At 44.1% G+C, this 144,179-nt stretch overlaps 1 protein-coding gene across 2 annotated transcripts; it reads right to left on the bottom strand.

The window, feature by feature from the left end:
- Window positions 1-24,679: 24,679 nt before the first annotated feature.
- Window positions 24,680-135,720, bottom strand: EBF2 (EBF transcription factor 2). 2 transcript variants are annotated; one of them, XM_075601571.1, is made up of 16 exons: window positions 135,352-135,720; window positions 131,526-131,682; window positions 126,288-126,351; window positions 125,161-125,216; window positions 124,522-124,595; window positions 115,629-115,697; window positions 67,428-67,509; window positions 63,972-64,089; window positions 50,851-50,981; window positions 50,412-50,538; window positions 46,950-47,038; window positions 45,907-45,972; window positions 44,980-45,154; window positions 44,650-44,835; window positions 43,684-43,867; window positions 24,680-27,572 (listed from the first exon to the last, which is right to left on the bottom strand). In XM_075601571.1, the coding sequence occupies exons 1-16, from the start codon at window positions 135,483-135,485 to the stop codon at window positions 27,530-27,532; spliced, it is 1,755 nt and encodes a 584-aa protein (XP_075457686.1). In that variant the 5' UTR covers window positions 135,486-135,720; the 3' UTR covers window positions 24,680-27,529. The 2 variants fall into 2 exon arrangements, with proteins under 2 accessions (XP_075457686.1, XP_075457688.1); XM_075601573.1 differs by having other exon boundaries at window positions 43,700-43,867.
- Between the last annotated feature and the right edge of the window lie 8,459 nt (window positions 135,721-144,179).

Here is a 144,179-nt window from a genome sequence, read left to right as displayed (position 1 = left end):
CCTACCAGGATTTTGCTTCCTTTTACGCTCACCAGTGAGGGTTTCCACATTTCTGCATTGACCTTTGTGGATTCTGGGTCAGGAGGTAATTTTGTCGACCAAAGTTTTCGCTGAAAGGAATAAGATCCCCCTTGTTCAAAGAGATGCCCGTGGGATTGGAAACCATTGATGGCCGACCTCTGCAACCAGCATTTATCTCCCTACAGACCATCCTCCTTCGTCTTCATACTGGTGAGGATCATACATAGGAGATCCAGTTGGATGCCACCCACACCCCTTCAGTGGATGTGATTCTTGGTCTCCCATGGCTGCAACTTCACAATCCATGCATCAATTGGTTTGGCAAGGATCCTGTCTGCTCCAAGAACTGTACGGTATCCTCCAAAAGTATCTGTGGGGTCACTACTCCCAAAGAAGTAAAGGTAAAATTGCCCAAGGTCTAAACCGAATTTTGCGACATATTTGATAAAGCCAGATCTGAGGTCTTACCCCTGCATCGTCCTTTCGATTGTCCAATTGATTTGCTTCCTGGCTCGGTACCTCCCATGGGAATTTCTTATCCACTTTCTCTCCCTGAGACTAAAACAATGAAGGAGTACATCAATGAAAATTTACAAAAGGGCGTTTATTTGTAAATCTTCTTCTCCAGCTGGTGCAGGTTCCTTTTTTGTGAAGAAAAAAGATGGACTACAGAGGTCTTAACAAGATCACCATTAAAAACTGCTATCCTTTACCATTGATTACAGAACTCTTCGATCGCCTCCAAGGAGCCAACATATTTACTAACTTGGATCTTCGTGGGGCCTACAATTTGATAAGGATTCGCCAAGGTGACGAATGGAAAATGGCTTTCAATACCCGTGACGGCCACTATGAATACCTCGTCATGCCCTTCGGTCTCTGTAACGCCCCTGCCATCTTCCAAGACTTTGTTAATGAGATTTTCATAGATCTGCTCAATCAATTTGTGCTCATTTATCTGGACGACATAATGATCTTTTCTAAATCCTCACTGGAACATGTCAGCCATGTTAAACAGGTACTTCTACGTCTACGGGAAAACCATTCAATTTTATTATCTCTTTTCTTCCAGGTTCTAAAAATACCAGCAGAAACCTATTCGTCCCTCCAAATATATTCTTTCTGCCAACACATTTGATGCTTTGAAAGACATTGTACAAAATCAATCTCACATTCCGGAGGATCTTGTAGTTCCTGATGGTCGATTGTTTATCCCACCACCTCATCAGAAGAAGGTTCTTGAATGGGGTCACTCTTCTAAGCTTTCAGGACATCCAGGTACTAGAAGGACCACTGATCTCGTGGAGCGGACCTTTTGGTGGCCCGGTATGCAAAAGGACATCAAAGAATTAATTGCTGCATGTCCGACATCTGCTAGGAATAAGACTCCCAAGAATAAACCACCAGGACTCCTTCGACCACTTCCCATCCCGGACCGTCCATGGACACACTTGTCCATGGACTACATAGTAGAACTGCCAGTATCTAAAGGGATGAACACCATCTTAGTTGTGGTAGATCGCTTTTCTAAGCAGTCTCATTTTATTCCATTAAAAGGCCTCCCCAACTCTCCCAAATTGGCAGACATCTTTATCAAAGAAATCTTTCACCTCCACGGGGTACCATTGGCCATAGTCTCCGATAGAGGGTCACAGTTCATATCCAAGTTCCTATGCTCCTTCTGCCAGCAACTAGGAATAGCGCTACATTTTTCTTCAAGGTATCATCCCCAAACCAACGGCCTGAACGGCCAGGTAGCGAACCAATCAGTCCCTGGAGCAATATATCCGGTGTTTCGTTTCTGATACTCAGGACGACTGGTCTGAGCTCCTTCCCTGGGACGAGGTCGCGCATAACAATTTGCACAATGAATCCACCACAAAGTCGCCCTATTTAATTAATTATGGATTTCCCCCATTACTTCTACCCATCTGCACTTTCACTTCTGGGGTACCAGCAGCAGACGATATAATCAATAGTCTTCAAAAGCAGTGGAGATAGATTCAAGAGAACCTCAAGACGGCAACTGCCAGACAAAAGGCGCAAGCGGATCGTCACCGAAGAAAGATCCAAGAGTTCAAACCAGGAGACAAAGTATGGTTGTCATCTAAAAACATCAAACTCAAGGTCCCTACGCTGAAACTGGCACCTAGATTTATAGGACCATTCGCTATTACGGAGGAAGTCAACCCGGTCGCTTACCGGCTACGTCTCCCACCGTCTATGAGAGCACCTTCCTATTTCACGTCTCCCTCCTGAAGCCGTTTACCCTGAACTCTCATTCTTCCAACTCATCTTCGCCTCGTCTTTGCCTCATACAGGGTACAATACGAGGTACAATCTATCCTGGATTCCAGGTCCTCCAGAGGATCAACCCAGTACCTGGTGCACTGGAAGGGCTTCGGACCCAAAGAAAGGTCTTAGATTCCTTATCCTTATCATTGTCACCATGCACCCAGACACCTCCATCTCTTCCATTAGAGAAACCCTTACAAGCCTTCCTGGACTCGCCCGGAGGTCGCTCCTGAAGGTGGGGTACTGTAAGGATCCGTCATCCATGCCCCTCCCTGCGTGCTCCTGGCTCGCTCGCAGCATACCCAGACCCACGACTGGGTTTCCTGCCTCTGCTGCCTACTGCAGCACTTATCGCAGACCAGTCATTACCAGTGTACCTTCTAGGGGCATGCGTGGACCTCACTCTGCACTAAATTCCATCCATGCTATCTCCTCATTGGTATGTTCTTCCGATATATGCTCAGCCTGCCCTTTGGCACATTGGCTGAGCATAACCTTGTTTATGTGCGCTGTTTTCACTGCAAACCTGCCTTCTGTCTGAGCCTTGCCTGTCTTGTTCTGTGTTGCCTGACTGTGACGGTGAAGGGGTTAACCAGGCTCCCTAATAAAGGTTCAGCCCACTTGGTTACCCCTGATCCATATGTTGAGATCCTATAGTGTCAGCTCTTGGGCCCAGATGCCCTATATGCATTATTGTGGCTGTGTGTAAATTATGCGACATTAAAGATTTATGTGTGTTTCGCCTTTCCTGGGGTGCTGGGACCAGGAGATTTCTAAGCTGTAAGTTTCAGGGTGAGTTTGCAGGATAAAGTCGTTGCAGAATGTGTCTATGTATCGGGGATCCAGAGTTATGGGATATCCCAGGAGTTGGATCCGGGAATCTAGTGAGATTCTCGGATGCAGCCAAGCAAATTTCTCCGGGCAAACTCTGACTCTGGAAACGTTCTTACGACTCACCGCCAGGATTCCTGCTGCAGCATCTTCCAGACAAGGTAAAAGTACATGAAGGGGTTAATGACTACCTGCAATTATACACAGGGTCCCTAGTATAAAGAGGGGTCCCTAGTATAAGAAGAGGTACATGCCCAGGTACCCCGAACCTGGTATAGGGGTCCGGGGGTTGCTCCAGCTAAGTGATAAAGCTGAGTGATTTCTTGTGTGAAAAAGTTTAAAAGTTATTTCTAAAGTGTGCCAAGAATGAGGCTAGTGAGTGTAGGCAAAATATACTCTCACGGCATCCCTGACACCAGAACAGGGACTTATATATTTACATCACACAGAAGACAGGACACGGTATATTTTATTAAAGAGATATTTAATAGGTATATGTACTGATAACCTGTGAATGAACTGTGGAATTTCCAAGTCATGGATTCCAAGAGACCAGATGGCAACCAAGCTTGGTGCCTATGGGGTATGCGGAGTCCTGACTTGAAAGCCTCATGGATGTCAAGGTGTTAGAACAGGAGGGGTACTGCAGTTCTGCTTGAGTACCAGCATCCTGGGCTAACACAGGGCTATCCGGCCCCCATTTGACAGAGCCAGACTCTGTGGAGCCTGGACAGCATGTGGGCTCAGTATGCAAAGAGGCAGAGGTGCCAGGTTGGCGCATGCCCCTTTGCAGAATGAGAAAAGGTGCCGCCCACCCAGCTTTACAATAACAGCAAATCGGTGATTGGCTAGCAGAAGAATTCCCACGCTCTGATAGGCTGTAGGGGTTTGTGAATGGGATACCAAAGCCCATAAGAAACCTTGCAGACAATGAGAAGCGCAGATTCCAAGCGCCAAACCATCAGCGGCAAATTCAAAGATGCTCTGTATTGAATAGACGCGAGCAAGCTTCAAAGATTTTGACTCAAGAATTCTTCTAAGTCCCATTTCTGAAGAACGTGGCGGTCGCGTCTGGCATTGCACGCCGAAAACAGTTCCAGGACTTTCGTGAGTACCTACCGGTCATTGGAAAGGGCTCCTACAGAGGTCATTTTTGTGAATTTCGTTTAAAGGACAAGTTTATTCATTAGCCCCGTTCCCAGTAAGTGTGTTAAACCTGCAAAGTGTGTTACATTGTGTGTATGTCTTTTCCTGAAATAAATTACAATTTATTTTACCTCTTTGCTTTGCTCAGTCAATGATCCCGGTATAAAAAGGTGTTAATAAACCTGGTCTCCCGTGACACTGACCTTGCTTGTTCTTTGGATTCCGCACTTCGCCACTCCTGACCCAGCTTACCAACGACAGGCCGTACCTCTCCGCTCCTGACCCAGGCTTACCCACGACGAATGGTACCTCTCCAATCCGATGGCTAAAGTACCTGCAATGATCCGTACCTCTCCAATACACAGAACTCGGCAAGTATCATTGACCATCCTGACCTTTCTTACCCCGACCCAGCTACCTTGACCAATCTACACTCAAGACGCGCCCTCACGGCTGTGGGTTGGCGTTTATCAAATCCCCAGCTTGACCTCGTGGTTACGCCATGTTTTTGGTGAGCGCATCGGTACACATAATGAATATGCACTGGTATAGTGAGAGCCCAGCCCCTTTAAATTTACAGTCTAAAAGATTTACAATGTGGTAATCTCCTTACGCTTTCTTTGTCATTTCTTTTTAAATGAGCTGTCCAGCTACTGATCTATTATTTTTCTGAAAGTAGCCATATCATCTGGTGTGTATGTGTGTGTGTGTGTGTGTGTGTGTCTGTGTGTGTCTGTTTTCTCTGTGTGTGTGTGTATGTGTATCTCTCTGTATGTGTGTGTGTACCCGTGAAAGTAGCTGTTATTTGGGGGGTCAGGAGGGCACTCCTTTCCTACAGCTGTGTGTGCCTGGGTGTTGATGGATGTCCCGGCAGCTGTAGTGCGATATGTCTTCACTTAGAGGAGATTTGTGTATGTCTGTATGTGTGTGTCAATACTGTATGTATGTGAATGTTTATAGGTTTACCTGTATTTGTGTGAGGGCTGCAGTGGGGGTTTATCAGCACACACAGAAGGTGATGTGACGACATGTTCTTTTAATCACTTTGTGTTCTAAAGCAATCCTGAGCCTTTTAGTCCTTAACCCTGTCACTCCCAGGAATACCTCATCACATAGTGTTATTGTAATGTCAAAGTGTATATCAAACCCTTTGTTTTTAGTAGGGCCAGCAAAGTATTGTTCTGCACATATATACACTATAGTTCTGTGCATATTTAGATATACAGGATTGTGCATAAATAGCTATACATGCCTGTAAATATAAATATTAAATATCCTGCAAATCTACAGATGCAGCCACAAAGATTTGACCACATCTCGAGATAAAAAGCACAAAATGCCACAATACCTCGTAAGGTGGATCACAGCAGGCTAATGGCCCAGCGGATTAACACAGCGGGGGTCTCTGCTGTGTGAATCCCTACCGGGCTCTACCTGTCTGTAAGAGACGCACAGTAAGATATCGACTGAATCAGTCACTTTACCTGCACGCCTCTAACAGGCGATCTTGGGTTTTTTATTTGTTTTTAATATTTCATTATTGTAGCAGGGGGTCTCTGGAGCTGAACCGTATTAATTTCAGGTCCAGGAACCCCCTACGTCCTGAGTTACAGGCCCCAATATGGGGTGCCGGTATCCCGGTGGCCATGTTTAAATTCTCCCATGTCACGACCCATGTGATTTAGGGATTTAAACAAACCAGAGGGATACCGGCACCCCATAATGGGGCCTGTAACTTGGGAAGCAGGGGGTCACTGAACCTTAAATTAATGCGGTACAGCTCCGGAGACCCTCTGCTACAATACTGTAATATAAAAATAAGAGCAGCTTTATTACCTTAGCGGCTAACCGCAAAGGCAATAAAGGGGTTAAGGCCGACTACCAGGTTTATTGGGGGCAGAGGGGGTGAGTGAACGGGGTAACAGCCCCAGGGTGGGAGGTTAGGTCTATGTTGCGGGAGAGGTCAACCCCTTCATTACCTTAGCGGTAGTAACCGCTATGATAATGAAAGGGTTAACCCCACCCACTACCCACCCGGTGGCAACTACCCCTTTCACTCAATCTCTCTACACACAATAAACATTAAAATACCTACTACCTACTGTACCAATACACAACCCACCCCCTGTACACCCAACAACACCCCTAACACATACAGTAATGGGCAAAATTACTGTTATCCAGATATGGATAATAGTGCATTTACCCATTTAAAATAAAATATCAACCATCATAAAGTAAATAAAACTTGCACTTACCCCTGTCAGGATGAAGGCTGTCCTCATCCTCATCTTCGTCCTTGTCCTCCGTTGTCAGCAACAGCAACAGTACAAAACAAAAAACAATACAATCTAATGGCCCCTAACCCTTAATCACCATAGAGGTGTAGTACTACTGAAATAATTAAGGGGTTAACCCACCCTCCCCCACAACCCACCCAGGAAGCCTAACCACCAACCCCAGAGACACTACCCCCACCCTCCAACCCCACTACCCATTGACTGGCACAGTGTTAAAGCATGCCCATATGAATAAGGATTTAAAATCAAAACACCAAAATAATACCATAAATAAAAGAAAACCCCTTATTAAAAAGCAAAACACAAAAAATAAATAAGAATTACAAAAATCAACAAAGAAATACAAGAATTATACAAAGCAATGGACCAAAATACATTTAAAAGAAATAAAAGGAAGCATTTGCCAAAAAATGTATTGCTTGTCACTGTATGTATGTATATGTAACCGAGTGCTCACCACAAACAAGGCGTGACCGCAAGACCGACGTGGGGATTTGATCTAACACCAACCCACCGCGTGGGCGCTTCTGGATTGCAGATTAGTCGAGCTAGCCGGATCGGGGTAGGAGAGGTCTTGATGGTCAGTAATACTTGCCGAGGTCAGTGTTGGAGAGTAGCAGATTGTAGGAAGCACTTAGCTGTGGTCTGGATTGGAGAGAGGTGGATCGTCATGGTACTTTGCCAAGGTCAGTATTGGAGAGGTGCGGATCATCGAGGCGTTAGCAAGGGTCAGGATGGACAGGTGCAGATGGTTGTACGTAGCCAAGGTCAAGAGAACAGAAGAGCAGAGTCCAAAGGAAAAGCTCTGGTCAGGAACAAGGATCTGGAGACACAACAAGATGTGGAGGCAAGACAGCAGTGAACACTTCGCTAGCAGGAAGGTCTATGCTCAGCCGATGAACTAGTGAAATGGGAGAATATAAGGCAAACAGAAACCAATGAGAACAAGGCAAGAGGAGGCGCATGAGGAACGCTTGCTGCGATTGGTGCAGGAGACAGGTGCGGGAGGGCTTACAGGTGGAGGCTGGTGACGTGGTGCCTGCGCATGCATTGCGGGCATTCCGCGCATATGTGACGTGATTATGATGCCCCCGCGTTGGCGCAACCTGAAGGCGGGACCGGAGGGCTTGGTAGAAACTTCCGTGCGTGATGCGGACATGCCCATAGTCCGACGGCTGATAGATGGCACTGGTGATGCGCTGCAGGAGGCTGGGGAAGCCGAGCACCCGATCGTAGCGATGGTAGCGAGACTCACGGATCCTTACAGTACTCCACCCCCCCCCCCTTCAGGAGCGACCTCCGGGCATCTCAGGAACGGCTTGTGAGAGTACATGGCATGGAAGATGCAAACAAGCCTTGTAGAGTGAAGAGACGGTAGTGAGGAACCCAGGATCATTCCTCGGGTCCGAAACCCTTCCAGTGCACAAGATACTTGACTGATCCCCTTGAAATCATGGAGTTCAAAATAGACTGAACTTCGTACTCTTGTTAGCCGTGTACAAGAACAGGAGCCGTACACGAAGGGGGGTCGGGAAAGCGAGCATCCCGCGCAGCTGGTTTTAGCAGAGACACTTGAAAAACAGAGTGGATCTTCATAGAAGGAGGAAGGCGTAGGTGGTATGCCACTGGCTTTTTCCAAGATGGAATATGGTCTGATGAACCTTGGTGCCAGTTTCAGTGTAGGGTCCTTGAGCCTGAATTCCTAGAAGATAACCATACCCTGTCTCCTTGTTTGAACTCTTGGATCATCCTTCGGTGACGGTCTGCCTGTGTCTTTTGTCTGGTAGTTGCCTTCTTGAAATTCTCCTGGATCTTTTTCCACAAATTTTGAAGACTAAGAATTCTGTCATCTACACCTGGTACCCCAGAAATGGGTGTAGAGATGGGTAGAAGTGATGGGTGGAACCCATAATTAATGAAAAAGGGCGACTCCATGGTGGATTCATTACGCAAGTTGTTATGTGCGAACTCGGCCCAGGGCAGAAGATCCGACCTGTCATCCTGAGTGTCTAAAATGAAACACAGGATGTATTGTTCGAGAGACTGGTTGGTGCACTCAGTCTGGCCCTTGGTTTGGGGATGATAACCCGAAGAAAAATGTAACGCTATTCCTTGTTACTGGCAGAAGGAGCGCCAGAATTTGGATATGAACTGTGAACCTCTACCGGAGATTACAGCCAATGGTACCCCATGGAGGCGAAAGATTTCTTTGATAAAGATGTCTGCCAATTTGTGAGAGTTGGGTAGACCTTTTAACGGAATAAAGTGAGACTGCTTGAAAAAGCGGTCTACCACAACTAAGATGGTATTCATCCCTTTAGATTCCGGCAGTTCGATTATGAAGTCCATGGACAATGTGTCCATGGACGGTCCGGGATGGGCAGCGGACGAAGGAGTCCTGGTGGTTTATCCCGGGGAGTCTTATTTTGAGCATATGTCGAGCATGCAGCAACGAATTCTTTGATGTCCTTTTGCATGCCGGGCCACCAAAAGATCCGTTCCACAAGGTCGGTGTTTCTTTTAGCACCTGGGTGACCTGAAGACATCGAAGAGTGACCCCATTCAAGGACCTTCTTCCGATGAGGTGGTGAGGTAAACAATCGCCCATCAGGAACTACGAGACACTCAGGAATGTGAGACTGCTCTTGTACAATGTCTCTCAAGGCTTCAAAAGAGTTGGCGGAGAAAATATATTTGGAGGGAAGAATGGGTTCCTGCTTATCCTCGGTTTTGTCATCCACCAGGAACTGACGGGAAAGAGCATCGGCTTTGATATTTTTAGAACCCGGAAGAAAAGAGATAATAAAATTAAACCGGGAAAAGAAAAGCGACCACCGGGCTTGAAGGGCTCCTAAACGTTGCGTGCCCTCGATGTAGAGCAAATTCTTGTGGTCGGTGAGAATAGTGATTGGGTTCTCTGTGCCTTCCATCAGATGTCCCTATTCCTCCAGGGCTAACTTGATTGCTAGGAGTTTCCTTTTACCCACGTCATCATTTTGTTCCGCTGGGGAATTTTTTTTCGAGAAAAAGGCACAGGGGTGGAGTCTGCTTTAGGGTTTCCTTTTTTGGGAGAGAATAGCACCGGCCTGACGTCTGACGCATCTACCTCCAAGGTGAACGGTATCTTGGGGTCCGAATGTATGCGGATAGGTGCAGAACTGAAGCCGGTTTTCAAGTGATCAAAAGCTTGGATAGCTGCCGACGACCATGAAGCAGGATCCGCACATATCTTTGTTTAAAGCTGTGATGGGAGCTACCGCAGAGGAGACATTTTGAATGAACCTGCGGTAGTAGTTCGCAAACCCCAGGAACCGCTGCACGGCTTTGAAGGTAGTGGGACGAGGCCAATCCAGAACCAACTTTACTTTTGCAGGATCCATGGTGAGACCAGTTTTGGAAATGATGTATCCTAGGAACGCTGTGGAGGATTGATGGAACTGGCATTTTTCCAGCTTTGCAAACAAATTGTTTTCACGTAGACACAGAAGTACCTGTTTGACATGGTTGGCATGCTCCTGTGAGGACTTAGAAAAGATCTTTATATCATCCAGATAGATGACGACGAATTGATTGAGCAAATCTCTGAAGATTTCATTAATGAAGTCCTGAAAGACAGCAGGGGCATTACAGAGACTCAAGGGCATGACGAGATATTCATAGTGGCCACCACGGGTATTGAAAGCTGTTTTCCATTCGTCACCTTGATGGATCCTTACCCGATTTAGGAACCACGGAGGACCAGTTTAGTGAGGATGTTGGCTCCTTGGAGGCGATCAAAAAGTTCAGCAGTCAGTGGTAAGGGGTAACGGTTTTGATGGCGATCTTGTTAAGACCTCTGTAATCAATACATGAACGTAGTGACCGTCCTTTTTCTTCACAAAAAAGAAGGCAACGCCGGCTGGAGAAGAATATTTTCAAGGATATACTCCTTCATAGCCACTTTCCCTTCCGGAGACTAAAGCTAAGAAGTTCCCCTGTGAGGTACAGAACCAGGCAGCAAGTCAATAGGACAATCGAAAGGACGATGCGAAGGTAAGACCTCAGATCTGGCTTTATCAAAAACGTCGTGAAATTCGGTGTTGACCTCGAGCAATTTTACCTTCTCTTCTTTGGGGGCAGTAACCCCTCCAATACTTTTGACAGGCACAGAGGAGTTCTTGGAACAAAAGGGGCTCCACAGGACAGGTTCCATGTCAGATCAATCGATGCGAGGGGTTGTGAAGTTTCATCCATTGGGGGCCAAGAATCACGTCCACTGAAGGGGTGTGAATGGGATCTAACTGGATCTCTTTCATTTGGTCCTCTCCTGCATGAAGATGAAAGAGAACGGTCTGTAAAGAGATATATGCTGGTTGGAGAGGTCGACCATCTATGCCTTCTAACCCTACTGGGCATTTCTTGCAAACGAGGGGGATGTTATTCCTCTCGGCGAGAGCCTTGATCAACAAAATTGCCCTCCGACCCGGAATCAAAAATGGCCATCGCAGAAGTGTGGAAGCCCTCACCGGTAAGGGTAACAGGAAGCAAGATCCTGGTAGGCAGCTGTTTAGCTGTGATAGGGGACGTAGAAAGTATTCCCAATGTGATTCCTCTGGTCCTCTTTGGGAGTTGGCGTTTACTGACTTGTGGGGCAAAAGAGTACCTGATGTCCGGGATTGCCACAGTAGAGACAGAGACCGGTGTTGCGTCGACGCTGTTTAATGCTGGAAGTCAACTTGTTACCCCCAAGTTGCATAGGCTCTGGGATATCTGGCGGAAGGGATTCAGCTCTACCGGCATGGGAAGAAGGAACCCTCGTAGTAAACTGCCGATGATGGGATCTTTCAGTTACCCTCTTGCAGACGTTGATCAATGTGAATACATATGGCGATGAGTTCCTCGAGATCAGTGGGACCTTCATGTGCAGCAAGCTCATCCTTTAAAATCTCCGTAAGACCTTGCCAGAAGGTGGCTGCTAACGCCTCATTATTCCATCCGGTCAGGGCGGCAATAGTGCAGAACTCCAAAGCATATCTGGCCATGTATCGACTTCCCTGAGAAATATGAACAAGAGAGAAAGCAGCAGTTACCTTGCGGCCAGGCGTATCATAGACTCTGCGGAATTCCCAGATAAATTGTCCGATATCCTGGGTGAGATCCGATCTTCGTTCCCAGATGGGAGAAGTCCAGGCTAGGGCATCATCAGTGAGTAGCGATATAATATACGCCACCTTGGATCTTTGAGAAATGAATCGAGAAGGCATAAGTTCGACCTGTATGAAACATTGATTCAGAAAAACACTGCACCCATGGGGGTCGCCACCATATCGGTTGGGTGTGGGAAGTCAGGGTACAGATGAGGGAGACATAGGCATAGAAGCAATAGTTGTATCAGAAGGCCCCGAAGGGACAAGAATAGGAGGAGGGGTTTGTACCCGGTCAGAAAGGGCTGGTGACGCGGTACCTGCGTACATAGAGCGGGCGTCCCGCGTGTACATGACGTGCTGATGACGCACCGCACGGGCGCAACTCAGAGGCGGAACCGGAGGGCTTGGCAGAAACTTACGCGCATGATGCGCGCGCCCGTAGTCCGACGGCTGATAGATGGCCCAGGTGACGTGCCGCAGGAGGCAGGGGAAGCCGAGCACTGATCGTGGGCCGAGGTAAGGAGGGGGCACGCTGAGGGTAGCGGGACTCATGGATCCTTACACTATAGCCCTAAAGGGGCACAGATAAATACATTGGCAATCAATTAAAAAAATAACAATTAAGATATAAAATGAGAAAACCTGAAAAATTAAAATAACATATATTCAATGGTTTTTCTTATCTTTTAGATGTCTTCACCCTCCGATTCCAGGGGTGTCAGGAAGCTTTCAACCAAAGAAGCAATGATCCGCAACAGCCACAGTCCTGAGGTACAGTAAGTTATTTTCTTCTTCATCTGTTAATTGTAATCCAATTGCTTCTTCTTCTATGAGATGGTACAGGCTTTTTATATTGCCCGTGACGTCACATTTGACTGACAAATGGTTCCCAGCCAATCCTATTAACTGGAAATAACGAAGTGATGTTTTTTTTGTTTTTTTTAGGATGTGACGTCATCAAAGGGGAATGAAGCCAGTCAATTAGAATGGCTCTGCTTCCTCACCCTTTAAGATAACGTCACCAAAACAAAAATGGCTGCCATCACATGGTACTAGAACTAATAGGATTGGGGGTCATCCTATTGGTTGTAGTAAACCATGTGATGCCAGACATTTTTTTTAAAGCATGGGAAATCATCCAGGGACCGTCTCGTTTGCTGCCAAGAAGGTGGAGGGAATATCTCCCCAGCAATTGGATTACAATGTAAAGGTACAGATGAAGATGGATGAAGAAGATGAAGATGAAGAAGAAGAAGAAAGAAGACCCCCAATTGGATTACCATTAACAGATAAAGAAGAAAAGAACTTACTGTACCACAGAACCGTGGCTGTTAAGGATCATTGCTTCTTTGGTCGAGATTTTCCTGACACCCTTGGAATCAGAGGGTGAAGACATCTAAAGGTAAGAAAAACCATTGAATGTATGTTATTTTAATTTTGCAGTTTTTTTCATTGTATTTTTATTCTTTTTCATTGCTCATTGATTGCCAATGTATTTATCTATGCCCCTTTAGGGCTATATATACATATAGTAACAAGCAATGCATATTTGGGCAAATGCTTGCATTTATTTCTTTTAAATGTATTTTGGTTCATTGCTTTGTATAATTCTTGTGTTTCTTTGTTGATTTTTGTAATTCTTATTTATATTTTGTGTTTTGCTTTTTAATAATGTTTTTTTTTGGTGTTTTCTTTTATTTATTTATTTACTGTATGGTATTATTTTGGTGTTTTGATTTTAAATTCTGGTGTTTGTTTGGTATTTATTTTATTTATTCCTTGTTTATTGATGGTGTTTTGTTTTTTAATTCTGGAGCTTCTTTGGTATTTGTTTTATTTATTTCTGGTATTTTTGGGGCGTTTACTGTGTCAAAATACCCTTTTTGTTTGAAGGGTTCTTGTCTGGGAACCTTAAACCACACTGTCTTTTAGGGTAAAGCACAGTCACAGGACCATCCAGCTCTGGTTTAAAGGCTTTATTTTCTTTGTCACTCCAGCAGACAAAATCAAGACAAACAAAAGAATAAAAATACATCATAGCTCTATCTGAGCATTAACTAGATATCAATTCTCTAGCTATCTTTGGGTGGCTTTTCCACTTACCAAACAATAAAACAGATATCATAAACCAAACCTGTTGCAGGCCAGTGCTTGTCTGTAGCATCCACCTCTCTTAGCTGGAATGAGGGGCGAGGGAAGAACTGATCTAGCCTGCCATTTCTTATACTGTTAATTAAGGCCAGGTGATCTGCACCTGGCTTCATTTCCAAAACCTTCCCTGGGCCTTTAACCCTTAGTAGGGATGGGTATAATTTGCAAATGCAGGGCTTATGTATCTCCCATCCACAACTTCACCACATTTCCTCTCACATATCCTCCCCCCAGCTCATTCCTATTGGGGTGAGCGACCGTGGACATCAAGGAGTGTACCCTAGAAAGCCCATCAGTATTTCCCTTTTTTAGATCTGCCCTGTGTTCAACAGTGAAATTAAAGGGCTGGAGACTAAAGGAACCACCTGGTCACCCTTGAGTTTTTCTCTTTATTCTGGGACATCCAAGTAAGTGGAGCATGGTCTGTAATTAACCTGAATTTTCTTCCTAACAGGTAATACCGCAGACCCTTTAAAGCCCATTTAATTGCCAAACATTCTTTTTCTACTATTGAATAGTTCTTTTCTTGTGGGTTTAGCTTTCTGCTCAAAAAGTAAATGGGGTGTTCCTCACCCTGGTTTTCTTGGGACAAGACAGCCCCTAAGCCCACATCAGAAGCATCTGTCCATACTAGGAACTCTCTAGAAAAGTCTTGGGGTTATCAAGACAGGTTGGATGCAGAGAGTTTCTTTCAATGATTTACAAGCCTGATCTGCTTCTGGAAACCACTTAACTGTATCTGGGGACCTTGCTTTTGTGGGGTCTGTTAAAGGGGCAGCAACTGTGGCAAAATTTGGGATGAACCTTCTGGAGTAACCTGTCAGACCTAAAAATGCTCTTACCTGTTTCTTGGTAAGTGGCGGGGGCCAGTTTTTTATAGCTTCCACCTTTGCAATCTGTGGTTTAACCAATCCTCTCCCAATTGAATATCCCAAATACTTTGCCTCCTCCAGACCAATGGTACACTTGGGAGGATTGGCAGTAAAACCAGCGGCACAAATGGAATTAAGTACTGCTTGAACCTTTGGGAGATGGGACTCCCAGTCTTCACTGTGGATAACATCATCCAGGTATGCCACCGCATATCTAGTATCTCGTATGGGGTTTTAGAACACTGTCCATCATTCTTTGGAATGTGGCAGGGCCACCATATAGCCCGAATGGTACTGTAGTACTGTATACTGAAACAGGCCTTTGGGTGTTGAGAATGCCGTTTTCTCTTTTGCCTGTTCAGTGAGAGGGACCTGCCAATAACCTTTTGTTAGATCTAGAATTGTCAGGTAACAGGCTTTGCCCAACCTTTCTATTAACTCATCAACCCTAGGCATTGGGTACGAGTCAAATTTAGAAACGCAATTTAACTTTTGATAGTCATTACAAAATCTTAAAGTGCCAGCAGGTTTTGGAACCAGCACAATAGGACTGTTCCACCCACTATGTGACTCTTCGATTACCCAAGTTTTAACATCTTTTCCACCTCCAAGTTTATAGCCTCCCTTCGGGCTTCAGGAATCCTATAGGGTTTAAGATGAACCTTTTTCCCTGGTTCTGTTATTATGTCATGTTTAATGACATTAGTTTCCCTGGGGTCACAGAGAAAACATCCCTATTTCTCCTGACAAAATCCCTGACTTCTTGTTTCTGATGTACAGGCAGTGTCCGGTATGTTTACCTCAGGATCAGTAGTGGGAAGTTCTAAGGGCTTTAAAGAAACCAAGACTTCCCTATCCTTCCAATGTTTTAACACGTTTATATGATACAATTGCTCAGGTTTTCGTCTTCCTGGCTGCCTTACTTTGTAATTAATAACACTCACTTTCTCAATGATTTCATATGGGCCATACCACTTTGCAAAAAACTAGTTCTCCACTGTAGGTACCAGCACTAATATCCTATCACCAGGTTGAAACACTCTGATCCTAGCATTATGGTTATAGCTGTTTTTCTGCGCTTCCTGGGCTTTTTGCATATGTTCCCTGACTATAGGCATGATAGCTGCCATTTGATCCTGCATCTGAGATATATGTTCAATTACACTACGATGGGGTGTCGTCTCCTGCTCCCAGGTCTCTTTAGCTATATATAGTAATCCTCGAGTATGTCGCCCATACACTAATTCAAAAGGTAAAAACCTGTAGAGACTTGGGGTGCTTCTCTAATGGAGAACATTAGGTATGGTAACAAAAAGTCCCAATTTTTCCCATCTGTGTCAATTACCTTCCATGGCATACTTTTAAGGGTTTTATTCAATCTTTCTACTAAGCCATCAGTCTGGGGATGATATACTGAGGTCCTAATATGTTTCACTTGAAGACATTTGCACAATTCTTTTGTGACCCTAGACATAAAATGGGCTCCATGGTCTGACAGGATTACTTTGGGAAATCCAACCCTGCTAAACATTAGCATTAGTTCCTTTGCTATGGTTTTTGCAGAGATATTACGTAGGGGTATTGCCTTGGGATAGCAGGTTGCGTAGTCAAGAACAACCAGTATATACTTATACCCTATAGCGGATTTTACCAGAGGGCCCATCAAGTCCATAGCTATCCTTTCAAAAGGTACATCAATTATAAGTAGGGTCACTAGGGGGCTACGGAAAGTGTTGAAAGGGGCTGCGCGCTGGCAGTCAGGGCATGAGGAGCAATAGTTTGTTATTGCAGCATGTACCCCAGGCCAGTAAAAACCCCTAAGGATTCTATCTCTCATTTTCTCAACTCCCAGGTGTCCTCCCAGTATGTGGCTATGTGCAAGGTTTAGTACAGTGTTACGGAAAGCCGGGGGAACCAGTAACTGCTTAGTGATGGCTGAGTCCTTTTTTCCTACTCTATAAATTAGGTAATTTATCACTTCACAGTAGGGATTAAGTAACATATTTTCTGGCTGCATAGCAACCCCACTCACAACCTGGACATTATCTCTAGCAGCGACTAGAGTAGGATCTTCCCATTGGGCGCTCTTAAAATTAATAGGACTGACCCTAGTCCAGCAAATCATCCTCCTTCTCTGTGCTAGTACTATGCTCTTCAACGCTGTCAACAGGGTTGTCCCATACTAACACCGGCAAAGGACAGTCATTTTGATGTTTCTCTCCCCATTATAACCCTGGTCACTCTCCAAATCAACCTCAGAAAATGGGAATACATGTTCCTCACTAGATTGACCCTTTTCTGATGAGCCTTGGGCTGCCTTCTCTGTTAATGGCCACAACTCTAGAAAGTTGGTGAAATCTCTACCGAGTACCACATCATGGGCTAATCTGGGTACTACACCCACCCGGTAATTTAGGGTACCACACTGGGTTCCAATATTAACCTCAGCTGTGGGATATTCCCTTTTATCACCAAGGATGCAAATAATTTCCATCTTCTGTATATTATCATGTTCGATATTACAGGCTTTGCTACTAAGATACTTCCTGAATCAAGCAGTACTCTAGACATTTTCCCAGATGAAACTTCGGATGAGGAGAAATGCGTAGTGTTAAAGCATACCGAGTGCTCAGCTGAATCTAGGAGGGAGGCTCTACACAGTACAATCTGTCCGTCCCGAGTCATTGCGAGAGTTCCCACTCGGGGAACCAACCCGGGAGTGCGGGGGAAGAGAGACATGAACGCTCCATGTATCGAGCAGAGAGACGGCTCGGGGACCTCCACTGTTGGCGTAGATCATATTATCAAATTGCGCATTGTATTTGGAAACCATATGAGTGTATCTCGCACCATATTACTGCATATAAATTTCATGGGTGCAGTCTACACTATGTCTGTTCTTTTTTTTTTAAATGTATGTAAGCGGTGAAGATACCCATAAGCCGTATGCTGAGGCAGCTTCTGGATGGGAGAACATTGCAGCATAAAGATACCTTTACATACATCTTAACACAGAGCAATCTGTGAGTATAAAATCCATTGGATGAATGAAGTTGGATTTTATAATTTCAGTTTTCTATTTTTCATGGTTTTGCGCTCCCTGATTTTCTTGGATATCGGTAAACTACGTGGATTAAGAAAGTAATCCCTATCAAAGGTTGAGCAGCATCTGACTAAGTTGTTTGTATATATTTCATTTATTTGCACTGAATCACTCTGTTTGAATTACCACAAAGTATTATAAGATTTATTTATGTAACCCTTTTATCATACCCCCCCCCCCTAACTGAGACTGGGGGTACACTCCTTATCGGCTACTTTCAGGTGGTTTTGGTGCTGTGACCTACTGGCAACAGGAGGGCTGAGGGCTCCGCGGTGGTGTGGCGAGAGCCAGGACAGGGAACAGGAGGGACAGATTACCTTGATATCTCTTGATGGTGCACAGTAGTAATGGGCTGGGTCAAGCTTCCTGACCATTCTGCCCTGACAGTCAGGCACTCTCACAGAATAGCACCTGCGCTTCCCAAATTCGGAGACATACTCCACCCGGTCCAGATGAATATTGCAGCCCAACACCCATAACTTTAGTAATTGTGGAGCTCTGTCAAGATCCACATAGGTAGAATCCCTAGTGGTGGCTGCTAGATGGGCAAGTATAGCCTCTTTTACCCACTCTATACGTTGAGCTTTAGCACTGCGCATTAATTTCTCAGGGAGATAGGGGTATTCGTAACCCATCTTCCTGAACCTATGAACTAGCACTTTTTCTGCTCGGCTAAATTTTACCAAACTTTTATCAGTCGCGGTGCCAGGCAGCACCCAGAAGATGGGACCTTCCCATAATAGTATCCCTCTGTCTCCTCCCTGACAGGAGACAATACATGTACAGATTTTAATGAACCCGTCTACTCCTCCTCACAATCCCCCCACTGCACAGACCCCTCCAAATGTATCACAGGCATAATAGACATTATATCACATTGTCCATTTGGAGCCACGGTACTCACTGGTGATGAGGGCCTGGGGGTCAGGGGTTGCACCCTGGGACTGGTGGCGGACTGGAAAATCGGGACAGAAGGGGCAGATGACACGGACTGGGGCCGCTGGTGACAAGGGGGCATCACCACAGTCTCGAGGGGGCACATCCAGGGAATTCGCCCCAGGAGGAGCAATGGTACAGTCCTGGGTCAAGTTGAATCTGCCCCTCCCTTTGGACTTAAGATAGCAGGCTTCAGCCAGCGCTTTGGCCTAAAGAGCGTCTCTGGCTTCCTTCCTCTCCCTACAGCGCAAGAGGAAAGGATCGTTTGTAACAGTAGCACTCACCGGAGCGGCCAGGATGTCACAGGAGCTCACCCGCAGGGCAACTCGGCGGCATTCTCATCTCCCGGTGGTGGAGCAGCAACAGTAGAGTCGATGCAGTCTTCAGGGGTGGTGCCGGCCAGCACTTCTCCTGGTAGTTGATCCTTCAGCATCATATCATCGAAGTGGCATTCAGCAGCTTGCATGTAGGAGAGGACATGAGTTCGGGCTTCGCACATCTCCTGCTGACGCCGCAGGTACAGCTCCGCAGCTTTCTGGGCTTGATCACATCGAGTATCTGAAGAAGGAACAATTAACTCAAGGCCAGCAGTAGCAGCAAGGTTGTCCCCAACACCATCGGTACGTAGCACGCATCGTCCGATACCTCTGGGGTGTCCGGAACAGCAGACTCTTCAATGGAGGTTACCTCCCTTTTGGAGCGGCTTACCGGAGCGGCAGTAGAACGCACCTCACAGTATGGAAGTGGGGCGGTTCCGCAAGGCTCGGACAGCAGACCACTGAGTACCACTGGCACGAGCGCAGTGGGGGACGGCTCCGGAAACGGAGGCGGGTCAGGCAATCGTTGGAAGGCATTCACCCAGGCAGTAGGACCCAGCAGAGAGCATTCTTTTCGGCCACCATGCCTTACAGTGGGCAGATCCATGCTGGACCTGGATGATGGGTGAGTAGACACTAATTGCAGGGTAAAACAATTCGTACACCATGGCTATGTAATGATGCGCAGCGTCATCAGCCGATACTTGGGCCAATTGTGACAACTTACGCACCAGATGGTATAAAGTGCGCAGCTCCCCGGTGCTCATTTCAAGGTCCGGTTCTTCAGGGTCGTCGGGTCTAGCCCTCAGATAAGGCACTCGACAAGCGGAGCAGCTTCCCATAAGATGTAGCAAGCCGCCTGGGTAGTCGCTTAGCGGGCAGGCCCCGAGTAGTTGGTTCTCAGGGGAGTCCCGGATGACAAGGACTCCTCCGGTCAGCTCATAAATCTGCCCACGGCTCTCCATCTGTATAGCAGGCAATTCACAGTAGAGGCACAACTGCTGTCTCTGGAGTACACATGCGTCTGGCTACTCACATCCTGTGTGCTCCTGCAGGGCACACCCAGCTCCTCCCCCTGGTGGATAGTATAGTCCAATCCGGAGCAAGCAAGGGGGAGGGGTTTCAGTAGTTTGCGCTGTTTCTGCAAACTGTAAGTCCAGAAAAAGCTTGCAAGTTGATGCAACTTTTGCAAAAGAGCACATGGCATCCCTGGTAGTGGCGGGAACCGCCATTTTGAAGTAGATAATAGTCCATGCGGTCCCCAGTTCCCTGGAACCGCCATTTTAAAGCACAAAGTCCAGCACCACGTGGTCTCCTTGAGAGCAAAACCACCATCTTGTGAGACCTTGTGAGCACAGGCATGGCCCCCCTTTCTTCAGTAAGGGGTCACACAAATAAAGCACAATTCTTTCTTTCTGTTGAGTACTACGCACCCCGGTATATCAACAGGGAACACCTCAGGATCCTTTACTGCAATAATCTCTTTATTGCTGGGTGCAGGGTTCTCCGATCTCACCTCAGAGTCCCTGTCCCCTTGCTGCTATCTTTGTTGGGGGATACAGAAGGGTACCCACGCCTCCCTGGTGTAGCCTCAGGTAGATGCCACCCCAACTGCAGTGCCAGGATGAGCCTGCAGGCACCCTGGTGTAGCCTCAGGAACCTGATATTACCATATTACTGATAGGCAGGGTAACCAAGCTTCCTTGGTGTAGCCTGAAGGAAGTCGCCCCAAATCCTATTTAGCGGAGTGTATGTGGGTATCCACGCTGCCTGGCACATAGCCACCAGGGGGTCACCCTACAGGCTAGCAATCATTATGTGGGTATTCACGCTCCCTGGCACATAGCCACCAAGGAGTCGCCCCAACATAGAAAAGTCCTCTTTAGGTTAACCCCCTCCCTGGGGAAGCTTCAGGGAGAGATTCCCTCTCTGGAGCCTGTCTGCTGCTGCAAAGTCCCAAACATTGCTGCATGGTCCACTGTCTCTGAAAACCTGTCCCGTTGGTAAAACCTGTCCTGTCCTGGGGAGCAATTCATCTCAGCAGAGCCTCCAAATGTAACCCTTTTATCATTACCCCCCCCCAAGTGAGATTGGGGGTACACTCCTTATCGGCTACATTCAGGTGGTTTTGGTGCTGTGAACTGCTGGCAAAAGGAGGGCTGAGGGCTTCGCGGTGGTGTGGGGAGAGCCAGGACAGGGAACAGGAGGGACAGATTACCTTGATATCTCTTGATGGTGCACAGCGCCTCCAGCCAGCGAGGATTCCCTGTAGATCTTCAGGGGATGGACCCCCACTGGCACTCCTTCATCCAGAGACAGGAACTCACACACAGCAATGTCTTTTCTATATTTATTGATAGACAGCTCCAGTACAGAGAATGCAGGCTTCCATGATCTCTAACAGCAGATATATTCTCTCGAGATCAGATTCCCTTCCCCATCCCAGCATGACCTATCTAACTTCTTCTTCTGTCCAGTATCAAATCTCAACTGACAATTTTGGAGGCTGTCCCAATTTGAACATCATTGGGGAGTGTCTCTAACTCTGACTCATAGTAAGCCAGAGCCGGTTACAGATTGGGCCACACACATCAGGGGCGTTCCAACCAATATCCACCCCTCAGATTGACATCCTCAGAGTTGCTAGGCCTGCCCTTGAATACGGATACATTATTCAAGGCTGGAATACACACACACAGGCCTAATAAAGGAATTAACATTTCCACTGCCTGCACTAACAGGACTGACAGAGGAAAGGCCCAGAAAAAGAAGTAACTGCCGGGAGGCTATGTTACATTTAAATCACTTTTAACATAGTATTCACTTTAATAATTTTAATATGCTGTATCCTCACTTATAGGATCACTGTTTAGATTTAAGCGCTATTGGATAACATCCATTTTTCCATATTCATATGGGCATGCGTTAACACTGTGCCAATCAATGGGTAGCAGGAGTGGAGTGTGGGGGTAGTGTCCCCAGGGTCTGTGGTTAGGCCACCCGGGTGGGTAGTGGGGGAGGGTTGGTTAACCCCTTTATTACAATAGTTGTTACTAAACGCTAAGGTGATTAAGGGGTTGGGGGCCATTAGATTGTATTTTTTTATTGTATTTTTTTATAGTACTGTTGCTGTTGCTGACAACGGAGGACAACGACGGTGATGAGGATGAGGACAGCCTTCATCCTGGCAGGGGTAAGTGCAAGTTTTATTTACTTTATGCTGGCTATTTTATTTTAAATGGGCAAATGCACTATTATCCATATCTGTATAACAGTAATTTTGCCCACTAATGTACTATATGTGTTAGGGGGATTGTTGGGGGTAAAGGGGTGGGTTGTGTATTGGTACAGTAGGTAGGTATTTTAATGTTTCTTGTGGGTAGAGGGATTGAGTGAAGGGGGTAGTTGCCACAGGGTGTGTGGTTAGGCCTCAGGTGTGTAGTTTCAGGGGTTAACCCTTTCATTACCATATCGGTTACTACCGCTAAAGTAATGAAGGTGTTAACCTCACCCGTAACCTTCCCGGTAGGCCTAACCCCCCACCCTGGGACTATTACCCCCTTCACTCACCCCCTCCGCCCGCAATAAACCTGGTAGTCTGCCTTAACCCCTTCATTGCCTTAGTGGTTAGCCGCCAAGGTAATGAAGCTGCTTTTATTTTATTTTAATATTACAGTATTTTTGAGGGTCTCCGGAGCAGAACCGCATTGATTTCAGGTCCGGGGACTCCCTGCTTCCAGAGTTACAGCCCCATTATGGGGTGCCGGTATCCGCCTGGCTTGTTTGAATCTCCCGATCACGTGGGCCGTGATGCAGGAGAATTTAAACATGGCCGCGGGGATACCGGCACCCCATAACGGGCCTGTAACTCGGGAAGTAGGGGTCCCTGGACCTGACATCAATGCGGTTCAGCTCCGGAAACCCCATGCTACAATACTGTAATATTAAAATGAAATAAAAACCCCACGATCGCCCGTTAGAGGCGCGCAGGTAGCGTGACTGATTCAGTCTATCTCTTACTGTGTGTCTCTTACAAACAGCTGGAACCCTGTAGGATTCACACAGCAGGGACCCCCGCTGTGTTATTCCGAGGGGCCGTTTGTCTGCCGCGGTCCTCCTCGCGAGGTGTTGTATCTCACCGAAATCGCGAATTTTTTTAGCAAGAAATGGTCAAATCTTGGTGGCTTCTTCTGTATATACAGTGGTATTATGTATATAGATATGCACTGCTCGGCATGGATATATACTTATACATTGCTCTGAATATTAATATACTCTGCTCTGCATATGCAGTACATGGAAATAGTTTTGCAATCTCTTGTAGGCTCCTCAGTAACTAAAGTGGGTAAAGCTTCGGGATCTGAATAAAAATGTTTTGGAAAGATGAATACAAGATTATCCTCATATACATCCTGAACCTCTTTTATTTTGAACCAGTGTTCATTCTCCTTAGAAATGATCTAATAAGCTCTTAATTTAAACAGGAAGCAAAATGGTTACTGTCAGGTGGAGAAGCAGCAGTCACATCTAATTGTTACCAACTAAAAGATAAAGGCAAAAATTACTGCGGAAGGCATAAACACGTGCACCAAGAAAATTGTATATTTAACTCTCTGTACACTACAGCAACTCAAATGGAAACTTGGGGGTAAGGTTAGTAGTTGTGGCTTTAGTTGGAAGTCTTTCTTCTGCCCACACATGGCTCACCCTGAGAATCGAAACCCCCAATCAATACGTTTCACAGCTGTTCTGGGGGGAAGGGGAGGCCTCATCCATCTTGTGTTCTCCCCACTCAGGACAGATTACATATAACGTGCCAAACGTAAAATGATGGACAGAGCTGTTATGTTACATGACAAAGCTGCAACATGTAACATGATAGAGCTGCTACAAGTAACGTGGCAAAGCCTCAAGCCTGGGGAAAGGGCAAGGAAAGCCAGAAACTCTAGTGTTACTTTGGAGAGCCGTGTTGGTGACTATGTACCTATTATTTTCCAATTTGCCATTAGACTTTTTGTGAAGTTATTGGCCATGATTAAATTGATTTTTGTAACTGTATTTTTTTTGTAATAAATTCATTTTTTTAACTAATGTGGTAGCAAGTTTTGATTTTTATCTTTAGGAGTGCTGGTCTGATCTTAATTTTTCTATATATGTGTATTGTACCTGATGGTAAGGGTACTGGACCTGAGCACCAATTACAATTATTAGCACCGGGTCAGTGCAAGTTCTGTATTTTGTATTTTATATTACAGATCTTCTACATATAACATTAATTTCTTCCGTGCCAAAGAGGGCTACAAGATGACCTCATCCCCCAGAAACCACATAGTAACAAATTGTATCATATTATATGAGACCTCATTATCCTGTTCCTATTGCAGTAAATGCTCCACTTATTAAACTTCTCGTGTTTCATAGCTCTCTATACACACTTACATTAGTTGTTCTCTGCTTTACATTCTGCAGCCCCAATACCGGCTCCTGCGTTTAACTCACGTCAATCACCAGTTTCTTTTCACAAAAACCTTAAAACACATTTACTTACTGAATAGACACGGAGGTATAATACAAAAGAGTTTATTTTTTTGTGGATAATTTAAAACTGAACCAGACATATTTATCTGACAAACAATATAATAATAATAGTTTGTTTTTTTTACAGAACTGCTAGCTTTACAGAGACATTTTGCAGACACAGTCCCTGCCCCGAAAAGCTTACAATCTATGTTTTTGGTGCCTGAGGCACCAGGAGATAAAGTGACTTGCCCAAGGTCACAAGGAGCCAACCCTGGGAATTGAACCAGGTTCCGCTGCGTCAAACTCAGTGCCAGTTAGTGTCTTTACTCACTGAGCCGCTCCTTCTCCCAATGTTTTTTTGTCCCCTCTGAAAGCAAAAGGGATTTTAAATATTTGTTTGTTTTGCCTAAATATAAAGTTGCTAGAACAGAAAAAAAGCAACCAATGGTTTTTTTGTGGTTTGATTTTACAAAAACAGAGCATTGAGCATAGCAATGGTAAAGCACAGATTTACTTTCCGAGCAAAACAAAGGGAAACCTTAGGGAGACTCTTTCAGGGTTTTCTTTAATATAAACCATGCATAGAAAAGTGGAAATTACGCAGAGATAAATAATGAAATAAACATCCTGGCCAATAATAACAATTACAAAAATAACAGATTTCACAAAGATGAGACATACAGGCGAGAAGGAGTGTTCTAGAGGCTGTACCGAGAAGAGGCACTCAGAAGTTGGATTACCATCCAGAAATCTATGAGTCTGTAAGATCTTTGGAGCTGGGATGCTCTCCATGCTTTCTATCATAATGTATTTATAGTATGTGTACTGCTCTGAATGTTACATTATCTGTATATTTACAGCATACACAGCACTTTACCAGAATAACATGGTATTGACGGGAGTTGTCAATATCCCAAATCCTGCCTACCTTTAATACATTAATAATCACGGATTATTTCACACTTTATGAAGTTTCCTCAGACAGGTAGAAAAGTGGAAAGATGTTCTCCTGCTGCAGGGAATAAACAGGACTAGAAGTATGCCAAGATGGTAAGGTTAAGAGACTCTATCTCTCCAACTTTATCTTGCTGTGTACAGTACTATCCTGTGTTGCCTCCAGCTAATTTTCTCAGTTGATCTATAGTCTGTATAGTTTATACTGATATACATAGGCTCAGAATCCTGAATACATCTTGACACCTCCAAATGTTATGATGATATGGAAATGACAGAGGGTGCTATATAACTCTTGGGCACGAGAGTGTTGTGAAGGATTAACTCTGTTACTGCTTGAGGGGTGAGCGACGCATTGTGAAGCAATGTTTTTTGGTCCCCTCTCAAAGCAAAGGGGATTTAAATTTCACCCACAGGACCGACCTAGAGACAAATCTACCACGCAGTATATTCTGCTACACTGTGGAAAACATTCTAAACTCACCATTAGAACAGTGACCTATATTAATTTTTATCTGATGAGCTTCAACCTGTGCCAGTCTGTACATTAAGGTGTGTGATTTATAAACCTGAGTCTGCCTGGGGATTAATTCCTAACTATAAGACCTGGACTTGCTGGATCTGTCCAGTGTAAAACCTTAATACAGAGCATTATGACGATGACCTCCTGACTGTAGATTATCAGGGACAGGCTCAGATAGTCATGGGTTTATATCTAATGTAGGGTGACCTCCTGAATCCAAATGATCAGTTACAGGCTCAGACGGTCTTGGTTTATAACTAATGTAGCTGATTTCAGATTTTCAAGGACTGGCTCAAACCATCCTGATGCAAGTAAAAAAACAGCTGCTGATTTCTTTGTGCTGATACAGACATACAGACTATTTAGGGTTAGTGTTTTACAAAGAAAATTTGTAGATATTATGGTTAGCTGTGAGGAAGGAAAGGAGTGTTGAGGTTATACAGGGGAGCCCGATATAACCGCTGAAGGGATGGTTCAGTGCGTAAAGGTACAGACTCTGAAAATAAAGACACTGAGTTTCAAGTAGGTCAGTGTTTGCTCCATGTGACGTTGGACGAGTCACTTTATCTCCCTGTGCCTCAGGCACCAAAAATTAGATTGTAAACTCTATGGGGCAGGGACTCATTGCACCTGCAAAATTCTATGTGCAGTGGAGCGTACACTGTCAGCAGAATACAAGAAAAAACAATAATTATTATGTGGGAGCAATGTGTGGTCAGGAGAGAGTCCTTTGGTGTGGAATAGACTCAGTTTCAGATGCATGTAACCCTACAGAAGCATTGCAAGTGAAGGTGTAAAAGTTCCCAGTTGGCATCAATCCCACCCTGTGTACTATGTGAGAAACAACATCTCACATCTCATCTCTTTATTATGTTGATTTATTCCTAGTTCTAAATACAATAAGTTACGAGTTTCATCAATTAAATAATGGAAGACATTTTAAAACTAAAAAAAAAAAAAGTAAATGTATAAGCAGATGCGTACAGCAAAGAAAACAGATTATCTTTGCAGACAATGACCTCAAAGGATTTGTTGCTGATACCCTGTTCAGTTCCTTTGTAAAATGTTTTCTTGTCGATGCAGAAACGTAAAATCGGTTTCAGAAAAGTCTGGTTGAAAATAGAAACAGTTTATTCTTTTTCCTACAAAGAAGAAAAAAAGTATCCAAAATATTCCATGGAATTGTCTGCTGAATTCCCAGCTCTGTACAGAAGATTTCATTTGACTTTGTCTTCCGCAAGGAAGAAGTTTGCTGTAAGACTCGTGTCACTGTCCCATGACATGTCACTGCTGCTTGTCACAGAAGGTTGTGGCTCTCCGAGGACAGGAACGATAGGTCCCACCTTGTATCTCTGCACAAGCCTTGGACCTAAGCACAAGTCTTAAAGCTTCTTCTCCATCATTAACAGAGTCTCGGTGAGAAATAAACACAGTTCAATATCTTCTCACATGGGGGGAACCACAAGGCCAGTCATAGCTGCATAAAGACAAGCAGGAAAGAGTGAGACTCACATAACTATAAACTGTAGAGTTACAGGGCATTCCATATTTAAGAAGTCCAACCAAATTCATTTCAAATTTATATTTCTTTGGAGATTAAGAAGAACTAAGGGATGAGGCTGGACTGAGTGAGTTTGGGGATTCAAAGATTAGGATATAAAAAAGAAAAAAAAACAAGCTTTCAAAGAAAAACATCTTAACCATCAAAATAGGACAAAGGCTTTTATGTCAAGAGATCCATATAAGAGGGTATGTGTGTTTCTGGGTAACGTCGCTGGTAATAATTCTAATGCTAAGGAATATGATTGTAAATATAACATGGACAATTAGAAAATGGAAGATAAGTGAAAGTGTCAGCACTCTGTGTGGCTGACAGGTCTTTGGGGCTGGAAATCACCTTCTAATGTGTTTTTAATAGGTTTCACTCTGTTCACTCAGAAATATAAACCCGTTTTACATTGTGTATAGTGGCGTACCCCTGTTTTACATTGTGTATAGTGGCGTACCCCCGTTTTACATTGTGTATAGTGGCGTACCCCTGTTTTACATTGTGTTTTATATTGTATGCATTACATTGAACAGTATGTGTTTAATAAATGGTGTTGTACACGTGTGTTTGTTACATTGTGCTGTATGTATGTCTTTATTTATATAGCGCCATTAATGTACATAGTATGTGTGTGTGTGTTACATTGTGCTGCGGACTGTATATTTGGATGTTACAGTATGACACATTTGCACAGTAATAATCTGGTCTGCTTGTGCTGTATTTGAAGTGTAACACAGGCTGGTTTCCTGCATGGCGCCTTGATCTCCTCCCTGCCCTGCAGAGTTTTGCTGGCAGTGAGGGGAGCTCCCTGGGGCCTGAGTGAGACCTTCCTGAGCCCAGTGCTGAAAGACCAGGCTGATACTGAAACAAGATCCCAGTGTCTGGCAGAATATTCCCCAACCCCTCAACTGCTCAGGTTACCCTTCACAAATTGTAACCCCTTCACTACCAGAGAACGTACTGCCGCGCAAGCAGAATAGACATCAAAGTGCGGGTACCGCATACAAACACTGCACTGCATTATAATACACACATAAACTGCACTGTATCTATTACACATATACATTGCAATGCATTATAATACACATACTGTATACACTGCACTGTAATATAATACACATATGCTCTGCAATGCATAATAATATACATACTGTACACACTGCTAGTACAGAGTCTGTATCTAATACATATATTCACTGTAATGCATTATAAAACACAAATACACTGCACTGCATTATACGACACAAACACACTGGAATGCATTATAATACACATACACATTTTAATGTATTAATTTATAATACACCTATACACTGGACTAAATCATAATATGCATTTACATTGCACTATATTTAATACACTTACACACTGCTTTGTGTAATATGAATACACTGCACTACTAATACATATAGCGTACCCTGTATTGTACACATACACAATGCACTGCATTATTACCCACACATAAACACTGTAATGCATTATAATACAAATACACACTGCACTACATATTAATACACAAACATTACACTGCATTATTATACACATATACACTGCATTGTATCATAACATACATATACACTGCACTGTATCCGACCTAATACACAGAGCACTGCATTATAATACACATACTGTACATAGTGGTGTACTGCATTATAATACACAAAGACACTGCACCAAATACACATATTCACTGTAATGTAGTATAATACAGGGACATTACTCTGCATATAATACAGACAATCTGTTACAGTTACACAAGTATTTGTCACAATGTATGTACACTATACAAATTGATATGTGCCCTTCTCTCAGTGTGTGATTGTGTATGGATACAAATTGGTGAGTGTCCCTGTCTCTGTGTGTGATATGATATGTGTCTCTCTGTATAATGATATGAGGGTCCCTGTGTATGTATGTGTGATTGTGTCATCACATGACGCCGCAACGTCAATAGAGGAAAGCTGCTCTCTTACAGAGCCCCCGCTCTCTCCCCCAGGAATCAGTTTCATTGATGTGGGAAAGAGTGCAAGGCCTCTGTAACTGCGAGTAAATATAGTAAAATATATTAAATCCTTGCGGGTGCAAATTCACCCGTGCACCCCCCTCCCCTGGTTTCTCTAGCCAGGGCAGCCAACAGAAATCATGGGGCCCAGGACAAATGAAAGGAGCAGGCTCACCCCCCCCCCCCCCAACCCATAGCGCACCTACCACAAAAAAAAACTTTTACTTAACTGTTTTCTTATTGTGATACAGAAAAAACTGTTGCAATGCAACCTGTTTATTTTTATACTTTCAACAAAAGATAGGTGACTGCATGCCTGGGTGACTGGGTGGGTGAGTGAGTGAGTGAGTGACTTCAGTGACTGGGTGGGTGACAGTGACTGGGTGGGTGACAGTGACTGGGTGGGTGGGTGACAGTGACTGCGTGGGTGGATGACAGTGATTGCGTGGGTGGATGACAGTGACTGCGTGGGTGACAGTGACTGTGTGGGTGACTGGGTGGGTGACTGAGTGGGTGGGTGGGTTAGTGACTTTTAGTGGGTGGGTGGGTTGGTTAGTGACTGGGTGGGTTGGTTAGTGACAGGGTGGGTGGGTTGGTTAGTGACTGGGTGGGTTGGGTTGGATTGTGACTGGGCGGGTGGGTGTTTTGGTTTGTGACTTTGGGTTGGTTAGTGACTTTAGTAACTGGGTGGGTTAGTGACTTAAGTGACTTGGGTTAGTGACTGGGTGGGTGGGTTAGTGACTTGGGTTAGTGACTTTAGTGACTGGGTGGGTGGGTTAGTGACTGGGTGGGTGGGTTAGTGACTTGGGTTAGTGACTATTAGTAACTTGGGTTAGTGACTGGGGGGTTGGGTTAGTGACTGGGTGTGTGGGTTCGGGACTGGGTGGGTTAATGACTGGGTGGGTGGGTGACTTCAGTGACACTTTAGTGACTGGGTGGGTGGGTTAGTGACTGGGTGGGTTAATGACTGGGTGGGTGGGTGACTTTAGTGACACTTTAGTGACTGGGTGGGTGGGTTGGTGGGTGAGTGACTGGGTGGGTGAGTGGGTGATAGTGACTTGGTGGGTGGGTGACAGTAACTGGGTGGGTGACAGTGATTGGGTGGGTGACTGAGTGACTGAGTGGGTGGGTGACTGAGTGACTGAGTGGGTGGGTGGGTTAGTGACTGAGTGGGTGGGTGGGTTAGTGACTTGGTGGGTTAGTGACTGGGTGGGTTAGTGGGTGGGTGGGTGGGTTAGTGACTTTAGTGACTGGGTGGGTAGTGGTGGGTTAGTAACTGGGTGGGTGGGTTCGTGACTGGGTGGGTGACAGTGACTGGGTGGGTGAGAGACAGTGACTGGGTGACAGTGACTGGGTGGGTAACAGTGACTGGGTTGAGTGACTGGGTGACAGGGTGGTTGACAGTGACTGGGTGGGTGACAGTGACTGGGTGGGTGGGTGACAGTGACTGGGTGGGTGGGAGACAGTGACTCGGTGACAGTGACTGGGTGACAGTGACTGGGTGGGTGGGAGACAGTGACTGGGTGACAGTGACTGGGTGGGTGGGCTGAGTGACTGGGTGGGTGACAGTGACTGGGTTTGTGGGTGAGAGTGACTGGGTGGGTGACAGTGACTGGGTGGGTGACAGTGACTGCGTGGGTGGGTGACAGTGACTGCGTGGGTGGGTGACAGTGACTGCGTGGGTGGGTGAGAGTGACTGGGTGGGTAACAGTGACTGGGTGGGTAACAGTGACTGGGTGGGTGGGAGACAGTGATTAGGTGACAGTGACTGGGTGACAGTGACTGGGTGGGTGGGTTGAGTGAATGGGTGGGTGACAGTGACTGGATGGGTGACAGTGACTGGGTGAGTGGGTGATAGGGACTGGGTGGGTGGTTGACAGGGACTGGGTGGGTGGTTGACAGGGACTGGGTGGGTGGTTGACAGGGACTGGGTGGGTGACAGTAACTGGGTGGGTGGGCTGAGTGACTGGGTAGGTGACAGTGACTGGATGGGTGACAGTGACTGGGTGAGTGGGTGACAGGGACTGGGTGGGTGGTTGACAGGGACTGGGTGGGTGGTTGACAGAGACTGGGTGGGTTGAGTGACTGGGTGGGTGACTTACTTTGACTGGGTGTGTGCTGCTTTCTTCTTCCTTGCCTCCAGACGCTTCCACCCCTGCCCCGATATCCCCACGGCAGCTGCCCGGGACGGGAGGTGGGCTCGGGGGAGGGGGGCGTGGGAGGCGGGTTGGGGGCGCGTGGGAGGCGGGGTCGGGGGGCACCCGGGAAGTTGGCAGCTGGGGGGGGGGGGAGATTGGTGGGCTGAGGCAGGAGGCGCATGCAGGGGAAGCTGGATTGGTGCTTCCCCTCCGCCCAATGTTGGGAGTGGGGGAGAGCGGGGGGGGGGGGGAGTGGGCACACAGGCAGCAGGCCAAACACCCTTCTTGCCCTGCACATGCGCGCCGGGACCTCAGCTCTGCGCATGCGCACGGGGAATCGGGGCCCTTTTTTTTTTTAACTTTTTTAAAAAAATGTAATTAACTGGCGCCAGGCCGCCCGGGCCCCCCTGACTCACGGGGCTCGGGATGCCAGTACGCTTTGTCCCCCCCTGTTGGCAGCCCTGTCTCTACCATCATACTGTATGTGTGTTTAATGATATGAAAGTCCATCTGTCACACTGTATGTTTGAATCATGATATGAATGTCCCTGTGTATGTATGTGTGATTGTCTCACACTGTATGTATGTAATGATATGAAAGTCCCTGTGTCTCTCTGTGTTTGAATAATTATATGAAAGTCCCTGTATCACATTTTATGTGTGCATAAAGATATGAGAGTCCATGTGTCTCTCTGTACAGTATGTGTGTATAATGATATGAAAGTCCCTGTGACTCTCTGTATGTGGGTATAATTATATGAAAGTACCTGGGTTCCACTGTATGTGTGAATAATGATATCAAAGTCCCTGTATCTCTCTGTATGTGTGTATAATGATATTAAAGTCCCTCTGTTACACTGTATATGTGTATCATGATATGAGTGTTCCTGTGTATGTATGTGCGATTGTATCACACTGTATGTGTGTATAGTGATATGAAAGTTCCTGTGTCCCACTGTATGTGTGTATAATAATATGAGGGTGCCTGTGTCACACTGTATGTGTATATAATGACATGAAAGTCCCTGTGTCTCTCTGTATGTGTGTATAATTCTATGAACGTCCCTCTATCACACTGTATGTGGGTATAATGATATAAGGGTCCCTGTCTATGTATGTGTGATGGTGTAACACTGTATTTGTGTGTAATGATATGAAAGTCCCTGTGTCTCACTCTGTGTGTATAATGATATATAAGTCTCTATATCTCTCTGTATGTGTGTATAATTATATGAAAGTCCTTGTGCCACACTATGTGTTTACAGTATAATGGTATGAAAGTCCCTGTGTCACACTGTATGTGTGATTGTGTCACACTGTATGTGTATTTAATTAGGAGTGTCCCTGTGTCTGTATGTGTGATTATGTCACACTGTATAATTATATGAGGTTTCATGTGTCTCTCTGTACATATGTATAATGATATGAAAGTCCTTGTGTCTCTCTGTATGTGTGTATAATGATATGGTTGTCCCTGTGTATGTATGTATAAATGTGTCATCACATGACCCCGCAAAGTCGAAGGAGGAAGGCTGCTCTCTTACAGAGTACCCGTTCTCTCCCCCGGCAATCAGTTTAATTGCTGTGGGAAAGAGCGCGAGGCATCTGCAACCGCGAGTAAATATAGTAAAATATATGACATTATTGCACACACACCCCCCCCCCCCGGTTGCACTACTGTCATACTGTATGTGTGTAATGATATGAAAGTCCCTGTGTCACACTTTGTGTGTATAATGATATAGTGATCAGTGTCCCTGTGTATGTACAGTTAGGTCCGGAAATAATTGGACACTGACACAATTTTCATAATTTTGGGTCTGTACGTCACCACAATGGATTTGAAATGAAACAACCAAGATGCAATAGAAGTGCAGACTTTCAGCTTTAATTGAAGGGGGTGAACAAAAATATCGTATGAAACGTTTAGGAATTGCAACCATTTTCATACACAGTCCCCTTATTTCAGGGGCTCAAATTTAATTGGACAAATTAACACAATCATTAATAAAATGTTCATTTGTAATACTTTGTCAAGAATCCTTTGCAGGCAATGACTGCTTGAAGTCTGGAACGCATGGACATCACCAAACGCTGGGTTTCCTCCTTTGTCATGCTTTGCAGGCCTTTACTGCAGCTGTCTTCAGTTGTTGTTTGTTCGTGGGTCTTTCTGCCTTAATTTGGCTGAATCTGAGCAGACAATATATCCCTATACACTTCAAAATTCATCCGGCTGCTTCTGTCTTCTGTCACGTCATCAATAAACACTAGTGACCCACTGCCATTGTAAGCCATGCATGCCCATGCCATCACACTGCCTCCACCGTGTTTTACAGATGATGTGGTATGCTTCGGATCATGAGCAGTTCCAAGCCTTCTTCATACTTTTTTCTTCCCACCATTCTGGTACAGGTTGATCTTAGTTTCATCTGTCCAAAGAATGCTGTTCCAGAACTGGGCTGACTTTTTTTGGATATTGTTTGGCAAAGTCTAATCTGGCCTTTCTATTCTTGAGGCTTACGAATGGTTTGCACCTTGTGGTGAACCCTCTGTATTTTCTCTCGTGAAGTCTTCTCTTTATGGTAGACTTGGATAATGATATGCCTACCTCCTGGAGAGTGTTTTTCACTTGGCTGGATTTTGTGAAGGGGTGTTTCTTTAACATGGAAAGGATCCTATGATCATCCACCACTGTTGTCTTCTGTGGACGTCCAGGCCTTTTTGTGTTGCAGAGCTCACCAGTGCGTTTTTTTTTTCTCAGAATGTACCAAACTGTTGATTTGGCCACTCCTAATGTTCCTGCTATCTCTCTGATGGATTTTCTTTTTTTTTTTGCAGCCTAAGGATGCCCTGTTTCACTTGGATTGAGAGCTCCTTTGACCGCATGTTGTGGGTTCACAGCAACAGCTTCCAAATGTGAATGTCACACCTGGAATCAACTCCAGACCTTTCACCTGCTTAATTGATGATGAAATAATGAAGGAATAGCCCACACCTGCCCATGAAACAGCTTTTGAGTCAATTGTCCAATTACTTTTGGTCCCTTGAAAAAGAGGGGTCTACATATTAAAGAGATGTAATTCCTAAACCCTTCCTCCAATTTGGATGTGAATACCCTCAAATTAAAGCTGATAGACTGCACTTTAAGTCCATATTCATTATTTAACTGTAACTTGAATTTATTTTGGTACACAGCCGCAATAATAAAACTTGTATCAGTGTCCAGTTATTTCCGGACCTAACTGTATGTGTGATTGTGTCACACGGTATGTATGCAATGCAATAAACGTTCCTGTTTCACACTGCATGTGTGTATAATTATATGGTAGTCCTTGTGTCACACTGTATGCATGTATAATTATATGAAAGTCCCTGTGTTACACTGTATCTGTGTATAAAGATATGAGGGTCCATATGTCTCTCTGTATGTGTGTATAATTATTAGGGTAGCCAGATGTCCAGTATTGAACTGGACTGTGCTGTATTTGGACACTGTCCAGTAAGAAATTAGAGGTAATGCTCGACATGTATGTGTATGTGTATTACCTCTCTGGACATAGTGACATGACCGGATTGAGAGGGGAGGGGGGGGAGGGGGCGGGATTTCCCTGAGTAGGGAGAGAGCAGGGCTGTTGATAGGGGACTTGGCAGCTTCCTCCATCCTGATTGGCTGCTGCTGGGTAATGCAGCCAATCAAGAGGAGGCATCAAGAGCCTGGGGGTGGGGCCAAGGAGAGGAGTAAACAGAATAGAGCAGGGAGAGGTGTGTGTGTCTCGAGCACGTCGAAACTGTCACCATTGTGTCCAGTATTTTTGGAGAAGCCACCTGGCAACCCTAATAATGATATGAGGGTCCATGTGTCTCTCTATTTATGTGTGTATAATTATATTAAAGTCCCTCTGTCACATTGTATGTGTGTAAATCTATGATGGTGTCTATGTTACACTGTATGCGTGTATAATGATATGAAGGTGCCTGTGTCAAACTGTATGTGTGTATCATGATATAGAAGTTCATGTGTCACACTGTATTTGTGATTGTGTCCTACTGTATGTGTGCATAATGATATGAAAATCCCTGTGTCTCTCTGTATGTGTGCATAATGATATGAAAATCCCTGTGTCTCTCTGTATGTGTGTATAATGATATGAGGGTCCATGTGTCTCTCTGTATGTGTGTATAATGATATGAAAATCCCTGTCTCTCTCTGTATGTGTGTATAATGATATGAAAATCCCTGTGTCTCTCTGTATGTGTGCAAAATGATATGAAAATCCCTGTGTCTCTCTGTATGTGTGTATAATGATATAAGGGTCCATGTGTCTCTCTGTATGTATGTATAATGATATGAGGGTCCATGTGTCTCTCTGTATGTGTGTATAATTAAATGAAAGTCCTTGTGTCTCTTTGTGTGTATAATGATATGAGTGTCCCTGAGTATGTATGCGTGATTCTGTCACACTGTATGTGTGTATAATGGTATGAAAGTTCCTGCATTACACTGTATGTGTGTATAATAATATGAGGGTGCCTGTGTCACACTGTATATGTATATAATGACATGAAAGTCCCTGTGTCACACTGTATGTTTGTGTAATTATATGAAAGTCCCTGTGTCTCACTGTTTGTGTGTATACTGATATAAAAGTCTCTCTAGCTCTCTGTATGTATGTATAATTATATGAAAGTTCTTGTGTCACATTATGTGTGTACAGAATAATGGTATGAAAGTCCCTGTGTCACACTGTATGAATATAAATGTATATGAGTGTCCCTGTTTGTGTGTGTTTGTTTCACACGGTATGTGTATTTAATTATATGAGTGTCCCTGAGTTTGTATGTGTAATTGTGTCACACTGTATGTGTGTAAAATTATATGAAAGTCCTTGTGTCCCACTGTATTTTATTTATTTTTATTTATAAAATGGTTTAACCAGGAAGTAATACATTGAGAGTTACCTCTCGTTTTCAAGTATGTCCTGGGCACAGTTATAATAACAGTACATGGTTACATTAAACGAACAGGGTTATATATTATCCTTAAAGAAATGTCATGAACAGTTAAAGATAATATATGTTAGAGGTGTATGTAACAGTTACAGACCAGATTAAAATGTGAGACAGCTCTAGTCTTAAAAGTACTTAGAGCAGTAGTGGCTTTGAGAGTCTCAGGTAGATTGTTCTATTTGTTAGATACATGCTAAGAGAAGGAAGAACGGCTGGATTTTTTGTTGAACCTTGGGACCATGAACAGTCTTTCGGAGTCAGATCTCAGGTGATACAGTAAGTGCTGCATGTGGTAGGGGTGAGGAGCCTGTTCATATAGTTGAGTAGCTTGCCCAGAAGGTATTTGAAGGCAAGACAGGAAAATTGTACTTTGTGGTATGCAGATGACACAATCCTATATGCACACAGCCATAGCCTCTCCGACCTTGAAAACATACTTCAGTCTGACTTTTTGGGACTTGAAAACTGGATTTTCGCAAAACAAACTGTTTCTAAACACTGACAAGACTGTAGCAATGGTATTTGGGACCAAGACTAAATTTTTAAAGCTTCCAGTGACGGAGCTCCAGATCAGAACCAACGCAAACACCACCCTAACCCCTGTCACTAGTTTTAAATACCTGGGCATATGGTTTGACTCCCACTTAACATTCGGGATGCACATTGATACCCTGACATCCAAGACCTATGCCAAACTAGGTGTACTTTACAGGAACAAATCCTCCCTAAGTCTCCTGGTCAGAAAGCGTATCGTACAACAGATGTTAATGCCAATTATCGACTATGGAGACATAGTATATGGCTTGGCACCCCAAACCCACCTTGGCAAACTTGACATCATCTACAATTCAATTTGTCGTTTTGTTCTCCAATGCAACTACAACACACATCACTGTGAAATGCTCAAAGAATTAGATTGGTCATCACTTGAGTTTAGGCGCAAAATTCACCTTTCCTGTCTTGCCTTCAAATACTTTCTAGGCAAGCTACCCGTCTATCTGAACAAGCTCCTCACCCCTACCACATGCAGCACTTATCATCTGAGATCAGACCCCAAAAGACTGTTCATGGTCCCAAGGCTCAACAAAGTATCCGGCCCCTCCTCCTTCTCTTACCGTGCACCCCAAAACTGGAACAACCTACCGGAGACTCTCACATCCACCCCCAGTTTAAGTTCTTTCAAAACTAAGGCTGTCTCACATTTTAATCTGGTCTGTAACTGTTACATATGCCTATAATATATATTTTCTTTAACTGTGCATGCAATGTCTTGTATATAATGTATACCCTGTTCACTTATGTAACTGTATTTGTAACCATGTATTATTTGTCTTAACTCTATGTCCAGGACATACTTGAAAATGAGAGGTAACTCTCAATGTATTACTTCCTGGTAGTATAACAAGAGAAGCTGCACACCACAATAAACAAATGAGATGCTTGCAAAAGACCGGTGCTCCTGGTTCAGGGATATCTGCCTAGAAAATCCAGCAATAGGGAAAGTAGAATGATCCAGGGCAACTTCGGATTTCTTTAGAAAAAAAATTCTAAAGAAATCCGAAGTTGCCCTGGATCATTCTACTTTCCCTATTACTTCCTGGTAAAATATTTTATAAATAAATAAATTCAAGTGATAGCCAATATAGTTCTTGGAGCAATTCACAGTGATCTGTGTTGTAGTTACATTGTAGAACAAAGTGGTATATTGAGTGTCTAGTTTGCAAAGGTGAGTTTGGGGTGCTGTACCATATACTATGTCCCCATAATCTATCATTGGCATTAGCATCTATGCGCTTTCTGACCAGCTGGCTTAGGGAGTATTTGTTCCAATAAAGTACACCAAGTTTGCCATACGTTTTAGATGTCAGGGTATCAATTTGCTACCCAAATGTAAAATGGGAGTCAAACCATATGTCCAGATATTTAAAACTTGTGACAGGGGCTAGAATGGTGTTATGCAGCGCTTATAGTGATGGCGACGGCGACGCGACTGATGACGTCACCCATCGCCAATCGCTAGAGCTGCACTTTAGTTTTGGGCAACGTTGCTGGCTGCACGGCCAGCGACGTCATAAAAGGGGTGGGCAGAGGCACGGTGAAGCTCCCGATTGGCTGCAAGGGGAGAACTTCACCGAAAAAATCAAATAACAGTGACTACCAAATTTTTGTCGCTTTGTCGCTGCAACAGCGCCGGCACTATAAGCGCAGCCTTAGGCTAAGGCCCCGGTCACGGCGTTGTAATGCGCGCCCGCGCTTTTGGCTGTGCGTTCCGGCGATTCCCCGGTCTGCAGCTCACTGCAGGAGCAGAGACCGGGGGGGGGCGTGGTGGAGGAGTGACGGGGGCGCGGCCATGACATCACCCGGCAGGTTCGCCCTCATTGGCTGAACCGCCGGGGGGCGTGCCTAGCCGCTCGACGCGAGTTCCTGCTCTCAATTCTATTGAGAGCAGGAGTAGCTCTCGCGCGAGCGCTGCGGCCCCCCCTCGCAGCGGGCCCGGCGCCATTGCGGGGAGGGCTCTCGTGAGCGCAGCGTCCGCCACAGCGGACACTGTAGCAGGCAGCGGGGGCAAGGCCTTAGAGTTGGTCCTGATCTGTAGCTCATCATTGGTTACTTTAGAAATGTAGACCATCTCAAATATCATGATATGAAAGTCCCTTTGTCCCAAGGTATGTTTGTATAATGATGAGTGCCCATGTGTACATACATGTGTGATTGTGTAACACTGTATGTTTGTATAATAATTCTCTGTGTCACATTGTCTGTGTGTAAAATGATACAGAAGTGACGGTGTCTCACTGTACAGTACAGTATGTGTATATAAGGATATGAACGCCCCTGTGTCTCTCTGTATGTGTGTATAATGATATGAAAGTTCCTGTGGCACACTGTATGTGTGTATAATGATGTGTCCCTGTGTCTGTGTGTGATTGTGTCACACTCTATGTGTGTAAATTGATAGCAGTGTCCCTGTCTTTTTTCCAGTCATGCAGAATAGAAGCCCCATGCTGTGATTCCTGCAGAGATTTCACCACATCCTCTCACTGCTTCCCATTCTGACAGCTCTGTGTGTCCCCACAGAGGGGGAAGGGTGGGGAAAGGTCAAATACATGGCCTGTGAGGGCCACAGATCAGACAGAAGGGGAAGCCGTCTACTTTGCTCTGACCCTCCCAAAAAGACAGGGTCATCAGGTAAAGAGTATAAATGGGGGATATGCTGAGCAGAGAACAGACAGCAGTGTACAATCACACAGCTCTTGCTGGAGGTGTGAGCAGCACAAAGTTATACACTGCTCTGTGTGGATCTGGCACATATACACACTGCTATGCGTGACAGATACACATTGCTCTGCATTACTGTGATACACGCTGTTTACATTACTGAGATACTGTGAAGGTGAAAGGGTAACCAGGCCATAAATAAAAGTATTATGCCTGGCTGGTAACATCTGAGCCCTGTTTCAGGTTTTAGAGTGTCAGCTCTGCAACCTGTGTATTGTACCTGCAATGAATGTAATTGTATGGCAATAAAGAATTTATGTCTTTTGCCTATCCAGGAGTGCTAACCAGTGGGGATTCTCAGGCTATGAGTTTCAGGGTGGATTTTGCGAGTAAAAGTGTTGTCAGATTGTGTCTAGCTAGCCGGGGTCCAGAGTTGCTAGCCACCCCAAAAATGTATCCGGGAGTCGAGTCAGACACAGACCTCCGGACAAAGTCCTCCCTGGAAAGCAGTTATGCGGCTCACTGCCAGGATGCCCTGCTTCAGCACAGACCAGAAAGGTAAAAGGGGGCATAGGGATATGCATATCCCGGATATAGTCAGGGGTCCCTAGTTTAGGGGGAGTCCCCCCCGCCCCCCGCAGTATATGCCCAAACACCCGGACCCGGTTTAGTGGTTCGGACTGTCTCCAACCATCCATGAGGTTGCGAGTGTGAAATTATTTCTAAGTCCAGCTTCGGTACATTAGAAGCAACTCTGAAACTTATCCTAAATGTTATTTAAAGCATTTTTTTTTAGTAAACTTCTTATAGGAAGGTCTAGGGGCTCTGAAAATGAACGTGCGCATCTTTTCAGCATATCCATGGGGGCGAGGGAATTAGAAGAATTTTGTGAGATTTTTATTAACATGGTGTATAAAAGGTATATATTTTTTTGCACTGTATATGAGCTGGGGAATTTCAAAGTCCCTGGTTTCGAGAGACCAGATGGCCACAAGGCTTAGCGCCACTGAGTTTGCTAGGGTCCTGGACTTGAAAGTGTAAGAGATGCCAAGGTGTTAGGGCAGGCGGAGTACCGGAGTTATACTCGAGTTCCCCTTATCCTGGCATGAATAAGGGCTCTGATTGGTTGAGGTATTCTGTGAATGGGACTAAAATCCTATAAGAAACCCAGCAGCCAATCAGGTCAGGAGATTTTAAGCGCCAAAATAGCAGCAGTAAATTCAAAGATGCTCTGTGAGAGATGTCAGTGAGCCGGCTTCAGAAATTTCAAGGCGAGAATTTTTCTGTCCCACTTTTCGGGGCCAAGTTCTCAGAATACTTCGTAGCGGTCGCAGCTGGAACTGCAAGATGAAAAGAGTACCAGGAGTACCAGGAGGTTCCTGACGCACCTCCAGAGTGGAAACAGCGGTGGCGTCAGGAACTGCATGCCGATTTCGGTTCCAGGACTTTTCGGACTTAGTCCCAGTCATCTGAAAAACTTTGTATAGACTTTGTTTTCTGTGCGATTTCAACTAGGAAAGGTTAGTTTGTAGCCCAGACACCAAGTAAGTGTGTTTCCTCTTGTTTATTGTATTTCTGTGAGGATCCTTGGGGCACGTCAACCTCGGCGCTTACCCCACGTACCTCAACCCGTGGACGGGACCTGTCCTCCGCCCACGCTTCATGGCACCTCTTCCCCTGGTTCCAGTTCCCGCAGTGGGCATGCGCACCTCGACCGGCCCTTAGTACATCTGCCTCCAGACTTCACCTGTGCGGTGGCACAGTCAGTGCGTGGCGTGCGCACACGGCATCCAATCAACGTGCTCAAGAGCCACATCATCACCCTGCACGGGGGCTCCTCACCGCACCTGCATCTCACGTCGGAATGGTCAATCACAGCCACCGCGCCCCTCATCACCTTCATTCATTGGCTGCTTTCCCTACTTATTCTCTGCTGCCCCACTGGCTCTTTGGCTGAGCATAATCCTATGTTCCCTTGTGTTCATTGCTTAATAGCCTTTGCAGTCTTGTCTCCTTGTTCGCAGCTCTCTGTTATTTATCTGGCTTGTATTGGACTCCGCTCTTCTGTACTCCTGACCCCGGCTATCTATGACAATCCACACCTCTCCAACCCTGACCTCGGCACCCATACAACGAATATTCTCCGCTCTCCAACCCAGACCCTGGCTAATAGTACCTGCAAAGATCCGTACCTCTCCAACCCAGACCCGGCTACCTTGACAAACCTACACTCTAGACGCACCCACGCAGCTGTGTGTGGTGTTTATATCCTTCCCCACCTCGGCCCCGCGGTCACACCTTACTTGTGGTGAGCACATCGTGACAAACTCACTGTGTGTACGTCTGTTTCAATGGAATAAATGAAATTTTATTTTACTTCTTGAGTTTTGCTCAGTGATATGATTGCGGTATAAAGATGTAAATACAGTACCTGGTCTCCCATGACAGATACACACTACATTACTGACATACTCACTGTGTTACAAAGTTGCACTACTCTCCGTTACTAACATACACACTGCTCTATGTTGCAAAGATACACTGTTTTGAGTTACAAAGATACACTGCTCTGTATTCCAAAAATACACTGCTCTAAGTTACAATGTTGCACACTGCTCTGTGTGACATATACACACTGCTCTGCATGTCACAGGTACGCATTGCACTGTTACAAAGATACACGCTGCTCTGTGTCAGATACATACTACCATGCATGTTACAGATACACATTACTCTGTGTGTTACAGATCTACTGTACATAGTCAGGCTGTGACCATGCATTAATCTACTTAAAGCTGCAGTTCAAGCTGCCATTTTACTTTTTATTTTTTTTCCATTCAATATGTGCATCAATACAATCTGCACACTGACAAGTGATAAGCTAAGTTGCTGATCGATCTGTTCTCTTGTAATCGATCGCCGAATCGGGGGTTATTTAATTCACTGTTGGAGCTGCACAACAGTACACAGGATGCAAAGTTTTGTGTGAAAGATCATGTGACCAGGCAGGCACTAGATACAATTGGTGCAGTCCAGAGCCTGTCTGAAAAGAGGAAGGGGTATGACTTTGTAAATGGTTTCTATAAAAACAAAAATGCTTGCAACATTAGAATACATTAAAAATGTCTTTACATTTTTTTTTTTTAATGCCACAAGTATTTTTTCATGGTACAGAACTGATTTATTTAAAAACAAAACACACTTGTACTGTAGGAAATTGCTTGAACTGCAGCTTTAAAGTTTTCTACCAGGAAAGATACACTAAAGGTGAGCAGCGAGTGTTATTGCATGTGTAATAAGTCTGCCTTTGGAGGTGCCACTCTCTTTCTCTCACTGTCTTACCATTATCACACTGCTTGCTGGCTTATCTGCAGAAATAAGTGAATCTTTTAAAAGAAGCTGAGGCAGATTTGCTCATTTTTCAGTGGACCTGACAAAGTGACCATGAATCTCGAAAGCTTGCCTTAAAAAACAACATCCAAGTGAAAGAGGGGTCACCTCCTACTGAAATGCTCACTTATTTCTGCCCAATTGCAGCTGCACCAACACAGCTACCACAATCTCATTCTACCGATACCTGTTATGACGTGTGTAGGTCTCGCTTGTATGTTATTAGAACAGGTGTTAATGCAATGGTAGTTATTATAATGGGTGTTATTATAACATGTCTCACCCTCTAAGCCCCTCACCTCGGAACCCGTTAGTGTTGCCGCTGGTGCATGCGGGGGACGGGGACCCCTGCGGTCGGATGACGGGAGCGAAGGCACTCTTCTGTTTGATAGAGGGGAAGACGGAGGAGGAGAAAGGCAGGATGGAGGAGCTGCCGGAGGAGCCCAATGGGGGGCTGGAGGGCATGACTGCAACAACAGGATGGGCAGTCAGCTGGTGCAGGTACCAACATGGCAAACTTGGCAAAGGTATATGTAACACATTAGAGTAAATACACTGACTCTGAAAAACAATAACATCGAGTTTGAATCAGGGGAGCCTGGTTTAAATCCTGGGATCAGCTCCTTTTGACCTTGGGCAAGTCACTTTACTTCACTGTGCCTCAGGCATCAAAAAATAGATTGGAAACTCTACGGGGCAGGGACCCGTGTCTGCATAAAATCTATGTACAGTGCTGCGTACACTGAAAAAAGCATTATTATTAATATTATTATTTAAAAAAGTGAGTGAGCCCTGTGGGTATGTACTATTAAAGAAATCCTTCTTCCCTCTATACAGTGCAAAACATTGATTTTCAGGGTGTTGACCATGCCTAGAGATACTCAGTATTATTACAAAACATGGTAAGAACACAGTGAGAGGGTTGGAGATGCATAGAGATACTAAGTATCATTATATAGTGAGAGATGTTCATTATCAGAACGCTTGTAATATATAAAGACACTATGCATCGGTTTGCAGACCTTCCATTCATTATCAGACTACTCGGAGTATATAAAGATACTCAACATCATTATATAGTGCAGCCAAATTATTACCAGTAGGTGGATATGTTTAGAGATACTCTGCATCATAATACAGTGCAGCATGATTATGATCACTAGGCTGGATATGTTTAGAGATTAAGGATTTTCTCATTGATAGTTTATGGTACATTTTAAGTGATCACAATTGGTGGTGGGATACTCACTGCCATAGGGGGAGCCAGTAGGAGAGCCATTGATGAATCCAGGGGAACCTGGCACCCCTAGGTTTGACATGGGGACATTGCTGTAGCCGTTCATGCTGTTGCTGGGGGTGCTGTAGTTGGAATGTTGGGGGGTGGAGCTGGTGGAATATCCACGTGGGGAGATACTGCTCGTATTCCGAATGTAACCTTAGGTGGAGAGACCGGTGTTAAACTGTGTGGTAAATCAGCAGGGGTGCCAAAGAGAGATAATAGAGAGAGGTAATAGAGAGCCAGGGGGAGACAGGATCAAACATGGGCCACTTTACAAATTTGTTGCATGCAACTTCTTACCCTGGTTATTGGCCTGTGACTCTGAGATGCTGACCCCCAGCTGCCCCCCGTATGAGTTAATTCCCATCATGCCACTGTGCACGGGAGAGCTGGAGAGTGTGGGGATCTGACTGTGGTTCCTAGGTACACTGTACAGAGCCTCAGCAATATCAGCCGCCCTCTTCAGTATGATGTCCTGTGTGGGAGAAGAAACAAAGCAGAGTGAGCGAGGCGTGTACGCATCACTCATTCCACATTTCACAGAACAGATACATCTATGGAAGATACATAACAGATCCATTAACATATTTTAGCATGTAGCATCAGACCCCACCCACCTCCTCCCCCAGTCCACTTGGGTTTAAAGCTCAGGGGGTTACATAGTTACATTGTTACATAGTAGAGGAGGTTGAAAAAAGACACATGTCCATCAAGTTCAACCTATGCTAAATTTAGACAACAGATACTTTATCCTATATTTATATTTACAGTATTTTGATCCAGAGGGAGGCTAACAAAAAACCCAAGTGAAACATCATCCAATGCTGTATCATAAGGGGAATATGAAATTCCTTCCTGACTCCAAATAATTGTGATCAGATTTCTCCCTGGATCCAGATCCTTCCCATGTTTACTTATTTGGTATATCCCTGTAAACCTTTCCTTTAGAAAAAGATGTCCAACCTTTTTTTGAAGATATCTATTGTATCTGCCATCACAGTCTCCATGGGTAATGAATTCCACATTTTAACTGACCTTACTGTAAAGAACCCTTTCCTCTGTTGCTGGGGAAATGTCCTTTCCTCCAACCTTAAGATATGAGCCTGTGTCGTTTGTACTGTCCTTTGGATGAATAGTTCTTTTGAATGCTCATTGTATTGAATATATTTGTATATAGTTATCATATTTCCTCTTAGCCGTCTCTTTGATTGTACTTAGGAGCATTACCTGGTTATTGTGTGTGGTGCCATATAACGCCTCCACCAGATCAGCTGCTCTTTTTAGTAACATTTCCTTCAGAAAGAGGGAAAAAAAGTATTTAAGATCATAACCCCAGTAAAGTATGAACACTACATCCTTCCACACCTTCTACACAGCACTGGAATTTATAGAACAATAGAGGTATAGTGAATCACTTCCCTCAAAAGCATATTTTTGTGCAGAAGATCCCTCTGTACTGAAAAGGATCCGCCATAGAAGGGGTAATAAACATGAAACATACGCAGGTTTATCTAGCAGACGTTCTTGTTTCAGAGCTGTCCGAGGTTCTGAACAGACTGGCTGTGTTTAGCTTGCATTTACAGTACAGTATGTGGCTCAATACTGGAGCATCTCTGGCAGTGACAGACATCTTTAACACAGATTCTGCCAGGTCAAAGCATGGAAGAAAACTTCCATGGTACAGTAAATTCCTGGTGTAGTACTGTGATACGGAGAGCTGGTAATATAATTTATTGAGACACAGGTGCACTAGTGAGAGCTAAAGTGTATATTTACTTTACTACTGTTTCGGGATCGGTGTAAGACTTAAGCCTTCCTTCTGGCTTTTCCTGTCTAACAAAACAATTGTATATCATTTTAATTTGTTTAACTGTAAAGTATTGCGATGCCTCCTTAAGTGGAGACGTGTTATTACTCAAAAAATAAATGGTGAAGAGTGATTGTGATCTCTGCTTTGCTCACAGTGAGATACAGGATCATGTATTGTTTTCTCATCACGCATAGCTTTCTGTGCCTTTCTGACAGTTTTACACTTGGGGGAAGTTTACTTTCTGGAGTTGACTATTATTTTAGATTATGTAATTTAATTGTTTATCAGACACAAGATGTTGGATTCTCCATTAGGATTAGGGTCATTCAAAGCTGAGTTACGACCTTATATTTATTGTTACTGCTCAGTGTCACTTCTCCCCTTATAACTGCTCAGTGTCACTTCTACCATTGTGTTATGGCTTAGTGTCAACTCTCTCACTATATGTCACTGCTCTTACCTTTGCCAACCTCTCTGGGTCCCCAGGATGTCTCGGAATCACTTTCTGTAGCCTTTGGAATCCGTAATCTATGGTAGGCTCATTTAATGCTGAAAAATTGAGATAGAACAAAATGCAGCCAGTGCAGTGTAACTCCATTACAGTGTGTGACCCGAGCAGTTAGTGTGACCTTGGTACAGTATGTCAGCCCAACAGTGCACCCAATTACTAAGCCCTACACTTCCATTCAGGAGGAGTCGGCAGGAAACTTGTGGTCACTGAAAGGTACATGTAACTGACATTCCCCATTGCGCTTGGAACAAATAGTAGAGTGTAAGCTCTTCTGAGCAGGGATTCTGTGAACCCATATGATCATAGTTGTTAACTGACACGCTGTATGAAGCAGTGTTAAGAGACTCTGACAAGCGCAGCTAAACAAACAGGTTCCACAAAAGTGATTTCAGGTCGTATTGTAATCTGCGTTCCTTGTTTATCTAAGAAAAACTTCCGCAGAATCAAATTAACAGAGAAGGTCACATCCCCACAGAAACTGCACCTCTATTTACTTTTTATTAAATAATTACAGGAAACATGAGTTTTAATATAACAGGAGCCAGACGGGGAAATTTAATAGAAAAAGAGACTTCAGAAAGTAACGTTGGCTATACTTAGGCTGTCTTCCAATTCCACTGGGTATGTTTAAGCAGTTTAATAATACACATTTCAACTGTCACTGAATCTCAAACCCCAATCAAATTAAGATGGACAAGGTTCTTTGTATGTCCGCGGAATTAATGGGAAGCTCCAGGGGTTTTAAGTTGCTCAGTGTCACATTATGAATTGTCTGTGAGTCACTTTCTTCACGTGACACATTTGACACCCGGCAAATTGATGCCAAATGGGTGTTTTAAAAATAATTGTTTTTCTTTTTTTATATATATTATCTGGGGGCAAATCTGTTATCCTGGGAACACTCACAGCTATTGGAAGCTGAAAATTGATGCACAAGCTGATGTGTGTCTAGGGAAGTGCCGCAGACAGCCACACTTGTGAGACAATGGGGCCTATTCACTAAACTTCAACAAGTGCATTAATGCTGGTTAAGTGCCCTTTTGAAGTGATATTGCATGTGTAGCTATTCATAAAGCTTCGATAACAGGGAATGTCCTGGAACATCTCTGCATGTTCAGTTTTTCTGTTCTGAGGCAGCCATTGCAGCTCAGTGTAAGGTGCAACATTGTTGCTACAAATGTAGCCTTCAAATTGCTTCTAGCCAGTTGCCCTGGCAACGCCCCTCTTTTCCCAGTAACTTGGTTTACCCATACTCCCCTGCCATGTTTTAGTATTTGGTCTACTGCTCTTCTTATTCCTGTCTGTACAGGAAAGTGTGCTTCCTTTTGGATCTAGCAGTTTGTGAGTACACACTTTTAACTGCCTCTCCCAAACAAGGCATTAATAATTTACCTTCCCCTCACAAGAGCCACTTCCTCTCTCAAGAGCCACCCCCACATTATTTTTATGTTCCTATATACTTTTCCAATAAAGCTGCAGAAAATAGAAAGACTTTTTGTGCTTCAAAGGGGACGAGTTAACCTGCCTGACCCTACTCCTTTACTACAAGGAGCTGGAGGGCCAGAACAGGGCAATATCGCATAAAAACAACTTTTTAAAGAGCTTTAACACTCTGGCTACTACAAGCAGTATGGTAGCTGAAAAATGGCCAAACTCACATTTTATGCCAGTAACTGCTATTCACAAAGCTCAGAGATGCATATCGCTCGTTAAAAACTTGCATTCTTTTCTTGCAATCTAAAGGGTGGCGAGATCGGAATCACGATTTGCATCTGACGGACTTTATTGTATTTTTACTGCATAGTATTTATGCCAGGGATCTCTGGTGCTGACCCATATTAATTTCAGCTCCGGAGACCCCCTGCTTTAATCCAAGGTAATAAAAGAAATTATAGCCAGCTTCATTACCATAGCATCTAACTGCTAAGGTAATTACGGGGTTAAATAGCAGGAACTGCTTTGTTGTTGGTAGAGGGGGTTGGTGAAGCTTGTAGTTGCCCCAGGGTGGGGTTTTAGGTCTCCTGGGAGGGTTGCAGTAGGAATTAAACCCTTCATTACCTTAGTGGTTAAAACTGCTATGGTAATAAAGGGGTTAACCCCTCCCGCAAGGCCTAAACACATACACCGGGGAACTACCCCCTTCACCTATCCCCTCTACCACCAACAAAGCAGGTACTCTGGCTTAAGCCCTTCATTGCCTTAGTGACTAGCCGCTAAGGTAATGAAGCTGTTTTAATGTTTATTTTAATAACACAGTATTGAAGCAGGGGGTCTCCGGAGCTGAATCTCATTAATGTCAGCCTCGGGACTCCTGCTTCCCGAGTTATAGGCCCCGGTATGGGGTGCGGTATCTCCCTGCATTGTTTAAATGTCCCGGTCACGTGATGTGGGAGATTTAAACAAACTTGGGAAGCAGGGAGTCCCGAGGCTGAAATTAATGCGGCTCAGCTCCGGAGACCCCCTGATTCAATACTATGTTATTACAATTTAAATTAAACCTGCGCGATCTCCTACAAGAGCTGTGCAGGGAGAAGCAGCTCTCTCTGTGCAGCTCTTCCAGACGGCTGGAACAACATTTCATTCATCAAGCAAACACAAATTAGTGCAATTTGGCATTTTTTTAGCGCATGATAAAAATAACTTGTAATTTTTCTTAGTGAATACCATTTTGACACACATTTCATAGCATGTGGTAACAACATGAAAACCCAATCAGTAATGCACTGAACTTATCAAAGTTTAGTGAATAGGCCCCAATGTGTCACTAAATTATATTGACAAACATCAAGCTATGATGGCAGAGGCAGTTAGAGTGTGATGTATCATCAAATGTTTACTAAAAACTATTCCTCGAAAATTGATTTAAATTAAAGAACAGTTCTTTCCCTGTGCATATTAGGACTCCTCCCTGTTCATCATTATGACTCCTCATTGTTAACAATGTATGTGTGTTCAACACCTGAGCTTTGCGAACTTCGAAGTTTGTTTGAAAATTCGAGTCCAACTTTGGAACAAGCTTTAAAATCTGAGCAAAATTGGAGTCAAAACTGAAGAAAATCCCATCCTACAATTCAAAGTTTTTCCATATTTTTAATAAACTGGGTCAGCTTTAGAGTTCGCAAATGAAAAAAACTTGCAAAGTTTTGTGAAAAGTTCAATGTTCAAAAACGTTTGCCCCAATTTTGAAAAATGTTTTAAAGCTTTTTCCATAAGCATGAAAATAGTTTAGAACCAAAATACCAGTGAATGTGCCCATCATTACTCTATTTGCATCATTATATGACTCCTCATTGTGCATCATAGTGTGACTCCTCCCTGTGCAAAAATATATGACTCCTCCCAGTGCATCGGTCAGTGTGACTCCTCCTTGTGCATCAATAAGACTCCTACCAGTGCATTAGTTATACTCACCTGTATAAATAAACCTCCCTGGGGCTCCTTTGCAGAACTGTTTAGACTTGTATGATAGCGTCACCTCCACCACACCGGGTATGTGCCGTGGGGGTGTCTGCACACGGATAGCGTGGGGGGTGATGAGCTGAGGAGCAGAAACAAAGAAACAAAGCTAATTATATTTCTGAAGATAGGTGGGGGGGGGGCAAAGTGTCCCTTGGTAACCCCAGTTCTAGGTACGGTGATTGATTACTTTATGAGGCAGGAAGTAATTGTCTCTATGCGTTGCTCCTATTCTGAATCATAGTGAATATTTACCCTCTGTTCTTTTCTGTATCCTACAGTACTTTATTCAGGGTCCTTTGTTTCTGTAGGTTTCTCCTCTGTCCCTGACAACCCTGCACCCTCAGTCAGTGAGCTGTTTTGTGTCAGCGCATGGGGTCACCAATTCACCTACCTCACTCCACACCAGCATTGTGCCAAACACCACCTGCAGTCCATCAAAGAAATTGTCCCCTATGATGATGACCATGGCGCCCCCCGTGGTCCATCCTTCGCTAGGGCTTATGGCTTTGATACACGGTGTGGCTAAGGACACAGAAAAACATGTACCTTGAGAGTGTGCCTCATTCATTTCTCTCCTCCTTCCTCCATCACACTCCCCTTTTCTTCATAATCTTCCTCCTTTACTCTCCACTCTATTACTTTCCTCTCTCCATGTTACTCCGTGCTTCATCACTCTCCTTCCCCTCCTTTATTACCTACCACACTCCTCCATTCCTCTTTTCCCTCCTTCATTATTCTCCTTCATTACTCTCCTCCCTCCATGATGGTACTGCCCTCTGCTTCATCATGCACACACCTCTGACTTAAAATATCAATATTATATGTCATGATATTTAGAAAGTGATTATAAGAATGCAGAACATCACTGAAGACAAGAAATGTATTTGGCTGTGTTGGGCCCTTATTTGACATTTAAAAAAAACCTGGTTTCTATGATACCTTTTCTGTGACCTAAATTGGTTTACAGTATATAAGTTTCCAACCTCAGATAGTTCTTCTTCAGGTGTTTAAGATGTACAGCAAGTCAGATTATAGGCAATTGATAGTAGGATGGTTTACAGTGGGAGTTTAGAGAAGATATACAATCGAGGTACATAAAACTTGTTTTATAATGTAATGATAATAGACGTAAACTGGAGTCAGGGTAGTCAGGAATAGAAAAGACAGACATCAACATCCATAAATATACATATTTACCTACACATATACATATACATATATACACACACACACACACACACACACACACACACACACACACACACACACACACACACACACACACATATATAGACCATATGATACCGGTTGCAACACGACATCAAGGGACAGCACGCAGGTAAGTAAATCAAACATTTTCTATATTTGATAGAAGACACAAAAAACGACGTTTCGGTCCCCCAGTGGGACCTTTCTCAAGGTGGTGCGATTCTATATATATGGATTATAAATATTTATATATATATAAAACTCAAACAATGTTTGTCTGTGGGTGTGTGCATTTTCTGATTGGTTGGCACTCTCGCTCTCATTGGTGGGGTTACGTCACGGCCGTGAGCCTCACAGCACCCTCGGACCGAGTGCCTACCCACACGCCATGCACCGAATGCGCACCGAGCTCAGTGACCGCTCACACCCTAGCGGGACCATCACCACCAGCCCGCACTCACCACCCACCCACCGGCTCACACCCTAGCGGGACCGCCACCGCCAGCCCGCACTCACCACCCACTCGCCGGCTCACACCCTAGTGGGACCGCCACCGCCAGCCCGCACTCACCACCCACCCGCCAGCTCACACCCTAGAAGGACCGCCATCGCCCGCACTCACCATCCACCCGCTGGCTCACACCCTAGCCGGACCGCCACCGCCAGCCCACACTCACCACCCACCCACCGGCTCACACCCTAGCAGGACCGCCAGCACCAGCCCGCACTCACCACCCACCCAACGGGAGCCCTCACACCACCCTCACACCTACACACACCCGCTCACCACCCACCCGCCGGGAGCCCTCACACCGACACCCACCCGCCAGGAGCCCTGAGCACGCCGGAGTGGGAGAGGAGAGCCCTGGAGCACACCGGAGCCCCCGCTGCGCCCACACCGGACCGGGACCAGAACGCCTGTTGGGGAAACAGATCGATACACACACCAGGACAACAGGTAAACGGTCTCAACACCGCGCAAACTACAACACATACCGACGCCAACTACACGCAAGGCACCCTCACGCTAACTCACACCCAACACGGAACACCGTGCCCTCGCTATCTCTCCTCAAATTACACACTCTGACCTTCTTTTCACCTTTCTAATACAACCTTTCCACCAAATGGTCAACCTATTCTTAGGCTATTTCTAGCTAATACTACCTATTACAGATTTACATCCCGGGCAATGCCGGGTAATCAGCTAATATATATATATATTTTACAGTGGTCGACAAATCACCAAAAAATCTACTCGCCGAACAAAAAAATCTACTCACCACCTAGTACCACACGTGTGCTGCTTGGGCAAATAGGAGCTCGCCACGATGTTAAATCCACTCGCCCGGGGCGTGCAAATGTATTAGGTTTGTCGAACACTGTTTTATATATATATATCAATGCATGCTGTCCCCTGACTGGCTCCTCTCCTGTGTGCTGCTGGCAATGAGCTAATGACTGAGCAGCAACAGGGGCCTTCTGTGAGTTGTAGTCTTAAATAGGAAGACATGACATTACAGCCAATCAATGCAGAGGTTCAGACGTCGGTGGACCCAGGAAATGGAAAGGAGAGAGAGCAGCAAGGGGCGACCCTAGCTACAGACCCTGGATAGAAGCCCCTGTCTCAGAGAGCTGCAACGACCTGATAATCAGGCCCTGAGGAGGGTAACTCATGGGAGTTGGGTGACTAGGAAACAGACAGACTCCCCGAATGGAGTTCAAAACGGATCCGCAGCATACCAGACTAAGGGAGTTGTGAGTAAACAGAGAGGGGATCCTCATTACAGACAATGGTACCAAAGTCTTTGGAAAGAGACAGGCCTGCTACAGTATAACACTGATTAAAAAAACTCCAACGTTGTACCAGTACCTGCACGGGCTCCTTATAACACAGGGTCATGGGGACTTTGAGAGACAGTGGCACACATGTCGCAAAGCGCGAAGCTTTACGAGTATTGTGACTGTATTTATATATCCTCTCCCTCAGAGGATCACATTTATATTTATATATCTGTATTTATATAACTACATTTTGGTAATTCATGGGCCGGTGACGTGTCAAATTGTCTGACCTTCGTCCACGTGCTCAGCTAGTGAAACAGCATAACGGGGATTAGAACTTGGGCCTTAGGAAATAGTCAGCCTAAGGGAAATAAAGAAAGGTTACATACATACATACATACATACATACATATATATATATATATATATATGCAAATACAACTGTATGCTCATCTGCATGTCTTAGGCAGGTCTGCAACCCCGCCTTTCCCCATTATCACCCAGCATACAGCACTTCCACTGCAGCAAGGGATTCTGGGAAATGACATGCAAATGAGCACACAGTGTCACTTTTTGCCTCAAAAACCATTTTTAACATGGTTCCCTATAGGCTTAAGCTTGCTGCATGGTCACAGCTTTGAGCACAGCCAGCATTAAGGTGCATACCCAAAAAACCACCCACAGACAGCTGTTTCGACCTTGATGGGTCTCATCAGTGTGGGGTTGATTTTAACTGGATATGCATGAGAGGCTATGGGATAGGCTATACCATAATACTGAGTTAAGTTATGGTGAGTAAAAAAAGTGACAAAAACCCTCCACAGGAAAGCAAATATGCAAATACAACTGTATGCTCATCTGCATGTCTTAGGCAGGTCTGCAACCCCGCCTTTCCCCATTATCACCCAGCATACAGCACTTCCACTGCAGCAAGGGATTCTGGGAAATGACATGCAAATGAGCACACAGTGTCACTTTTTGCCTCAAAAACCATTTTTAACATGGTTCCCTATATGCTCAAAGCTGTGACCATGCAGCAAGCTTAAGCCTATAGGGAACCATGTTAAAAATGGTTTTTGAGGCAAAAATTGACACTGTGTGCTCATTTGCATGTCATTTCCCAGAATCCCTTGCTGCAGTGGAAGTGCTGTATGCTGGGTGATAATGGGGAAAGGCGGGGTTGCAGACCTGCCTAAGACATGCAGATGAGCATACAGTTGTATTTGCATATTTGCTTTCCTGTGGAGGGTTTTTGTCACTTTTTTTTACTCACCATAACTTAACTCAGTATTATGGTATATATATCACACACACACACACACACACACACACACACACACACACACACACACACACACACACACACACACACACACACACACACACACACACACACACACACACACACACACACACACACACACACACACACACACACACACACACACACACACACACACACACACACACACACACACACACACACACACACACACACACACACACACACACACACACACACACACACACACCATATATTTACACAGGTGTTCTACATTAGAGAAAGCATGCAGTATGCATGCGCTCCAGCAATCAAGAGGTTAAACTCCTAGCTAGGGTGTCTCAGTTAACTGCTGATTGCAAGGGCTTTAAAAAAACAGTGAGCAGTCTGACAGAACTGAGACTTACCCCAACCAGCAAGGACGCCAGTTGGAACAGGACACAGGGACTGTTGTTTGGACCAAACCCACAGCCTGAGAGGCTAAGAGAAAGAGATTTCAGGTGTAGTCACTTACAGAGGTAAAAGGGCTAAGTATTGGTAAAGAGCTTAGCTCTCCAATCTGCAGTTAAGGAACTGACAAGTATGTTAGTTAATGCTCCAGAGGGAGCTAAGTATTTTGTTTTTGTTCCTGGTCTGTTTTGTTCCATTTTGTTAATAAACCTGATAAGTGAACCCTACGTTTCCTGTCTTAATGTGGGACAAAAGACCCTGCAAAGAGACAATTGGTGGAGAATTTGGGCAGTTTAAAAGGCATAGCGCCTAAAGGTCTGTGGATTTGAAATAAAAACACATGGGTTTTTAAAATGGTGTCACAGCAGGAGTAAGACTGCTACAGAGACACTTACGAGAGGTACCAACTCTGCAAGTAAAGTGTCACCTGTACGACCACCAGCTGTGATTGTAGCATATACAGAATAGTATTGCTGCAGTAGCTCCTCCTGAAGGCGGTGTGAAGAATACACCTGAAAGTGCGATAATGGAGGATATAATCTGTTTATTGTGTAATGTGCCCAGCCACACGAGATAGTGTCCCTTCAGGAATGAGCGTTCCAATGTGGCTCCGGAAAGGACGCAGTACCAGAAGTGTTTATGGTGTTAAGAGCCGGTCACACTGAACACTGCCCCTTCAGGCCTTATGATGGCCTTATGTGGCCCAGCATCAGCAGCAAGAGAAATAGAGTATTTGTTCCAGTGAGCCAAGCAACTGCAGCAAGCAATAGTAGAGAAGCAACTGGAAGGTTCAGGAATACCTAATGGAAAACAAAATTATTAGTAATAGTCAGTATGAATTTATTAAGGTTAGGTCATGCCAAACTAACCTTATTACTTTCTTTGAGGAGGAAAGTAGGAATTTAGACCAGTGAAATGCAGTTGATGTGGTCTACTTAGATTTTGCAAATACTTTTGATACAGTTCCACATGAGGTTAGTGTACAAAATAAAGCTAATTGGATTCGGTAATTTGCACCTGTATTCAAAACTGGGTGAAGGATAGGCAACAGAGGGCTGTAATAAATTGAACTTTTCCAGATTGGGCTAAAGTTTTGAGTGGAGTACCTTAAGGATCAGTACTCGAACCCCTGCTTTTTAACTTGTTTATTAATGACCTTAAGGTTGGCATAGAGAGCAAAGTCTCCATCTTTTCTGATAACACTAAATTGTGTAAGGTACTAGAATCCGAACAGGATGTAATTTCTCTCCAGAAGGACTTGGATAGACTGGAAACTAAGGCAGGTAAATGGCAGATGAGGTTAAATAAAGATAAATGTAAGGTTATGCATTTGGGAAACAAGAATAAACAGGCAATACACTACCGACACACTTTATTAAAGTGTGGCCGGTTCCGCAAGCCGGGAGATTTCCCGGCTTGCTAGTGGCCGCCCCTCGGCGTGCCGCGCGTCACCGACGCGCGGTCACGCGTCATCGGGAGCCTGCGCCCCCTGCACGCACGTCCAGGGCTCCCCGAGGGAGCCCTGGTGTCCCGCGATGTGGGGGACGGCGGCAGGGTGTTCCGGGGGACCCGGCGGACCCGGCAGCGGGAGGGAGAGCGCCCCGATCGGAGGGCGCTCTTCCGCTGCTTCGGCGCGCGCCCGGCACCCTCCGGCGCGCGCCAGTTTACTGCTGCGGCCGAGAACGGGCAAATGCTCGAATAAACTCGGCCGCAGCAGTATACAAACCGAATGGGGATAAATTAGGGGAAACCTTGATGGGAAAGGATTTAGGAGTGCATGTAGACAGCAGGCTTATGCAATAGTGCCCAAAGTCATGCAAAGGCAAACTAGATCTTATCTTGCATTAAACGGGCAATGGATGGAAGGGAAGTAAATGCCCCTTTTATAAAACAGTAGTAAGACAGCACCTTGAATATAGAATACAATTTTGGCCACCACTCCGAACAAAAAAGACATTATGGAACTAGAGACACAGCAGAGAAGAGCCACAAAATTAATAAAGGGGATGACTAATCTGATTTATGAGGAGAGGCTAGATAAATTAGATTTGTTTACATTAAAAAAGAGGCGTCTAAAGGGGGATATGATAACTATATAACTATATACAAATATATTCTGGGACAATACAAGGATCTTTCAAAATAACTATTCATCCCAAGGGCAGTACAAATGACACAGAGTCATCCCTTAAGGTTGGAGGAAAAGAGATTTCACCAGAAACAAAGGAACGGGTTATTTACAGTAAGGGCAGTTAAAATATGGATTTCATTACCCATGGAGACTGTGATGGCAGATACAATAGATATCTTCAAAAAAAGGTTGGATAACTTTTTATAAACAAAAGGTATACAGGGATATACCAAATAAGTAAACATGGGAAGCATGTTGATCCACAGAGTAATCTAATTGCTAATTAATGGTCTGTAAATTGACCATTGACTGTAAAAAGATCCTGATTAATTTAGAGATTGCAATAAGAGAGAATACAAGTCTGAGAGAGGAAGATTCAGATTTGACTGACCAGGTCAGTGAAAGAAATTAAAAGCTTAATGAATTGGAAAAAGTGAAGAAATAATTGGAACAAGAAAAATCAAGGGTGCAGGAAGCACTAGAGAGTACAGAGTGCTGCAAAAAGAACTTGTCTCCCTGGAGCAACAAACACAGTCAGAGCACACACTGCACAGCCAGCTGCAAGAGCTGTGTATGAATCTGAAGGAGGCCAAGGAGAAAAAGGCAGATGCTGAGGAGAAGCAGCGAGTACTAGAGAAGTATCTAAGTATGCAGTGTGTCCCCACAGAGCAGCATGAGGAGCTGATAGCCAAGCTGAGCATCACCAGAGCTGTGCTGGAGGAGGAGCTTTGAGGCCAAGTGGCTCGCTATGTGAGGGAGCAGCAGAAGGTCCAGAATCTGGAGCAAGAGCTAGAGAAGCAGACGCTGCTCTGTCTACAGCAGGCAGTATGCCCAGGAGAAAGAAGCCTGCAAAATGAATGCGGCTGTGACCCTAGTGAAGAAATCTGCAGAGCCCCAAGAAGGCTGCATTGATTCAAACTAAGAGCAAGTACAAGGAAGAAGCGGAGGCTCTGCGATGAGAACTGCAGGATGTATTCAAGAAACAGAATTCTCTCACTGATTAACTAAACTTGCTGCAAAAGAAGAGAAGCATTCTAATAATTCAGAGATACCATAGTGCTAGTCATCCAAGGAAGGATGGAGAGAGATGCTCCCAAACTGTCCTCATACAGGCTGCCTACGGAGGGATGAAAACTCGTCGGCTTAATCGCCGGAATAAAGCAGCCTGCGTTCTTCAGTCAGTTTGGAGGATGCAGCAATAAAGGAAGAAGTATGGACATTTAAAGCAATGTTTATTTGCACTCCAGTAATTCTACCATGCCCATATGGTCCAAAACAGGTTCCTTATTGTGAAAGGAGCTGCTATAAAGATTCAGTCTCTGACTAGAAAGAGACAAAAATGTGTCCACTATCACACCCTGAGAAAGGTATAACTGGTTATCCAGCGGCCTTCCGTCAGAATAAATGTATGCATCGAGAAAGAGAGGCCCAAGCCTAGAAGTCTTCCGGTAAAGCAGGAATGCCACGGGGTACTGTCAGAGTTGATGAGATCTCCGACAAGGTTGAGATGTAGGAGATTAATGGTGCTGAGCCAGACGCATTTTGTCACGCTAGTGACAGGAAAGAGGAGATCGCACGAGGCATAGAAGAACATAGAAGAACCAAGCGAGTAAAAAAAGAGTTGGTGAAATCGAAAGTTGAGCTTGAGCGAGAAGATCTCCGCAGGGTTGAGGAAGATAAGCACATAAGTGACAAAGTTCAACACTGGCCTTGAACAGTTCCAATTCTCACTGCTTTCCTGCGACATAAAAGCAAAGAGAAGCAGATTCATTGGCTTTGCCGGAAGCCTAGGAAACAGTCCAACAGTGTGAAAGCCACAGAAAGAATTAAAGCAGAGTTACTCGACAGGAAGTCAAACAAAACAAAGAGAAGAAATTGAAGTTGGAAATCTCCAACAAAGTGTCGGGCTTAGGCCCTACCCCCATTACTTACCTCGCGACATCACGAGTGACGCGCGTCAACCGCAACCTGCGCACAGACACTGCACTGCTAGGAAGAGAAACTCCGAATGGACCGTCTCCAGGCCCCATTCCCGTGACGACATGGGCAACGCACGGCGCACGCTAGCTATGCACAGACACTGCGCGGACACAGGCAAGCAAGGGGTTAATTCACTCAACTATTCCACAGCTGCTACTCCCTCTGCCCCTGCCTATCAGGACACAGTATAGCTGTGATTACTTATTGCTCGCAGCCTCATGCTGCTTCTCCATTGACTGCTTGTTCCTTATAGGCTCAGCCAGTTCTCTTGCAAACTGGCTGAGCATTATCTCTGTTCTAGTGACTTGTGCTTACCTCACGCTTCCTGCAGCCCTGCATTTGTCTTGTTTACTTCTTGTATTTTTGACCTTAGCTTGCACCCATACTCCTGCCTTCTCTGACCCCTGGACCACGGCTACGGACATGACTATTCTACATTCTATACCCCTGGACCCCAGCACCGCACAACGACAATCCGATCTTTCCAATCCTAGACCACAGCAAGTACCTCGACCAATCTGACTTCTCCTACCCTGACCCAGCTACACGACTACCACTCTGCACTCTGGACGTGGCTGCTCGGTTGTAGGTCGGTGGCTACCGACATCCCCAGCTCGGCCTCACAGTCCCGCCTTGTTTGTGGTGAGCACACGTTATACAAGGACATTGATGTGTTTGGAAAACTGTCACCCAAAAACAGCACACTTTAATGTCTAATGGTGACTATGGGACTTCGCATCTCCTGAAAAGGATTACCTTAAGGAGCTAAGATTTAGGATGTCACCTGCAGGTGGGGTACACTGATGGGTGTACACGGTAGCTCACCCCAGCAGGTCTGAGCTGGGGGGGAGGATATGTGACAGTCACAGAATGTCTACGTTAGATAGAGCATGCAGTATGAATGCGCTCCAGCAATCAGGTTAAACTCCAGCTAGCAAGCAGCTAGGGTGCATCAGTTAACTGCTGATTGCAGGGGCTTTAAAAAACAGTCAGCAGCCTGACAGAACTGAGCCTTACCCCAACCAGCAAGGACGCCGGTGGGAACAGTTCCCAGGTCTTCTACACGCAGGACATGTTTAGATCAAACGCGCAGCTTGAGAGGGTCAGAGAGAGAGACTTTGTGTTGTCGCTTACAGAGGTAAAATGGCTAAGTATTGGTAAAGAACTTAGCTTTCCAATCTGTTGTTGAGGAACTGACAAGTATGTTAGTTAGTGCTCCAGAGGGAGCTAGGTATTTTGTTTTTGTTCCTGTTCGATTTTGTGCCCTTTTGTTAATAAACATGATAAGCCAACCCTACGTTTCCTGCCTAAATGTGAGAGAAAAGACCCCGCAAAGTGACGGAGTTGTTATATACAGCTCAACCCCTATATAACGCTGTGCTTGGGGTGCAAAGAATCACATTGCATTATAAGTGGATCGCGTTAGAAAGAATGTACAATTGTATGCATTGTACAATAAAGTATTTAAGATACCAATAATCGTTTTGTAAAGTATTCATAATTACGAAAATTGGGAGCCATGCTTGCATCGCGTTATAAGTGGATTTGCATTGTAACAAAGTTGACCTGTGTATATATATATATATACATATATATATGTATGTCACAGATAACATTCCAAGATGCACTGTTTCTAAGTTAAACCTTGCTTTATTCATTGTAACACCGCCAGAAGAAGAGATCAGTGTATCTCGAAAGCTCGCACATATAAAAACATTTCGTTAGCCACAGAACGGTATTGTCTATTCATTTTTTATTTTATATATATATATTTTTAAAAAAGATTTCACAGGCACTCCAATATAGTATCCTGAATGGGCTGGTGCATATCCCATAAAGATAACAAAAACATACATTACCAGAAACTGGCAAAAAGGAGACAGCACTCAGGCAGGTAAATTCAGTAAGTGTATTAAAACACAAAGCACAGAAGTCCAACGTTTCGATCCCACAGGGAAGATCCCCCTGTGGGATTGAAACGTTGGACTTCTTTGCTTTGTGTTTTAATACACTTACTGAATTTACCTGCCTGAGTGCTGTCTCCTTTTTTGCCCGTTTATAGAAATGTATGTTTTGGTTTTTTTAGATAGATAGATAGATAGATAGATAGATAGATAGATAGATAGATAGACACACACATATATATACACATATGTGTGTATATATACACAAATATATGTATATGCAAATATAACTGTATGCTCATATATATATATATATATATATAAAAAAAAAATCTCATTGCTTATCCTCTCTCATCTTTCACTGGAAGCCCTCATACTACAAATTGTATATAATCTCTGACACTGTGCATCTGTCATACCTGAAGAAGAACCCTGTGAGGTTCGAAAGATTGTACACTGTGAACTACACAGTCCTATAAAAGCTATCATACTACATATTTTTTATTCTTCCTTTTTTAACACAGAACATCGCTGTGTGTCATATTACATGGTTAGTTTCATTCTGAGCCAATAAAAAGAATGTGTGTGTGTGTGTGTGTGTGTGTGTGTGTGTGTGTGATTGAAAAACCACAATCACCCTGTTGCCCTTCTGCAGAATGGGTGCTTAGTTTTAACCCTCCTAATTACCCCACGTATTCCTGTCTACTCTTCATTCTGCATGTTTAGGTTCTCTCAGTGTGAGTTACATAGTTACATAGTAGTATATGTGGAGTGAAGCTCCAAATGTGCTGGGACAAAAAGCCAATCTAATCTCTGCCTTGTTAGCATTGTTTGGAATATGTCCCCACTGAGCAGTCATGCTGTATTTCCAAGGATTTTGCGATTTGCCAAATAGCTGTATGAATTCCACTACACTCCACATGAACAATATGAGTTCAACCTCGTGAAATAGCATAATCTGCTTTAAATTCAGCGAGCTACCAAATTTACCTACAAACCTCATGAAATGTAAATTGTGTTTGCAGTCGGAAATTACACTGACACTAGATGGGTTTTTTTCTCTGTCTTACAGCAACATGTTGACTAACACCTTGCTGTGCAGCTCTGACTTCTCCTTGTACTAATGGAAATGCTTTATAATGAAAGGGAAATGTTCTACACTATCTGTCTTTCTATTAAAGTCCGATGTAGTTGGGAATTTTTACTTCCCATCTACACAGGGATCTTTCCCTCTGTGCCTCTGATTTCCTTTGGGCTTCTTCCCCTTCCATATGGGAAGGCCTCTGGACTTCACGTCCCATCAGGAGCTCAGTCTGGTTTTCAGGCCATAACCAGCCTCAATCTATCACTTGGTTCCCAAAACTGACAGGGTCAGAGGTGCCGCAGATCTCGGGCAGGATTCCAGAAACAAGCAGCCAGTCAATCACTTCCAATCAGCTCAGCCAAAGCTGGACTCTTTCCTAGCCCAGAACCTTGGGATTTAATTCCACCGTTTGACTGCCCGCTGGGGGAAATTAACACCGCACAACATTCCTCACTGATTCAATCATTCTCTTCCAGTTCATTAATTCCTCTCGTGGTTAATACAGGACATGTTTAAAAGGGGCAACAAGAGCCACGGTAATCAAATAATATCCAAACATCTCCACAATACAGAGACTTCTTGCTAAAACAGCCAGAGGAAATGGAGGTCACAGCTGTGCAATTCTGCACATGGGGTTGAAAGTGGGGGGTCCCCTGTGAATCAGTAGCTAGGTAAGAAGTATGTGTGCCGTGTGTCCCTGTGAGAGGTGTGTTCCTGATGCCTCTGTATTAGTAAAGGGTGAGAGGTATGTATCCATGATGTCTGTGTATCAGGAGGAGTTGGGAGGTACCTCTAGATTGTAAGCTGTCACGAGCAGGGCCCTCATTACCTCTTTGTATCTGTGTGTGCATGTTTGTCCTCACTTGTATGTAACTGTTTGTATTTGTAAGATACATAACTCTGTATCCCATTGTACTGTGCTGCAGAATATGTTGGTGCTTCACAAATAAACGATAATCATGATAATAATAATAATAATAATAATAATAATAATAATAATAATAATGTGTCCTAGATGTCTGTGTATTAGGAGGGGGTGGGAAGTAGGTGTCGCTGATGCCTGTGTATTATGAGGGGGTGAGAGGTATGTGTCTCAGATGTTTGTGTATTAGGAAAGTGTGGGAGATATGTGTCCCTGATATCTGTGTATTAGGAGGGGGTGAGAGGTATGAGCCCCTGATGTCTGTGTATAAGGAGCAGTGAGAAGTATGTGTCCTGATGTCTGTATATTTGAAGGAGGTAAGCAGTACGTGTCCCTGTTGTCTATGTATTAGAAAAGGGTGAGAGGTATGGGTCTCTGATGTTTGTCTATTAAGATGAAGTATGTATGTTGTAGTGTGTGCATTGTGCAATGTCTACATTGAGTATTGTATGTATCTATTGTGATTGTGTCCTCCTTGTGAATTGTGATATTGTGCTGTTGGCTGTGAATGTGTTGGTCTCTTGCAGCCGTCCTCATGTTGATATCCTCAAACTAAATGCTCAATACATGGGGTACAAATTCTGAAGTGCAACCACTGAACTGTGTATGTGTAGTATGTACGGTGTGTAATATGTGCAATGTGTAGTAAGTGTGTTGTACAGTTGTAGGAGTCTGATCTCTGCACATACATGCATGTTTCTTGAGGACATTGCAGATATTTAGAGGGTGTGAGATCCGTACCATACTCAAGACAAGAGTCCGTACCTTCTGTGGGGTCCAGACGTTTTGCCCTCCTTCCGTGCTTTGAATTGTTGTGAACGAACATGTTATCAGACACGGCCAGGACATGTCCGTCTACGTTCACAGTGGTGGAGAGAACGACCTGGAGAAGCGGTGAAGCAGAGACACATTACACTCGGTACTGAGAATCCTCGTCTCAAACTGCAAGTGTCACAGGGTGTCAGACACCGGTGGTGTCACAGGACATCAAATTGGAGGTCACAGTGAATCAGAAAGGTGGTTAGTCCTTTTATAATGATGCTGTCAATAAACAAGTATTGTTATGCTTTATACAGAGATTCTTTATTTTATTCCCATACTCAGAGTGGGTTATCTGTATTATACGTAGAGAATGGTGTGTATCTACGGTATGCCTGTATTATACACTGAGAAGCGAACCAAAAAGTTTTTGCTGCACACCTCTCAAGAATACCTGAATAACATATTAGAAAAGAGGCGTGTTAGAGGGGATATGATAACTATATACAAATATATTCGGGGACAATACAAGGAGCTTTCAAAATAATTATTCATCCCAAGTGCAAAAACAAGACGCAGAGTCATCTCTTACGGTTTGAGGAAAGTAGATTTCAACAGCCAAAAAGGAAAGGGTTCTCTACAGTAAGGGCAGTTCAAATGTGGAATTCATTACCCGTGGAGACTGTGATGGCAGATACAATAGATATCTTCAAAAAAAGGTTGGACATCTTTTTTAGAAAGGAAATGTATACAGGGATATACCAAATAAGTAAACATGGGAAAGATGTTGATCCAGGGAGAAAGCTGATTGCCATTAGTTTGAGTCAGGATGGAATTTATTTCCCCCCTTATGAGACAGCATTGGATTATGTTTCACTGGGTTTTTTTGTTTGCCTTCCTCTGGATCAAAATACTTTAAATACAAATGTAGGATAAGTATCTGTGGTCTAATTTTAGCATAGGTTGAATTTGATGGACATGTGTCTTTTTTCAACATCTGGTACATAACTATGTAACTATGTAACTATTTAACACATGCTTCTACACTGGTGATCATACCCTCCTCCTCCAAAATCCAGCATTAATCTGTGCTGTAGCCAAAGAAGTGAGAGTAAGATACAGTAATTAGCACACAGTCCAACGCAGAGCTTGCTGCTCAAAGTTACATATATTCACAGTTTCATATGTGTGCTACCTTACACTTACTTTTTTGGCTGTTATATGCAGAGCAGTGTATCTGTATAATACAAGAAGCAGCGTGTGCACCTGTATTATACACAAAGCAGTGTGTATCTGTAGCATACACATAGCAGTGCATGTATCTGAATTACACAAAAGGAGCATGTGTGTATCTGTATTATAGGCAGAGCAGCGTGTGTATCTGTATGATATGCATAGCAGTGTATGTAGCTGTATTATACACAAAACATTTCATAATACCATATTATTATGCCATACCCAGAATTTTTTACTCAATCACACATGGTGACCCCTCCACGATAAATGATTGTCTGGCTCGGATAAGATTTATTTCCACCAAAATAATCTGCCTGAATAAACGGGGTGACCTGGTATCTAGAATGATGGGGTGAAGAGCAGAGCTCAGAACCCAGCTCAGCCCTACGTTCCCAAGCTCTCTAGTCATGTAATGGGCCACAGACTCTCCCACTGCCAGGGAGTCTGACCCCATCCTTCTGGACTTTATCACTCAGCGCCTGGCAACTTCCTGAGACACCTCACTCCATTTCCTTCTCCCTTCTCTAACTCATTCCTCCCTTCTTTCTCTCTGGCCTGATCCTCCCTTTTCTCTCTCCCTCTCTTCTCTCTCCTCCATCCCTCCCTCCATCCCTCCCTTGCTTCCTTCACTCTGCAGACTCCTGCACAGGGTTTCATCCTCTGGGGAGTGGGGTCAGACACAGCCAGGCTCAGAAACACTACACAGGAGACCCCTGACCTTGGGAAATCTTTACATCTTATCTAAACAGATCAAGGTCAGGGGGTATCACGGCCACCTTAACTGTTTCCATGTTTAAAACATCAACACCTCCTGAAATTGGGGACAGAAAAGTGCCTGAGGTATCAGCATGTCCCTGAGAGGTGAAAGGAGCCCACACGGGGAGTGCTGCTCAATCCTTAGGTTACAACAGGAAACTCAGCACAAGCGGCTACAACAATCATGTAGAATATGAGACCTTATTTATAGGGAGCAGTGATATGGAGCAATAGGAGTTATAGAGAGTAGTTATGTGGGGCAAATGGCGGAATCATAGGAAGCGGTTAAATGGAGCAATAGGAGGAGTTATAGGTAACAGTTATATGGGGCAAAAGAAGGAGTTATAGGGAGGCGTTATATGGAGGAATAGGAGTTATTGGGCAGAGTTATAAGGAGTAATAGGCAGAGTTACAGTCTCCTAGTATTGAGAGAAGCTTCCCTCCCTGTAATTTGATGCAGCACTTCCCAGATCTGTCAAGTCTCCTTCATTTTTACCGTGTCATAAACTTCAACAGAATACCACTCTGTGAAGTCAGCATTACAAATGTTATAAACCCTACAGTCTTGAAAATGCAAAGCCAGCAGTACAACCAACTTCACACTGATGATTCCCATTAAGGTTGAAACATGTCTGTGAATGGTTTCTCTGGCTTTGCATCTGATTCCCATGCTGTGCTTTAAAGCTGTGTTAACAGCGAGCATTAGCTTATATGGGCTCCATGTAACAATAGTTTTTCAGACAAAAGGTGACACATTGTGTGCTCATTTGCATGTAATTTCCCAGAATCCCTTGCTGCAGTAGAAGCACTGTATGCTGGGGATAATAGTGAAAGGCAGGGTTGCAGACCTGCCTAATACATGTGAATGTGCTCACAAGTTATCTTATTATTTGATTCATAATTACGAAAATTGGGAGCCATGCTTGCATCGGGTTATAAGTGATTATATATATATAACCCGATGCATTCATGGCTCCCAATTTTCGTAATTATGAATCAAATAAAAAGATAACTTGTGTGTGTATATATATATATATATATATATATATATATATATATATATATATACTGTATACACACATCTATATTGTGTGTAAAGACTAATAAATACAATTTTCTGGATCTAAAATACCATTTGTAATGCTAACTTCACAGAGTGGTATTCTGTTGAAGTTTATGACACGGTAAATATATATAATAATAATATGTTCTTGTATATCGCTGCTAGTTTTACGTAGCGCTTTACAAAGACATTTTTGCAGGCACAGGTCCCTGCCCCATGGAGCTTACAATCATTTTTTGGCGCCTGAGGCACAGGGTCATAAAGTGACTTGCCCAAGGTCACAAGGAGCCGACACCGGAAATTGAACATATATATATATAAAAAAAATTCCAGTGTAGTAGGTGTAGATACACACAGGTACTGTAGATATTAGATGTATTTAATATATAGATAGTAGGTGTATATACCTGGAACCTCCTCATGTCCCGCGGGTTCCCTGCAGTCTTCAGACAATTCTGGTTACATTTCAGAAAGAACTTGAGGAAAAATCTGAGGGGACAGAATAATGTGATAGCTATAGAGTGTGACATCATGACAATATGTGACATCATAAGAGAGGCAGGCACAGTGACAGGGCCATTTTACAATGTAACACTATGACATTGTGTGACATGAATACAGAATGCAGCAGGACAGTTACTGGGTTTGACAGACAGTGTGACATCATGAAACTTAACATTATGACGGACATGAGGACAGAATAATGGAGCTTGACGGTGTTACGTTCCATACAGAAAAGAGATGAGTGCCCTACTCTGGATATACCACATAGCAAATCCAGCCCTCACCCCACCTAACACGTCAGTGTAATATGCAGAGGGCACAAAGACTAATACGCAAGACAGGGCATATAGATGGTGCAATATATAGAGCGCACAGGGCACACAGACTGTAATATACAGAGGGAATATAGGAACTGTAATATACATACTGGTATGTCACACTGGCAGTGTAATATACACAGGGCACATAGACTGTAATATACAGAGGGAATATAGGAACTGTAATATACATACTGGTATGTCACACTGGCAGTGTAATATACACAGGGCACACAGACTGTAATATACAGAGGGAATATAGGAACTGTAATATACATACTGGTATGTCACACCGGCAGTGTAATATACACAGGGCACATAGACTGTAATATACAGAGGGAATATAGGAACTGTAATATACATACTGGTATGTCACACTGGCAGTGTAATATACACAGGGCACACAGACTGTAACATACAGAGGGAATATAGGAACTGTAATATACATACTGGTATGTCACACTGGCAGTGTAATATACACAGGGCACATAGACTGTAATATACAGAGGGAATATAGGAACTGTAATATACATACTGGTATGTCACACTGGCAGTGTAATATACACAGGGCACACAGACTGTAATATACATACTGGTATGTCACACTGGCAGTGTAATATACACAGGGCACACAGACTGTAACATACAGAGGGAATATAGGAACTGTAATATACATACTGGTATGTCACACTGGCAGTGTAATATACACAGGGCACATAGACTGTGCAATATGCATAGGGCTTCTTGCACATTATAGCATTGCCACTGTATTATTCCATGTAATTGAGATATTATAATGATCCCCTCAGCCACTCAGAGGTTAATGTCTGGTTACTCTACATGTCAATACATATCTGTAACATGCTACATTCTGTGTGATATCATTTGCAAACACAGTGTCTGGAATGAGTTAGAGGTGAAGGGGTTAAACTCAAAGCCTTTCTCTGGGTCACAGTTTTTTATTCGCTGGCTGAGAGCTTTCTATAAAAAAAAAGAAGTGTTTTCGCAGTAAGTTTGGGTCCCAGGTGAGTCCGACCCGTTCCCTCCTCTGTTACTATGACAACAACATTTACTGCAGTCCCAAAATCCCAGTACAGCTCACACGTTCAGGCCAGGAATTAAAGGCAAAGATACACAGTGCTGCACAACATACCACACAGCAAACACACAGGCTCAGAACATCACACACACATCACAACTCAGCACAGCTCATTTATTCAAGCCAGGAAAGATACACACAGTGCTACTAAACACACAGTAAGCAAAAATAGACTCCGAACAACCCACACATCACAACTCACATGTACAAGCCAGACAAAGATACACAGTGCTACACAGCACACAACGTGTCACACAACATATTGCACAGAAAACACACGCAGACTCAGAACAACATACACACATCACAACTCAGCACAGTTAATATGTTCAGGCCAGGCAAAGATACACAATGATACACAGTACACAAAGACACACACACTGGACAAACACACAAAGCACAGACTCACCAAACACATATAGTGCAGACCCACTAGATAAATACAGTGCAGTGTAAGCTCACTAATCATACACACCACACAGCCTTACTAAACACACAGCGTAGAACCACTAAATGCACACAGCACAGACTCACTATAAACACAAATAGCACAGACTCACTAAACATACACAGTACACACTCACTAAATACATGCAGCGCAGGCTCACTTAACACAACATACACTCACTAAACACACAGTGCAGACTCACTAAATACACACAGTGCAGACTCACTAAATACACACAGTGCAGACTCACTAAATACACACAGCCCCGGCTCACGTTCTCAAGCCCAGTAAAATAAATAAATAATTAAATACAATTAAAGAAATAATACTTTTTTCACAAAGAACTGACTAAAACTCGGGAGCAAAGCGATTCAGGATAACAGTATTCTGGATTCGACTGAATATATTTTAGTTTTGTTTATCCCTTCTGGTACCATGTCCCGTGACCATTTCACAGAAATGCTAACCTTTTGCATGTTCTTCATCTACGCCTTCCAAAAACTGAGAAAGAGTTGGTATTATGGTATTTATTGGACCAACAAATAGTTGATAAGTTAAAGCAGCCATCACCCAAGAAGCCTATATTAATTAACCTCATATAATGTTAGTATCCTGCCACCTCAGCATGTCCTGCTCTTTTGTTTAAAAGATGTTGGTGTTAAATAAAATCATGATTTTCTTAATTTCTAGCTTCAGCCGTTTTCATGGAAACCTTTAGACTGCAGTGGGATCTGGGAAGAGCGCAATTATTATTTTTTCTAAATGTTGGAAAGGGCAAGAAGAATTTTTTTAAAGGAAAATAAAAATGCAAAAAGCACCCTGCTGTTTTAAAAGGTATCATACTACAGTACCTACACCTGGTCCGTCATTGGACCCCAAAACTAAGGTGGAAAAGAGCATTTATCACAGAAATAATAAAAAAAAAACACCCTGTACTCAGAATGTTGTTTTATTTTATTTTTTCTTTCAAGTTTTGTTGGCGGGAAATGTAATAAATAGTCTCCCTTATGTCCTACATAATTTATATCAGTCTGTTTCTATTCTGAAATAAATGTGAGGCAACCTTCTACAGAAGGTGGAAGAATCATACAAGATCATTTACAAAAAACAGCAAGGTTTTAAGCACAGACACATTTCGCAGAAATAAAACCTGCCGTTTATCGAGCTCCATATAAACACAGTTACTGTGGGTATCACTTTCACCATAAAGACCATATTGGACATGGCTTTTCAAAGTCAGAAGTTACATGTTCAACAACCTTACATTTTTTTACACATGGTCTTGCATATTCCAGTGAAATAACAGTCCTGTTTAATCGGGGCCTTGGGGTCACCCTACAGTATCAGTTCATGATAAACTCAACTCCCTAATGCCTTATTGCCCCAATAATGTCATAGTAAGCCCTTCTGCTTCTTAGCACTTTTACTGCCATAGCATCCTGCTGACTCCTCCAGGAATATCGAGTTTAGAGCCATACTTACTAAGAGGAGCTATTCCAAAAAACGCCACAAACAATTTAAAGCAATAATACTACTTTACAACTTTATCTTTTTTTTATTACTTTTATATGTAAAGCATGTGATAATGTATAATTCTACATTCTTACCTAATGGCAATCGTTTGGTGCTCCTGTTATAAATCTGTCAAAAGCCAATTGTGTGCCTAACATAATGGCTGCTTCGGTCATTGTGAATCAGCAGTAACAATGTATCCTTATAATACTACGGTAATATTATCTACTGTTACACTTTACAGCTCAAACTGCTGGGAACATTTGCAAAAATATATACCAAACAGGAAAGTGTTGCAAAAATTATACCAAATAGGAAAGTGTTGCAAAAATCTTGTACTGCTTGGGAGGTGGGTTACAAACCTGCTATAGCTATCAAAGGATGCTTTAAAACTCATTAAAATGGCATTAACAGTTGAATTTAAAAAAAAAAAACAGTCACTATTATCTAATACTATTCAGAACTGATTAATTTAACAAAAAAAATAAGATGTCACATGTGTTGCTGCTTTAAGGCCAATACACTTGGAAAGTGGCTCAGTAAATGTGTGGCTTATTCTTTATCCACCAAAGCAGCCAATCAGGCCGTTTTTGGCCTAAAAAATCCCACTGACTTCAATGTTGAATCGGTCGCTTCAGCGGATGTGGAATAAGCCCATTGGAGCATTATTATACTATTTATTGTCCATAGCTGCCATTTGGGACGTTTTCAGTCGAAATTCTGGATTTAAATTTGAGATTTTCAGCCGAAAATGTCCTCAACTGCGCCTTGGACAATATAGAATTACCCAATAAATCTATTGAGAGGCCCTAACCCCAAACAGTCCTAAATACAGTATCTCAGAGACTGTTAGACTGGCAGATCTAAAACCTTTCTGTATTTTCATAAGACGCAAAAGCATCCAATGTTTGTTAGGATCATTAAACTAAATCTGACTTTTCACCTGCTCCCATACCATATGCAGCTGCAAATTTTTAAATTAAACTATGAAGCCATGCATAAATTTACATACATTACAGACTACCCTCTCCATTTAACATGCAAATGTACTCCAATGTTTCAGAACACCTTCTGTCGCTAATTAATTTGCTGAATTATAATTAGACTAATCCTGCATAATTAATAAGCACAGATTTCTTTTTTAATGTGTTAACGGCTCTGTAAGGTTCCACGCAGCTTTCTATAAACTGCTAAATAAGTGTTAGAAAATGCAATAAATAAACACGACAAACAGGGAGCCGGGAGACGGGCGGCTCGCGAGTACAGGGGGTCCTCAGGAATTTAAGCACTTTGTGTTTGCTTGGTAGGTCTATTCTGCATGTACAGTAACTACAGAAGACACTGTGCAAGAATGTCATCACAGTTCTGTTTCAGGAGAGGATTCGTTTTCAGTGTTGTTGTTTTGGGTAAAATCAGTGTTATTTTGATTATTTTAACATGTTTCATATGCACGAAATCTGTTTCAGTGAAATCACTGAAAGAAAAAAAACTACAATTCTGTGTATAGCCTTTATTCATTTTTTTCCCTACACACATCAATGGTGAGGAGTATAGATACCACCTGCCATGGTAACAGGGGGTGGGGGAAGATTCAGTGTGCCAGGGATAGGGGTTCAAGTACCAGGTGGGAAGTACCTGCAGGGGGAGGGGGAGGGAAATACTGATGGGGGTGGGATGGTTAGGTGTGCCAAGGGCAGGAATCCAAGTATGTGTTCCAGGGGCATAGTTTCAAGGACTAGGCGGTAGGTGTGCCAGGGGCAGGGGTTCAAGTCGGTGTTCCGGAGGTGGGGGTTGCAGTACTTTAGTGCCTCACTCCTGGCTCCCTCCTCTCGGCAGTCTGGTGCAGTACAGGACATGCCTCCGCTCAATTGACCACTCGCGTTTCCACACCCCGTGTGGCCACATCTATAGGGAGCGGTAGGAACACCATGTCAATGATGAAAATCATCGACGGCTAAAGTCAATGTCTTCATTTCCCGAGCTTTATTAGTTGTAACCGGAAAAACTCCATGATTGGTCAGTGGTGTTTTATCTAGGTTTTTTTTTTCTGCTAAAAACAAAACCTGGAATCCCTGGGTATAATGTATCATGTATAATAGGGATTGTAGCTGGAGACTGAGGAGGATTAGCGCGCCGTATGTCGGATAAGAACGTGTAATTCTATTAAAGTCGCCGGGTATATCAAAGCCCCGAGTACAAGCCCCGAGCCTGCGAGCTCTGCTGCTGCCGATTGGAATCACTTTCATCCCAGGTGCCAGAAACAGCTGAGTTATCCACTGAAACAATTAGGCACCATTAGTGCTGAACCCACTCACTGATGGGGAAGCGGCTTTACAAGCACTCAGCGCTCATAGCCAAGGAACTCTGCACAGATATGCGCAGGGGGGGAGGCTGGCACTGCTGCTGCCCGTCTGTGTATTGTACACGAATCGTGCCTGCCTGTCTATTATACATAGAGAGCAAGAGGTTGGTATTGGCACTGCATGCCTGTGTATTATATATGTTGAGTCAGAGGCTGGCACTCCGTATCTGTATATACAAGAGAGGCTGGTGCTGTGCCTGTCTGTGTACTATTTATGGATAGTTAGCGGCTGACCTTTGCACTGCCTGCCTATGTATTATACATGGAGAGCTAGAGGCTGGCACTGCTGCTGCCAGTCTGTATATTATACAAGGAGAGTTAGAGGTTGGCAATGCTGCTGCCGCCTGTGTATTATACACATGTCTAGGTAGGGGCTAGCACTGCCTATGCTCTATGCAGCGGTGACACGCAGTGTCCCTAGTTTTAAAACCCTAAATTGTTATTTTTCTATGTGTACATACTGTATACGGGGAAACAATAAGTGGGGCTTTTCCATAAGACATCCCCATCTACCTATAACATACATTAACCCCTTCGGTGCGGGAGCTGCCTGAAGCTCCTTGTTCTGCATGTTACAGGTGCTATCTCGCCTCCAGCTAACACATGGTATTTAGGAATTGTGGGCATTAGATGGCGACCGGTATTGCAATCTCTAGGGTATAATAGCCCCGCGGTCTGGTGCCCCAGCAGATGTCCTGGGGTGTCTGTGAGCATCAGCTTCCAGTAATGAGAAAGTCAACACACTGAAAGAAGTATATGACCAACATAAAGAGCTGTGCGTCCACGCAGGTCAGCAGAGCAATTTGCCGTGGATTACCACGCTACTCTGCGTCTCACTGTACATGTCAACCCTGTGTAAATAGAGGGCTGCAGGGAGGCAGAAACAAGAAAATAAGGGAGCAAAGGGAAACAGAGGGGGGCCAGATGTGGTCAGAAGGGGCACAGGGAGCAGACTTGAGGGAGGGGTGGAGACAGGGGAGGAGGTGGGCAACTGGGAGGTGAGTGTTGTCACTATGCATATCAGCATTCAGTGACAGGGAGAGCTGCACTCTGAGGTTATGTGTATCTGTCTCTTATGTGATAAGAGGGGTCTCACGCACCAGATTGCTGCCTGTCACTATGGCTCAGCTTCAACATGGAATCCTGAGCATGAGATACCCTCTTATTATATGACTGTAAGATGCCACTGACCCTATTAATGTTAAATTACCTACTAACTGCTGAGATGTGATAATGTCCCCTCCTCCTAACACAGGACGGCCTTTTAGGAATTATGTCACCTCTCTCTACAGCTGTTCTCCGTCCCACTGTATCATATCGCGTCTCTTTTTAATTAACTGTCCGTGTGTGTACACAGCTGCATCAGTATCTTTGTATAATACAGAAAATTGAGCTAATGTGTATATATATATATATATATATATATATATATATATATATATATATATATATATATATATATATATATATATATATATATACACACACACACACGTATGTGTATGTATCTACATAGTTCTGGTATCTTAACCACTTAATCTATGACAGTGCACTGAGATCTCTAGATAATTAATTTTTAGGATTAACAATTACATTATTATTTATATGCTGCCTCTCAATTCCAAAGATTTTTTTTGTATCAAGGCTTTTTGGGCGCTAAACCGAGGCATTTTCATCCTGCACATATGTATCAAATTCTTTTGCTCCAATTGTGCTGTGCCTGCCTCAGCTCGCACCTTGGTTAGGCCGCGCTTATAGTGCTGGCAACCGCGACGCGACCGATGACGTCACCCGTCGCCATCGCTACTGCCGAAAGTTGTAATTTGATGTCACAAATGCGGGGCGGGCCACGCAATTTCATTGGTTTAGAGACAGTCACATATGGTGACTCTAAAAAATCAAATTTACCCGGCTTCAACATTTTTGGTTGCTCCGTTGCGCTTACTATAAGCGCTTGCTACGGAGTCCATGTATTTGTTTCCGAGCACTATAAGCGCAGCCTAAGGCCTCGTCCAGGGTGGCGCTGAGCGGGAGGGCGCGCTCACGCTGGCCGCGATGAAACACATTGCGGCAATGTGTGTGGCCAGCGTGAGCAAGCGCCTGCGCCCGCTCGGCACTCAGAGCAAACAAATTTGAATTTGCCGCTCTCAAGCGCGTCACGTGAGCGGTTCTCCCAATGAAGGCAAACCAGCTCCATGATGTCATGGCCGCACCCCCAGGCGAGCGTGCACCTAGCCAGCCACAAATCGCCCGGCCGAGCATGGCGCAGCGCAAGAGCGCCCGTTCCCTGCCTGGCCGCAGCCGTAGTGATAGAGTTGGGGCGGAGTAACATGATGCACATATTATAATGACATTTATCACACGCTGACATTTCTGTGCACCATTCTTTTCCCCTTTGATTTGCCCTCCCCTCCCCAAAAAAAATCTGCCATATCTGAAGTAGCATAAGTCTAAAATTCTGCTAAGAAACAGTTCTTACAAATGATGGAACTCTGCTCCAAAAATATGAGCAGTGTGTCACGTCACAACACGTTTCTCTTCGTTGATACAGTCCGTTTACCAGTTAGGCAATCATAACATTCCTGTTCTACATATCTTAATGTGAGGCTAAAGGAGATATAATAATACAATATTTGAATCACTAACCCAGTGCAAGTTATCAATATGCACTTGTAGTGTTCATGTAAACTGACTGTTGAGTGCGAGACTACAATATATTCTTGTTGTTCTAATTAAAACAGTGAATAATTTAGTAAAAATGAAAAAACGGAAACTATAATGACCAAACCTATTTAAAAGGCAAAAGTAAATAATGATTATTTTGGGGGAAAATGTGTACACTTACTCTTTTAAAATCTAGCAACATTTCTAATACATATATATGTCTTATAAAAAGCCATAGAACTTGGAAGTCAATCAAAGTTCGCAGCAATAGAAAGTGAAGGAATTATCCTGGGTTTTATGAGATGCAGGTGTGACTGGAAGCTGAGGATTTACTTTATTCTAATAGTGAAAACAAGGCAGAAATGTCTTCATAAATCTAAACTAATTGACTTCTCAGTGTCTAAATGTCCTCGAAGTGGGGAGATAATGTAAGGACACAAATTGTTAAGTCATGTTTTTTTATAAGCAGATAAATGTAATGTAAGTCTTTGTGTGAGCGAGCGAGCGAGCGAGTGTGTGTGTGTCCTTGGTTTTTTGGTTTTGCCAAAACTCGATTTTTGGGGGTTTTGGATTTTTACCACATTATGGAGAAAACATAAAGCAGGAGATTCTAAAATCGCATAATATCGCATTAAAAAATGCATAAAATAAGTATAAAATCCTTAAAACAATTAGGAAACTAAAATATAACTAAAACAATTAAAAAATGATATGGCAAAAAAACAGAGATGGGCACTTGGCCTGGTGTTTGTTTTGGTTCTAAATAACTTTTGGTAAAAAAAAAAATCTTGAGGGTTGTTTTTTGTATTTGGTTTTGGAATGTACGGTTCTGGTAGTTTCTGATTTCACACACCTGGTGTAGCCCATCTCTAATATGCTGTGCAGTATATAAGAAGAAGTATGCAGCGGAGAGTTCTTTTTTCATGAAATATTGACACTTCCACCCTCTCTTACTGAAGCCAAAATGCTGAAGATTGTGGGAAATAAATCACAAACTCGCCGCTTCACAAACGCAGAAAATCAAATCAAATTTGTCTGCGGCCTAACTCTGTGCAGAGTCATTGCTTCCAATTTAAGGGGCGCTCGATAGCGTCTAACGCGAGGTAGCAGCACTTAATAAGCAGTGATGGATGGTCTGGTGATGCTGGGATCTGCTCTCCTCGCTCGTGTTACCAGACGCGATGAGTAGCCGGAGGGAATCGCTCTCACTTCAAGCCTCCCAAACTGACATCCCTGTCTCAGGGGGGCGGCTGCCATCTTTAATTCATGGCTCCCCTCGGCAACACAAACATACAACTTCCCATCAATTAGGAGACACAGATTTGCCGTTACAAAATCAATGAGCTGATTATTAAATATGTTTTTCTTTCTTTCGGCATTCTGCACTGGGCGGTTTAGCACGAGCTGGTGGAACCCATGGAAATCAAGGGGCCTGTGCGTAACTGAGCCGTGCACATCCCCCAACCTGCCCCCACGTGGCCTAATTTGACCCCTGAAGGACTTGCGGGGAGGGCACATTGTATCGGTGTAAATCACATGACTGAGGCCAGGCTTCTACATGATGTGTACAGTATAGAATGAAACAAGTTGGTCTCCCCAATATAAAACAACCTGAATATAACTCATAAGTGTGCACGGAAAAAAAATATATATATATTTACGGGGGGGGGGGGGGGGGGGGGAGGGGTATGAAAAGAATCACTACTAAAAGTAAAACTACTACTAGCTTAACAACAATAAATAAGTGTTTTTTGAAGCAGCTTAATGTAAACATTCTGCAGGGGGGTCACTTACACCACTCCCTCCCACTCTTCCTCCCAGGAGACCCCCTGTTTACACAGAGAATCCCCCAGGACCTGCAGGAACAAGCAGAGCAGATGTCTGGGGAGGGGGGACGCCAGTGACTGTTGGGATGTGCGGGGGGGGGGGGGGGGGAGGAGGGAGGGGGGGAGAGGAGCTGAGGGCTGGAAGAGATAGAACAATAAGAATACATCTGTGACAGAGACCTGTGCGTGGGGCTGTCACACCCTCTGTCCTGCTCATTGTGTCTCTGTCAGAGGGCGGGGGACAGATGTCAGCAGCTCTATCCCTGTCTTTGTATTTGGGACACACTCTCCCCTCCCAGAGGCTACGGTGCAGGGCGAATCACGCTGACCTACAGGCCCGGCTCTGTGCTCCACCTGCCTGTGGGTTATTTAGGAGTGCTGCTCCGGGTGTGTGGATCATATAGAAGGGCTATATGTTTGCTTGTTGGACTTAATAAATACTTTATTATTTTTCTACTCCTGTGCTGGTATGTTGGATCCCAGTTGTGATCCTTATCAGGGGACCTGCATTAATTTGGTTATACCTTGAGTGGTATGCAGGCTTATGACACTTTGGCCAAAGGGTTTAACTAAATAACCAAGTAAATATTATTATTATTATTAAAGTATGTAAACTTTATACTTATTACTTTATATGTTTTGTCAATTGGATGTAGCATTGGGCACCCCTGTCTTTTGTTTGTATACATTAGCCGTGTGTGTGTGTGTGTGTGTGTGTGTGTGTGTGTGTGTGTGTGTGTGTGTGTGTGTGTGTGTGTGTGTGTGTGTGTGTGTATATATATATATATATATATATATATTCACACACTTCTCAAGTTTATTACTGCAGCAAAGGTCATCACCACCTTTCCCTGGGGTAAAAAATCATTCAGTGACTACTACAATTACCTGTGTGTACTTGGACCTGCTCATTAAATGGTTGTGGGATGGGGGAGCTTAAACAAAGAGGAGTGGCCACAGACCTCCCAACAATTTACAGTTCTACATATACAATCTTAGCAAGCTCAAAACCCAGCCCCACAGTATGACATATTTATATACGTAATAGTGCCAACTGGAGTGCTACTGTTAAAGTGACCTCAAATATACAACAGTAAACAATGAAGCCCCAATGTACATCCAGTATAGCAAATTATTTGATTAATTAATGAATGTTTTTTTTTTCTGAAGTATGTGTCATGTAGTTTTGAGCTTGCTAAGATTGTGTATGTGTAATTATGTGTATGTACATAAATGAAATACTTGTGTATGATACAAACCATAAATTATTTGTCGCTGGTGTGTTACTGCTCTTCTGTGTCATTGACCCCTGTGACTGTCACTACTTTTGTGTGTGTGTGCCTGCTCTCCTGTAGAAGGGGAACCCACAATACACTGTGTTTCTCTAATCCTCCCATGTGAGAAATGTTCACCTTTGTGTTATGAGTGTGACGTGTTCACTATCAGGATCCTACAGACGGACCTCTTAATACTATGTAATATTCACCTGTTTCTCTGGATGTCTTTGAAGTGGGAACTCAAGTTTCAGTATAGCTCCTTGTAACCCAGGGAAATTCACTCTATGTGCCTGTGCCTCATACAGCCCATCAGATTGTTTGCTCTGCGGGTCAGTGCTACTGTATGTGTAAATACTGTTTATACTTTCTGTGTTAGAGGAGCAGAGGGTGAGAGCCGGCCCTTCCTACCGGAGCTCAGAACCTGCTGCTCCCCCTCATCCCTTCCTCTCCGTGTGTGAGGGTCTCTCAGCGTCACCGGGGACTATAAGAGGGGGATATCTGACAGGTGATGGACAGACGAAGCTTCCTGTGGATGGGCTCTGGCAGATGGAATCTCACAGCTTGTCTTTAATATTCATTTATTTTTTTCCTGCAGCTCAGCTACAGAATTCCCCAGTTCCACAAAGCGTTTCCCAGCGCTGCAAGGTATTTTCAGTGGAAAAAAGCCTAATTAAAGATGGATGTGTAACTGCGTTGCTTAGGGGCAAGATAGAGGCAAAAGTGCGGTGCGTTCAGTCTCAAATCGCAATTCACTGCAACCTGACTTAACTGTGCAGATATTTTTTTACAAATAAATCACATGATGACATTATGGAGTGATGTGTTATATATTCACAAATATAAACTATCCCTCCCACCGCAGGGTGACACAGGCAGGATGGATATATGGTCCGTTGATTCTGACCCTCCCATCACAGGTTGACACAGTGACACAGGAGGGAATATTTGTCCCTTCTAACATACACAGCTATACATGTGATGTAGATTTGTAGTAAAGGACTAGGACTGTGATTGTTACATGAATGCGTGATTAGTATGAATTCCATACAATGGGCTTTGTGCTGTTCCCGACACTGCAGGGGTTACTGTATCTGCCCTGTGATTTCTGCAGTGAAGTTACTGAAAGTATGAATGCATTGGCACTTGGCAGTGTACTGCGGAGGGGGGGGGGGAGGGAGGCGGTGAACCGAATCCTACTGTATATAAAATCTAAAATCTCTCTCCTGTGCTCCCCTCTGCAGGGCAATATTTTATTTCATTTATACCGTATGATCAGCGGCAGAGAGCTTTCCAACGCAACAGCGCACCTCATTAAATAAACCAGTGTAAAACATGCCAATTAATATATTAATGTGCAGGCTGGAGGGGGGTGAGCGGCCCCCAATGATCCCATGTGAGAGGCAGCCTGCTACAGTCCAATCCAGCAGAGACTCGTTTAGAAATTACCCACAATGCTTCACCAAAGTGTGTTTCTGATACCGGAATGCACAAGGGGCTTTTAAATAATGGATTGCAACAGGAATCATTAAAAACAAAATACACTTTTTTTTTCCGTGGGTTTTTCTTTTCCTTTGGCGAGGATAAAATCCGGGATGGAGAAATCTAGTGCTTTCTGACACGTTTCACATTGTTGGTTTTTCTTTTAACCCGTTTAGTCCCAGTCCAGTACTGAATGGTTAAATATCTAAATGAGCAATGAATGTGTTGGACAGACACGGCCCTGTTATCGGTGCTCTAACATCATAGATTCTGGTCACACTCGTTTAGATGTTTAGTAAACGGGGTCCTGCCATCCTTACAGAGGGCACTGAGATGCTATGCTATCTCTTTTCGTACTCAAATTGGCTAAATAAATGAAAACAAGGCCTCCATGAATTTTATGGAGATCAAACTCACTCCCTGGATGACAGTCTCACTCTTTAATCCAGGATTCTTCCATTAAAATGCCATCCCCCTGATTTTAGTCCTTGTTAGTAAAAGACGGCCATGTTCTCCATGTCTTGGCTTCTTCTCCTCTTCATTCACATCTCATTCCTGGGACTCTCCTATCTTGAATCCCGTTCCCCCACCCCACCTGGATTATCCCCCTTCCCCCTCTCTGTTTTGCTCCCCGCACATCTGTTTTTACACATCTGGGTTCCTTCTCTTTGCTGCTCAGCAACCTGATCCGTCCTTATCACTGACACCTCGGCTCAGCCTGAATTCCGACCCTGTGCCAAGCCCCCGCTTCCTGCAGCGAGACCCCACTCCCCCAGCCTGCTCACCCTCAGCCGGTGCAGCCCTAGTGTGTGTGCTTCCCCCAGCCTGCGCTTCCCTTGCGTATGCTACCCCCAGGACTATAGTCTCTCCCTCCGCCCAGCACTCCCCAGTAATCCCCGGCCCCCATCTTCCTGCCTGTGCTTCCACGGCATGCCCTGTCCCAGCCTGCATCCCACCCACCCGTGTTGCCCCAGCAGCCGCTCCCCCAGCCCGGGCTTTTCAGTGCTTCACTGGCCTCGGCTCCCATATTGTGTATTTCTCAGTTCTCCCAAGGCCTGTGCGCCTAAGTGCTTCCCTGGCATGTGCTGCCCAGTACTGTCCCAGCCTGTGCACCTCATGTCAGTGTCTGAGGTTTTCATCCTACCTGTCCCAGTCTGTATTGGTGTGTGCATGTGGAGGTGTGTGCATGTGGAGGTGTGTGCATGTGGAGGTGTGTATGTGGAGGTGTGTATGTGGAGGTGTGTATGTGCGTGGGTGGCAGTGTGCACAATTTCATGTTCCATGGGAAAGTTACTCTCCAGCTGATTTGCCATAAAATGTGTTTCTTCCCCTTAAACGTTTGGCAGTAAAAGTGAAAAGAAACTAGTTTGGAGAAGCAGGAAGGTCATTGCTGTTCTACCGGAGCCGGCAGATTTTGGAAGCATGTTTTGGAGTTAAAGTCTTTACAAGCTGTTCCCCAGCCCTCGCAAAGTGATGATCTTACATCCGAATGCCACAGGAAGTGTGTCACAAAACAGATGTTTTCCCAGCGCAGAGGCATGAAAAGTCCGCACCAGCACAAAGAGCAGGAGCTGAGCAGCTCTCCGCTGCAAAATGGGACAGTTTGGCAGCGGAGTGCGGTTTATTTTTAACACCTTTAGTGCTGGAGAATATGGGAGCTAATTGTGAAGGAAACAGAAATGTTGCTATGGGGCTGTCTGCGTGTTTAACCAAGATATTCCTCAGACTCCAGTAAGCCCTGAGCTAATTAAGAAAGAAGCAGGTGCAGAAAAAAAATCTAATTTAGGCAATTGTTTGTAATTAATAATGTTTACTTCGAGCGTCCTATACGAAGCGGCTGCCCAAACCTCTGGTGTGTTACCAGCCATTAACTCCAGCTCCCACTGTAATAATTAGTGGGGGCATCACAAGAGAGAGTGGGGAGGAAGAGAATGAAGGGGAGAGAGGGAAAGTCAGAGAGACTGAGTAGGGAAGGAAAGCAAACAAACGAAAGGGAAGGGGGGAAAGTACTAAAGGAGAATGTATGACAAAGGGAAGGAGGACCCCCCCCCCCCCCAAATGGACAGATTACAAGACCATAGGTCCCGCCTGTCAGTCATTGTATCACCCTGCAGTGGAAGGAATAGGGTGTGTCACTGTCACCCTGAATGAAAGTGTCCTCTCTCAGACTTCCTATAAGTCACAGTTATAATAAGAGTGGAGGAGACACACAGATGTGCAGTCCGAGCGGAGCAAGCAACGAAAGATACAATACAGTAACCCCCATCATGGCCAGAGCGGCTTTTTAGGGTGCCAAAAGTGAGGCTGTCATTGAAGCTCCTACAGGTAGATCCCCATACAGAGCATTCAGCCTGGTTTACAAAACTACCACAAGTAAGCCCCCTGATATAGTGCTGACAATGCATACAGCACAGTACATGCAATTTTGCAGGCATAATAAGGCCCTGTCCTGAAGAGCGTACACTATCAACCTGGGGATCAGATGCCAAGTAATAATAATAACATGTTATTGTATAGCATACCGCTTTAGAGACATTTTGCAGGCACAGGTCCCTGCCCCGTGGAGCTTACAATATATTTTTTTGGTGCCTGAGGCACAGGGAGATAAAGTGACTTGCCCAAGGTCACAAGGAGCCGACACCAGGAATGGAACAAGGCTCTTTCTGCTTCAAACTCTGTGCCAGTCAGTGTCTTTACTCACTGAGCCACTCCTGCCATTAAAGTGAAATGGCCACAGATGGGATTTGAACCCACTACAAAAGGCAGTGTTCTTACCACTACCTTACTCGCACAATGTCCTGCATATACATACACACACTCAGACTTGCTGTTCAGGGTTAATACAGCTCTCTGTCTGAGTGTGTTCAGGAGAAACTCCATTACTAACCATAGTGTTAGACACATTCTCACCATATACAGTAGCAGGCGAGAGGCTCGCCTCGATATTCGATGTTCAGGATCTGACGACCAGGAAAGGGGAAGTGTCGGATTTCTAGAGGAACTGTCAGTGTGTCTGCAAAGCTTCTATACAAAGAGCTTCTGTATCTACAGAGCTTCCAATATATGTAGCCAGGTCCCCCTCTTACCACTGGGCTGCGGGAGGGGGACTGCTATCAGGGCGCCTCACTGGGAGTAGCAGTGAGCAGGGACATTGCGGGAGCAGGTGGAGAGGCGATCAGATCGCCAGAGGCTTCCGGCTGCACCCTTTGCAGGGCACCACCATCTTGATAAGGCTCGTGCATGTGCAGTATGGGTATGGGTTACGGCGGACATCTTGGTACTTCCGGTACATGTGCAGTAGGTCCGGTGGCCATTACAGACAGCATCACAGGGGAACTATTTTTCCCAGCAACCTCAGGGGCTGCACATCAGATGGCGTGAATGGCCAATAGGGTCCCTAGGATCTCGGGTGAAGTAGATACATTTGGCACGCTTCAGGGACCATGCCAGTCGGAAGAGGGATCTGGATCCAGCAGGTAGTGTCTCAGATCTAGTGGCTCTGAGACTAGACCTAGAATATTCCCCCTTAGGCCCCAGCTAGGCCCGACTCACAGTAGCTTGTAGTTGCTGCAGGGAAGGCCCCTTGGATAGGCACGTTTCCCCATTGTACTGTCTAGTGTCAGGGACACAGTGAGGACGCCGCACGGTGATTGTGGCCTGTGGTCTGAGACCAGACCACCTCCATGTAAGAGACTTTGTATGGCGATATTATCCACGCCAGAATTCACCCCACGTGGAGGCGGACGTTGCTGGATCGGCGGATCCCTGTTGCTAAGTCGACCGCACCGAGTACTGGAGTACTCGGCAGGTTCTCACCTAAGTACACCAACATTCCACGGGATAGCGCCTCCTACACTTTTGGGTTGGCCCTGACATTGGGGGAAAAGACATCAGGGTATTGGTGTGAAGCACCCTATGTACTTTGGGGGTCACTCACTGGTGGTATCAGGTTGGGGCATTGTTATACTGTGGGGTACAGGGTACTGTGGTCTGTGTTCAGTAAAGGTTGTTATATACCTGCCTGTGTGTATTATTGTTATTGTTCCTGTAAGGGGCCTATCCCACCACGTTGGGATCCCTTACAGGTGGAGGCGCTGCACCGAGACGAACCAGAATCACTCCCAGTGGTGGAGGCTCAGGCCTCCTGGTTGCCCACAGGTAATAGCAGCATTGGTAGTTCCTTCCCTGGTACGGGGGAACAAGGGCTACATTTGGAGGCGCTGCTGAGATATCAGACCTGGGGTGCCCGAGTTAATAGTAAATTAGAGAAACCCAATTTCCTAATATGTTTGTGCACTCAAGGCAGGAGGTCCACGCATTGGCCTTGAAACTCTGCGAGACTCCCAGCCGCGTGGTTGCTCCCGGAGTCCTTGTTGGACATCCAGGAGCACGCCAGAAAACTCCCCGGCCTAGCTCGTGGCTGGGTCATAGTTCGAATGTTTGACTTCACCCTCCAATAGAGTGCTCTAATAATGGACATAGGCCAAGACATATGTGAGGAAAATGGCCCACAATTCCTCCATCTGCTGGAGGCCCCATCTAGGGTTGCCCATTTATCTACCCTGGCCTACCAGCTTTTTTGGCACCCTCCCCTCCGGGACCCTCCTGTGAGGTCTTCTATCAGGCTGAAGCGTCCACCTCCTCCTACACTCCTGGAGGATGAAAAGCTAACGCCCCGGTCTCAAGTACCCCCCTCCGGAGAGACTTACCTCTACCTAGTGCCATCTTAATGCATGGGTACGCTGGGCAGTTGCCCGGGGGCCCTACGAGCATAGGGGCCCCATGCTAATCTATGCACAGACCAGAATTTAACACAAATTTTCCAATCACCCGCCTCAACATTCAAATCTCCCGCTAACTCGGTAGAAGGAGAAAAATTACAACTTGTAGCGGAGAGTTGGCATGTCTTCATTGCATGTCTGAAGGTACCAATAAATATAAGTTTATTTTATCGATAATTTAAATTTTTATTCCTGTGAGTGGTTGTGTAGGCAGGGCTCAGTGCACTGCTTTGTCCGGGGGCCTATAAGGCTGCTAAGATGGCCCTGCCTCTACCCAGAGTGACATTCACCCCAAGTGCCCTGCTAGAGGCACCCCGCCAAGCCGCGTCTCCACACCGGTCCCCTTTCCCCAGCCAGTATGCGAACAGCCCATGCAAGCCCCTACACCAGGGTCAGCATGCTACAGTCACACTGGTGGCTCTGAGTTGGGAGTGACTCTGTCACAACTAGTGGAGGCTTTAACGATGTCTTCGCAGTCCCAGAACTATAGGAAGCTCAAGGCCTTCTCCGGGATAACCCCCACACCCATGGGAGAAGATGGATTCGAGGCATGAAGCAACATGCTATGCAAGTGCTCAAGGAGTGGGCCTGCTCGGAGGCCGCTAAGAGGCAGAGGATAGTCGAGTGTCTGCGACCTCCTGCAGCTCAAATTGTGCAAATGCACCAGGAGACCGAGGGAGAGGTTACCACCCACGCGCTGGTTGACCTCACTCAAACCTACACTAGTAAGGACGACAAGGATGAGCTGTTGGCTCAGTTTCAGGCTCTCCGCCAAAAGGAGGGAGAAGACTTGTCAGTATTTACCCAACGCCTACAGCTATCCTTATGGAGGTTACTCTCTAAAAAAATCATCCCGGCCGCAGTGGGGAACGAGTATAGATTCAAACAACTCCTGAAAGGATCTCTGCCGTTACACCCCATCGCCCTTCTGATGTGAGGCGCCCCTATAGCCACACATACCCCCAACTTTATGGAGTTGATGAGCCACATACAGGAACAGGAGGTTCAAGAACATTTCCACACCCCCAAGAAAGCTAAAGAGCCCCGCAAGGACGGGCTCAAATGGGTGTCGACCCCAAAACCCAAGGAAGTAGAAGGCTCCGAAGATGATCCTCCTCCCAAAGCACAAGCTGCCATGTCCAGGACATGTAAGAGGTTTGATCCCTATCCAAACCAGGATGTCTACCGTGCTACTCGTTGCTTCAACTGTGGCCAAGAAGGCCACTACGCTAAATATTGTTCTAAGCCCAAGACTCCCCTTCCTAAGTCTATGACCTTCAAGGCACAGTTAGCAGGACCACTCTCCATGTCGCCGGAAGACGCACTCGCTCCCCGACCTGATGAAGCACCGCAGCCGGACGGCTACAACCGGGTGGAACCGGTCGCGATCAGAAGAGTGCTCGTGGAAGGTATCTACTCCTTGGCATTGCTAGACACTTGGTCCCAGGTGACTATTATCTATCGGCCCTTCTACGACCAGCACTTAAGTCATCTGCCTTTACAGTCCGTGGAGAAGATGAAGCTATGGGGTCTCAGCAATGAGGACTACCCTATCGACGGTGTCGTAAAATTACGTCTAGAAATACCGCAGCTGAATACCAGCAAGTCCCACATTATGGAGGTAGGGGCTCTGATATGCCCCAAACATCGAGAACATCCGAGCTCCCCAATAATTTTGGGGACCAACACCAATGTGGTGCAGGTAGTGATCCGGGCATACCTTCAGGAAGCTGGAGAACTACCTCTGTCCTCCTTACAGATCGATCCGGTGCTCAAAGTACACCCTTCTGCGGATCAAAGAGATTCTTAATGCGCTGACCAGAAGCCAGTGGTTCAGCGTGCTGGACCTGAGATCTGGGTACTACCAGGTACCCATGGGCTACGAAGACCAGGAGAAGATGGTGTTCCTCTGCCCCCTCGGCTTATATCAGTTTACCTAAGTATCCCTTTAAAATCAGAGACAGAACATAAAACACAGACAGAGCTCAGTTTTTAGCACATCCAGTGAAACTCATACACGGTACAGTGCCTAAATATATACAGGCATACCCCACATTAACGTACGCAATGGGACCGGAGCATGTATGTAAAGCGAAAATGTACTTAAAGTGAAGCACTACCTTTTCCCCACTTATCGATGCATGTACTGTACTGCAATCATCATATACGTGCAGAACTGATGTAAAAAAGGCATTTGTAACATGCTCTATAGACTCCCTGCTTGCGCACACCTTCGTTACAGGTAGGGAGCCGGTATTGCTGTTCAGGACGTGCTGACTGGCGCATGCGTGAGCTGCCGTTTGCCTATTGAGCGAGATGTACTTACTCGCGAGTGTACTTAAAGTGAGTGTACTTAAACCGGGGTATGCCTGTATGTATAAATATCAAGTAAAATGGTCTTTTAGTTTAACATTTTTGGCCAAAATTGTTGTAAGCCCCTGAGCCAACTGCACGGCAGACCACAATTCAGGGGTCCCTAACGCTAATATAAATTCTTAATAACCTGTGTAGTAACAGGAAGAATGATTTATAGTAAATCTGTCAATATTAGTTGCAAAGTTCTAAGTCTGATTGAAGCTTTTAATAACCTGTACATTACCAGGAAAAGCACTCTGTATTAGAGTTGTCACAACCATACTGCAAGCCAGCAAGTTCCCTTGAGTGGAAGATGCTATGGAGTGAGCCCTTAACCATTTAAATGTGGGAGGGGGTGAGCTACAATTAGGTAGGAGGTTGCCACCCTCCAATCAGCCAAGACTAGCTGAACAACAATTGTAAAAAATACTGGACACCTAACAAGCTCCTATTGAACCCCCAAAATAACCACAACATATATATAAGCATATGAGTGTCACAGAGGAGTGCTACTGAGCATGGCAATATATATTTAAAATCAGAGACAGAACATAAAACGCAGACAGAGCTCAGTTTTACCTAAATATCCCCAAAGCATTTGCGGTGCCCCAGCAACCTTCCAGTGGCTAATGGAGAAGACCATTAGGGATATGAATCCCTGTGAGTGACATCATCGTGTTCGGACGAACTCTCAAAGAGCATCAGGAACACCTCTTGAAGGTGTTAGATAGGCTGGGCAAGGAAAGACTGAAGTTGTCCCTAGACAAGTGACGGTTCTGCCGAACGTCTATCACCTACGTGGGTCACATCGTGTCTGGAGACGGAGTGGCTACCCACCCCGCCAAGGTTGAAGCCGTGGTGAACTGGCCGAGACCCGAAAATGTGATGAATGTACACTCATTTCTGGGGTTCTGTGGGTATTATCGCCGGTTCGTAGAAGGATACTCTAGCCAGGCCAAGGCACTCAACAACCTACTAAAAATCTACCCTGAGGAACCTCGGCAGAAGGCCCGCTTCTCCACGAACACCCTTCAGCGACAAGTGGACGTCTGCATTCGAAAAGGCATTCACCGGACTCAAGAAAAGCCTAACTGAAGCTCCGGCCCTCCCGGAAAAGCCATACGTCCTGCATGTTGATGCCAGTTTCAAGGGGCTCTGAGCCGTCTTGCACCAGAAGTATTCGGCGGGTCTTCGCCCAGTGGCGTATGTGAGCCGAAGCCTAACTGCAAGTGAGCAGAACTACCCGGTTCATAACCTTGAGTTCTTAGCCATCAAGTGGGCAGTAGTGGAGAAACTACACGATTTATCTATACAGCGTTTCCTTCGAACAACCCGCTGACGTACATTCTAACGTCCGCCAAGCTGGATGCCACTGGCGGCTTGCAGCGCTATCCAATTACCAGTTCACCTTGAAATACAAGCCCGGACCTTTAAATATTGGAGCTGGTGCTCTATCCAGGAGACCTCGACTAAGTACGACGCAAGACTACGGCCATTGGGAAGAAATTCCTGGACCCGGGATGCGGGCGATGTGCTCCACGGCGGCCATTGTAGAAGATAAACTGGCGTTCTCCGAACTGAGAGTAGCAGATTGTTTGGGATGCCGACCTCATGCACTGCCTGCCGCTTTTTGCCACCTAGACAGCCTTGAAATCTTTCCAAACACCCTTCTCAAGTGGAAGGAGAAAGTTCTGGCTCAGATACGGGATCCAGTGGCTAATGCTATATGCGAGGCCCTACACCAGAATAATCCCTCCTTGGTGAGACGTGCTCCCACTGACACTGTCGCAATCCTCATGAGAGAATGGGACAAATTCCAGATAGAGCGGGGCCTTCCCTACCGGGTCATCTCCTACTACAATCATCCTGACCAATGCCAGCTGTTTCTGCCCCGAAGTATGCAGTACCATGTGTTACGATCCTTGCATGACGATCACGGACACCTGGGGGTGGATAAGACCTTCTAGTTAATAAGAGACCGTTTCTTCTGGCCCAAAATGCGAGAGTCTGTAGAACGGCATTGTCGGGAATGCCTGAGATGTATCCAGAGGAAGACACTGCCCACTCATGCAACCCCAATGGGGCATCTAAAAAGTTCAGGTCCCATGGACCTCGTGTGCATCGAACTGGATTCAAGAGGTATTGGGAACATGCTGGTGGTGACTGACCATTATACGCGGTACGCTCAAGGTTTACCTACCAAAGATCAGAAGGCAATAACGGTGGCTAAAGTGCTGTGAGAGAAATACTTAATCCACTATGGTCTCCCAAATTGGATGCAATCTGACCAAGGTAGAGACTTCGAGAGCAAGCTCATCAAGGAGCTGCTTAAGCTGCTAAACATACAAAAGTCCAGAACCACCCTGTATCATCCAGAGGGAGACGCTCTGCCAGAGAGGTTCAATCGAACGCTGCTCGACATGCTAGGCACCCTAAAGAGCTCACAAAAGACTGCAAGTAGCGGACACGTGGAAGCGATGGTGCATGCATATAATTGCACACGACATGAATCCACAGGGTAAACTCCATACTTTATGATGTTCGGGCGAGAGGCATGGCTGCCTCTGGACATCCGTCTTCAGGTATCTACCGATGGGGTACATAATACTGCACACTACAAGTATGTTGAACGACTCCAAGACAGCCTACAACGTGCGTATCAATTAGAAGAAAAGGCCTCAGTACAGCTGAACGCTAATAACAAAAGAAGGTATGACCACAAGGTCAGATATTGGGAACTAAGGTTCTCCTACATAACCTAGGAATACCCGTAAACACAAGCTGGCCGACCGCTGGCGTAACGGGGCCTTCGAAGTAGAATCACAGATGCCAGGCCTCCCGGCCTACCGCATACGAGACGTGGATGGCCGGGTAAAGGTCTGGCACAGAAATCATTTGTTGCCCATTCCCCAAGTGGGAGAGAGTGACTCTGAACAATAGACTTTATTATCAGCCAGTGAGCCAGAAAAGTCCCCTGAGCCTCACGCTTCAGAAGTTGAGTCTAGACAAGATCCTTTGGAAGGAACCTCTGCTGGTTCCAATGGAGACTGGTGGACACCTCCCGAGGGAGCACCGGGTAATGGGTAATAGTATAAGTAGTAGATTTGGCGCGCTTCAGGGACCACGCCAGTCGGAAGAGGGAGCTGGATCCAGCAGGTAGTGTCTCAGAGCCAGTGGCTCTGAGACTGGGCCTAGAATATTCCCCTTAGGCCCCAGCTAGGCACTGACTCACAGTAGCTTGTAGTTGCTGCAGGGAAGGCCCCTTTGATAGGGACGCTCCCCATTGTACTGTGTAGTGTCAGGGATACAGTGAGGACGCCGCACGGTGATTGCGGCCTGTGGTCTGGGATCAGAGCACCTCCGTGTAAGAGACTCTGTATGGTGATATTATCCACACGGAATTCACCCCACATGGAGGTTGACGCCATCGCGAACGACGTTGCTGGATCGGGGATCCCTGCTGCTAAGTCGGCCGCACTGAGTACTGAAGTACTCGGCAGGTACCTCACCTAAGTGCACCAACACTCCACGGGATAGCTCTATCTCCTGTACTTTTGGGTGAGCCCTAACATTGGGGGGAAAGGACATCAGGGTAAATGTGCGAAGCACCCTATGTATTTTGGGGGACACTCACTGGTGGTATAAGGTTGGGGCATTGTAATACTGTGGGGTACAGGGTACTGTGGTCTGCATTCAGTAAAGGTGGTTGTTATATACCTGCCTGTGTGTATTATTGTTATTGTTCCTGTAAGGGGCCTATCCCACCACGTTGGGATCCCTTACAGGTGGAGGCGCTGCACCGAGACGAACCAGAATCACCCCAGGCTCCCAGTGGCGGAAGCTCAGGCCTCCTGGTTACCCACCGGTAATAGCAGCATTGGTAGTTCCTTCCCTGGTATGGGGGAACAAGGGCTACATATAGAATACTTGTACTACACAGAGCTTCTACAGAAATTCTACACCTAGCGCTTCTAATAGAGAGCTGCTATATACAGAGCTTCTATATATAGAGTACTGTTCTAATACACAGAGCTCCGTATGTCTGCATTCTTGTTTTATTAACCCTGGAGGTGCTTTGCTCTGCATATAACGCATGCTGCTCTGCACTGTTGAGCAGGCACCACCAATCAGTGAAAAAAGGTCTGAACTGATTTCCAAGCTGTGCCCCTCACTCAGCCAGATCAATAATTAATAAAGCTTTGATACCTACAGCTGCTGTGCATTAAATTATAATTAGTGATCATAAACCCTACTCTGCCCTGGGAGGAGTGAGATCTTCAGATCTGATAAGAGTGGGACAGATGAAGAAAGTACAGAATCTAGAGTCAATCAGCACAACTACATATACTGTATGAGCAAAAAGGGTGGTCTAACCCCCAGACAGATATAACATTAAGAGAGAACCTGCAGCACTCATACACAGCTGTGGTCAAACACAAAGCAATTTAATGTAAAGTGAGCATATTGCACAGGGCACTATCAAGATGCAGCTTCCCAAACAAATACTCCCGCAGATAGGGGTAAACCCAGGAGGAAGGGGGACAAGAAAGACAAACACACTGTTCTACACACTACAAATATCACAAAGTACAAAAAGGGTGCTACACACTGCCAAAAAGGCAACAACACAAAAAAGAAGAAAGGAACACAGCGCGGGGGGAGGAGAGGGGGCGCGAGCAGGGGTGGAGAGCAGGCAGTGGGAAAAGATTGCGCACCCTGCTTTAAGGTATTGTTGAAAGTCAGCCAACTGCCATGTAAGCCCCGCCCCTATTCTGGAAAGAGCTCACCCCTGTTTTGCCCAGTAACAAGGGTGGGGTGAAATGATGAGCCCAACCACTCCCAGGTAACCATGTATAAGGCTGTGGCCACGGTGCAGCGGCGCGCGCTCATGCTTGAGAGCCGTGACGTCACCAACTCTCTGAGCATGAGCGCTAGCCTGTCCTGCAGCAATTTGCGAGCGCAAGCAGGGGGGGGGGGGGAGTGGCACATAAGGGAAGGGGCGTGTCATTGCCTGGATCGGGGCATGTCAGTGCCGGCGCCGGAAGAGGTCTATTTATAATAGTAGCAATCACTCTGTTCCCATAAATGTTTTTCCCCCCTATATATCTCACATGACATTGTGCCTATGTTTGCCCTGTTGTCTGACTGTGTGCGTGTGTATGTATATGGTGACTGGTGCTGTGTGATTCGTTGTTGAAGGGCCATGTGACCCTTCAGTGCGCTTACAAATCAATTTTCCCTGTCTCCCCAAGCACAGAGCTTTGGAAAGCATACGTGCACATGCACGCACACATGGTGTGGACATGAGCACCGATTAACAGCTATTCGATCGCGCCAAGTGCGCGTCGCATCAGCATGGCCGCAGCCTAAGGCCTTGTCCAGTATGCCGCTGAGCAGGCGCTCACGCTCTCGCTGGCTGTGATGAAACACATTGCTGTAATGTGTGTGGCCAGCGTGAGCGAGCGCCCGCGCATGCACGGCGCCTAGCTGCTTGCAGAGCAAGCAAATGTGATTTGCACGCTCGCTGGTGCGTCATGTGAGCGGCTCGCCCAATGAGGACAAACCAGCTCTGTGATGCCATGACCAGGCCCCCCATGCGCACACCTAGCCAGCCATAAATCGCCTAGCCGAGCAGAGAACGTGAAGTCACCGCACACGAGCGCCAGCGTGCACGCTCCCTGCCTGCAGCCTAAGAAGGAGGTATAGGGGGTTGAGCCTCAGACCTCAGGAGACCCCAAGAAGTGCCTCTACAACATCAGGAGGACTCAGAGCAAACAGGGAGGGGGTCTCAAAATGTATGTAGGTAGTCTCAGTCTAATAAGTGTGTAACTTTTTGTTTACGTATATGTGCGGTCACTTTTATTGTTTTGATAGATTGGGATAGGGCCCCTTGAAGATCTAACAAATGGGTATCTATGGCGTACACTTGGTGAAACAAGTGTGCACCATAGATACCCATTTGTTGCATCTTGTTTGATTGCGGTCTGAAAAACGCAGGTATATGGAAGCACCTGGTATATGAACACTATCACTATTGCATTGTATGGTTTATGGAACAATTGTCCTTTATTATTGCATTTTCACCAGCACTTGATTTGCACATTGGTATATGGGGTTGCACTTTATTTTAGTTTTTTCCCCTTGAAGATCTGATGGGAAGTCCACAGAAATACATTGAGGGAGTGTGTGTGTGTGTGTGTGTGTGTGTGTGTCAGGTTCAGAATGGGATCCCTAAACCAGGGTTCCCCAGAACTGTCACTACTAGCAAGGTTGCTCTTGGAAGTAAGCACACCAGGCCACTAAAGAGGATAGCTGGGGTTTTGTATTAATGAGGGGTAGATGGGAACCCTGATGGCATTACATCCCCAGGAACAATCCAATGATAGACATTTTGCTGTTACATCAGTACATACAACATAATCACAGCATTCCTTTAATTGAATCCCAGTTCCTTCCAACATGAAGAACCTAATTTATTCAGTAGTAATGCTCTAGGACTGGTTTGCGGATAAGTGTCCCAGTACTATCAGGCACAGTTACAGAAAATATTCTGGTTAGAGATTTTATATAGAGATTGATGTCCCGCACCGGAAGTGCATCAACATCCGGTCTTTGGGTGGGCGTGTCATCGTCGTCCTCCGTGTAGGGATTGCTGTCATCCTGTACCTTCTTGCCGGACGTCTCCACCGGTTCCTGCTAGGAGTAAGGAGGTGGACTCTCATCACTCCGCTGGTTTGCTGGAACCCTGGGACTCGCCGATCGAGATGCTGGTTTGCCGACCAGGCCACTAGGAACCGCCAACCATGGGATGCTCCTCTGCCGCTCAGGCTGCACCGCCACTGTCATTGGGACCGAACTGCACCGCCGCTCGGTGACACAGGTACCATTGTCGTCTTTGGCAGGGTCTGTAGGGGTACACGCCGGCTGGCAAAGCACCACAGATGCCCGACCACTGCTCTGGCTTGGTGAGGGTAGGGACACCTCCATGGGGGATAGGCACCGGAGCATTGCACCGTCGTCTACGGCAATCACCAGCCAGCGTTTTAGCTCCTGTACCTCAACCAACTGTGGCTCCTCCTCACCCCTGACAGTCACCTTACCCGGAGGCTTGCTCTCCGTCGGTTCCAGCTCACAGACTGACTGTGGCACCATCTCTGGAACCGCTTCAACCACTGGGGTACACGGACTCTCTGGAGCATCCGCTCGGGCACACAGGCCCTATGGAACCTCTGTTGCTGAGGTGGTTTGTGTAACTTCATAGTCGGCCACCCAGGTATTGGGGTCAGCCGGGTCCTTTGTAGCGAAGGCCATAGGCCTTAGCAGCATGGGCTTAAGATAGCGTGCTCCGCACCTTGGACAAGTAGCTCCCCAGACAAGATCTCCACCCGGAAAGGACACAGGCATTTCAGGAATCGTGTCCCGTCCACCATCACTTCCAGGAGTCCTCCCGGCAGACGGTAATAGACAAGGTTACAGTTCGCCATCTTGTGCGTTGATAAGGTGCATGGAGGTAGGAGATCGGGTAATGTAGATCCTCCGTCTTTGCTGCCTCTGAAGAACTGAGGGTGTGGTCGGCCACATCCGGCTCCTCCCTTGTCTTCAGCAGTCATTCGGCATTGGTTGTTACAGTACCACCTCCCTCTGGGGGAGAGTAGAGGTTGGGTGTACAGGGGCAGGACGTGACTTGGGTTCCTATCTGAGCCAGTCACATCACTTGTGTGGGGTCCGGTCTTTCCCGCCCTTGGCTGATCCCAAAGCCTAACTTGTTCAGTTATCACAGCCTCCTCAATCTTGGGGGCAGTCCCTGCGTCCGCAGCCCCATACTGGATCATAATATCCTCGCTGTCACCTCCCCCTGGTGAAACCAGGAGCCCTAGGTAGCACAAAAAGGGTGCGGTTATGGCTTTCACGCCAATCCACAAAAGATTTGCAACACCAGTTTCTGAATTTGGCAACTCAACAACGCGGTCCACATGATTCTGGCGGGAATCAATTTCTTGCAGGCCTCTGCAATACATGGTTAGCTGTCTACCAAGAGTAGGTCATACTCCAGGCAAGCAAATCTCCCTCCGCTACGCTGCACTCGTTCACGGTCCATCACAAGTACTCTGTGGTTCACGGTCTGGCGCCGGCTAGTAGTACTCTGAGCGTTTTTCCAGCAGAGGAGCCTAGACACCTGAATATTGCAGGCACCCCTCCTAAGACACTTCCTAGCAGTACCTTACGCCACACCGTCTGGCCCTGATGCCCTAGTCTCCTTCAGGTGATCCTGGCCCGCGGCAACTATATCCCCTCCAGAAGCCCTATGCATCAGACCGCAGGGTGACTATGAACCGCAATAGCCTCTCTGCCTCCACACAGCTCACCCGATTAGTTCAACCCAGGCTGTAGTTCTGTGGTAGGGAACATGGGCCCCAGTTATGGTATGCCAGAGTCCCCTGGACACTACACCTAGCCTTCCACTTTCATCAGTACTTGCTCTGAAAGTGATCTGATAACTTCCAGCTTTGAGTCGCTGAAAGCCTGTCCCGTCGCTGATCTCAGCAGTGCCTCCAATAGTAACGGGGTTTCCCCCACCTGACTGGAGATTCTGCCATTACAGCGTGTGGTGCATGCTACCTGTTGGTAAGCAGGAGGGCATAGTTGTCTGCCGATGTTTGTGGGGACACAGAACAGGCTTCTGGGGTACATACCCAACATAGATCTCTAGTGGTACAGCGCCTCCATCTGCTGCAGGCTCCAGATGTATGGAGGCGATCTCCTATGGTAGAACACAATCCCCTCTCCTTCCCCAGAAAGATCACACACCAGGCAGGAGGTATAATAACTGGAACGGTTTATTCTGTTCAGCTCAAGTCAGTCACGACAGGCTTGTGCCCAATGCAGTCTCTGGGTTGGTATCCAGCTGTAGGATGGTCCCTGGACCTGCACTACGGGTCAAGGGCCCCTGCAGCCATCCTGGCTCTTCCCTGATCCTCTATCAGGATCAGGGAAAAGCTACACACTCACTCCCCTCCTAGGGTAAGAGGAACAGGAAAGGCCAGTATACAGGCAACCTGTGTGTGACCTGCCTCTCTCAAATGGGGAGAGGCACTGCTAAATTTGGGCGGCAATCCCCTTAAGTACAACCAGGAGGAAGGCACCAGGTCTGTTGGGTAGAACCCAGGACTGGTTCCACCTCCTCCCTTGTCACTCAAGAGTACTGCTGGGAGTGGGGAAAATCTATTATAAGTACTGGCAGGCCTGCTCTTACCAGGACTTACAGCCAGGGAGGCAGACTGGTAGCCAAGAACCAGTCCTGCCTACACTATTAAAAAGAATGAATATTGGGACTCCTCAGTATATCAGGGGAGACCCTCCTTCCCCCATCTAGCAGTGAAGGGGTTACTCTTTCGAGCTTTCTGGGATGATCCTTTTCAGTTGCTCATTTTGAGGTCCGCAGGGATTCCCAGTTTACTACACTCAGCAGAGCTGAGGTCAGAAGGTCAGCAGAGAGATCCCCCCCAGGACAGTATAAGCCCAATCCATAGCTAACAGCTCTGACGCCCCTCCTCCATCACTAACTGCACAGGAGGGGGGATGCACACACAGCTCTTAGTTTATAAACACACACACATATAATATATATATATATACTGTATATACACATATACACACATACACTCAGATGGATCATCATAACGTGCACACATCTATATACTGTACACATACAATACATATACACATACAGCTCTATACAGTATATCACTACATAAACACATTATATACATAGCTCTATATATACATACTGTACTACACTGTATACCCACATCTATCTACACAACTCTATATCTACATACAACACTTTATACCCGGCTCTATATGTACATACAACACTATATACATGGCTCTATATGTACATACAACACTATATACACACGTACATAGCTCTATATAATATACACTCCAACCTATATATACAGATAACAGCTATAACCCCTCCCTCAATATCAATATTCACAGTTCTATATATAAATACAACACACGAACACGTCTATGTTGAACACACGCATTACTTTCTATAATACTTACCTCATTATAGAACATGCACAAACACACACAAACAGGGTTGTATATAACACAGGCACGTAACACATATACATTTATTTATAACACATACACAGGTGTATATAATAAATACATGCTTGTATATAGACATATATACGTAACACATATTTACAAGTTTATAACACATACGAAGGTGTATATAACATTCACAGGTGTATAGAACACATACATGCTGGAATATACATATACACTTAACACATACAGTATATATTTGTTTATAACACATACACATCCTGAGCCATGTATGAACTCTAAACAATATCCCAGTGATGGGCAGTACAAACTCTGCATATGGGGGTTATTTTGGGCTACATTTCTCCACTGACCCAAAGTCACGGCTCTGTGGCATAATTAATCCCTTTGTTTTCTGGCCTCTAGGCTCTGCAGGAGTTTGGTTACCACAAAATAATGTTCCTCAGAGAGGAAGGGGTTAACGTAACAAGCCCCAGTGGAGGTGTCTAGGGGAGCTCTGCTCCCTATCACCCCCACACCAAAGGGGTCAGTGTGAGAATAAGTGGGACCGGCTGTATGCGGCGGTGTTAAGTGGTTCCAGAAGTCCTGTGGCTGACAGACCTCAGTCTCACGTCTCACTAAACCCTCACACTGTTGACTCTGTGTCCCTGACAAGCTAGGATCTGATAAGAAAGGGCCCAGACTCGGCTTCCTCCCGCCCTATGTGCCGAGTGCTTATAATACCTGCTGGCTAGGGCCATTTTTATACACAAGGTATATGCAGCACCTCGACATGTGACAAAAAGCCACTTCCCTCATGTTCAGACTGAGGTCATAAACTACACTCCCCCCACCAGAGCTTCACAAACCCCAGATATCACAGCACATGATAACACATCAGCTGCGGAATGAAAGTGTTAATAACTCAACAGCCAAGACAACAGTGTAAAGTTTGTGTGTTACCTGCAAATTCCGTGTATCAAAGATTCTGACACTGAAAACCATGTGCATGAGTTGATGAGGTTACCAAGTGACCGTTATATAGAGAGAAAATGAGAGGTCCCAGAACAGAGCCCTGAGGTACACAAACAGACAGATCAACAGAAGAGGAAGACATGTTAACAACAGAGACCAAAACTGTGCGATAGAAGAGGTATCATGAGAACCAGGAAAGAGCTTGGTTGCGGATACCAGGAGAGTTTAGAATATGAAGGAGAAGAGTGATCAACAGTATCGAAGGCAGCAGAGAGATTGAGTAGGATAAGTAGGGAAAAATGACCATAGGATTTTGCTACATGTAGATCATTGTGTGAAAGAAAATTCAATGCACTCTCAAATGGCACTATAATAAACAGCAAAATTAGAGACTTAACGTGATAGTGGTGATATAATAATAAACAATACTAATAAGTTCTTGGGTAGCGCTCAAATCACGTATTTTGGCTTCCGTTTGTGAGGGCAATTCTTTGAGTGGATGTTGAGGCGCACAGTGACTCCCAAGTTCATAAAATAGAGGTAATAAACCACAGCATAGTACAACTCTTTGATATAGACTATGTCAGAGAGAATGTGACTAATACTATTCACACTTGGTGAGTACATACTGTAGTACACATAGAAGTACCAATCAGTGTTTTTAATGAAAACACAGGAAAACTGTTCCAAATAGATTCAGAAAGATGGAGCAGAACAATGTATGTTTACTAGAGACACACAGGTGTTCTATTGCACTCACGGGAGGTCTTATGAAAATAAGCCTTTTGGGTCATTCTTTTACGGCACACCCCAGCCGCCTTGTCTCTTGTTCAGTAGAATATGGATGCTATCAGAGAGCGGCTTGTTCACGGCAGGTTCTCCTCCTCGCTAATCCAGTAATTCTGGGAAAACAAAATGGCCACCAACACTGGGTATGATGTCCCCAGTAGTTTATAAATCCTACGTGTTTCACCAAGTGACTGGCTTCCTCAGGGATTGACCTACTCTATATCACAGAGCTGTACAATGTTGTGGTTTATTCCCTCTAGTTTATGACCTTGGGAGTCACAGTGCGCCTCAACATCCACTCAAAGAATTAAATGTAGATCACTGGCTACTTTTGTGAGCACAGTCTCTGTTGAGTGAGCTGTTTGAAAGCCAGGGTTTAAAGGGTCCAGGAGGGCATGGAAATTAAGAAAGTTTATCATACGGGAGAACACGAGACATCCTAGCAATATGGAGGCAAAAGGCAGGAGGGATACAGGGCGGTAGTTAGTAAGGCACGTAGGGTTGAGGCAGGGCCGGCTGGGAGTTTGTCGGGGTAGGGGGGGGCCTCTTACCTCCTCCTGCTCCTCGTCTCCAGCACCTCCTCCAGCTACGTAGCATTTTTGTGATGTCATGGGACATCGCAATGTCATGTGATGTTGCGTTGTCATGGCAACACGTCACCATGTGATGTCGCAATGTCACATTGTCATGGCATTGAGTCGACATGTGACATTGCAGCGACATGGCGATGCATCGTAACAAGGAGACGATGCAGAGCATTATGAGAAGCTTACAACTCTGGAGAGAAGGTAAGAGGCACTTACAGAGGCCCTCTGCTCTCCCCCTGCAATCAGTTTAAATGTTGTGGGGAAGAGCACGGGACCTCTGTAAATGCGGGGGTCGGTGCGACTGCAACGATGGCACTGCCATCAAAGCCGGCCCTGGCTCTAGGGTGTTTTTGAGAATAGGTGTGACCACTGCATGCTTAAAGGAGACAGAGGAGAGGGAAGTATTGACGATATGGATGAGAGTAGGGACTAAGACAGGAGCAAGAGTTCTGATAAGCTGTGAGGAATGGGATCGAAAGGTCATGTGGGTGAGGGAGAAGAGAAAATCAGTTTAGGAACTTCCAACTCTGCACCAGGAGTCAAGTGTAGAAGAAGGAGGTTTAGGTAGAAGCCGAGAGGAGGGGAAAGGGACAGGAATCTCATTGTGGATAGCATCTACCCTGCCTTTAAAGTTGCCGGCAAAGGCTTGTGGAGAAGTGAAGGAAGAATGCGAAGTGGGAGGAGAAGGCCGGAGGAGTGAGTTAAATACAGAGAAAAGATGGCATGACTTGGATTTGTGAGTATTTTTGAGTGATGAGAAGTAGTGTGGTTTTGCCTTTGAGAGAGTAGAATTAAAACAGGAGAGAAGAAATATATACTGCAAAAAATCAGCAATTCCTGTCCTGGCTTTCCATCAAGTTCCGGATCACCTACAAGGTTCCTAGATATCAGTTTTTATTTCCTGCTCTTATCATGCACTATGTCATAACTGTCTACTTTGAACCCCTTTCACCTCCACTGATCTCTCGCCTCAAACCTTTTCCCTCACTGCTTCTTAACCGTGGAACACCCTCACACTCAGTATACACCAGGCACTTTCTCTCCCCACCTTTAATACATACACAATTAGTCTCCCTCAGTAGAAGTCATCCCACTCACTGTAACATCACTGAGCCTCACACTGTGAGGTCAGATATTACATGGAAATGTCATTGTTTAGGTTCACAATTCCCTAATGTGATGGTCATAAATGTCCATAAGGGAAGGGGTTAATATTTTATGCACGTCATCGAAATCTTTCCTCTGTTAAAGTCACCCTTGTAGGTATGAGCCTTGGGTATGGATGTCAGTGCTTCATCCTGAGCTTTTGTGTCGCTCTCATTCAATTTCAACGTTTCCCCTCTCTTTATGGCCTCAGAGCCTGGCTGTAAGAAACCTAAAGGAGCACGCTATGTATCGGAGTCGGCTGTTCGGAAAAAAAGAGTCTGAGGAGGAAAATCAGATCTTGTGGGGTCAGACCTCAGTCCTATTATGAGGACATGTACAGAGGATATGGGCTGACTCTTACAGATACGAGGGTCTCACCCCTTCTCACCTCACTTTATATTTTTAAATCTCTGTGTTTCTGAGTGACCTTGTGAAATATGTGTTACAGGAGTGTCTCTCTGTCACACAGGGATTATGCTTGAGAATGCACATAAATACAACATGCATTTGTAATGTGTGTAAACTGGTAATTTCACTTATGGGAAGTCGGTGTAACTCATTTAGTGTGTAATTTATTTTAAGGCTCTCTGACTAATTTGGAACTCTCTCATTAGAAATCAGTCTCAATCAACGGTAAGGGAGTCTCAATCTTCACGAGGGCAGTCTCACTCATAGTAATACAGTCTCAAGCATTGGAATGCAGCATAAAATATTAGAATGCAGTCTCACTCATTGGCATGAAACCTAAAAGATTAGAATGCAGTCCAACTCATTACAATGCAGTCTCATTCAATCTGAGTGAATCTCAGTAATTATGCAATACAATGTGATTTTGTATAATTGTTTTTATTTCTCAAGTCCTGAACCTCACGTCATTAGATGCCCAGCAGTGCCCCCATCTCCATCACACCCCCTCTTTTGTAAACATATCCATGGAGTGGGCAGCCGGGCCCCCTGTGGCTTTCTGAGGCTCCAAGACACAGACCATAAACATCATGTTAAACACCTCCCGAAACCTCCACTCTGCAGACCTCTGGGACTGGGCAACAAGGAAACAGGTCACCAGGGTCAACTTCAAGACCACCGAACTCTGGTGCCATTACCTTCTCCCCTCCCTCCCACTAACGACCCCTCGGCACCTTCATAGTGATAGCTGGGTGACACCCCACTCAGCGAGATATAAACTAATTGTGACCCAGGCCGTGGGGTGGAGGGTTCCTCTCTGGGGACAAGTGTCAGGGTCTCCTAATTACATCTCAGTAAGAAGGGCATGTCTACAGCACAGTGTGAGGGGTGTATTTGGAGATAAAATGTCTTGTAACTTGGTCTGGTTTAATGCACAATCATAACGCCCTCTTATTGCTAAACAAAATTGCTCTCCTAGCTTAACCGTCTGTATAATGAGGTTCTCTCTCCACACACTTTCTGCTGTTTGATCACAATATCCAGCATCACGTTTCCAAACACCATACAATTTGTAATCTCACAAGCTGTTTTCATGCCTTGTAATTAGGAGCATGTTACCCTGTAATCCTCAGTGTCTCATTAATAATCTGAATAGCAGAACTTTATCATTTCACATAACACTGGGCGATTATCTGATTTCGTTCTCTCAGAATGAACATTATACAATTTCCTGCCTTTCGTGGCATTGCCCAATAAACTCACACTCGCTCACTCTGCCCATTAAATATATATATTTTTATTTTTTTTAACACACTTTGCTTTGCGTTTTTTCCTCCTTAATCACTTCATTGTAAAACCAAGTTTTTTTTATAGATATATTTATTTATATTTCTTAATGTGATATTTATTGTGGAGTATTAAAGTATTGATGTTCACGATAGTACATTTCATTACAGCTGCTTTATACCTAGATTTCTCCCTTCAGGTTTTGTATGTTGGTTGTATTTTAGATTGGGATGTGCTGAGCCAGTCACTTATAGCAATTCCCCTGAGACTGTTCTGTGATCTCACTCCTCCCCCCCCCCCCCCCCCCCACACACACTTCTGTCTATACAGTTGGAGGGGGTGGAGATTTAAGATTTACAGCCCATTTTAAACTCAGATAATGACGCTTAATTTGTTATTGGCCGTGTAAAGGTTAACAGAGAAATAACTCATACTATTAATGCAGCATAACACATTTCAAGAGGATAATTAAAAGCCATACCTGTACAGAGCACAAGTGATTGATATTTCTAGTTATTGCTGCACAGCTGATGTTATAAAACAGGGGGAACACAAAGAACATTAAATGGTATATTATATCAAACTACAGTACATTAGATATAAACCCAGGAATGTCTGAGCCTGTACCTGATAATCTGCAGTCGAGAAGTCACTTTAAATAAAATACGGTATAAACCGATGACTGTCTGAGCCTGTCCCTGATACTCTGCAGTCAGGAGTATTGACACAGGACTGCCTGAGCCTGCCCCCAGTGTCACCCTGTGTCACTGGGAGCCCTGAGTGTGTGTTGGGGGGGAGCTCTGCATGTGTCTTACATTAGTTAAGGTTAATAAATTAGGACGACTTATTTTAAAAAGCAAACACACTGCCTCCTCCTGGGGAGGTGAGGTGTCTCTCTTTTTATTTTCTTTGGGTTGTTGATGTCTGTCTGTTTTTTATTTAAACCTTTCACCCATGAAAGAAGTTACAGATCTACCAGGGCAATTAAGCCAATGTATGTATAGTATGTATGTATATATGTATGTATGTATGTATGTATGTATAACAAAATGAATAACGGGCGCCGATAAAAATATCAGTAATTTATAAAATAATACACAATGTGTCATAGAAGATGTTCGGGGTAGTAACCCAGTCCCAATTTCCTTTGATCCTAAAGAGAATGAAAAAAGGACCACAATAGTGAAGTATGAAACTGCAACTTTATATAGAAATAGCAAATTGGCTACTTACAACATAGCCGATAAAATCATGCTGTGTGGGTGTGTGTCACCTCACAGACAATCAGTATACAGATCAGCTGGCTCCCTCTTTGCTTGGAATCCTCTGTGCCTGAGTTCTTAATCGGGTGCTGCTCCGGCAGTTTAATCACCTCTCGGGTGCTGGAATTCCCCATCTGACTACCACGATCACGTGACTATGATGTCAAACGCCAATGTCCACAGCAGTAACGGCGCATTCGTAACACACGGACTATTGAACTATTTAATGTTCTCTGGAGCCAAACACTTGATCCGTAAATATATATAGCATATAAAAGCATTAAGATAAAAGCACCATAAAAGCATATTTATAGCATATAAAAGCATTAAGATAAATGCACAATAGCTCTACGCGTTTCGTTCCAAGCGTGGAAACTTCATCAGGACAAATAAAATATTCTATGTGCACTCAAGTTAAATACACAACTAGTCACATCAGCATTGGCTAATTGAGAACAAGCCCGCCTGAAAATTCAGGTTTGTTATAATGCTCAATTAACCAAACTTCAAATTGGCAAATTGACTTCAAACCTGCATGAAGACATATAAACAAACACAATTTATACAAAAGTACTAAAAAAGCATAACAATTTTAATATATCTAATGTTTTTATACAATACAATAAAAAAGAAAAAATATATTTCCAAATAAAATATAAAGGCTAAAGGCATGTTTAAAATATATAAATAAAAAAAGAAAATGCAACATAATAATAGAAAGACCAGCTATAACAACTTATAATCATATGGGAATTATATGTAACTAATGAAAATAAGGAATATGCAAACTAGTTGAAATGTATCAATGGGGAGTAGGCTAGTTCTCACTATTCATTTAGAAACGCACCCAAGTCGATTTCAGCATTTAATACAAAAGGGACTAGGGTTTTTTATAGTGTGTATCCAGTTTGTTTCTAATCTTGAAATTTCATTATTTGTATCTCCCCCTCTCCAGTTTGGAGCAAGTTTTTAAATTCCTATACATAACACTCCCATAAGATTTCGGTCATGAAATTCTTTAAAGTGTTTGGAAAGACTGTGCTGAAGCAGTCCCTTTTGTATATTGGTGATATGCTCAGCAACCCTAAGTTTTAGTTTTCTGGTTGCTCTGACAATATATTGTTTGTTGCAAGGACACTGGATTAAATACACTACATTACTTGTATCGCAACTAATAAAAGCTCTTTATAGTAAATTGAGCTTTTGTTGTAGTAGATGAAAAACTTTTGACCTGTTTGTTCTCATGTGAGTTCATTTTACACATTTTGCATCTCAAACATTTATGAAACCCTTTCACATCTAAAAAAAAAAAGTATGTGTGCCTGTGGTGATTTTATTGTTTTTAAGGCAACTAGGGGGTACTTTATATCTTCATGCAGTTTTGAAGTCATGTTGTTTGGTTAATTGAGCATTATAACAAACCTGAATTGTCAGGTGCGCTTGTTCTCAATTAGCCAATGCTGATGTGACTAGATGTGTATTTAACTTGAGTGCACATAGAATATTTTATTGCTCCTGATGAAGTTTCCACGCTAGGAACGAAACGCGTAGAGCTATACATCTTTTATTGTGCATTTATCTTAATGCTTTTATATGCTATATCTATTTATGGATCAAGTGTTTGGCTCCAGAGAACATTAGATAGTTCAATTGTCCGTGTGTTACGAACACACAGTTACTGCTGTGGACATTGGCATGTGATGTAATAGACACGTGATCGTGGTAGTCAGATGTGGAATTCCTGCACTGGTGAGGTGATTACACTGCCAGAGCAGCACCCAACCGAGCAGATCAAAACAACACTGCAGGAGTTAAGAACTCCAGGCACGGAGGATTCCAAGCAAAGGGGGAGCCAGCTGATCTGTACACTGATTCTCTGTGAGGTGACACTGCCTGATTTTATCGGCTATGTTGTAAGTAGCCAATTTGCTATTTCTATATAAAGTTGCCATTTCATACTTCACTATTGTGGCCCTTTTTTCATTCTCTTTAGGATCAAAGGAAATTGGGACTGGGTTACTACCCCGAACACCTTCCGTGACACATTGTGTATTTTATTAATTACTGATATTTTTATCTGCGTCCGTTATTCATTTTGTTTGTTCTATATATGTTAACCTGAGTGTGAGGTTAGGAATTCTGAGGCAGCATTTAATTATCTGTATTTAATTACTTATTTTGATATCGCTGCGCATCCATTTTTTACATATATATATATATATATATATAAAAAGAGAGAGATTTCTTTATATATATATATATATATGTGTAAAAAATGGATGCGCAGCGATATCAAAATAAAAATTAAATACAGATAATTAAATGCTGCCTCAGAATTCCTAACCTCACACTAAGGTTAACATATATAGAACAAAAAAAATGAATATGAATATATATCTTAACCCTGGCTGTGCTCAAAGCTGTGACCATGCAGCTAGCTTAAGCCTATAGGGAACCATGTTAAAAATGGGTTTTGAAGCAAAAAGTGGCACTGTGTGCTCATTTGCATGTCATTTCCCAGAATCCCTTGCTGCAGTGGAAGTGCTGTGTGCTGGGTGATAATGGGGAAAGGCGGGGTTGCAGACCTGCCTAAGACATGCAGATGAGCATACATTTGTATTTACATTTGTATATATATATATATATATATATATAATATATATATATTACTATTACTGGTCATATATACCTAGCACCATTTAACCCTCGCTCTACTTCATTTCTGCTATTATAGCAGCTAATCATTGGTAGTTGGTTTAAAATTGTTACATCACAGCAATATTGGGGATATTGGTTGGCATACAGATAGCACCAAGATAGCACCAAGATCTGACCTCTCACTACTCTCTGCTAGTATACTAGCCAATCAATCGGTGACAATTTGTTTAACATAATTTTAGTCTTTATTGTGTTATTTTACAATTTTTCTGCTTCATTTAAGTTTTTGCCATAATTTTTTTTAATTTATGTAGCGCTACATAAATTAAAAAAAATTATGGTATAGACCTTAGACTCTGTGATAAACTGTCGCCGGCTGGTTCTGGCCTCTAGATATTCCATCACTGCTTGCCGTAGCCAGGTGGACCTATTGTCCTCTATCTCCTGCATAATAGGCTCTGGCACGTAAGGGAACTCATACCTGTGGGACTGTCTGTATCGATGTACTATGGCCCTATCAGCCCTTCTAAGCTTCATCAATTTCTTCATGCCAGCTTTGCCAGGCAAGACCCAGAATTGAGGTTCTTGAGGGTCCACCTCTCGGTAGAGAATAGCAGGACCCTTAGGTGGTGCTATGCCAAACCTAATCTCCTCTACCTGCTTGCGTAGGGCCTCAGCCATCTCCTCTGGAGAGAATTCCCCTTCCTCCCACCAATGATCTACAGTGGGCCCATCGACTAACAAGAGCCGGGTTCTCTGCATGGTAGGATCGTAACCCTGGAGCATGGGTTCCCACCACTTAAGGGTCGTTCCCAGGGAGTCTACAGCTGTAGGGCTGCTGGACCTAGTGTCGATCTGGGATGACACTCCAGATGTTCCGTATCTTACGGACAAAGAGTACCCTCTAAAAGGATGTGAATGAACCAGGGGATTTAGCCACAGGTATCCTGCTAGAATCATGTATCTCCCCCCCTGAGTCTTCATCTGGCCAACCCTGAAACTCCCCAATGTCCAAGTCTATGAGATCAGTAGAGAAAGTAGGTGACACACTATAGCTTTTACGTCTTGAAAAGGCATGTTTAGAGTCAGAAGGGGTAGAAAAAGCACCAGCAGCACGGGCTGATGTTATGGGCACCAGAGCAATGTCCTGAACAGGGGCAGATGCAGTCAGTACACAGGAAATGGGGACCGGTGATAAGGGCCTAACATGGTCCTGTGCAAGTCCTGGTGGTATTGGCCTGGCAAGGTCTGACACCCGCTCAATTGGTTTGGGCCTACCTCGACCCTTAAAGATCTTTACTGGGGTAGTTGTAGCAGTAGCAGGGTCCTGGGTGGAAGTAGCGATAGACAAGACCAAGACATTAGGCCTCGCAATGTCCAAAATAGATGGCCTCTTCCTGCCCACTCCCTTGGGTACAGCCCGGATGGTAGGACCCGCAGGGACTCCACGACCTCTCCCCACAACTGGGGCCAGGTCCTGTTGCTGCTTGGCTGGGGACAGGGCAGTACTCACATCGCTGGACCTGCCAAGTGTCCATCAGTTCCGCCCATCATAGGGCCGATGACAATCTGTTGCAGCTGCTCTCGTGAGATGTGGAAGTTCGTCCCGCGCCGGAAGTGACGTCACATCCAACGGCTCCAGATGGGCGTAGGCCTCCTCCTCGGCGAAGAATGCACCGCCCGATGCCTCCTCAGAGACGGCTACTAGAGGAACCAGGAAAAGGTAAGGGGGTAGTGCCTCACGTTCTGATGGTCGGGTTCAGTTACAGGTTCCTCCTGATCCACAACGGACACGTCCTCCTTCACGCTGTACTCCACCTCTGCCGTAGGATTTAGCCGGAGCTGCAGATACACCAGGGCCTGTCGAGGAGACGTCGGAGAACCGGGACTCCGCCGATCTGCTCCCCAGGTATGTGATGGTTCCTTCACAGGGGCACTGGACCTGTATACAGTTGGGCAACACTCCACAAGCATCGTCCTCTGATGGGGGTAGGGACACTTCCTCCAGGGAACGGCGTCAGGGCACCCCACATTCCTTGGTGGCTATTGGCACGGAGCTCTTCCACTCTTGCACCACCAGGGGAAGTACACCCAACTCTCCCGGGGCAGTCTGCTTATCCTGCTGGGTGGTCATTGTGACAGGGAGGAAAGGGTTAATACCTGATGTGCTATGCATTACTGTTGTTGCCATGTCCCCGCCATTTTTATTCCCCATTTGCAGGCCATTCCCTGTCTGCGAGGGTAAAAGACAAGATGCATTGCTTGCCATACCCTCTAACCGACATATGATGGCAGATCTTAAATGTAAGGCAGGAGGTATTTTTTTGTAAGTCCAAGCAGGAATTACTTGGACATCCAGCTGTTATATGGGTGAATGAGCTGGGGCTATTTTTATGACCAAGCATCAAAGGGCTGTAGTTATTTTTATGACGGAGCCTCAAAAGGCTCTCACAGATTTAGAGTATCCCTGTCTAAAAGAGTGTCAATTATGAAAAGACCCAGAGACCCATAATGTATACAATACTGGCATACTGATGCACAGCAGATGTCAGGCTAGTGACACCTCTGAGTCAGAAACCAGACACATTGGCCCCAAGTTATGGGTGTAGCCAGGTATGCTAAGTGGCATGGGCATCAACCTGACCCATGTGCCCTGCCCACCGGACAGTCCTTTTGACCGGTCTTATGAACTGTGAGTAACTTGGCTATTCGTGGGTTTTTTTGTTCCCACGAGGGGATTGGATTCACATGTTAAAGATAGCTTTGGGCAGTCTATAACTGTGGCTCCCCAGGTATCCCCAGTGTGATTCCTGAATTTTAATCCATGATGTAAAGATGCAAGACTTTGTTCCAGCACAGGAGCAACCAGTCCAGGAGTGAAAGGGTTAATAACCACTTAACCACAGGACTTTTAAAACCAAGGCTGCATTTCTTGCGCTTGCAAGCAGAGGACAATTTCTTTTGTTTCAAAGGACAATTGCTTTCATTCCCTTATTCCAGTAAGTGTTGTTTTCAAGTGTATTCTGTAGATGTCATGTGTTTGTCTATTAAGGAAATAAATCACAATTTATTTTGCAACTTGTTCTGTTCAATCAAGTACCCAGAAATATAAATGTGTTGATAAAAGTTGGTGTTATCGTGACAGGCTTTTAAAAAACTATCCCACCGCTGCCACCAGTTTTTTAAAAGCCTGTCATGGTGACACCAACTTTTATCAACACATTTATATTTCTGGGTACTTGATTGAACAGAACAAGTTGCAAAATAAATTGTGATTTATTTCCTTAATAGACAAACACACGACATCTGCAGAATACACTTGAAAACAACACTTACTGGAATAAGGGAATTAAAGCAATTGTCCTTTGAAACAAAAGAAATTATCCTCTGCTTGCAAGCGCAAGAAATGCAGCCTTGGTTTTAAAAGTCCTGTGGTTATGTGGTTATTAACCCCTTCACTCCTGGACTGGTTGCTGCTGTGCTGGAACAAAGTCTTGCATCATTACATCATGGATTAAAATTCAGGAATCACACTGGGGATACCTGGGGGAGCCCCAGTTATAGACTGCCCAAAGCTATCTTTAACATGTGGATCCAATCCCCTCGTGGGAACAAAAAAAACCACGAATAGCCAAGTTACCCACAGTTCATAAGACCGTTCAAAAGGGCTGTCCGGTGGGCAGGGCGCATGGGTCAGGTTACGCCCATGCCACTTAGCATACCTGGGCTACACCCATAAATTGGGGCCACTGTGTCTGGTTTCTGACTCAGAGGTGTCACTAGCCTGACATCTGCTGTGCATCCGTATGCCAGTATTGTATACATTATGGGTCTCTGGGTCTTTTAATAATTGACACTCTTTTAGACAGGGACACTCTAAAACTGTGAGAGCCTTTTGAGGCTCCGTCATAAAAATAACTACAGCCCTTTGAGGCTTGGTCATAAAAATAGCCCCAGCTCATTCACCCATATAACAGCTGGATGTTCAAGTAATTCCTGCTTGGACTTACAAAAAAATTCCTCCTGCCTTACATTTAAGATCTGCCATCATGTGTCGGTTAGAGGGTATGGCAAGCAATGCATCTTGTCTTTTACCCTCGCAGACACACGGAATGGCCTGCAAATGGGGAATAAAAATGGCGGGGACAGGGCAACAACAGTAATGCATGGCACATCAGGTATTAACCATTGCCTCCCCATCACAGTCATCAAGTGTTACGGTCCTGGAACCGACTCGGGCACCGCTGCTGGTACGAGTACACTTGGGCCTCCTGACGCATTGGATAGGGGCCACGAGCCCACGCTTGCGACCATAGAGGGAAAGGATATAGGGGCTGCACCGGCTGGTGGAACGGTCCGGTCGTCGGCCTGGATAGATAGAGCGGGTACATTCTAGAGGTGTGATCATGCAGTGTCACCCCGCAGGGCGAAACACAACTTGCAACTCCCAGTACTGGAGTCAGAGCTGCACACTCCTCAGGGAATTGGGAAGAACTACAACTAACTCACTCTCCACGCAGACTGACTAATTTTTGGGATGCCTCTTCCTTAGAGCAGAAGGGGAGGGCACAAGGTCTGCACCCAGGATTGGGCTATACACAGACCAAGTCCCACCTCCATTCCTGCCACTCAAGGAAGCTGCAGAGGGGAGGGGTAACCCCAAGATGGGCCTAACACTGCTTGCAACTACCAGGACTTACGTGTTTGGGAGGGCAGAGGAATAGCCAGAACCAGCCATGGCTACATATAAATATTTTATTGATTTTAAGGGAGGAGGGGATAAAGGTACAGAACATAGAAAAAGGGCACGAGGAGTACGGGAAACATTGCAGTTCAAGCAATATCACAATCCATTACATTATTAAGGGAAAACGAGGGAGAAGAAAAAAAAAGAGCAAACATTACCGGTGGCTGAGGGGAGATAGCTAGCTGTTTCCATATATTTCAGATAACAAGTGTTTCATCATCAACACCAAGCCACTCTTAGACTCTGATCCAAGGCTCCCAAACCTTAGTGAATTTGTCATTGAGAAGTACAGTTTGCTTTTTATATTGTATTTCCCAGACTTTGTATTTGACTACCTCTATTTTGGGTGAAGATTTTTTGCTAGGTTGCAGCTATACAACATAGCCGAAAAAACATGGGGAACCCTCATTCCTTCTGCTTTTGGGACATCTGGCATGGTACAGTTTAATGAGGATCCATGACAAGTGTGACCCCTAAGACCCCTGAGTAATTCGTAAACTTGTTTCCATAATGCATTCATAAGGGAACACGTTCACCAGACATGGAGAAAAGTCCCTAGCTGCCCACAGCCCCTGAGGCAGAGGCACGACTTTTGTGTATTTATTTTGTGATCCCTCGTGTCAAGTCTCAAATATAAGAGCAATTTTTAGCTATTTTCTTTAATGGTCGTATTAATTTAGACTATCAAAAGTTTCCAAAATCTCTTCCCAATCGTGTGGTTCTAGTCCTTTTTTCAGGTCTGTTCCCATGGTCTTATATTAGGGTCCTTATTATCGAAGTCCAGGGAATAAGATATTTATATAATAGAGATATTAGGATTTAGAAGACCTACAGAAGTGTTCAAATTATGTATTGGTTGACTCGTAATACATTTTTGGGTCTACTGTTATAAAGTGCCTTAGTTGTATGTACCTGAAATAGGCCTACGCTGAATTTGTGATTCAAAAGTTTTCTTTTAGATTTGTGAACGATCTAATTTTATTCTATTTGAAAAGATCTCTGATTTTAGTTAGGACCTTTCATGTGTCACACCTAAAAACTTTTACAATTAATTTCTGGTTTGAAAGTGGGGTTGCAGAAAATTGGTGTCACATTAGTATTTGTTGAGACCAGCCCAGCTTTAACTGTCACTGTATCCCATAAATGCCAAGAGTGAATAGTTGTTGGGAGAAAATGCTGATTTACAATTCTAACTTTTTTTTTTGCCATCGTTATATAAAAGTCCAAAACCAAACAAACTCGTTTTTCAAAATGAAGCTCAAATTAAAAAAAAAAATTTTTTTTTTTTTAGAACCAAATCCATTACAAAAAAAAAAAAATACCAGTGCAAATACCCACCCTTATTGTATATACTATATGTTACGGTAAAACTTGAGACGGTGCACATTTTATTTTATTTGACTCAAGATACATCTGCACATAGGGTGGGATTGTACAGACGGGTTCCCCATGAAATAGTATAATGATAATAAGCATTTGTAGAATAATACACAATGTTTCATTAAGAGCTAACACACTAATTGTAGTACCTCAGAATAAGCTTCTCAAAGTCCCATGGAGCATATACTGGATCTCAAACAAGGGCCTCCCACTTCAGAGGCTAGCATAATCACCTAAAGGCCAACCCTTGTCATCACATGTATGTATGTATGTATGTCTTTATTTATATAGCCATTAATGTACATAGCACAATGTGGTAAATTCTTGATAATCCTGTCAGGCAGCGAAGGGGTTAAATGGCCCCAAGCAGGATGGGGTGCGGGGGGGGGGGGGAGTAATGTAATATTTCCCACTGTAATTGATATAACGAGCTCCACATCCTTACTATTAAAATGGCAATAAAACAAGGAAGGGGGGGTTGAGCTCTCCACTTTGCAGCTCTGTGTGGGTGAGGTAATCCATTCCCTGCCACAGGGACCTGCTCTGCAGTGTAATGTAACTCACATGCTCTGCAGCATATGTCCCACTGTGCACAGCACTGAGGGGTACAGGACATATGGATCTGACCATACCTTCCAACTGTACCTATTTGGCAGGTACTATAACTGTTTTGCATGTCCCGTACCTAAAGTTAGGTGTACCTTTCGTCGAAGTTAAGAACCTTCAGCTAATTAAAGCATCTGGGAGATTGATGACTTCTCTGATAATGATCAGCTGGTTTTGGCCGATTAAATACCACGTCTATTGCCTGTATATAAAAGTATATGCAAATAATAATAAAAATACACATTGTATTGGTAATATGATCTTTGCATATGGTAAATTGCATGTGTTACAGAACCTCCTTAAGAGTTATCACTTGCTTGGGAGCTCCTCAATCTTGCACTGATGTAGGGAATATAGTGTACCTCAGGGTCGCAGGGAGTAAAGGTTAAAGTTGCACTTCCTGCCTTTTTTTTCATGTGACGGTACCCTCAGTGTCACTACATCTCCTGTCAGTTACACAGCATCAGCTCTCGTTAGATTCTTTAGCAGGGAGTGTACAGCAAATAGAAATACCACTTGTGAGCACATTTGCATGTCTCAGACAGAACCACAAACCTGCCTTTCCCCACTATCTCTTAGCAGGCAATGCTTCTACGCAGTCAGGGAATCTGGGTAATTGCATCCAAATGAGCACAGTGTCACTTTTTGCTTCTAATCCATTTTAATATAGACCCCCCTATAAGCTTATGCGTGCCCCATTACATGGATTTTTCAGCACTGCCTGGGTTAAGGAATTGCATTGTCAGTAAACCTACTTACAGGTAGCTGTTTGACCATTCTTTTTGGATTAGAAGCAAAAAGTGACACACTGGCAGTGCTTATTTGCATGTCATTACCCAGAATCCCAGGCTGCAGTGGAAGCATTGTATGCGGAAAAGCAGGGTTGTGGACCCATCTGAGACACGTGAATGTGCTCACAAGTGGTATTTTTATTTCCTGTATAGTGGATTGTTTTTGTCACTTTTTTACTCACCATAACTTTCTTTGCGTCTCAGCAGGGAGAGGTAATAGGGACAGGTCAAAGCCCAAGGAGAGACTGCCAGCCCCATCTGATGTGTGCGGGGATATGTGCCGTTTGCACAGTAATAGCCCTGTGTAATTACACGCATGTAACAGCAAAGCTACAAATGTCATGGCAAGATGCAGATTGCCGGGCACTAATTACTTAACAGGTGTGTGGTACAAAGTAATGAGCATCCCTAAGGTAACAACACCCAGAACACAGACAGGACTAGTGTGTTGGTGTACTTGGCTACAGCGTGTGTACAGTACATACAGAGTGTGGGTATATGCAGTGTCTAGTAATAGTATATGTGTGTACAGTGTGTGAAAAGTATGTGTACAGTAAGCTCTCACATCTTATTACATTAGCGTCTTTTTGCATTAGTTTGGCCGATATGTCGATCTGTTCATGTAATGTATGTCATTATGTTTCCTCATTGTACTGCGTTGCAGAATATGATTGCACTGTATAAACAAAAGATAATAATAATAATACAGTGTGTGTGCCGTGTGTGTCTATGTCTGTGTGCAGTTAGTTTGTGTGTGTCTGTCTATCTGTGTGTTTTCGGGAATCAGCGGGTTGTGTAAATGAGAGAAGCAGATGGTCCTAGGAATGTGTAGGAAGCTTTGGACACAGAGGGGTCTCCGAGGACCCTTATGAGAAGCAGAGCGCACAGAATATTCATCACTGTATTCAAGCGAGAGAGACAAACAAGATGCAATCGGCCCGTTTATTACTGTGAGCATCTGTAATATACTACCACCCCTGCAATGAACATGCTGCAATGCACAGCAGTATCGAGCCTGCACCTCTCCAGATATCTGAAGCTACTTGTACCAAGAATGACCCAAACAATATAACAATAGCATGATGGTATTATAACAATAATATGATATAAAAATCAGGCCTTGACAATATATTATTTCCACCACAGACTTTCATGCGATTCCCTCTATAACAGAGGATTTGTCCTTGCTGACACATGGCTGAGCGCTTTCATTGTATTGCAGATACAACATACTTTGCTAAGAGTAAAGTCAGACAAACACACACAGGGTGCCCCTGAGATACTGCGCCTACCTGTCGATAATAACCGGGTCTGACGGGGTCTCATTCCGATTACCGCAGCTCTTCTTCTCACAGCAACGACTGCAAGAGAAAATGGAGGTAAACAGTGTGCACAGGCTGAGCGTGACAGAGCAGTGTAAACACGCTGAGTATGACAGAGCAGTGTGCACACGCTGAGTGTGACAGAGCAGTGTGCACACGCTAAGTATGATAGAGCAATGTGCACACGCTGAGTGTGACAGAGCAGTGTGCACACGCTGAGTATGACAGAGCAGTGTGCACACGCTGAATGTGAAAGAGCAGTGTGCACACGCTGAGTATGACAGAGCAATGTGCACATGCTGAGTATGACAGAGCAGTGTGCACACGCTGAGTGTGACAGAGCAGTGTGCACACCCTGAGTGTGATAGAGCAATGTGCACACGCTGAGTATGATAGAGCAATGTGCACACGCTGAGTATGATAGAGCAGTGTGCACACGCTGAGTATGATAGAGCAGTGTGCACACGCTGAGTATGATAGAGCAATGTGCACACGCTGAGTATGATAGAGCAGTGTGCACACGCTGAGTATGATAGAGCAGTGTGCATACACTGAGTATGATAGAGCAATGTGCACACGCTGAGTATGATAGAGCAATGTGCACACGCTGAGTATGATAGAGCAATGTGCACACGCTGAGTATGATAGAGCAATGTGCACACGCTGAGTATGATAGAGCAACGTGCACACACTAAGTAAGTATGATAGAGTATTTTAACAGAGCAGTGTGCATGAACCGGGTATGACAGGGCAGTAGGGATGAGCAGTGTGTACAGACTGTGTGTGACAGAGCAGTGTACACAGGGCTGAATGTAACAAAGCAGTGTGTACAGGATTCATGGGGTAGAACAGACTGTGTATCTACACGCAATAAATACAATGTATTATTCCACAAGAAATGATTCTCCCACAGGCTCTCATGAGATCATTTTTACACGGGTACTGGGGGGATTTATAAGCGGGGCTCAAGTTTATTTTATGAATCTCAGCTCCTGAGCCAAGAAATTGTCACACTGAATCAGTATGCTGTGTACACGTTTCCCCACCCCACTCTCTTCCAAGCTTCTCTGTGCTACACATAATTAAATAATTATATATCTATCTGCTAAACTTCATCAGTTTGTACTTTGTAGAAATGTCATTCCTCAAGTTTCCTCATACACATCCCCGGAGATACAGCCACTCTGTGCCTGTGATATAAAGTACGGCGTCTGCAGGTACAAAAGGGAAGTGTGAACCAACCCAATTTCTATCTTATGTGCTCTGACCTCTCAACGCCAAAACTTCTAATGAGATTTCGAAGGGAAAATATAAAATGAACCTGACATATCAGGGGAACTGCGACCTATATAATCTTTAACCTCTTCACTGCAGTAAGGACTAGTAACAGATGACAAGTCTGTGTTATACGCAGAGCAGTGGGTATCTGTATTAGACAGAGCAGTATATGTATCTGTATTATATACAGAGCAGTAGGTATATCTGTATTATATACAGAGGAGTGTATGTTTCTGTATTATACAAAGTGTGTATTGGCACTGTTCAGTGCACAACAGGCCCCTCTGGCCGTGAAGGGGTTGAACTGCAGGTGCCCTTTGTGTTGCTTTCTGCTCCTGCTGATTGCATAACAAAAGTGTGTAAATTCACACCATCTGCCTGATCAGGACACAGTGACCAGTGGCCCAGCTGATGCAGACCCTGTGTACTCTTAGTTGTGCGGAAAGTCACAGCTGTGAGGCTTGCATGCTGTCAATGCCACTCTGTAATTAACCAGCTGTAGGCCCCACACTGCGTCTCTCCAAATTAGAATATCCTTTTACCCTCAGATTGAGGATCATTGAGGGGAACTGCTGGTAGGAGAATAACAACCGGTATTTTGTTGCAAGGTAATTGGCACAACCAGATTAGTCAGGGAGTAAGGAGCAGATTTTCCAGCATCAGCTTCCTGCTGCAGCTCTTATTAGCTGTGCGTGTGTAACGGTGTTCCCCCCCCCCCAGCCCCCTATCTGGGAGATTGTTCCATTACACAGTGTGTTGTGGTGCATACCTGCTGGTTCACAGTAGGTCTGAGTCTACCGCGTTGTTATGGAGGAGAACAGGACAGGCTTCTGGTGTAGTAACTGATTCTCTCTCACAATGATAGTGCCTCCATGGCTTGCAGGCCCCAGGGATGTAGGGATAATCCCTACAGGAGAATTTACTTCCCCTCCCCCTGATAGATTGTAGTCTCAAGGAGGAAGATATCTTTGAACAGGATCACTTTATTCGGACAGCACACTCAGTTGGTATAGCATACACATCAGAGATCACTTCTTGGGGCTTCACCCTCAGGATGTGCCCTGGACCTCCACTCCAGGCAAAGGGGCCCTGAAGCAGTCTTTGCACTTCCCTTACTCCCTGGTGGAGTAAGGGGTGTAGTCTCCCATCCTCTCCCCTAGGGGAGGGAATACAGATTGGCAGAGCCCTGCACAATTGTTTGGGTAGGCCAGCCTCTCTCAAGGAGGTAGAGGCACTGACTAAATTTAGCAGTGCAGCTCCTTCAGTACAAGGGAAGTAGGTACTAGGTCTGAGTCCCTGATTGGGTACACACAGGCCTATTCGCACCGCCTCCCCTATCAATCAAGAAGCTGCGGTGAGTGGGGAAAACCCATGATAACTCCTGGCAGCCTGTTCTTACCAGGGCTTACTGCCAGGAAGGATCAGACTATTAGCCAAGGAAACCAGTCCTGGCTACACTCTCCCTCTGGTGGAATCCAATGGTCCCCATTTGGAGCCAAATTTCCGGGTCCATCCTGCAAATGAGTAACCTGGAACAATACAACATGACATTAACAACCAATAACATGTGTGTACAGTTAACAATACCGTCATGATCACACCGCAGATCATTACCCACCCACAATTGAATGGTGCTAAAGAAATAACAGGGATACTCCCAACAGGGAGAATCCATTTTAATTGTAATGCCTGGGGTCAGGTTTCTTTACAATCCTACCCTCGGGGTCAGACACCTGGACAAAATATACCCTCTTAGGTTTTTTTTCGTAAAGCATACTCCATCCATCCAGGGGAATCATATCCTGAAGACCCATCTGAGGATACCCCTAGAATATCATTCTCACCAAGATCACTATCCCAATTCTCATCCGAATTCTCAGAATCCCACTTCTCTGGTACATTACTCCTATTAGCAAATCCCCCTAATTCTCCCTTCTCATCGGAACTATACTGCACCTCACCCACATCAGAGCCATACTCAAACTCGATCGGCCCAACCCAGGTTTGCTGAAAATACAGTACAGCTTTCATGCGATTGCGAGCCCATTGTGCAGCATCTTTATGCACATAGGGCTGTGAGGGTACATCAGAAGGGGCATGGGCAATAGTAACAAGAGGTAAGGCCTTGGGCTCAACAATGTCCGGGACAGAGTCCTTACATTTTATGAGGCCAAGGCCTTCCACTGGTGGTGTTGTCTTAGTGGTTGTGTCCACAGACCGGCGTTTTCGTCGGCCCACAACCTTGTGAATATAGCGCTCCATTTCTTGCCTGAAGAGGGCAGTACTCACCAGAGCGGTCGCAGCATAGTCCCGGTCCGCTCCGGCGGTCGCCGCAGAAGTGACGTCATCAGGTGTAGACATTACGGGATCCCGGTACAGGTACAAGCCCCGCACCAGAAGTTCATCATCTGCAGGGTGTGGTTCCGGAAGGTCGGCGCGATCCTCCACATGGAAGTAGGTGCCGGGCAAGGCCTCATCGCTGGATACCTTCGTTGCCTGTCTGGGGTAAAGGGGTGGAGCCTCACCACTCCACTGACTCGAGATGGCCATCGGATCATCTGGAATGCTGTCAGACTTCTCCATGGTTCTGGCCGCTCCAGTGCTCGCCGTGTGGTGGTCTCCGGACTCGGCCGCTCTAGTTTGAAGGTAGGTGGCTCTATCTCTTCCAGGCCTCGGGGGTGGTCCGCCGGTTGGCGCATCACCATGGGTCTGAAACTGTCGTCATCATCTCATGAGGGGGGTAGGGACTGCTCTGTCGGGGATAGATACTGCATCGTTTCGCCCTCACTGGTGGCAATCGGTCGGAAGCATTCCGGTTCCGATGCCACCAGGGGATGCATGGTGGTCTCTCCCAGGCCTGTCACCACACCTCGTGGTCTTTGGGTTCCAGCCTCAGGAACCGGGGTGCACAGACCCCCAGGAACAGTTGCTAAGGCGCACGGGCCCTCCGTGGTTGTATTTTCACAGCAGTCCGGCTCGGTTGGCATAATCGCGGGGCCTTCAGCCTGGTCGCAGAGGGCTGACAATGGCACTACCGGCCACATATAGTGTGTTCCGCACTGCGGACAAGTAGCTCCCTAGACAAGGCCTCCACCCGGGAAGTCACACTTTGCGCAAGTGTACTCTGGATATCGGGTCCCTGCTACCTTCACTGCCAGGAGGTTTCCTGGCAGACAGTAATTGGTATAGTCACAGTTTGCTCTCTTGGGCGTGGATAAGGTGCCTGGAGGGAGGAGGACAGGTAGGGTGAGTCCTCTCTCTTGTTTAGCTCCAGGGAACTGAGGGTACGGCAGCTCGTATCCGGCTCCTCCCTCAGGGATGTCAGTGGCTGCTGATTGTTTGGTGCAGTGTCCCCTCCCTCTGATGGAGTATAGAGTAGAGGCACATTGCAGAAAGGCGCGACTGGCTCAGCACAAGACACACAAAATTTGCAGGGAAAAGCTTGCAACTTCTTGAAAACCTTCCATGCAGTCTCCCAGGTCGGCGGGAACTGCCATTATGGATCAAACTGCAGTCTACGACCAGTATTGGTCTAACTGCATAGTTATCACAGGCTCCTCATTCTGAGAAGCAGAAGCCCCACATGTAATCGCAATGTCCTTACTGTTTCCTCCCCCTGGTGAAACCAGGAGTGCTAGGCAGCACAGAAAGGGCATGGTTATGGCTTTCGCGCCACCCCACAACAAACTTGTAAAAGTCAATTCTGCATTTTGCAAATCCTGCACATGGTCCACACGATTCAAGCGGGAATCCAATTTCTGTAGTTCTCTGCAGTATATGATTAGCTGACCAGTGGAACATCAATATACCCCAGGCTAGGCAGAACTCTTTCTGTGGTACAGTGCATACGATTACAGTCCAGTTTGAGTACCCTGTGACTCCCTGTGCATCAACGGCTAGTAGCACTGTGGGGACTCTTCCAGCAGAGGGGTATAGGCACCTGAGTATACGTCCAGGCACCCCTCCTAAGACCCCACCTAACACTACCGTATGTCACCCCACTCGGCTGCCGGCATTGTAGACCCTCTCCAGAGGTCCCTGGTTCTCGTTAACCAGAGCACCCCCTTTAGGCATCATTCAACTACCCGCCTCAGGGCGACTCAAACAGAAATAGCCCTCTGGTTCAGCACAGTTTGCCCTTTAGGTCAGCACAGGCTGCAGGTCCCTGGCAGGGAAGTTGGGCCCCTGTTATGGTAGTCAGGAGTCCCCAGGACAATACACCTAACCTCCCTCCTTCTCTGGCACTCTCTCTGGAAGTATACCTCTTATCTTCCAATTCTGCTTCCTGAAAGCCTGGCCTGATGATCTCAGCATTGCCTCCAAATGTAACAGTGTTTCCCCCCCTCTCTGGGAGATTCTTCCATTACACAGTGTGGTGTGGTGCATACCTGCTAGCTCACAGTAGATCTGAGTCTCCCGAGTTGTTGTGGAGGAGAACAAGACAGGCTTCTGGGGTAGTAACTGATTCTCTCTCATGTTGACAGCACCTCCATGTCTTGCAGGCCCCAGGGATGTGGGGACAATCCCTGCAGGAGAATTTACTTCCCCTCCCCCTGATAGATTGTAGTCTCAGGCAGGAAGATATCTTTGAACAGGAACACTTTATTCTGACAGCACACTTAGTTGGTATAGCATACACATCAGAGATCACTTCTTGGGGCTTCACCCTCAGGATTTACCCTGGACCTCCACTCCAGGCCAAGGGGTCCTGAAGCAGTCCTTGCTCTTCCTTTACTCGCTGGTGGAGTAAGGGGTATAGTGTCCCATCCACTCCCCTAGGGGAGGGAATACAGATTGGCAGAGCCCTGCACAATTGTTTGGGTAGACCAGCCTCTCTCAAGGAGGTAGAGGCACTGACTAAATTTAGCAGTATAGCTCCTTAAGTACAAGGGAAGTAGGTACCAGGTCTGAGTCCCTGATTGGACACACACAGGCCTAGTCACACCTCCTCCCCTGTCAATCAAGAAACTGCTGTGAGGGGGGAAAACCCAAGATAACTCCTGGCACCTGTTCTTACCAGGACTTACTGCCTGGAGGGGGCAGACTGGTAGCCAATGAAACCAGTCCTGGCTACACGTGCAAAGGGTTAATTGGTGTAACTTCCCTGCATCAGCTTCCTGCTGCAGCACTTATTAGCTGTGCATATTCAGAAATGGGTTTGAGGTTTTTATAGCTCCTGATGAAAACTGTTACATTTTCCAATCTATGTTGGGTGAGTAGACACAATTCACTAATTGGGTGCAGTAACTAATTAGCCTTTTGTTCCTGGGTTGACTCAGTGAGTATTGGACAAAATGGTAGTTTAAGATATAAATGGTGCTGTGATAAATTCCAGCATCAAAGCATTCTGTCCCTATCTGTCCTATTGACATTGCAAGGGATGAATATCAATGCACTCAAATGTTCTCCTGCTGTTTCTGTTAGTCTCTACACATTATATGGTAAGCTCTTTGGGGCAGGGACTAATGTCTCCAAATGTTATAGGTATGTCTTGATGCACTTACCCCATCTGTATAATTATATTCCCTGTATTGTAACTATTGAAATGTTTGTAAAAATTGTAAGGCACTGCGTACATGCTTGGCTCTATAAAAATAAAATGTATGCATATATAGATATTTACATACATAGATGTTAAACTCTGTCCTGGGTCTCCTTCTAACATGCCAATAGTATAACAAAGCAGAGCTCTGATTCTTGAAATTCAAACCCTTTTCCCTTTTGGGGTTATCAATAAATCCCACATTATACCACACCCTGCTCTGGAAGACTCTGATATCCAAACAAACATCCAAATACATCCAGATGTTAAGCATGTGAATCAGAGTAATTATTTTATTACGTGAAATACATCTGTATGTGATTTTATGATAAATCAAGAGGAGCAGGTTACAGATAATAAACTCTGCATTTCCAACCTTTTGCCACATTTGCCAAATACTATTTTAAAATGGCAATGTGCTTCTAAGCTGTACCCTGTAGGTGAGTGGTGTGGTTTTTGTTGTGGCATCTGGCCCCTGGCCTAAAAGCCAAGAAGGGACAGTTGGAACAGAAAGCTGTGAGGTGCCAGTCTAGCAAAGGTTATAAATATGGGAGTTAAAACACTCCTAAAAAAAATGATTGTGCCAAGTCTCCTGTCTCATTTCCATTCAGCGGGAGTTTTTCCCAACGGAATTGTGGACTGCGGAAGAGCTTTATTCAGCCAAGTTCAGGGTACCCAGGGGGGCTGGTAATAGAAGATATTTTGCATTTGCTGTACTCATTCAGTGCTTCTTGTTTTATTTTGTATTACCTTAACCGGGGGATCCCTGGAGCCCATCTGTAGTCGCTTGAACACAGGGGAACACCCCCATCCCCCCCTGCCCCCCCACCCCCCCAGGTGCCTGCAATATTAGCACGTTTTCCATTTGCCCTGTGAAATAAAATAGCTTCTATTGATGGCTGGGGCCAAAAACTACAGATATCTCGGGACCGACCTCTGGGGATTGCTGCTTTAAAATTTTATATCGTAATGTTCTAAACTATGCTTAATAAGGAAAATATAAATAAAATAATTTCCCTTTTTTATTTAAATATGTACATGTATATAGGGCTGGAGGAGAGGCTCTGTGAGTAAAGACACTGATTCTGATAACAACGACACTGAGTTTGAAGCAGGGCAGCCTGGTTCAAATCCCAGTGTCAGCTCCTTGTGACCTTGGGCAAGTCACGGTATCTCCGTGATTCGGGTACTAAAAAAGCATCTGGGCAGGGACTGTGTCTATAGAAATCCTATGCACTGTGTTGCGTACCGCGCACTTTATTGTAATTGTGAAGCGCTTTGAGCTTCAGTGGGAGAAAATTAAATAAAGTTGTTATATATGTATAATTATATTCTACAGTAATAACATTTTAGATGCATGAAATAGCTGTGATAGGTAGAGCTGAGCTGGGGCCTCCTCAGAATCCTTATCCTCATGTATCAGGTATGAAGAGATGTTTATCATAACGGAGCATGATGCTTGGTGTGAATATCCTGTGTCTGTCTCTCCAGCCCTGGTGTAGCAGAGGGGGATAAACTGTTCACACAGAAGTTAGTGTATGTGTTGCAGGGTAACAAAGCACCACAGTGAGGGCAGAGAGCCCTATGCACAGGAGGTTCTGTATGAGACTGTTAATGTAGGTTACTTGTTGATGAGGTGTCTAATTTGTAAGATGGAAGAAAAAATAAATATTGCTATATCAAGAGGCTATATTAAAATCCATCAAATAATACTGAAACTAAATTATAAATGATAACCTCCGCAAACGTTCAGAAGCTAAGGCTCACAAAGCTGAGAGGTATAAAGCACTCGAATACTGAGATGCTCACAATATCTCTCTAAGCATCGCTGTCACGGGGGAACATTTTAGTCCCATTCTTTTGAATGAAGCAGACTCTCTCTCTTCATTCGTATTATGGGCCACAGAAAGAAGTTATTACACCCCCCCAGGTGCTCATACGCTGTCCCCCCTCTGTGCACATAGAGTGGAAGGGTAGGCAGAGTGATACATTCTCCATCCTGCACTGGCAGTGAGAGTGTGGGGGGTTTAAAGTGAGTCTTACCTGCACATGACTTCATGTGTGAGCAACACTCGACACATCTCCGGGTTCTTGTTCTGTCCTTCATAGGCTATGGGCTGCAGCAAACCACAGGAAGGGAGATCGGAAAACAGATGTTACCGGGAACTTTACCCATTCTCCTATCTGGTCTTAACAAATCAGGGGAGTTTTATGTTCGGTATCCCATGCCCTTGAGTGCCTTGTTGCTTCAGTTTTATGTGTGCAACATATTTTTACCATGACTTAATCTCAGATACAAAGTGGCATCTGAAAGATACAGGGGAAGTGTGATATATTAACCCTTACAACAGAGACCACATTTATAGGGACTTTATCACAGGTTAAGATGTTGGAGGTGGGGGGGGGGGGGGGAGGAGAGATTGGGTTCCAATCTTATTCTAGCAAATGAAAATATCACTTGTGAGCACATTCGCATCTCAGGCCGGTCTGCAACCCTGCTTTTCACCAGTATCTCCTAGCATACAGCACTTCCACTGCAGCAAGGGATTCTGGGAAATTACATGCAAATGAGCATGGCTGCACACAATCCTTGAAGGGTAAATGTACAGGAGATATCGATCAGTATAGATAGACGGTATGGGAGCTGATGTGTACATTATATAGATGTATTGGGGTATTTACCTGTTTTGTAACTGAGTCAATAAGTCTCACGAACAGATCTTGTTCAGTCCGGACACCTGATGAAAGAAGAGTTGGACAAACTATGTGATTTAGTCAAGAACATACACAGAATAAGCGGAAATATGTGGATGTTTTTCATTATGAACATCTTAAATGAGTTTAGAGATTTGTGAAAACTGTATCCTAGGTAGGTTAGATGGGGAAATACTGTGAGGCACTAATAATAACCCATCCACATGAATGGAGACTCATTGTTTGGGTTTGAGATTTCGTTGTCATGTTATACTTTATATAAGCCAATACGAGTTTAACTTATATAGTGTTAGTACCTTGCCCCTTGAGCATGTCCTGTTTTTTTATATTTTATGTTAAAAATCATTGTGATCTTAATCATTTGTGCATCTACGGTTACCATAACCTTAAGACCACTCTGGGGAGAACTACATTTTAACCTCCCGGGCACTGAATATTTCAAATGCTTATATCTCCTTAAGGAACCATCAGATCATGGCGAGCAGTATAATGTAATTTACAAGCTTAAAGAAGAGTTTAAATCTTTTCACTAATCAACTGGAGTGTATATGAACTAGTGCAACAGTGTCACCCCGTGCTAGAGACATTAAGATCTGCCATTACATCTATTAATATTATAGAGCTGCACAATATATTATAGTTGGTGAATTTACAGAATAATTGTCTAAAGGATATTTATATGAATTTTGGACTCGTTTTTAATATTGCATCAATAAAATATATTTTTACATTTTGCCCCACTCTCTATTTTTTTTTTAAATGTGTATTAAACAATTAATTTGTAATCACTTTTCCGTACATCCATTAGCGCAGCCACTACATTTGGCAGTGCTTTATAATTATCACAAGTTCCTGCATCCTTCCCAGATGAGTGGTGTACATACAGTAGCTGAGTAGTGTATACTGCTGATCAGTGTGTGTATATAACTGGAGTGGTGTGTATAGCACAGCGGTTTGAATACTGGTGCAGGCCCTCTAAACAAGTATAGGTGAGCTGTGTATATAGCAAAGCAGTGTATGGTATATATGGAACTGTGTGGTGTTTATATAGCTGAGTGGGGTATATTGCTGAGCAATATATGAGATATACCCACCATTACTGTACAACAGCTGCAGTTTGTAGTGAGTCCCGTTATTGGTCTTCTCGTTGTTTTGTTCCTTTAAAAAAATATTTTTTTTTTATTATAACATCTGTTTTTTAGAAGTTAAAACTCTGAGCGGGTTATTATTAATCTTTAAATAATTACAGAACAAACGCAGAATGATTGTCACTTATCATCATACAGAATATTATCACGAAATCTATATTCTGTGTCACCAGAGACCTGAATATTGGTTGGCTGGATATATACACCAAATGTCCAAATGTTTCACACACTCGAGTGTCATAGATGACATATATATATCTATATATATATACACAGACTTACACATATATACACAAATGTATATCATGTAGGACAAAAGTTTCGCTTCTGTCACTCACTATCTTATCAGTAAATACATTAGAGAAAAGTTATCCTGTTCCCTGCTGTGGGATTTGACTTTATTACAAAGACCCGGCTATGTATTAAATGTTTTACATAGGATTCTCAATAATTATTATTATTATTTCAGAGGGATATTTTCTCACAAACCTATTTTTGTTCAGGTCAAACTGAAAATAAATCAGGAATACATATTTATTTTAAACACTGAGAAAACCAGACAACATTCCTTACTCGAAGTATGCTATCTGTTAATATATCCTCTCTATGTATTTTTTTTATATATATATTTGTACAGATGTAGCAGGCGCTATTGCACTCCATGACGCGCTCCGGCAGCTGCAATAGTGTAGTAGCCCCGCCCTTTTGTTTTACCCGTTTTGGGCTAATCCTTATAAATGGTGTCTGCTCCCGCATTTATTTATTTATGTTATGTGTGTCTCACAGCAACACACCAGCAGGAGCAATAATGTCTGCTATACCTGTATATATAATGTCATTACCAGGGCTCGACAAATGCACTCGCCCACTCACCTGGGCCGAGTGCATTTTGCCCACTGTCGAGTGTAACCTGCGGCGGGGTGCGGCGGCGTAGTGCAGTGTTTCCCGGCATGCTCCTGCTTTCCCTGCAACTCACGAGTGTCTCACCTGCAGCTCCTGTCAAAATGACTGCGCGGCGTCAAATGACATTGCGTTGCTATGACAACTTGACGCCACATGACGTCTTGACATCACTTAGCATCCCGTTGTTATGGTAACGCATCTAAAACATGCAAATGAGCACACAGTAATATTTCCATTTGCTATATGCTTTGCTGTGGAGGGTTTTTGTCAATTTTTTTACCCACCATATCTTAACTAAGTGTGTGTGTGTATATATATATATATATATATATATATATACAGTGGTTGACAAATCACCAAAAAATCTACTCGCCACACAAAAAAATCTACTCGCCACCTAGTACCAAACGTGTGCTGCTTGGGCCAATATTTACTCGCCCGGGGGTTAAATCCACTCGCCCGGGGCGAGCAAATGTATAGGTTTGTCGAACACTGTATATATATATATACAGTGTTCGACAAACCTATACATTTGCACGCCCCGGGAGAGTGGATTTAACATCGTGGCAAGCTCCTATTGGCCCAAGCAGCACACGTGTGGTTATAGGTGGCGAGTAGATTTTTTTGTTCTGCGAGTAGATTTTTTGGTGATTTGTCGACCACTGTATATATATATATATTTATATATATATATATATATATATCCCTTGCTGCAGTGTATGCTAGGTGATAAAATGGGAAAAACAGGGTTGCAGACCTGTCTAAAACATGTGAATGTGCTCGCAAGTAATATATATATATATATGCACTGACACTCTACACCACCACGAAGAAGGGATACAGCTCACCAGTGGGACATCATTTCTCACAACCAGATCATTCCATAAATGATTTAAAATCAAAATCCTCAATGGAATGTTTAAACGCACCCAAGATCGGAAAACATTTGACCTCAGAATGAAAAGACTCTTTGACACCAAAACAAGAGGACTTAATGCGGATATGGGGTTTCTCACACAATATCACAATGGTTTGTAATTGTCCTGCCTGTCTGCAAATGTTCTTATCCACACCATTCCCCACCAGCACCCCCCCCCCCCCACAGCATCCCTTTCCCCCTCCATGCTGTAAGGCTGGGGCCCCAGTGCCTCCACTGCACACAGGCCCGCTAGGCTGGCATCGCGTGCAGCTGATTTCCTTGGTCTGCAGTGAGCTGCAGGGGGAAAGACGGGGGGGGCGTGATGGGGGCGCTGCCATGATGTCACCCGGCAGGTTTGCCCTCATTGGCTGAGCCTAGTGCTCCGTCGCCCGTGGCCATCTCCATTTTCAGGTGTTCCTGAAAAACTCGGCGCGCGGCACGGCGGCCCCCCCTCGCAGCGGGCCCGGCCCCATTGAGGGGAGGGCTCTTGTCCCTGCAGCATCCGCCACAGAGGGCGCTGCAGTAGCCAGCGGGGACCTGGCCTTACTTGTCACCGTTTTAGTGCCCCACAAATGTCTCCAGATTTCTCACCCACCCTTATCTAAATCTGCTTTTTTTTTCCTGCCTTCTAAACCTGTTTTAGCATTGATTCCTCTGTAAACTAGTATTGGACCTGAAGAAGAGAGCAGGACTCTCGAAAGCTTGTCCTATGACATAAATTGTTAGTCCAAATAAAAAAGGTATCATCTAATATTGAAGAATTAATTTCTTCTGCAATATATATATATATATATACTATCTCTCTCTCTCCCTCTATGCATGTGTATATGTATTTATATATTATATATACATTATATTATATGAAGCCCCCAGACGAAGCAAAGGGGTGCAAAACGTATGTCGGGGTTCTGTTTGTCTACACTCCCTTGGGATCCCCCACATTTGCTGTGGACCTTCTCTGCAATTTAATTTAGTGATCACTCGCAACTGCCTTCACTGCAGCACTTTGCTAACAAGACTTGCATGATCATTACTACCTGGTGACCAGCAAGTATATACATTGCTCAATTACAGTCATTAGTGACTATTTTCACCTTATGTATCATAGCATTATTTTGTTTTCCTGTTGGTGATTGTGGAGGTACTGCATTGGTTTTCATTGCATATAGTTATTCCTCAGGTCACAGCATTCAGCTGCCCATCATATATGTTTCTGACCGGCCGGTCTAAATATCAATGCAGCAGGATATAACATTTTCCTGCTCAGCATTATACTTGGTCTTTATTTATTATTAGACCATAGTACATGCCATTATTTACTCTTTATGTTCAGGGTATTTCATCAGCTGTAGGGATCTCCAAGGGACTGTTTTTAATCTCATTTTGTTTTTGTCGTATAATCCTTGTTTCTTTTGAATACACAAATTTATTATCATTTTGCTTGAGTGCTTTTAGTGGGACACTTTTCTTTTTTCTTTTCTCTTTTAGTATATGTGTGTGTGTGTGTGTGTGTGTGTGTGTGTGTGTGTGTGTGTGTGTGTGTGTGTGTGTGTGTGTGTGTGTGTGTGTGTGTGTGTGTGTGTGTGTCCTCCCTTATATATTAGTATTTTCTCTCTCTCTCTGCGTCTCTCTCTCTCATTATATTACTGTGCCCTCTATACAGTATATAACTATGGCATCTGTATATTACTGTATTTCTGTATATTACTATATCCTCTCTATATTACTATATCATCTATATATTACTATATAGATGATATAGTAATATAGAGAGGACATTGACATATAAGATACATATAGCTGATATTGTTATATGGAGAGAATATATATATATATATATATATATATATATATATATATATATTACTATATTTTTTCCATATAACTATTTCACCTATATGTATCTTATATATCTCACTATGTCCTCTCTATATTACTATATCATCTATATGTATTCTCTCTTTCACTCATACAGTATACTCTATTTATCATATTATCTATATGTATCCTCTATATATTATACTCTGCACTGACTTTGTACAAAACGTCTCCATTGGCTGGAAAAGTTTCATGCTTTGCGGGTTCTTCTTGTTCACAGGTTTTAGGGGATTATTCACTGCCGTCCGGCGACAACTCTCACTGCCCCGAATAGGAGTTACTGCTGCTGGTTAGGGTGAGCTGCTAACCTATAACGGACCTTAATAAATAATCAGTGAGTCACAGTCGGACTGTTGCTACTTTCATTAGAAACCCTTGAAATAAATTGCCTGTTTTAATAAAACGTTTCAAGTTTATTTACAAATCTACGGTTCAATTGTAAAAAAAGGGGATGTATTTTCCCTGTTTGATTTTGGAGCATAGACAGTGAATACTGAATCTATTAAATGAGGCACAAAGAGCCGAATATTTACTATTTCTTGAGATCAGCAAAACTAACCCTACTTTTTTATATAGCTACTAAACACATCTCTCCCCGTCTCCCCCTCTCCCCCTCTCCCCCTCTCCCCCTCTCCCCCTCTCCCCTATCCCCCTCTCCCATACATTTGTCCTGTGTGTATGTTAACTCCTCACATTATATATGAGATGTAATTCTGTTTCTATGAGATTTCACACCCCAGTGCAGGTTATCCCAGTACCGGGTGTTTTTATGAAATCCTTTCCCAATTCCCTTGCCCACATACACTAGAGGCTGCCAAACTGTAGCACGTCCTAGCTCCCATTCTTTTCAACGGGCGCTTAGTAGTACTAAAATTGAGCACCCTTTAGTGAATACGGGGCCCGGAGCGCAAATTTCGGGTTTCTGCGTTGCGATCAGTGCTCATACTCCAAGGGGGTTTAATAAAGAGGCTTCCTGATATATCACCGCCTGTAGCATCTGTGAGTGTGCATCACCCAAAGAGGACACACGGTGTGGCACCGAGGACACAGGACACACGGTGTGGCACTGGGGACACAGGACACACAGGACACACGGTGTGGCACCGAGGACACAGGACACACGGTGTGGCACAGGACACACAGGACACACGGTGTGGCACCGAGGACACAGGACACACGGTGTGGCACTGGGGACACAGGACACACAGGACACACGGTGTGGCACCGGGCACACAGGACACACGGTGTGGCACCGAGGACACAGGACACACGGTGTGGCACCGGGGACACAGGATACACAGGACACACAGGACACATAGGACACACAGGACACACGGTGTGGCACCGAGGACACAGGACACACGGTGTGGCACAGGACACACGGGACACACGGTGTGGCACCGAGGACACAGGACACACGGTGTGGCACAGGACACACGGGACACACGGTGTGGCACCGGGCACACAGGACACACAGGACACACCTTGTCATTCTCCACGAAGTCCAGAAATGACGTGCGCTCAATCTCCACGGGCTGCCCCTGCCGGTCATAAAGAGCCAGCACGAAGTGGAAGAAGTTGGACTTTCTCAGGTTGGAGGGGGGCTGCTTCTCAAAGTGAGCCCGGGACACTGCGACACCACTAAGGGAGAGAGAAATATACTGTTATATATCGTTCAGATCTGTTACATGTACACTACTGCCAACCACAGAAAGGACTGATTTTATATATATAAAGAGAGAGAGAGAGAGAGAGAGAGAGAGAAATATATATCTTGATTAAGGTCAGAGCTCAGTTCGTCGATTCGTTACAATAAACATGTTTATTTGCATACAAGACCTGTGGTTTCTATTGTGTTTGTATTTATTGGCGTATGTATATTTGTGTGTCTGTCTCATGTATGTGTGTGCGTGTGTATGTGTGTATGTATATATATATATATATATTGTTATATATTGTTATATATTGTTATATATATATATATATATATATATATATATATATATATATATATATATATATATATATATATATATATATATACACACACACAGACAGACACACACGTATGCAGCAACAAACCAGCACTCCATAAGTATTTTCATCAAAAATATAACACTTTTATTGTATATTTATATGTATATTTCAGCAAGCCACTACAAGAATCAGAATATATAGATACATAGATATATAGATAGATACATAGATATGCACGGCCACTCCATATATATTTCTAGAGATAGCTAGAGATTATATAGATAGATGAGAGCGAGAGATAGATAGTTAGATGATAGATCCTACTGTACAGAAAACAGAATTATAGATGTAGAAATATATTATACACATGGTCACTTAGCTATAAAGACAGCTGAACACACTGGTATTTGTATAGATTTGGTGTTTATATGAAACACATACATATTATATATTAATATAGAGAGGATATAGTAAAATATATAGGATACATATAGATGATATAGTAATACTGTATAAAGAGGACACAGTAAGATATATACGATACATACAGAAGATGATATAGTTATATATGTATTTATATATATAGAGAGAGAGAGAGAGGGAGAGAGAGAGAATATGAATATTGTTCTTGCATTGCTCTCAAAATGCCTTCTACATATGTGTTTTGTAAATGAAACTTGTTGTTTTTCAAATGATTATATTACACACTTTTATAGACCATAGAATTTAAAAATGATCTCATTCTAAACTTAGTATGTGAATAACTAATTATAGGAAAAAAGTCCCGCGCATTTCAAAAGATAGCTGGTTTATATGAGAACGAAAAAGTCAACCTGGGATCAAAACGCTGATATATTTGTTTTTGCTGTCATATATATATATACATATAGATATATACACACACATTTATACACATACATACACACACGAAGGACCTTTGTTTTTTCCCTTTCACAGACAACCCGCTTGATTTACTGTGTGCGGGTCTCAGGCTGCGCATCTGTCGGACCCATCTGTACAGTCATAAAACCCAAATATACCTTAATCTAGACTGTAAATATCTTTCCTCTCTTTGGCACTCGCATGGGGTGTATTACAGAGTCCCAGCTGCAAAACTGCGGAAAAAAGGGTCCCCGGAAGTGTAAAAATAAGAATAGTTGAAAGCAACTGATTGTTTTTTTTTAATCTGCTGCTGTTTTTGCCCCAGTTTTGCAGCTGGGAGATGTGCTTTTGAAAAGAGAGGGATTCTTATCAGTACATGTGCAATTTCTGCATACAAAACATTGTATGCTGCATTGTATACATACAGGACCCCTATAAGCTCATATTGAACCCCCAAAATACACACACACACACACACACACATATATATATACATACATACATTATACATACATACACATACACACACCACTTGCCTACCCCTACATCAACAAGTAAAAGTGTATAAGTGCTAATCTGAATATGTTTCAGCATATGAAAAGCTTCCCTATACCGCGTGTTGTAGAATTCCCATTCATTTGCGACATTTTTTTACATGTGGTTCTTTAGATAACTATTGTGGGGTTTATGTTTGCTTTTTATATACTCAAAAATTTCCGAAAGTGATTTTTATAATGGAAACTATGGATCACGAAGCAGAGATCGTAACGATGAACGTGAGTGATTAAAGAATCTGATTATCCACTAACTGACTGTACTATAATGAATCCAACATTTGAAACATGTATTACTATATCTTCTGATACATGTACTACAGTATGTTACAAATATACACACATAGACATATATAAAGACAGATAGATAGATAGATAGATAGATAGATAGATAGATAGATAGATAGATAGATAGATAGATAGATAGATAGATAGATAGAAGCACATTCACATGTATATTGCAATGTCACAGTATTATAACGTAATATTAAATAATAAATGACTCCAATTAAATGAAGGAACTAGCTGATTTTACATGTAGTGATCAATCATTTCACGTTTAGAATAAATTCATGCAATATTATGCTTATACTGTTCATTTAGTGAAGATGGAGAGATTTCCCCCATTTTAGTTTTCTCTTTAAACTCTACACTTGTTTGTTTTCAATGATTCTATCTACATCCTAAAGATACACTTTCCCCCCCCAGTAACATCAAGTGAATGCTGCCAGTTCACCAGGTATTATCTCATTCTATCTTTACTGTCAATTTCAGACAAACGGCTTCCTCAGCACAATAAGGAAAAAAATATAATTGGAAATATTTGTGTACACACACACACAAAATAATTTTAATTCAGGATCTTAAAAGTTTTCTACTTGTGTAAGAAAAAAAACTGTTGTCTTACAGGAGCCCAACGTCTACATACATACATAGATACATACATACATACATACATACATACATACATACATACATATACATATACATATACATATACATGATATACATATACATATACATATACATATATATATATATAGCTTTGTCCGTGCTTCCTTTCGGTATATATTATATACATGATTTGAACAGCTGTATATTGGCAATCGTGGAGATTGCCACATTATACCAAAGAAACATTAGATAACATGAACTGTCAAGCAAGTATTTAAAGTCCTAGATAAGAAGTGCAACGCATTAAAGCTCTGTATGGTCCTCCAACACTGTGAGGGTTAAACGCGACAGCCTTTGGTTCAATTGAAATGTATTTTGATCGATAAAAAAGCGGGTTTTGTACAAACAGTGTGAATGAAGTGTGAGGCTCGTTCCTGAGAACAGCAGAACTTTGGCAACACAGCTTTATACAGAGGCCGATCCCTTCAGAAATAAGTTTCTATCTCAGCAGAAGTGAGGGGGTTTAGGGTAAATACGGTGTCCCGCTGCCAGGGGCACATCTGTGTGTGTGGGGCACAATATTTGTTTCACCCGCCCCCCCCCCTCCCCCCGTTCCCCCCAGCACAGGCTGCTGGGTTCACAGGGATTTAATGAATTACTCAGATAATTTATGAAATTTAGCACAACCCTGACATGGGGACAAGAAGGTCCCCCCACATGGGTAGGGTGACACTTTGTATGGACGTCATCACAAAATGTGGGATCCCTCACCAGACGGGAACAGGAAAAGTCACTGTCTGTTGACTCATAAGTAATAATTGTGTCTATTCTACAACTTGCTTAAATGTAATAAAACAAACTGAATTATTGAAAGTGGATTTTCTTAAATAATTTGACGTCCAATAAACCCCTCCACACCTCACTGACACGCGTGGTATCTCCACTCGATGTTACATCGCCCCTTTCCCGGCACATAAAGTGCTTTATCAGGAATGGTCTTTACCTTTGAGCTGCCACCTTAGCATCCACAACTCCAACATTTCTCACCCACGATCTGACTGGATCCATCTCAGCTCCCAGCGCTTTGTCTTTCAGGATCGGACCTCCTCTTATTAAAGTCTCTTGAATCCCAAACATTTAAACCTCACGCACAGTCCTGGGGTCTGGTTGAGAAGTTTCTCCGGGATACACTAGAAGTTATCTGGATGTCTAATTGTCCTCCTGCGGTCTCATCCCTCACACGTCCACATCCAGCCTCTGGTCAACGATAACTAGTCAACCTGCTCCTCAGACACAGACTGACATTGATGGCTGGTCCCCAATTCTGAACAGGCTCGATGCAGCTTCACCTTCTGAATTCACCAAGGCAGCATCCAGCCCGGAGCATGAATGAGTCCCTGCGAGGGTTGACACGCGGGGGAGGAGCTATGACCATGTAAGGACCCTTATTTGCATATCTCTTCTGATTGGTGAGCTCGCTGCAGTGGGATACAGACACTTCCCAAAGACTGAGCACTTAACCCTGTCAGTGCTGGAGCAGTTGGGAAGCCTCATTGTAACCCCCCCCCCCCCTTTGTAGAGATGTCTTCTGGGTGCTGCTGCTGCCGACAACGAGCACAAGCTTGGGATGCAAACAGCTAACTTTACAAGGATATCTTATGCAGGTTGCACATTCATATCGACACATTACTTTATATATTATAAAGCCTATTTGTGAATAAACACACAGAAATAAATGTAATTATATATACATTTATAAAGCGATCTTCTACGTCTGAACTCTTTACAAAGGGATGAGAGGATATTACAGTACAGAACAATTCCAGAAAGTTTTATTTACTCCAAGTTTGAAATTGGAAACAACGTTTTTACATCCAGTGTGAAAATGATACATAAGTGTTTGTGCACAATATATATATATATATATATATATATATATATATATATATATATATATATATATATATATTTTTTTTTTTTTTAATTTTATTTTATTTATATATATATATATATATATATATATATATATATATATATATATATATATATATAAAATAAAAAAATAAATAGATGATACCGTTCTGTGGCTAACACATATATATATATATATATATATATATGTGTTATTTCTCCCTCCATTTGCACAGATTCCTTCTTTTTTGTGCTATGAATACATTTTGGGTATATTACAGGTCTTTGTACATGAAGTCTACACACACACACACACACACACACACACACACACACACACACACACACACACACACACACACACACACACACACACACACACACACACACACACACACACACACACACACACACACACTAATATATACATATATATATATAAAACCCTACTATGCAGTTATAAATATATATATTTGATTATTATTATTATTATTATTATTTGATTATTAAGCTCGGCTAACACGGTACAGATACCGATATATATATATATATATATATATATATATATATATATATATATATATATATATATATATATATATATATATATATATATCGGTATCTGTACCGTGTTAGCCGAGCTTAATAATCAAATAATAATAATAATATTATATAATAATAATAATATATATATATATATTCTTGTGTGATGTCAGAGAGCTGCTAAAGTGGAATTAGCTCCTATTCCAAGCACTTGATCGGCTCAGTAGCAGTTTACATGATAGTTATCACATCTCCCCTCTCAAACACTAGGATCAAAAATACAGTGATCCCAAGGAATTATTCCGAACAAAGGCAATAATCATATCCAACCCTAAAAGCCCCTACAGGCTCATGAGGGCTGCATCGCAACTGGCAATAAACTCGGTATAAACCTAATGTCTTTAGTGAGACCCTCGGATAAACTACCAAAAGTGTATCTGGGTCCAGGGTAAAAAGGGCAGAAGACTCAACATGAGAGCAGCAAATTATCATTTATAGTGCAAAACATTGAAATACAGGTATGTTATATTCATACATACATATACACATACACACACACAAATACATACGTGTGTGTGTGTATGTGTGTATATATATATATATATATACATACATACATACATACATACATACATACATACATACATACATACATACATACATACATACATACATACATACATACATACATATATATATATATATATATATATATATATATATATATATATATATATATATATATATATATATATATATATATATATATATATATATATATATATATATATATATATATCCCCTCTCACTGTCCCCTTATCCCTTTCTCGGGCCTTTGTATAGATCTGCCCCTGAAATCTATAACCTCGACTCCAAACCAGATTTGGAGACAATTAATGCAAATCTGCTCTGAAAGACCATCTGCCATTATAGGAATCAGCTGGTCCCCTTAACCCCTTCCCTGTCTGGGAGACCCTCTCTCTTTCTAGCATTGTGATTCCGGCTTTGAACTAATTTTCCCTCTGACCTCCCTTCCCCCTAAAGGGGTTAATCTTCTGGTAACCCAATCTTAGGTTTTGTAGCGTTTGGGGATCACGTATTAAAACCTATGGGCTGCAGAACTTTTTAAAACTTTAATAATAATATTCATAATAATGATAAAGATTTCAGTTCAAAATCGAGAAGATTCTATTTGCTTAATACATCTAATGGTTGTATTATATATTTATTTATTTCGTGCCAGATTATTATCTGAGTGAATTTGATATGTTGCAACAAAATCAGGGTAGTGAGGGAGGTCACCCAGCTGCAAAACGGGCAAAGGAACTGCACCATATTTATGGAGGAAAAAAACATTCCCGATTAAATGAATGGGATTTACCTCCTTCCCATAGATAAAGATGATGCTGTATATTTGCATCAGTTGTGACCAAGTTTTACAGCTAGGAGCGACCCCTTACGCACGGTTCCCAGACAGATCGGTTCAACCTGCTGCAGACAATATTTTATAGGTGTTAGGTTTAACCCCTCCGCTGCTGGAGGGACCAGTGATGTTTATAAATTCTCCTATAATTTTGCTTTGCTGCATGTGAGTATCCCCTGTTAGTGCCATAAAATGCCTCATAACCTGCAGAGCACAGGACATCTTCTCCAAGGGCTCTCACACTTAACAGTAGCAATACTCCTGATAATTATGTAAATGTAGGAAATAGCCTCACATTCTGGTTTATTCCTATTGATTTGTTATTGTGCGAAAAGAATAGAATAAAAAAACTATATATATATATATATATATATATATATATATATATATCCATCCAATAAAGAATATCACCTGTGAGCACATTCACATGTCTTAGACAGGTCTGCAACCCTGCATTTCAACCATTATCACCTAGCAAACAGTGCTTCCACTGCAGCAACGGATTCTGGAAAATGACATGCAAATGAGCACACAATGTGTCACCTTTTGCCTGGAATATCCATTCACATGGAGCCCATATAAGCAAATGCAACGCTGTTTACACAGCTTTTAAGCACAGCATGGGACCAGATGCAAAGCAAGTCAAACCACTCACAGACATGTTTCAATCTTGATGGGTATCATCAGTGTGAGGTTGGTAGATTTCAGGCAAAAGTGACACGTGTTCATTTGCATGTAATTTCCCAGAACCCCTTGCTGCAGTGGAAGCACTGTATTCTAGGTGATAATGGTGAAAGGCAGGGTAGCAGACCTGTCTAAGACATCTGAATGTGCTCACAAGTGATCTTTTTATTTGCTATATATAATCTATTCTCTTATTTCTTTCCCCTTCAAACTCCATAATGTAGACACACAATTTTGTTCTGTAGTTGGTGGGGTTTCATCTCTAGATGCTGTTTGTCAGCTGTGCATCTCATTGTTTTTCCTGCCAAAATAGAGCAAGGAGCAGACTGTATGACTGTAAACAGAGGCTCCTATCTGCAAAGTGATGTGAGTATATTTACAAACTATGATTATTGCATATGTTCAGTGCATATATTATATACAATGGTTTCTATTTGTTTTTTTCACCCTCATAATGTGCTCTATAGTAGAAATCCCCACCCATATGTTTGATTAATTTTGCTGTTAAAATCCCACTATGATCTTTAAATTTACAGAATATTATTTTGGTAAAAACACAGGAGGGTTGGGTTATTAAGGGTAGGATCCCATCCTTTTGATGGCAGCCACTACCTGACTGGGGTATGTTGCAGAATCCTGGTAAAGGGGCCTTTCCATTGACTGCACTAGCAGAGACATGAAGAGGAGAATTTGGGGCTTTGGGAGATGCAAAATATAATATTAACTGGAAGTCGTGGGGTTAAAATCAGGAAAACAGCAGGTTTTCTCAGAGGATTCAAGAACAGGGAATGATATCAACTGTAATTTACTAATAAACCTGATTGGGGCAGAAACCCATAATACTGCATTTCAAAACTTTAATCCAACCCATAATGTATTATAATATGTGACGTATTACAATAATCTAATATAGTGATTCGCCCAAAAAAAATTTTTTATGCCAAATCCTAGGCAGGGTAGGGGGTTATTGAGCACTTGTGAAGACTGTGAATTTAGTAAGGCCCCAAACTGCACCTTAGATGGGCTGTAAAGTTGTCAATTACAGCAGTAGCTTCCAAAGTCGCTCCCCACAATATCTTTAATCCACAGTGGCAAGGTATTGTGGGGAATAACTTTGGAAGCTCCCGCAGTTATTGACAGCCATACCACCCATGCTGTCTGCACACACCAAGGTGCAGTTTGGGGCCTTGTTAAGCCTGTGTTCCCCCCACAAGCTGAGGACACTATACTGCCTGGGATTGGTCAAACAGTTTTGTTAGCAATAGTCTGAGGAGCAGGCAATCAGATTTATTAATTAGGGGTTCGTAGATCAAATATTTTCTAGCAGAGGGTGCACAATGTATGAAAGGTTGGGAACCATTTATTCTAATCATGATATGTCTGGGTCAGTATCTTTAACTCTGTAGACATAAAGGATTTTAGGAATATTCCGTAATTTAAAGTCAAACCATCTACTTGATAATAAATAATGTTATAATGTCAGGTCTCCTTTAACGCCTTCACTACCACAACACATTATAAAGCATTCATTTTTTTCAACTATCTGCATTCCCTATGCTTAGTTTTATTAGTCAAAAGCTGTAAAATAATAATCAAGTATTAAAATTGAATACATTAGACACATTGAACTCATTAAACACAGTGAGTGTTGCTGATTGTTACAGTGCGATCCTAGTACTTGATGTGATTTTACTCTATGTATTTATCTGCTTTCTGTGTATTTCAGAACATCTATGGGACTGTTACATTACTCTTTGTTAATTCATGAATTTGTATATAGGTACATAAGTGTCCTGACTGAGTTTCAGATTGTCAATGAGACTTGAATTATAATAAAAGAGGGGCGGTTTAGTTGCATATTTTGGCCAAGAGATGATTTGCCTGCCACTCATGGCAGCCCCCAATAAGACATGTTCTACACTGTAGCTGTATCTCATGAGCGGAATAACCCTTGTACCTATTAGGTGGGGGCAGACTTCCTAACCCTTATATTTGTGCTCACAGTCTAATCATTAGGTTGCTGTGATTGAATGGAAGAGTGCTAGGGTTAACATGAATAATAATAATGTTTTTTGTTTGTATAGCGCTGACAGTGTACGCAGCACTGTACATAGAAAATGATTGCAAGCACAAGTTCTTGCCCTATAGAGTTTATAATCTATTGTTGTGCCTGAGGCACAGGGAGATAAGGTGACTTGACCAAGGTCACAAGGTGCTGAACATGGGATTTGAACCAGGCTCCCTGCTTCTAACTCGGTTCCATTAATTTCAGATTCAGTGCTTTTTTTCTTCATAACAAATCAGACATTTGCTAACTATGGCTATTTTTAATATTTATATATAAAGATAACATCACATATCCTGACTCTTAATAACATCATAAGTTAACCTTTTCCTCAACACTGGTAATTTAGCTTGTATTTCTGCTCGTGTCCATATTTATACCTAGCAAATATCCACTTATATATTATCCAACTTTAATGTTTCTAAAGTTGAAATTGTTTTGGGAGCTCACCATATTTTGTGGAATGTGTCAGTAAGATTTGCTTCCAGCTGAGATTGCTATATTGCTGTCTATTCATTTATGAATGTGTATATAGAAACTGTATATGAGTGCTGAGTGAGTTGTATGTTGTTGGTGAGACTTAGGGGTCTAGGCAAAAATGGAGTAATTCTGGGGCAAAATCACTGCCCAAGATGTATCCAAGAAAATGCCATTTGATTACAATGGGACTTTTTTTCTTTGAAACACATGATGCAGTTGTTTTGCTCTTCCTTGCCTGAATACATAAACCCCTTTACTCTTACCTGGGACTGTCCATTCATTCATGTGTATGTAGAATTTATAGATACAGTGTGTCCTGAGTGAGTTTCACACGTGCTTGCTTTTATCAGGGAATGTTGGATCCTGCCTGATTATATAACAAGTGCGGGGATATTGGAGAAGATTGAATGCATCCTGCACGCCAGAGTGATAAAGGCGCCTGGTCCCTGTCACCTTAATGTGTTATGATTCAGCGGCAGATCCCTGGAGCTGGCGTTGACTTCAGACTCACAGCCCGGGACATAAGGCATCGCTCTGTGTCAGTTTAGCTGGACAATGGTCATCGTGTGTCTCTGTCCCCGAGGGATAAGGGGGGGGGGGGGAGGGGGCGTTGTGTAGGGAAGGGGGGGGGGGGTCACAGAGTAAGCCCTTGGGTCAGGCTACTTTCACCTCACCCCCTACTCCCCAAACAGCTGCTACTAAACACCAAGACTTTACATGTAAATATGAGCTAATAGAGAACAGACTTCGTGAATGTAAAATGGGGTTTATTGGCAGAGATATGGTGCAGTGATCCCTCCTCCTGTGTACAGATAGTGAATCAGAGCATGTTAATAGCATATCAGTGAGGGGGGGGCATTTATTAGTATTTCTGTCAAATACACATTTTAACTCTTAAACTCGTATTATTATTTGATAATTATTCCTATCAAGTACACATATCAACTCCCTGGTGATGCTCAGTTCAGATGCAAAGCGTGCGTTAAATGAGTTCAATATGTCTAATGTATTCGATTGAAATACTTGCTTATATTTGAAAACTACTGACTAACAAACCCCAATATAAGGAATGTAGATAGTTTAAAAACAGACAAAAATAAAACGGCGTTTTAATGTGCTGTGGTGGTGAAGGGGTTAACAGGGACATTACATTCCAACATTATTAAGAATCAAGTATATGGCTGGATGTTTAATGAAGGGACTTCCATTAAAAAAAAAATCACCTTCTACTGAGTTGGATACACATTAAAAAATATTTTGTATTCCACGTTTGGAGACCTTGTATTGTACATCCCTTTCAAGGTCTTGTTTGTTAAAGTCGTCTGGCTGTAAAACTTGAAGAGGGGGGAAGAACAGTACCAGATTTAATGGATTCTGTTATTTGATAAATATTCCCAAGTTTACTTTGCCCTATGAATTGGGCGTTTTACAGGGTCCGGTGTGTAATTCTGGTGCTGTGAAGCGGCTTCTCCACACAGGGGAAATCTCTGGGCTCCATTAAAATAAACCAAACACATGCAGCTCAGAGATTCCCTGACATGGAGAAGCAGCGTCACATCACATTGAAAATGGGCTCCCGTAGCTGCTGCTTGAGACTGGATTTTGCTTCTCACTCTCCACCAGTGCTGGGACACTCAATTATCCCAGGTCTCTCTGCTTTGAAATATCTATACTACTTGGGGAAATGAGATCTTATCATTAATGAAAGAGCACAGCAGGGTATGTTGCTTTTAAGGCACTGGAAGCATCTACAGAAGCTCCCGTGGGACTGTGGGTTTAAGCTGCTGTTTTCTCTTAACCCCTCTTGTGCTGGGAGAGTCTGCAGAGCATCGCATCGCACTGCGTGTTTGGGTAGACTCTGCAGCTCCAGGCGGCGCGGAAGGGGTTAACGCCACGTTATCTGGGAAGCCCTAATAGTGTAGAAAAATAGGAGCCGGTGTCCCCTTGCTCTTTGGAGAGGGGAGGCGCTGACATGACCTCTCCGGCCCAGAAACCACAGGACACTTAGGGTAGATATCCTGGGATATTAGCACTGAGATACATTGGGATCCCTATCACCAGAGCCCACAGGAGGGGTGGGGGATCCCACGGATATAGAGCCAGGTGATACATTTGTAAAAAGCACACAATTAAATAATCTTCAGCGTAGCCAGCCTGTACGAAATACATTATTCGTTACATGAGTAGGCTACACAGTATCAATACAGTGCAGGCTGAGTGCAAAATATGCATACAAGTAGTATAACAGAATATATTAGTTGCGATAGATGCTCTGTGTTTGCGGGACGCAACCAGGCACTGCTTGTGCTGGCCATGACCTATCCATGACTTATTAATAAACAATTATTGTGTCTTCCCACTAGGGAAAATCATACACAGAATGGCTGACTCATTTGTTATTGAACTGGAACCTGTATTATAGACCTCGTCAGGAAAAATAGCTCTCCTTTTTAATGGGACCCTGTGGAGTCCAAAGGAGTGAAAACCCCACTATATGATCTGTGAGATCACACGGTCCAATAAAGGGATACGGGATAAAGTGACATTGCTCATAGCGGGTGTTGCGAGCTAGGTGCTTATAGTCTGAAGAAAACCTCACCATCTGCAGCAACAACACGTGATTGTTTTCATAGAACTACTATTGTAGCTGAATTCCTCACTCATAGGTCTGGGGTCTGGCTTCATTACAAGTCTATAATTCCGTGAGTTGTACTCCCAAAATGAA

This window comes from Ascaphus truei, chromosome 5, assembly GCF_040206685.1.
Source record: "Ascaphus truei isolate aAscTru1 chromosome 5, aAscTru1.hap1, whole genome shotgun sequence".
In the NCBI taxonomy this organism is placed as follows: domain Eukaryota; kingdom Metazoa; phylum Chordata; class Amphibia; order Anura; family Ascaphidae; genus Ascaphus; species Ascaphus truei.
Note: the sequence above shows the minus strand (reverse complement) of the source record. Positions and strands in the feature narration are given on the sequence as shown.

What these genes read in the sequence shown, in the direction of transcription:
- EBF2 (XM_075601571.1), bottom strand. Translation starts at nt 135,485, where the DNA reads ATGTTTGGGATTCAAGAGACTTTAATAAGAGGAGGTCCGATCCTGAAA. An exon ending in GGGACATGAGGAGGTTCCAG is followed by an intron (nt 64,090 to 67,427) that starts GTATATACACCT and finishes CCGCTTCTCCAG; the next exon opens with GTCGTTCTCTCCACCACTGT. An exon ending in GCACCACACACAATAACCAG is followed by an intron (nt 45,155 to 45,906) that starts GTAATGCTCCTA and finishes TCTCCCACACAG; the next exon opens with GACATCATACTGAAGAGGGC.